We start from the raw sequence: 144,179 nt of genomic DNA, 5'->3' as shown, positions 1-144,179 counted from the left end.
ATATAAATATATTCATAAAGGATTTGACTGTGCTGCGATTGAAGTGCAAGCACGAGATGGCACAAGGCTAATTAAAATAGATGAAATTAACTCATTCCTGGATGCAAGATATATTAGTGCTCCAGAAGCAATGTGGAGACTGAACGGATACGATCTGTTTATGAGGTCTCATACAGTAATCAGATTGGCAGTTCATTTGCCTAATCGTCAAATGGTTTATTTTCGAGCAGGAAATGAAGAGCAAGCTGCTCAGAGAGAGCTCACTCGAGATACTACGCTGACTGCATGGTTCAAATTAAATCAATCTGATGAAAATGCAGTGAATTTTATTTACACAGATATTCCTTATCATTATGTATATGATAAAAAAGAAATTAAGTGGAAGCCACGCAAAAAAGGTGGTAAAAAAATAATTTCAAGACTCTATACAGTAAGCATAAAAGATATTGAGAGATTTTATCTCCGTCTTCTTCTACTACATGTGACTGGAGCTAAATGTTTTGAAGATTTGAGAACTGTAAATGGAGTTCTTTATAATACATTTAAAGATGCAGCAATTGCAAAAAACTTGGTAGAAACTGATAATCTTTGTGGAAAAACGTTGAAAGAAGCAACAGAATCGAATATGCCTGCACAACTTCGAGAATTATTTGCTTACATTTGCATCTTTGGAACTCCAACAGATGTACCAACAATTTGGAATAAATATAAAGATTTCATGATTGAGGACTTTGTACATAACAATGATGTAAATCCTGAAAATATGGCTTTAAACCATATACAAGGAATTCTGATAAATAATGGAAGTAACTGTGAGAACTTCCAATTGCCAAATCCAACTCCAGTAAATATTTACGTAACAGAGTATAATGTGGATGAAGAAAAAATACGTGGTGATTATTTATTATCGACACTAAATGCTGAGCAAAAGCACGTGTACGATATAGTCATGCGAGCAATTGAAAATGAAAATGAACCTCAGAGGTTATTTTTTATTGACGGGTTTGCAGGAAGTGGTAAAACATACCTATTTAACACATTTTTAAGTGTTATTCGAGGAAGACACGAAATAATTCTTCCATGTGCTTCAACTGGAATTGCAGCCACACTTCTGAAAGGAGGAAGAACTTATCACTCTCTGTTTAAGCTTTCAATCCCAATTGATGATGGAGCTAAATCAAATATTAGAGGAAATTCTCAAGTTGCACGAGAATTGATTAATGCCAAATTAATCATATGGTATGAAGTGAGCATGACTGTTGGACATGCTTTAACAGCAGTTGATAAACTTTTAAAGGATTTGATGAAGAATCCTCGACCATTTGGAGGAAAAGTAATTTTATTTGCAGGAGATTTCAGACAAAATCTCCCAGTAGTGCCTCATGCACAAAAAGCAGCTATAATTGAATCGACTGTAAAATACAACCCTATATGGAGTAACGTAATTCAAGTTAAATTACAGCAAAATATGAAAACTGCGGAAGAAAAAGAATTTTCAAATTGGCTAATGCAACTCGGAGATGGTAAATTATCAAATACGGATGGACTACATCTCGATACAATTGAAATCCCCAAAGATTTTATATCAAAAGAATCTCTTATTAATGAGATTTTTGGTGATAGAATCACCATGGAACGGATTAGAGAAAATCCAGATCGAGCGATACTTTGTCCTAAAAATGAGGATACTTTTAAAATTAATGACGCAATCCTTTGTCAAATGGAAGGAGAGGAAAGGGAATATCTCTCAATTGACTTTATTAGTAAGTGATAGTAAGTGATGATCCACAGGAGCAATTAAATTTTCCAACTGAGTTTTTAAACTCTCTGACACCTTCTGGAATGCCAGTTCATCGACTTAAAATAAAAGTCAGTGCTATAATAATCCTATTAAGAAATTTAAATACTAAGAAAGGACTTTGTAATGGAACAAGATTTATTGTAACTAATTTGAAAAATAATCTAATTTATGCGGAGGTTCTAACTGGTCCTGCTCGAGGACAGATTGTCATCATTCCAAGGATATATTTAATTACAAGTGATTTGGAATTGCCATTTAAATTTAAACGAAGACAGTTTCCTATTCGAGTATCATTTGCTATGACAATAAATAAAATGTCACAAGGACAGAGTTTAGAAAAAATTGGGATTTATTTGCCACATCCTGTATTTGCTCATGGTCAACTTTATGTGGCATTTTCTAGAGCAACCAAAAGGGAAAGTGTAAAAATTAAGATTGATGAATTTAGCAATCAAGGACATCTAATTGAAGGAAGTGAAAAATGTTTTACAAAAAATGTAATATACAGAGAAATTTTGTAAATTGAAGAATTATGAAATTGTATGAGAGCTAATAATAGCGGGTTAGAGGTGGGTACATTAGACGTAATCAAAAAATATTTGAGTAAGGAAAAAAAATGGGTATAATAATTAAATAATAAAAAAAATTAAAATTTGTATGTATATATATTCACTAAACTAATGTTTCAGATTTAAAACATATTAAATTGTGTGGAAATTAAAATAACTAAAAAAATTAATATAAGCAAATAAAATTTTAATTATAAATATTTAAGTTTATGCAAAACAAGACGCAAAATACAATATCAGGGAGTGAAAAAAAAATAATAGTAGTCATCTTCGAAAAATTTGCAACATTTGATATAAATTTCGTGAAAATCGATTCAAAAATATGGAAATAGTTCGCGGTAATACAGACAGAACAATTAATCTTTTGTGTTAAATCAGGTTTTATAAAGGCTTTATGAGAACCGCGCGAAGCGCGGTCCGAATTATAAAAGCTTTGAGGACCGCGCGAAGCGCGGTCCGAAACGCTAGTATATGTATAAAAATCAAACATTACTCATATATATATACATATATACATAATGTGAAAAACAAAGATAAGGAGAACTTATAAATTATTTTTTATTTGTATATTTTACATAATTTTTATACGTGTGTACATAATTTTTCAAATTAATATGTATGAAATAATAATTATTACAAAAGCTTTCAGGAAAAGAAGGAAAAATTACTATCAATAATGATACTCTTATTACAAAAAAAGTCAGAATTATCCTGCAAAGAATAGACAATATTGTCGGAAAAAAGAGGAGAGTATCAAAGATGAAAACGTATGTATTTATAATTTATATATATATATTTAAATTATATAAATATATACATAAATATATATATATATATATATATATAATTAAAAAATTCTGTTTATGAAATATATTAAGAACTATAGCCTCAATATTTATAAATTAAAAAATATTTTCTTTAAAAAATCAAATAATTGAAGTATTAAAATAAAAAATAAAAGTAGTTTTTTAAAAATAATTTAATAAAAAATTTTAATTTAAATTTTGTTTAAAAAATAAACTTTTTAATGTAAAATAGTCATGTAAAAAAAGTATCCATTTGTTGAGTATAATTATAATATTGTTTTATATTTCACTAAAGATCTCTCTCTTTTTCTCTAAACAATTGTTACATGCGCGAACGACAATATGTGAATGCGAGTGTGTAGACATGTATGTATTCTCGGCATCATTAATGCTTTCTCATCTGGGTTCAATAACAGCTGCCTACATTCGTTTATTCCCATTGGGAGCTATTGAGAAAATAAAATCTATAATACACGTTATATGTATTTTCTCAATAGTTTTCTCAATGGGAATAAACGAACGCAGGTTAGTTATTTGTGCATCAGGACTATTATGGTTCAAGAAATATTCACATAATTAATATTCATATTTATGTATTTTATGTATATTTATATACACACACACACACACACATATATATATTATATGAAAAAATATATATATAAACTACACACACACACACACACACATGAATATATATTAATACATACTAATTATGTAAATATTTCTTGAATTAACCGTTATAATGCATAAATAAATAATTAGACGCGATGTGTCTAGCTATTATTGGACTTGAAAACGGCTTCAGACGCAAAAAAGCATTAATGACGCCAAGTATATGTGCGCGCGTAAACAGAAAATCTTGCTACCCAATTCATTGGATTATTACACAGCATTTTCATAAAACTTTTTAATGATGTTCAAGATTTAAAAATATAATTATATAATAATTAATACAGTTTTATTTATTTAGAGAGAGAATTTGTATTTTGCAATATTATTATAATTTTATATATAATCATGTTGTTTTTAAACGTATTTCTTATCTGCTTCTCTCATTAATTAATATACATATGCCTTTTATTAAAGCATTTTTTTTATTGCGCTGCCCTAATATATGTAAAACTATATATCCACATTCAAACTTTGCAAACTTTGATAAAAATAATAACTTGATTTTGTTACATTTTTCATTTTATATGACAATATGCAAGTAATACTTGAAGCAGACATTAATACAGAAGAAAAATATTGATGAACGTAACAGAAATACACACACACACACACACACACACACACACACACACACACATGCAGATATTCACAGAAGAAGTATACTGATAAACAACACAAATACGTGTGTGTGTGTGTGTGTGTGTGTATATATATATTTGTTACGTTTATTGGTATATTTCTTCTGTATTATAATAATTCTTTTGTAATATCTGCTTCAAGTATTACTTGCATATTGTCATATAAAAAGAAAAATGTTAAATATTGCAAGAAAATTTGTGACAAAACTAATTGTAAGTTATTATTTTTAACTAGTTTAATTAAAATGTAAGACACATTTCTTAATTGAAATAAGATAAAATGGAAAAACTGGATAATTATAATAAAACTCTAATTTTCTGAAACAGCTGTTTATGCTGTGATGCACCTCACAGCATTGATCTTCAAAGAAAACGTAACAAAAAATCATCAAAGAAAATGTTGCAATTAAAAAATCATCAACATGAAGATCAGACGATCAACTGCAGAATATAAATAACAAACATATAGGATCTATCTAATACTAATTTGCTTATATTGCTAATCACTAACTCAAAATCGACTAAAAGAAAGAAGGTCATTGCACAATTATATATTATATTAATAAGTGAAAAATCTTTCTAATTTGTCTGAATCTTATTTGTACTTTTTTTTTATCTGTGTAACTTTATTGTTAGTGTTTCTGCACACAGGTTGCGTAACGCGATGACGCGTGACAAGAAGCGACGCAATACTCAATCAACTTAGAACTTTTTTATAAGAGTGAAAGATTGATTAGCTATCACGTCGTCTCTTGCCACGCGTTTTATGTCTAGAAACCCTTACAATTAAGTATTTTATAATCATCTTTTGTTTTCATTCACAAAACAATCATTTTTATGTAATTGTCATACGTTAAGTTACACAATGGGCATTTTTTGTGAACCAAATTATCGTTACAAGTAGCACATACACATACATGTCCACATGGTGTAAACACAATACAAGATTTTTCATTTATACATATAATACAATGACCTTCTCGTCGAGGTTCCTTATTGTCCTGAACAATTTCTTGTATGTCATGTATTTCGTGAAATGTTCTTTCGAATGATGTAACATTTTCTTCTAAAAATCCATAATCATCTTCTGGAATTCTATATATTTCGTCATCGTCTGTAATGAGAAAAATAATAGCATTTTGTTTAAAACGTAGTATTAATTATATTAAAAGTAGAATATAGAATAGATAACACAGTTTGAAGAAATCGTTTCTTATTGTAAACTCAGCTGTAAAATATTACCATAAATTATATCTTCAGCATTATTCTCTTCTATTTCTGAATTTCGATTATTAGTATCATTACTCTCTTCTATTTCTGGATTTCGATTAGTATCATTACTCTCTTCTATTTCTGAATTTCGATTATTAGTATCATTATTCTCTTCTATTTCTAAATTTCGATTATTAGTATCATTATTTTCTTCTATTTCTGAATTTCGATTATTAGTACCATTACCCCTTTCTATTTCTGAATTTCGAGTATTATTATTATTATTATTTTCTATTTCAGCATTTTCTTCTTGTACTGAAATCAGAATGTTATTTGGAATATGTACCTCAACTATTGTATGCTAAATGTATTTCATTTTATTTTGTTTGATCCCTTTCTAAAAAAGGCATGTTAACTGTGTGAATTCAATTTGTATCGAAGTTTTGAAGCCTCTTTTCCGCGATTAAAATTTATATATTAATAATAATTTAAATGATTTAAATATTACTTTATAATATAAAACTATTTTATAAAACTATTTTAATAATTAAAACTGCTAAAATGGAATTCAAAAATTCAATAATTTTTTTTTTAGTACACAAATTGATTATGATGTATGAAAAGAAGTTGTTTAAACCTTTTTTCGATATTTTTCACGATTCGGCAGTTATTTCACAAAAAATTTACATTTTTTTTCAAGGAATGATTTCAAACCATAATATGGCAAATAAAAAATAGTTTTTTGTTACGGATGAACTACTTTACTTGTACACAAAGATTTACAATTTTTTTATTTTTCTGGTTCCCTAACTTTCTTTGGTAGAAACATTATTTTTAAAAAATTATATTAATTTGATTAAATTGAGTTATTTTATGCTGATAAACTTTACACATACATGTAGGGAAGTAAGTAAATAAATTAAAAAGAAAAACTGCCTTTATATGTTTCTCGCTTTTCTACATTATTTCTAAATTTATTCTAATTATCAAAAAATAAAATTAAAAATAGATCAAAAAAATAAAACATTATCTTTTAAAAATTATATTAATATAATTAAATGGAGCTATTTTTATTATGAGAAACTTTACACACACATGTAGGGAAGTAAGTAAATAAATTAAAAGAAAAAATTATGTCTTTATATGTAAAGGAGCTTTTCGCTTTTCTATATATATCTCTAAATTTATTCTAAATGTCAAAAAATATTTAATATTTCGGGTTGCCTAACTTCCTTTGTAGGTAAGAGTATAATGCATTCTAAATGGTTGTAAATACACATACCTATATACTTTCTAACTTGCACTGAGTTTATTAGCTCTTTCTATTATTTATATCAGAGCCTATTGATTTATTATTATGGTTGATTTATGTATATAAATTTAATTTAGTTTGTAGAATAAATATTAACATATTTTTATTGTTTACAAGCTAAAAAGTGTTCCTTTTGTTACAGTGTAATTCAATTTATGGATTTATAGATTCCATTAAAATATACATACGTTTGTTGCAACTTTAGAAAAAAGAAGAGAGAGAGAGAGAGAGAGAGAGAGAGAGAGAGAGAGAGAGAGAGAGAGAGAGAGGAGGGGAAGAGTAAAGAATAAAGAGGTACGTATTTTACAAAAGCTAAAAAATATCATTTTTATATACAGGGTGTCCCACAACTACCATATAATTCTTTATGACCGTGTTCTAGAGGTGTAAAAATTAGGTAAAAATTCTAATACAAACATGTTGAGACTGCAATACTTTTTTGAGCTTTTTAGCGATAAAAATTTGCTTATGATATATAGGACTCGTGCGCTCAGGCTCGTAACACATATACGTGTACCGATCTGTCATCTGTTATTGATTTTTTCAAGTCAATGTGATATTGATTTTTCGATACAGCTGATTTTATTTTGTTGTTTTCTGTGTATGTATGCGTGTATATGTAGTTATGGGCTTGAGCGCGCGAGTCTATGCGATATTATTTGTAAATTTTGATTGCTTATAGTTCAATAACTATTGTAGCCTTAACATTTTCGTATTAGAATTTTTTACTCTATTTCATCTCTAGAACATGTTCGTAAAGTTTTGTACTGTGGTTTTGGGACACCCTTTATTTGTATATAACTAATTTATGTGTATAAATTTAATTTAGCTCGAAGAAAGTGAACACCATTAAAGGAAGAAGAGAGAGAAATATAGAAGGAGAGCAATTTCCATTGGAAACATAGGGAAAATCATCTTCGTCCCCTTCATCCTCTGTTCTTATTATTCTCCTCAATCTATACATACAGAAATATTATAACGTTAACAGATTTATGATTGGATTTGCTAAATGTTTGTTAAGATCTCGCGAATATATATAAATAAAATATAAATAATATATGTATGTATATAAATTGTTTGTAATTTAAATATTATTATAACTTTAATATTTATAATAATAGTTGTAAAAGTGTATTTATTACGTATAAAATTAATATAAGTTTAATTTTTTTAATTAAGTTTAATTTTTTAAATTTGATATATGATATAATTTAATAATATTAAATTAAAATTATTATAAAATTATATTATTAAAATTGTTATAAATTAAATCTGTTTCAATTATTTTATGTATGAAAAAAATTAATAAAATAAATATAAAATATAACAAAAAAATTTGATGACGACGACGACGACGACGACGACGACGACGACGACGACGACGACGACGACGACGACGACGACGACGACGACGACGACGACGATGAGAATAATTTGTGCATATACTCATATTTAAATATACTCGTATTTAAGATTGAATTTTAATTTTTTTTTTAAAACTTGTTCCTATCAAAATAAAGAAAAAAAATATATTAATTTAGTATATATATCAATACTTTATATATCAATAATATATAATTATATTATATTTATATAATATAGGATTAATATATTTATATAGTTTATCACGACATATTTATATAATATATAAAATGCCAAGACGTAGAATTGAACGTACTTCGGAAGAAGAAGAATTTCAACAACGGCAACGTGAGAAAAGAAATGAGTATCAACGACGTCGTCGTCAAATTGCGAAAGATAATAAATTACAAACGACTAATTCTAGAAATCATATAATAAAATCTAATAATGAAAGAATAGAGGAAGAATGCATTGCGGGCTGTTCAAATGAAAATTATGATATAGAATTGAGAAATCAAATTGTTGAAAATTCTATAAATAAAACATTAATAAATCAGCGACGTATGGAATATCAAATCCATTACCGATCACGGCAAGAGAAACAACCTCTTTTAAATATTAATACAATTGCATTAAAAGATGTAGTTGAGTATTATATAGGTATCATGACTGGATGTGACTTGTATACATTGTAATGCTAAACATTTTGCAGCTGAAAGAATTTCTAATAAAGGAAATTCATTTCATGATTGCTGTAATCATGGTGCAGTTTATCTACAATCATTGCCTGATTTACCTGAATTTTTGCGTTCTTTATTTGATGGAAGTCATATTAAATCAAATAATTTTTTTAAACATATTCGTAATTACAATGGTTCATTTTCTTTTGCATCATTCAATGCAAATCTGGTTAACTTTCAACAAAGACGACCTGGTCCATATTGTTTCAAAATACAAGGGCAAATTTATTATCAATTTAATACAGCATTATATGCTGCACAAAATGAAAGTCCTACTTATGGTCAACTTTTTATTGTGGATTCAAATGAAGCTATAGATCATCGTCTTAATCAAAATTCATATTTAGATTTTGATGTTGTACAAAATCTTGAACATATAATGCGAGAATTTAATGTATTTGCTCAATCTTATCAAATGATGGGTGAAGAATTAGAAATTCAACGACGTTTAGAAATTGAATCAGGTGAATTATTACAAGAATTACAATTATTATTTACTTTAAAGCCAGGTATGGATCGACGTTGATATAATGCTCAAAGAACTAATGAAGTTGCTGCTGTTTTTTGTACTACTGCTGACGGAGAAATTCCAGAGTCATACGTTACAATACGTAATAGAAATACTAAAACTTTACAAAATGTTAGTATTATGGACCCAAATGTTGAACCATGGATATATCCATTGTTTTATCCAAACGGTACTCAAGGATGGCATCGTAATTTAACAAAAATAAATAGTGATAGACGAATAACTAGAGGACAGTATATTAAATATCGTATGGCTATTCGTGATCAATTTAATGTTTTTTTATTAGGACGTCGCTTATTTCAGCAATGGTTTGTAGATAGTTATGTAAAAATTGAAAAAGATAGAATTGATTATTGTAAAAATCATCAAAAAGAATTACGTTCCGAAACATACCAAGGTTTAAAAGATTATTTACAAACTACGGCGAATAACTTAAATGGACGTATTGGAAAAATGGTTATACTTCCTTCCACGTTTATTGGATCGCCGCGTAATATGTTACAAAATTATCAAGATGCAATGGCAATTATTAGTAAATTTGGTAAGCCAGATATTTTTATTACTATGACAGAGCTGTCCACGTTTTGCACTTTTCGGCCGATTTCCGAGGCTCACCGCCTAGCGGCCCCCACTTACGCTCGAGACCTTAGCAACGCGTGGCCCGATAACCGTAGTTGCTAAGGTCTCGAGCGTAAGTGGAGGCCGTTAGGCGGTGAGCCTCGGAAATCGGCCGAAAAATGCAAAACGTGGACAGCTCTGACGTGAGTTAATGAGAGAGAGAGTTAACTTAATATAATATAATACAATATTCTTACATTATCATAATATAAGAGATGCCTAGAGTATACAGAAACCTAAAGTAGGAAAGTAGTGACAACTACTACGATTCGGCTGTCAATTGTTTATATGGAAAATAAGATAAAGAAAAACGGATTTTTATACGATTCTCTGATATCGCGGCAAAGAATGTTACAGTCTTGTGCGCTCGATGAGTCTGTGGAGAATTGATATGAGAAACACTTAATAATTTTCTACGTTATCTCTCTTTATTGCAAGCAATATGCTCGATCAAATTAAATCTCACCGTTAGCGAAAGTAGTCTATTTCGCGTCTGGTTGATATTAATAATAGACGATACTAGACGAAGACTAACAATGAATGGAAAAGTCGTTCGTTTCTCGTGTCATTATTTTTGTCAATTACTAACAAGATTATTATTATTAAATAAAATATAAAATCAAATTGCAACGTCGGAAAAAATAAATAGCGATTATAATGATGTTATTCAACTTTTTTTTAATAAAAATGAAACGTATTTAACAAATAAAAAGTCGAAATTTTCTACATTAGTGCGTAATAAATAATAATTAGAACTTCTAAGTGCATGTTATATATATATGTAAATATGTATGATTTAAATAATTATGTTATATCAACAGTATGGTGAGTTTGCCAGAAATAAGATTTAAATTCTATATCTCAAAATTTATAGAAGTTGAAGCAACCACATTTTTGGATAAATTAAAATTGCATTAAAATTTAAAAATACTATATAAAGTTTTATAAAAATGACAGTAAATAAAAGTGTTATCCTATTTTATTTGTATGCCAAATTGGAGCGCTGTAACTCAAACAGTTCTTGAGACGTTTAAATTTTTAAAAAAATCGGTGGATCCATACATATATACACACATACATACGGACATTTAAAAAAAAATATGATTTTTCGATATTTTGAAACATTCTGAACACACTGGCATAGAAATCTGAGAAATAATTTCTTTACGAAAACAAAGCTTCCTCTATGAGGAAGCAAAAATCTATTATTATTATATACATTAAATTAAATCTATCTTTAATTCTTTGATTCCCTAATCTTTTCAAAAGAATCTGATACAAGCGGAATCGAATATCGATGTGTATGTACAAACCTTCTAATAATAATCCGTTCGACAATCCGTTCGAATAATTTGTTCGGCTGTAACAATGTATATTCGAGTTGTGTTAAGTATATATATAATCTGTCCCCCTCTCTGTCAATTTACTCTTTCAAGACATAATGCAACTGAATAGACAAATCTTATTAATCATCTCGGTGATTAAATCTTAAGATTTATTATCAAGCGGCATATCACCAAGTATATAAAAAACTGAGACTAACGTCAGAGGTACATATTTAGATATGGAGATATATTCCGATTTTTCTATTTTTTGAAATTATATCTATAATTATTCTCCAATTATAAAGCTCGTTTATGCTTACTTTGAGATGCAATATTGAGTTATGTGATTAATAATCGATATTTGAAAAAAACAACAATTTGCATTTATTACTAGCTTTTTAATTTCATATTAGTTGAGTCGGAAACAATTACGTATTACTATTATTTAAGTGTGATTTGAAGGTGACTTAAGAAGATATTGCATTTAAATAGAAGTGCATTCTCAAATCACAGTTTTATAGCAAAATTAATAAAAAAAAAGAAATAGAGGAAAGTTGGGTCAAACCGGATACCTCTATTCCTTTGTGATAAGTATATTGTCATTTATGGCCAATTCGTGTTATTAGTTATAAATTGACGCCATTATTATTCTGAAATGAACCGTGTCCACATTATACACGATACTTCTCTTTTGAGAGAAATTTAAAATTTTCGAAACAAAAAAAAATTGATATCGGAGCAACAATCAAGCCGTTGTGGACTTTTTCTATACACACAAAGCATTTATTTTGATAAGTGCAGAACTGAATTCTGTACATATTAGAAAGTAGATCGCATTAGTTTTCATCGTTTCTTTTACGTCGGGATATACAGCCGCCGTGTTTATTATTTTCCTCGTGTTGGGACAAAACCGAGTATCTACGTGTGGGGCAAAATCGGATACAAAAAATATAGGATTAAAAAATTAAATAATAAAAAAAGCAAGAAGAAAAAAAGATGTAGCCTGCATCTTTTGCAATAATTGTACTCAACGTCAATCGAAGGCTAGTTACAGTGCATTACATGCCAAGGGTGGGCCCACGAGTTCTGCAGCTATGTAGAGCAAGATATTTGTTTTATTTGTGATTTTTGTTTATAAAATACACAGAAAGAATTTTCTCTTAGAATTTACCCTGAAAATCATGGTAATCGTGAGACAATATGGTATGAAAAGAATTTTAAAAATATGTTTGATTAATTTTATCATACTTTTTAGTAAAACTATACTTTTAGTAAAATTAATCAAACATATTTTATATTTTATTGTGATAGATATTATTATTTTTTATTGTGATAAATATTAATCAGAGAAATTCTCATTAAATTCTTTCCATACCGTATTGTCCCACGATTACCATGATTTTTAGGATAAGTTCTAAGAGAAAATTCTCTCTGTGCATTTTTGTATTGTATTATGATTTAAATAAATCAAGATTTCGTAATTGCACAGTGATTTACACGCTTTTAAATGAGTACTCGATTTTATCCTACCGGTAGGGCAAAACTGGGTATTTTGACTGCTTTAAAAAATCTTGTCCTTGATAAGCAAATATTTTTTTCAGCAACTAGCCTCATTTTCTCATAGTTTAAGGTTCACTAAACACTATTAACGGTCAGTAGATTTTTTGTAGGAAGACAAATCCAAAAAAATACCCGGTTTTGCCCCACTTTTCACTATATATATACATATATGCAGTGTTAGGTAGATACATGTATCTAAATACAGTATCTAGATACATTTTGTGTATCTGAGCCTGTATCTGAGATATATTCGAATTGAATTATCTGTATCTGTATCTAGATACAAAACATATAGTAACTGAATTGCTTTTTTCAGATACATTTTTAGATACATTTTTACATATTTCTTTGAAATGACTAATTCTTTAAATTTTTAAAAGATCAAAACCACGTAGAAACAGCTGACCGTGCTATCGACATTCTCTATTTGTCAGACAAGCAAAGAGATATTGCATTAATATATCGCACGTTTTTCTCATATGAAACATTTGTTTTCCTCATATAAAACATTTGTTTTTAAGTTTAAAGTTTAATACAATTATATATTGTCATCAACACCGGTTGAACGATTATTCAGCATTGCTGATTAAATTTTAGTATTATGAAGAAATAGTTTGAGTGACGATATCTTTGAAGCACTTTTGATGTGTTAAAACTAACGAATAAAGTAAACCAAAAATATCCCTGATAAAAAAATTGATAGAAAACAATAGAAAACGATTGCATCGTTTTTAATCGTATAGTTATGAATCGGAAGTTAAAGAAAAAATATCGTAAATGTACGATTGATTCTTTAGCGTTTCCTTTCGTAATACTCTATTAATATGTTATCGTTTCTTATCATTTCTTTTCGCTAACCCATACAACATTGAATGATTGCAGAAACATATTGCATAGATCTAACATTATAATAGTTCTATAATCTATAATGTCATCGTTCTGAAGATTTTAGTTGCTTAAAGCCAGTCTTTTGTATTGTATAATAGGCCTAATATTTAATATTTATTCCTATTCCTATTCCTATTCCTATTTCTATTTTCTCTATTGTGCTTTGGTTCTAACACGTAAAATCGAAATTAGACTGAATTAACGAAAATCATCAAAAGTTGGTGGCGACATTAGTATAAACAAACCCTGAACGTGATACATGATTTACAATTTAAGAAAGTAACCTCACCAGTTCTATTCCGCAATGATCTAAAGGAGAAGGCTGAAAGACTCCTTTCTTTGGGACACTGATAAAGTGGGACCACAGAGGGTTCTCGAGAATGCTCTTCTCTCAAAGGTCTCGATTCTTCCGATTCAGTTAATTATTGAACTTTATACGTCGAGTTTTCGCGTCTGTCTGTTCTTAGAATTTTTGCGATCACGAATTAATGGACTGGGCCTTATATTGTAAAACAGGGTACATACATGCGTAATCAAATCACGTCTTATCATCATGGGCGGCGCATTCTCCGACATATCCCATACAGCAAGATGATAACAAAAAGAACTCTTAATGTTCTCTCCATTAAAATTTGGACATCCAAAAAAAAACCTTTAGAAAGATAACTTAATGAGATCTGAAAGAGCTCTGATGCGTCATATTTAGAAGAAAAAAAGACTTCTTCCGATAGTCATCAAACAGATAACTTTTTTGAGATATCTTGTAATAGATATCAATAAGATATCTAAAATTAGATGTCAAAAAGATATCTAAATTAGATACCTTTAGGAATTCATATTTATGATGTCAATAAGACATTTATTCTAAGTCATTTAAAACACTAAGAAAACGCAAAGCCTTTGGTGAGATATTTAGTAAGCCTCCCAACTGGGATTTTTGACAATAAAGATCAGAGATTCTTCACATTGTCATTCATATCCTTCCCTTTGGAAAGCTTGCTAAATATATCTCACCAGAGGCTTCGTGTTTTTTTGGTGTTCCCAATTGTCACCTTACATAAAATTATCATTAAATGGTTTTTTAAAAGTGACACTGAAATTTGTTTAGTGGTCATTAAATGAAAACTCGATGCGTTAGAATTAAATTTTATCGATTTTTATAGAATTAATATTTAAAACAAGCCATTTTATATTAGAGACATATTAAACTAATTTCAATATCATTTTTTAATGGCTATACTTTGAAATAATATATCCCAAGTAGCACGGTAGATCGGTTGTAGCATTCTAAATTCCACAAACTAAAAAGCAGCTACAACCGCTCTCCCTATACGTTCCTCAATACTAGCAAGTTGTAATCAATAATGGAAGGGCAAATGTTGTTCTCGACGAGGAAGCTTGTTAGTTCATACAATATCTGAATTGTATCCGAACACGCTTTTTTAATTGTATTGCCTCATTTCGATACTGTTACTTCATATTAATGAAATTGTAGCCAATTTTTAGTATGCTCTCCAAATGTTAGGAATAATACACATACACTATCGGATTAGTATATTTCTAACTGAAGTAAGAATATAGAAACTTCGAAAAGTTATATACAGTAGGATACATGTAGAATGCTTTCGGCAGGAAATTGTTGATGAATTTATCGTGCAAGAATTGAAATAATTTAGTAGAACACAAATGTAGCGAAGAAACAGGTAGCTTCTTAATTAATTTACTATGCGTGAAGAATTGTCAAATATTATTCATGTACAGGTTGTGCGTTCTCCTTTTGCTACCTGAGTATATCATTGGATTATTAATTATATTATTATTTATTATATTATTTTGCTATTTTTTTAAATATAAACAATATAATATAAACAATATTGAAATATTAATTAACAATATATTATATAATGTACAGGGTGTTCCAGACTTACCATATAACCTGTTAATGGCAGATTCCTGGGATTATTTGGAGACGATTTTTCCTCAGCAAAAATGTCGAGGTATCAATAATTTTCTAGTTATAAACAATTGAGAATAAAGGGTTTTCCACAAACTAAGCCTTGTAGAAATAAAATATTAACAAACCTTGATAAAAAAAATCGATAGAAAACAACAGAAAACGATTGCATCGTTTTTAATCGTAGTTATGAATAGAAAGTTAACGAAAGAATATCGTAAATGTACGATTGATTCTCTAGCATTTCCTTTCGTAAGTGTCCTATTGATATGTTATCGTTTCTTATCATTTCTTTTCGCTAACCCATATAGCATTGAATGATTGTAAAAACATATTGCATAGATCTAACATTATAATATTGCATGTGAGTTGTGAAATATTCCTGCAATATTACTGCAAGAATGCGGCAACAGTAAAATGTCCGCTTTTAAAAAAATTACAATGTAATGTTATGGTATTATTACGGTGCAATATATTTAAAATAATATTAAATAATACTTTTTATTTCGATATATTACGCGCTTTCATCATTATGTTTCAGTGATGGATAAGACATTTAAAATGTATTTCGATACAGATACAGATACATATGAAAAAAATGTATCTAGATACAGATACAGATACATATGAAAAAAATGTATCTAGATACAGATACTCAGATACTAAATATCTCAGATACATATCAGATACTTTTAAATTATATTTTATCATAATAATGGTAATATGCACAAAATATATTGAATAAATCTTTTATTTATTAATATTTTTTGTTTACATTACGGCTTTGTTCTTTAATCTTAATACATCAAAAATACCTCAAAAAGATATCGTTACTCAAACTATTTCGCCGTGATACTAAAATTTGACCACCAATGGTAAATATAATCGCTTAACTGGTGTTGATAACGATATAATTGTGTTGAGCTTTAAGAACAAATGTTTCATATATGAGGAACACGTGCTATATTGTTTGTCTGACAAATAAGAGAGAAACTCCATGCCAAACACTCTCAGCTGTTTCTACGTCGTCTTGATCTTTTAAAAATTTAAAATTTAAAGCATTGATCAATTCAAAGAAATATGTGAAAATGTATCTGAGAAAAACAATTTAGATACTATATTTTTTATATCTAGATATAGATACAGATACTTCAATTTGAATATATCTCAGATACAGGCTCCGCTACATAAAATGTATCTAGATATTACCCAACACTGTTAGTAGTAAATATTTACATCCTATCCACTCTTGTGACTCTAGCAGAAGTAAATATTTGCCTATTTTTATCATATCTACTCTTGTGATATTTCTGTGATTTCTTTTATTAGAGATCAAAAATATTTAAATTTGTAATCTATATTATATACATATATATAATCCCTATTCTGTCGTTGAATTGATGTCGTTGGGTACTTCCCGACATGCTAGAAACACCAAATTTCGCATGGTGATAGGGGTCCACCCCCAGGTAATGGGAAAATTCTTGAAATCTGGCTTTTCCCTTAGTATAATATAAGTTATGACTAAACTAATTGATTTATAATAAAAAAGCTTCTTGGAGAGTAAGGAAATCCTATTAAATGCAAATTGTATAAGTGTATTAAATGCAATTATATAAGTAAGTGTATCCAAAGTTTTAGTCACTAGTGTGTGTGCATATATATATATATATATATATATATATATATATATATATAATATATGTATATATATATACAACATCACATACTCCTATTTTATTACCATGTATAGTATAAAATTAAAAATGTAGAGAAAAATAGTATTAACAAAAAATGTTTATTTTGAAGTCTTCTTCTTTCTCCCTTCAAAATTTGTCGGTCTAATTTTTTAACACCCTGTATATATTGGATTAAAAAGTGACAATGAAAAAGTAGCTCACGTATACTTTCACAACAGTTAAGTATCTAGATTGAAATTGTGTCACAAGAAATTAAATGATTTTAACGTTTTTCTTTATTGCCAAATATATATATAAAATAAAATACAATTAAATAATTATAAAAGTCAAAGTTTGAGTGAATTCGATTAGGTGCATGAAAATCTTATCGACTCAAAAAACAATTGCTGTATACACTACCGTCAGAAAGTTTAAGACCAAAGTAATAAATAAAGATCCTCGCGAGAATAATTTATTTTTACGCGTTAAAATATGACATTCCGCTGATTGTTTCTTTTTTTTATTATAATAGCTAAAAAATCACGTTATAACACCATAAAAGTAAAAATAGCTTGCATTATTTTTTGGGAAGAAATGATAAATTAAATTTACAAATGTTTTGGTGTTAAACGTTTTGACGGTAGTGTACATACAGCTATATAGATACAGGTGTATACATACAGTTGCATACATACAGCTGCATCACAGATTAATAGACAGATAGCCAAAGACCTGGATGAAGGCGAGACCGGCATTTCTCACTGATTTCAGCGCCATATCGTAGTAGTGGCCAATGCAGTAACTACTAACTACATTACCAAGAAATAAGTCATTTTCGAAGTCAAAAGTCGCGTCGTTAATACGACGGTAATAGTAGTAATTGTGGGATCCCAGGTTCAAAACTTGGGATGGCATAATTTTTTTTTGTTTTTTATTATTTTATATGTATATGTTATATGTATTATTTATTACGTAGACATAAATATTCGGCATATATTTATTGTTTTTTAGATACGCATATATCTTCTTATATATTTAAAATTTATAAAATAATCATAATATAAATAAAATATTTTTACAGAGAAATATTTTTAGAAATATTTTTACTTTTTAAAAATTTATACATTTTTTAAATTTTCTTAAATAATCTAATAATGTTAGAATACACACTTTTCATAACTTACGGAAAACATTCGGATTAAAAATTTTAAAAATGTATGAATTTTTAAAAAATTAAAATATTTCTAAAAATATTTCTCTGTAAAAATATTTTATTTATATTATGATTATTTTATACATTTTAAATATATAAGAAGATATATGCGTATCTAAAAAACAATAAATATATGCCGAATATTTATGTCTACGTAATAAATAATACATATAACATATACATAAAAAATAATAAAAAACAAAAAAAAGTTATGTCATCCCAAGTTTTGAACCTTGGATCGATCCCCACAGTTACTACTCTCGTGTTCTCCCGCTGCGCCAGCGGTACTAATCAAAACTGTGTCTTTCTTTAGGCCTTATAACAAACATGAAAATTTCTCTAAATATCCAATATAAAAAAAAAAAAATATTACTTACAAGGCGCATTGGCCGAAAAGCTCGAACACGGATCAACTTAAATTCAATACAGATTCACTATAAAAAAGGAGATCAAAATCGGTAAAGAGTCAACCGCGATCTCTCCTTGAAAGTATTGTTAAAAAGTTACATAATAGGGGTGCAGGGGCGAAGTCTTTTGGTAAAGTTAACGGAGTTTAGCACGGACTCGAACCAGGGGCAAAGTGTGTCGGTAAGGGGCAAAGTCTGTCGCACGGAAATGCCGGTCTTGCCTTTTTCAGACCTTTGGCTATCTGTCTATTAATCTGTGGCTGCATACATACAGCTGTATAGATACAGCTTAATTATATTTAAGTGAATATAAAATGATATTTGAATTACATCTGATAACAAATCGAGCGCACACAAATCGGATATTTATATCGTTATCGTGTATTAATTAGCAAAGTTTTGATCGACAGTGACGCGATAAACAAGCAACGATTTAAACGCAGTAATTGATCATCTGTGACCTTGTGTTTTACGAAAAATACATATGCAAAAAGTGATTGATTTCGATATTTTACAACAGAGGCGCCTCCACTAATCTGTCTGATAACTCATAAATAATTAATAACAACTTAAGAGTAAAGTACATAAACCTGCTTTTAAATTTTCTCATGAATATGACGCAAGTTAGGATAGAATTAAATATTTTACGAATAGGTTCAAATGTGTATGTGCATTTGTTTCAAATTCTCTATGATTACTTCGAAAAAGAAATACTTTTAAATAGACTCAAATCTGGACGAAATAGGTTCTCTATAAATATCTCGAAAAAGCTACTTCTAAGTACATTCGATCCTAGATCAGGTATGTTCGCAGCTTTCATATGTACTTTGAAGAAAATTGAGGTAGGTGTGAGAGTGGGATCTAATTAAAATCCAAATGTAACTGCCAGATTCGGTTACTTCGTAAGTACTATATATAAAATATTATTTTTTCTGAATTATTCGAATCCTAGAAAGTAGAAAGTAGAAACTTGATTATTGGATTTGACTCGGATTTTTAAGTATATATTGAACTTGATTCTATTTCTAAACACGAGATAAAGATGAACCAAGTTCTTCTAAATCTAGCTTCAAACGTTTTCACGATCGCGACACGAGAACAAAATAATAGCGCAAAATCCGTCAATTCAAACATTTCCACGAAAGCAACACGAGAATAAGCACTTTTTCAAAAATCCATAATAGTCCAGTCAAATTAGATCAAAATATAGCGATATAAAAAAATAACCGGTAAAAGGCTATAAATTGGTGGAGACCTTTATCTTGGCATACTATTGAACGTACTGAAAGTCCGGACCTCTATCTGCAGGGCTCGATCCGCCATCTTGGAAGAAAGGTGCTTCAATTCAGTTTTTTCCTCATATCTCAGTAATCGTTGATCCTATCGTTTTGAAGGTTATAATGAAAAATGAAGCTCATTAAATTCTTTATAAAAAAGGTCCAATACATTTTTTTCATATCTTTAATAGTTTCTATGACGCTGAAACTAGCAGCCGCTAAGTGATAACGGCGCGCCGCGGCGCGCCGTTATCACTTAGCGGCTGCTAGTTTCAGCGTCATAGAAACTATTAAAGATATGAAAAAAATGTATTGGACCTTTTTTATAAAGAATTTAATGAGCTTCATTTTTCATTATAACCTTCAATACGATAGGATCAACGATTACCGAGATATGAGGAAAAAACTGAATTGAAGCACCTTTTCTCCAAGATGGCGGATCGAGCCCTGCAGATAGAGGTCCGGACTTTCAGTACGTTCAATAGTATGCCAAGATAAAGGTCTCCACCAATTTATAGCTTTTTACCGGTTATTTTTTTCTTTTTTGCTAATTTGACTATAATCTTCAAATAGATTCGATAATTCTATAATCTAATGTCATCGTTCTGAGGATTTTAGTTGCTTAAAGCCAGTCTTTTGTATTGTATAATATAGGCCTAATATTTAATATTTATTCCTATTCCTATTCCTATTCCTATTTTCTCCATTGTGCTTTGGTTCTAACACGTAAAATCGAAATTAGACTGAATTAACGAAAATCATCAAAAGTTGGTGGCGACATTAGTATGAACAAACCCTGAACGTGATACATGATTTACAATTTAAGAAAGTAACCTCACCAGTTCTATTCCGCAATGATCTAAAGGAGAAGGCTGAAAGACTCCTTTCTTTGGGACACTGATAAAGTGGGACCACAGAGGGTTCTCGAGAATGCTCTTCTCTCAAAGGTCTCGATTCTTCCGATTCAGTTAATTCTTGAACTTTATACGTCGTTTTCGCGTCTGTCTGTTCTTAGAATTTTTGCGATCACGAATTAATGGACTGAGCCTTATATTGTAAAACGGGGTACATTTGCATAATCATATCACGTCTTATCATCATGGGCGCCGCATTCTCCGACGTATAGTCATTTTATATTAAAGACATATTAAACAAACATTAACATAGAAAATAAATGTTTACAAACCATTTAAATTCTTTTAACTTTTGGCCAAGTATATAAGGAAGAAAAGGAATTGAAAATATCAAAATTGGATAGAGCGATAATTGTGAGTCAAGTAGTAACGAAAATGAGAATAAAGAGAAGGATCCCAAGATAAGGATGATGTAAAGAAGATAAAGAAGGGTAAAGATGGTAAATTGCAAAAGAAGAAAAATATGAAGAAAATGCAATTTATATTTGTTGTGCTCCACATTGCGTAATTTTTAAACGCATATTTCGTATTATTCAATCACTATAAATAAAAGTGTATAGTATATAGCATGAACCCTATATGCACAATGATAATAATAATAAAAACAAATTCGAATTTCGTAATCGAGAAAATATATTTTTTTAAACATTTTTCCATTCTCACCTCTAAAAATTCAGGTTTACAGATATTAATAAACGGTCTTATACCAACCCAATTTATGAATATTCCTTCTTTAAAATATAGCATAAACTGTTGCTCAATCAATTGTACGCGTTCTGTGGATAAACACATAATTGGATATTTAATATTGATTAATTAATATTTATTAATTATTATACTGATTTAATGTAAATTACGAATCTTAGGTTTTTTTGCTAAAAATATATAAATGGCATTTGTAAAAGCATAATAGCAATATTATCTTATTCACAAAGTTCTTTATCATAATCCGTTCGTTTTATAAACTCAAATGCTGTACCAAAAGGAAATACACCGAATTAGGGAAAGTTTTTGAGCTTTTGTCGAAGAACATAGTGATGACACACTAATATAGCGGAAATTATTAAACCAAGAAACAAAGCACACAGTGTCAAAGAGCTTAAGTCCATTCTTGTAGCCTGTGAACATATAATTAATTCTGTTTCTGAAGAATCACTAGTTATAATTTTTCTTGTTTAATTAAAGATTGTTTTACTACAAATTATGCAAAATGCAGCGTAATTTAGTTATTATTAAGTTTCTATAAGTACAGTTTATAGTTACAAAGTAAAATAGTTTTTATATAATTAATTTGTTAATATAGACACAAAATTAAAGTCTATTGAGGATGGTAATGACGATAGATTGGAAGATATTATCCTTTCTATGCGATATATCGCTTGAATACGCAAGTTTGAGAAAATCCAATTGATGAACTACACATTACATTATTCTAACATTATTCTAATTAATAAACTTTATATTATTCTAATTATCTACTTAAAAAATTATGACATCTACATTTTAATTTTTTAATATATGGATTTTTATTTTAAGACTTGGAAAATACATATATCATCTAGTGTCGCGGAAATTTTGAGGTTACACACATATGAGTTATAAAAACTATGTTGAAAATTGAATATTACATATAATTTTTTTTTTACTATCTAAAATATTATTATAAATATTTATTATAAATTTATAGAGATAATTATTTTAGAAGAATTTTCTGATTATAGCAATAACTTTTATTTTATATAAATAATGATCCATTGATTTTTATAACTATATTTTATGCTATATAATAATTTATTATATTACGTTAGTTATTATTTAATTCCGTCAACCGAAATAAATGACAGTTCAGTATACATATATTATATTATATTATAATGTATATTTCAGTTAAATAATAATGTTTTTTATATTTTATAAAAAATAATATATACTTAATTAGTTTAATTATGTAACAATCAAATCCTTGACAACAATAAATAAACTTTTAATATAACTTCTACGCAGTTTTTAATGATTATACAAATATAATTGAAACATCCTTGAAAAATACACGTGCCTGCTTTTTATTGATTTTTTTATACATAGATTATGTTAAAAAAAAGATTATGTAAAAAGAAAAAGAACAATCTCATTTCAATAAGCAAATTATATTAGTTCCTCGACTTGATTAGTTGATTAAATAGCAATATATTTTTGCAATTAAATTGTTTGTTTAGTGATGTTATATTTATGATGGACGTGATCTAATTTATCTTAAATGAAAAAATCAAATATATTTATTAATATTATTAAAGTTTACCGTTTTCTGCATTTATATAAATTTTTTTTTATATTTGTAAGGAAAATACGCGTCGTAAATAATAATGTAATAAAAAATTATGTAATAAAAAATTACAGCTTGTAATTACGCGTTGCAATTATTCAAATATAAACGTTTTAATTTTTTATTCGTACTACACTCATCAACAAAATTAACGCAACAAAATTAAATTAAATATGTATTTTAAGTCAAAATTTCGCATAATTTCAAATAAGCATAACTCCGCTAAAAATGATCGGATTTGAAAAATTTTCTTGTAGCTTAGTTCGAGAGCTTTCCAAAACGCTATAATAAAGTAAATTTCTCTTATGTACTTTTTGACTTATAAGGCTTGAAAATTACAGTATCGCCGGCATACGCATTACTGATGTACTACGTGAAGGTCTCCAGTCGGATTTACATCTCATGTGTGCGCGCGCGCGCGTGTGTGTGTGTATGTACAATCTATATCAGCAATCACGCATAGTTATACTATACAGCCGACTATTTCCGCTGATGGTAGATTATTATCGCCTCTTTTTATTGTATTGAAAGAAGTTACAGGAACGTTTGGTCCAAAAGTGCAGGAAACATTGCTACACAATTGCTTTCTGGATTAAAATATAAAATAAAAAATTGCTAATTATTACGTTATTTTCATTCTTTCATTTACATCATGTTTATAAGTTATTTAAAAAATTTTGGCAATTATACCATTCGATAGATCAAAGTTTTAACTTTGAGAATCTATTTTTTTTAAGGGGTAACACCACTGTAAATTTTTTCAAAAATCGAAAATTTTTTTTTGGCTTAAAAAATACTTTAGACCCTCTAAAATGTGGGGCAAAAAGTCTCATACCGGAAACAATTTTTTTTCCTCGAAATTTCGACCTATTTTCCGAGCGCGTCGGGCTACTCCGAAACGACTACCTAAGTCGGATACATACTTGCTGGGAAGGTACAGCCTTATGCTTTACCTTTTGATTTCTAACTTCTCCAGTGCCTAATAGATGTCGTTAGAAAGTGTTTGGGTTCAATCAGAAGCATTTCCAAACAAAAGTACGTTAGTATAGCGTCAGTATCTGTAGAAACCGTTGGTTTTTTTTCTCGCTTGACATCAAAGTTTTTGTATTTCGCACTAATTATTTCTACTAGTACTAGTTATTTTGTATTTCTGAGTGCTCTCGAAATAACAATGAGTGATAAAAGAGTGTATTTGGGCAAGAAAGGTACGAAAAAATCGTATCCAACGAGGCGTCGGAGTAATGTATCATCGAAACGACCGTTGAATAGATACGAGGCTGAGGGTAACACGGAAGGAGTCAGTGCCTCAGCGAAGAAATTAAAAGTGTCTTCCAACGATGTTGATGTGAATTATGGATTCGGTTATAGAATTATAAACTTTATTGCTGTTTTTTCAACAATTGCTCAACATGTAAAGTGCAAAACATGTGATTCGAACATCTCGTTTCAAGAGCGAAGTCCTCGGGGCTTAGGCTTCAAAATAGTTATTGCTTGCCCGAATTGTCCAGATGTTGAAATTCCAAGTAGTAAATTCATACGAAATGCATATGAAATAAACCGTCGAATCGTGTTGGCAATGCGACTACTTGGAATAGGGCTAAATGGAATTATGAAATTTTGTGCGTTTATGGAATTGCCACGCCCGATATTCCAATCTTTTTATGATAAAATAGTGAATATGATTTCGATCGCAACAAGGTCTGTACGAGACGCTAGCATAAAAAGAGCAGCACAAGAAGAAAAAAAGAAAAGTGAAGAAACTGGACAGTCTGAAGGGATAACTGTTTCCGGTGATGGTTCGTGGAGGAAACGTGGATTTTCGTCACTTTTCGGTATCACATCTTTGATTGGATGGTTCACAGGAAAGATCGTCGATGTTGAAGTTAAATCAAGGTATTGTAAGTCTTGCGAGCACTGGAAAAGTAAATCTGGAACATCTGAGTATGAGGAATGGCGTAGTAAACACGTCGATGAATGTCAGGCGAACCACGACGGTTCATCTGGTAAAATGGAAGTAAACGCTGTCATCGAGATGTTCTCACGCTCTGAAACTTTGCACGGCCTGAAATACGCAAATTACATCGGTGATGGTGATAGCAAAACCTTCAAAGGAATAAAAGATACTAATCCTTATGAAAATTTTGAAGTACAAAAAAAGAATGTATCGATCACGTACAAAAAAGAATGGGTACTCGTCTAAGAAATCTGAAGAAAACAGTGAAAGGCCTCGGAGGAAAAGGTAAATTAACGGCCAAATTAATCGATCAATTGACGATTTATTATGGATTGGCAATACGTCGGAATGCAAACTCCTTGCAGAATATGAAAAATGAAATCTGGGCAACCTTATTTCATAAATTATCAACCGACGAAAATCCGCAGCACCAGAAATGCTCAGACTCTTGGTGTGACTGGAAGAAGGCAGAGGCAGCGGATACCTTGGATATCTACCATCATAAGCCGGCACTTTCTAAAGTAGTTTTTGATGTCATCAAACCAATTTATGAGGATTTGAGTCGAGATGAGTTGTCGATAAATCGTTGCTTGGGAGGCTACACGCAGAATAGCAACGAAAGCTTCAATGCTACCGTTTGGAAACTGGCTCCAAAATCTTATTCGAGTGGCAAAACAATTTTGGATGTAGCAACGGATTTGGCTTTATGCAATTTTAATGATGGACTTACCAGTATTTTACAAATTATGAAGATTTTGGAAATGGATATTGGCATCCAGTCTTACAATTTCTGCTTGGAAGCCGATGCCAAGAGAATACAGCACGCCGAGCAGTCTTTGACGGACGAGGCAAAAGAGGCACGCTCTAGCATCAAATCCTCAAGGAAAGAAAACGAGGATGAATATTTGAACTTAGAAGGACAACTTTATGGTCCTGGGATTGCAGACTGATGGTAAAAAATTTTTATTGATAGAATTTTCCATATTTTCACGTCTAAAACTCATTTGTAAACTTTGAAAGCGTTTTTCTCGAAACACGATTTTTCAAAACGGCACGCAGCATAACTTAAACAATTTTCATCCTTTTCATTCCAAATTTTAACTACATCTTTAAAATTACATTTTAAAGAGAAGTACGTAGGGGATTTTCGATAAGTTCATTTAAACATTATTTATAAACAAATGAATGCCATTTTTTTCGACGAAAAATGAACGACTTCATTTAAACACTCGCCAATCGCTCAAAAATCAATATTTCTAAAATCCCCTACGTAGTTCTCTAGCTATTATCATGAAGATTAAGTGGAATTTTTGTTTTTTGTTCCAGGTTGAAATCTGCACAAGCTACACTGCGTGCCGCAGAGCGCCTCAAATTCAACGTGCCTCGGGCGAATGGCTCTAGTGTCGCCATTTTTATTCATATTTCTATCATAATTTTTCTTTTTGTACTTAAATATAATGTTAATAACTCCACCAAATATTATTATTCTACTACCTTCCCTTCCTTGTCAAAAAAAATTACCAAAAAACGCCTTTTTTCGGGCGTCTACAGTGGTGTTACCCCTTAATTGCGATACGATAATTTTTAACTGAATTAAAAAATTTGCAATTATGCTTACATTTTTTTTAACTCGTAGAAGAATCACGAGATACGTCATTTGCCGAAACTAAATCTCGCAATTTGCCTATCGTCAAGGCACGAATATCTTGGATTGATAATATGATATCATATTCCTTTTCAAGAATCTGTTTTATCTCCATATAGGTCAGCGAATCAATGCCCAGTTTGTCCAAACTGTTATTGAAATTCTTCGAATCAATGTTTTCAATACCAAGAATATTCGCAAACATTTGAACAAAATCAACTTTGCTGCCGTTATTTGCAGATTTGTGTTTCTTGGCTATCACCATGGACGATAGTATCGAATACGGTTGTTGCAAAAAGATATCCATAGTTGCGAGGCAGCTACTCATAGCTTGCGGTAAAAAATCGTTTAAGAAGATATTCTTATTCTTCATATCTGTAAAAATAATAGTATAATAATATCGTAAAAAGCGATTATTATTGATTTTGACAAGATCGGAGGGATATTTTATATATTTAAATTTGTATTAATTGGTTATCTTTTTTTTAATAAAACATCATTAACTACTTTGTATTATTTTACTCAAAAACTTATATATATAATAGTTTATCTCGTACACTTTCCCTTTACTAAATTAATATCTTTCTTACATTAAAAAAATACTTCTTTAATAATATAAATTAAATGAAAAGTTTAATTATATCTTTTTGAAAAGTCGTGGAACATCATGATCTATGTATATATTAATAAACAATTCTTATAGAATAAAATAAGGGAGAGAATATTTGAAGATATTTTATAAAAATCAAAAAAGGCAATAAGATTTGGAAAAAAATTGAGAATTAAAGAACCTCATAAATAAAGATAAAAAGATAAAACTCGCCTATATATAAGCCGACGTCTCCGATAGCACCCCACTGAATAGCGAGACCGGGCAAACCAGCAGCACGTCTTTGCTCTATCATTCTCTCCATCGTCGAATTTGCAAAACCGTAACTGGATTGACCCGAATTGCCGCGGCCGCACGACATGGATGAAAACACGACGAAATGATCTAATGACGGACAGGACTTTCTCGACGTCGCATCCAAATTCCACGTACCGTTGACTTTTGGCAACATTACTTTCTCGAAATCGGCCACGTTCTGATTTTCGAACAGAACATCGCGCATCACGGCCGCTAGATTAAATATGCCACCTATTGGAGCCAGTTGGTTACTCTCTTCGATTAAACGTTCGGCGCCCGATAATGTCGTGATATCTGCCGTAGAAATGATGATTTGGATGCCGCTTTCGCGCCAATGTCGCACGCGCGACTCCTGATAACCAGTGCCTATACCGGTACGAGACACGAGTATGATAAATCTGGCACCGCGGATGATCATCCAATTGGCCAATTCCAAGCCGAATCCACCGAGACCACCAATCAGAATGTATGACTTCTCTGGATGCATGTAAGTACGCGGTACGGCAGTCATCATTCTAGGAATCGGTAGCGCACGCTTCTGCGACTCCTCATCTCGAATTTTGAACAATACCTTGCCAATATGTTTGGCCGTCGCCATAAATCGAAATCCTTGTTCGAGATTTTGGCCCGCAAATATAGTTGTCGGCAACGGACGCACCACGCCGTTCTCGATTCCTTCCCAGACGAGCCTAACTATTTCTCGTTTATCCGCGTATTCCTCGAACAGCGTCTCCAACAATATACCGTGGAAGGTAATGTTCTTTAAGAATATCGACATATCTATGCGGTTGTTATTTATCATGTCGTATTTCCCAATCTCGAGAAAGCGACCGTTTATAGCGAGGCATCGTACACTGGCACGCAGTTTTTCTTCCGCTAACGAGTTCAGCACGACGTCAACCCCATGTCCTTGAGTCTCATTGAGGATCAACTGCTCGAAACTAATGTCCCGTGAATTACCAATGTGCTTATCGGTCAATTCCGGAAAAGTCTTCTTAAGATACAGTCGCTTCTCCAAAGTGCCAACGGTGGTGAAGACTATGCAGCCGGCGTGCAATGCAATGGCGATCGCTGCTTGGCCAACCGCACCCGCACCGGCATGAATCAACACGGTCTCTCCTGCTTTCAATCGACCCCGTACAAACAGAGCATAGTAACTGGTCGCATAAGCGACCGGTATTGTAGCCGCCTGCTCCAACGTCCATTTGTCAGGTACGTTCCAAAGAAAATCGGAATCCGACAGCACAGTGGTCGCCATCCCTCTGGCTTTGACAATACCCATGACTCTACACCCATTTACATCTCTTCCGGAATACTCAATACCTAACATACAGTCCTCCACAGACATCCCTGACATTGAGATTTCGCTCGCTGATATTTTACCGGTTGCAAGCATGATATCTCTATTGTTAATAAAAAATTTAATTAATCACAATGTTATCGATATATAATCAACTGGATGAACAAATGATGCTCTCCAATACTTACTTAAAGTTTAACGAAGCATAATACACATTACAGAGTGTTTTTTGATATTTTGTCTGACAATATGTTAAGGGACTTTGAATCCATGCCAAACTGTTCAAGTCTCCCTTCGTTAATGTATTTACGTATGCATGTTCAACTTGAGCGTTGCCATACCAATCTAGTTGTAAGTGCCGATAACTACCCCATTGACCTCCCTTTAACACATTAGCTATTAATCCCTTATCCAATTGCTCTGCGTAAAACTGCACGGATAAATCGAATTTGGGAGCGTTATCGTCTTGAATAAAGATGTAACGTGTATCTGTGATCTCACGCCGAATACAATTCATCAATCCAACTAAACCTGCAAATGAAAATTGATTATGCTTGATAATGTATTAATAATAGACGCATGTGTATAATCTAATTTGTACGTAATTTATATCATAATTTTACCAAGTGGCTCTTTGCTTTGCGACACAAAAAGTATTTCTTGATTTTCATTGTCGAATTTTTTTAATGCTGCTTTTGCAATTTCCAACCAAGAGTAATCTTTTTCTATGATTTGTATTACAATTGGGTCTCTTCTTTTTCCTTGCTTTTTCAATAAAAGATAACTCTTTCCCGAAGAATCCATTTGTTCTCCGGCCAACATCAGATTTGCTTCTTTCAATGCAGTCTTTAAGTCGCGTCCTGCAGCAGTCTCTTCAAAAAGAATAAAACAACCGGGTCTTAAAGCAGCAGCTAAGTTTCTGAGAACTGTGCAAGATTGAATTTCCGCTGCTATGATAAGATGCACATTCTGAGCTAAGGATGCATCATTCCACGTCACAATGTTAATATTCACGTTCACTTGATTGAAATATTTCGTATAATTGTTGGCGGAACTGATGGCTACTTGTAAATCCATCTGAAACAAATGATATTTTCATACGCACTTAAAACCGTGTATGCAATAAAGGATAAAATAAAAAATTGCTTTTAAAATTTGTAAATTATTCGATTTACATTTGCAAATTACAAGAATCTCTAAGATAACTATATGTTCGAGACATTTCTTCATTTTTTCAATGTCACAATGTCCATTAAAATTATGCAATTAGCACTTACGGTACAGAAGAGTTCGCTGCATAAAATATCGTGTACAAGCGGCATCAAGAGGTTTTCTGCGGCTCGATTGCCCGCGACTTCTACAACTTTCATTCTTGATGTCATTACATTCTCGCACACTATTTGTAACAGCACAGTGAGCGCATGGATTTTTCCTCTTGTCTGATCTTTCAGGTTCAAATTGTACGGATTTTTGTAAGGTAGAAAATCGTAACGTTCGTATTTGGGTCTAATTTGAACTTGTAGTCGTAGAGGTGCGGTAGGCTTTACATCTCTAATTTCGATACCACCCGATTTGATAATATTGATGTTCTTGTAGTAATATACTGGCAATCCACCGTGCTTTGGTAATTCATCCACCAATTGTTTGTGAAAAACAGGATCAATTACCATATATCGGATCCTCGATATATACACCAATCTTCTGTCGCTAGATAATTCTTTAAATTGAATCATACTATCTATGTACGAGGTCCATTCGTTAAACCAGTATAGTTCACCTACGGTGTTGTCGCAATTGCAGGAGTACTCTGCGTTGATACCACTGCTATATTCATATCCGCGCAGCCTCAGTTCCTTATAAACGTCCTCGGCATTCAACGATAATAAGAGCTCCTTATTGACGAGCGACATCGGTGGCAGGTTTAGGTTCTCTTTTTCGATAGCTTTGGCTACGCGGATGTTTCCACTGACAACGACCTCACCGGACTCGCAGATCTCGAAATCACCCGTTCCTTCAAAGATGTTTACGGAAAATTTGATGGTTATTTTCTCCGATATAAAGGTAGCACGTTGAAACCATATGTTTTCGAAGATTACCGGTAATTGCTCGAAATTGGTGTCACGTAATTTGGCGAAAGTTTTCCAAGTTATCATTATAAGACCGGCACCAGGAAAGATAAGTTTTCCATCGATTTTGTGTCCAGCTAAAAACGCGTCCGTCTCCCTTGTTAGATTTATTTCCACTATGCGCTTCTTCGACAATTCTTCTGATCTGTGCTTGAAATTAGGCACCTCCCAAGTAACCGAATGGTCCCATTTGACCAAAGATCCGATCATTGGTGTTCCGCGACCAACAGGAAAACTGACCGGCGGATACAATTTGGAGATATCAAATTGCGCTCCGGCATTATACAGTTTTCCTACATTAGATAACAAGAAGAGCAGATTGTTTGAATGATTCCGTTTTTGAAGACTGACATTTGTCACCGTCGATGGTAGCGATCTACGAAGAATAGCCTGCAGCAGACAATGCGGTGAAATCTCGATGGTTATCGCATTTTCTGGGATATGCGCGATCGCTTCCCGGAAGAGTACGGGTGACAACATATTGTTGACGTGATAATCAGTTGAGCTGAATTGTGCGAGCGGACTATTCCACGCGGCCTCCGGCACCGAACTGGAGATCCATCTGTGAGATCTCTTCTTCGGTTTCATTATGATCATGTCGAGTGAGGCGCGAAACTTGGATTCGGCCGGGGCAATATATTTGCTGTGGAAGGCAAAGCCGGAGCATTTAACCATCTTGGTAAAAATATCTTTGCTCTTCAGCTCCTCTACAAACTTGTTTAGAGATATAGATGGGCCGGAAATGATGATCAAATGTTCGGAATTGTGACAGGCTGGAATGATATCGGGCGGACATATTTTCTTGGCTTCCTCCCAATTTAAATCAATTGCCGCCATAGCACCTGGTTTCAAATTAGAATCTACAATCGCCTTGCCTCTATAGTAAGCTGCCAAGATAGTTTGTTCCAGAGTAAACGCACCGTCGGCGTAGGAACAGCCTAATTCACCGACAGAATGTCCAACTATGCCGTCTGGTTGTATGCCTATAGATATTAACATATCGACGAGAGCGATCTGGATGGCCACAATTGACACGAAAGCTATTATCACGTTCTCGTACATCTCGTCAGTGCCATTTATAATGATATTTATTAACTCGATATCTTTGCTCTTCAAGACATCCGCACATCGCCGTAAACTGCGTTGACAAATTTCAATGTCGAACAGTTTGCGACCCATGCCTGGCCATTGAGAACCCATACCAGAAAATAGAAACCAAATGGGACGTTTCTTATCATAATTAACCTCGACTATATCGCGCGTATCGTCATAAGCAAGAATCTCGTAACCGCGAACGTTGTGTCCTAATATATTGTCGCTGTGTACGGCATGTAATAAAGATAGAAACTCGTTATCTTGTCGATACTCTTTTGCCTTATCCAATAACACGTTTACAGCATCTTTTGTTCGACCTGACACGATAACTAGCTTCGGCAGCAGCGGTTCGACAATATCCGGTACCGATGACATCTTTGCTTTTGGATTACTGCGCAGAATGACGTGCGAATTAGAGCCACCAAAACCGAATGCATTGATGCCTACGAGACCGCCGTTCCAAGGTATGACTTTGTCGACCACATGCATGCGCCCTTCGTTTAGGGCAGGAATCATCGGATTTGGAATAGCAAAATGTAAATTCGCGGGAATCACACCGGTTTCCATCGCAATCAGCACTTTGGCAATCGAGCATAATCCACTCGCGGGTTCCGAGTGGCCCATATTTGACTTGACCGAACCGATCAGCAGTGGCGTCTTCCTGTCTTTACAGAGCACTCTATCGATGGCAGCGAGCTCTTCTGGATCACCCGCCTTGGTACCGGTACCATGAGCTTCCATGTAAACGACGTTCCTGGGATCGAGATCCACCTTGCTGTATACTTCGTGCAACATCTGGTAATGAATGTTCCCGTTCGGATACGTGATACCTTCAGGCTTATAACCATCCGTGTTTACTATCGTATTCATCACTGTGGCGTACAATCTGCGCGCATCAGTCGCCTTCTGCAGATATATTGCGACCACTGCTTCGGCTCTCGCGTAACCGTTAGCCGTGATGTCAAATGTTTTGCACTTGCCATCGTTGGACAGCATATTTAGTTGATGAAAATGAAGGGCATTCGCCGGATCGAGCAAAAGACTCAATCCGCCAACGATCGCGCTATCGCATTCGCCGGTGCAAATCGCGAGGACTGCTTGATGCAAAGCGGTCAATGACGAGGAGCAAGCTGTGTCTATCGCATAACTGGGACCATTCCAATCGAAAGCATAGGAAATTCTGTTGGCGAACATTGATCTGCAACATCCAAGCAATCCATATCCTGCAAGCAGACGATAAGTATTCATGGTTCACTTAATCTTTGAAAATATCATACGTAGCTAAAGTTTTTAAAGCAAAAAGAAATTCGCTAATAATGATTAGAACTTGCAGAAATAATAATATATACAGGGCATGTTATTTTAAAATAAAATACACTAGAATTTCTCCGAAAGTAATGCCCTGCGCACAATAGAGAAAATATTAATAATAAGAATAAATATTAAGCATTAGGCCTACTGTACAATACAAGAGTATAAGACAATAAAACCAGAAAATAAAAATATCCATGCATCAACAGAAGCAAATAGATATTAGAGGGATAACAATAGATATTCCTTGCTTTTATTGATAAATATTTTCTATTTTCTGTTCCTATTGCTTGTACTTTTGTATTGTGCAGTAAGCTTAATGCTTAATACTTATTCCTATTCGTAATATTTTCTCTATTGTGCGCAGGGCCTAACAAAAAGTTTTAAGATACGAAAATGCAATTTAAATATTGATATATATATATGATTCCGAGAGAGATTTAATATTAATTTTTAATAATATTATAATCTTCATATTTAACCTTGGTGTTTATCTCAATTTTTAATTGTATTATAATATTTCTATATCTTATGTTTCTCTCTCTACATAGAATTTATGATTATCTAACATGTCTGATATCGTATATTTATTACATTTATATATAAATTATATTTATTATTTCTAAAAAAAACTTTTTATAATATTATTTTATTGGTCGAAAATTTTCACGGAAAATTTTCAAAATGTTACATAATTACAAACCGTTCGCATCTTTCTTCCAAAAATTGTTCGCATCTGAGGAGGAAACACCGACGAATACACCAGTGCGTGATCCTTTCAAGGTGGAAGGATTGACGCCAGCGTCAATTAACGCCTCGTATGTCACTTCTAGCATAATGCGAAGCTGCGGATCCATTACGCGTGCTTGTTTGGGATGTATCATAAAAAAGGAGGCATCGAAACTGCCAAGATCCTTGAGTTTGCCGCATCTGGATGGCATTTCGTAGGTACCTGTAGACCAACGGCGTTCGTCTTCGGTGACCATGTCCATTCCTTTCATTAAATTTTCCTTAAACTCCTCAATGTTTGAGGATTCAGGTAAACGCCCTGGAAGAATGTCGATGCGTTACTTTTATAACGACATTGATTAATTGTGACATCGGCACAATTACCTGAAATGCCCGTGATGACGATATCACCTTCAAAACGAGCAGTCATGTTGATGTTTGAGTATTAACTTCGACTTTTTTTAATCTGATTTCTCGATCTGCAAAAACAAAATCAACTAATGCTTTTCGTATAATTATGGGTGATTAAATATATATATATATAAGATCTGTCATAGAAGTGAGACTAAATATGCAACGCATAATGTAGCAGCATTGAAAAATTTTAATTACGCGGAATATATAGCGCAATCCTTTCTCTAAAAGCACACCAAGTTTCGATTTGTTACTTTGCGGCAGGAAAAAGAATCGAACAGAAATAAAGTTTATTTAAACTCGATTAATATTTTTTACAAAATACAAAAAGTACAAAAATCAGTTGATTAAAACGTTAATTTGCTAATTAAATTTTAAAATAAAAATGTTATAGAAATTATAATAATAATAATGTTGTAAATAATATATTGTGGGTACCGTCGCTAGGTGTCGATAGGATAGACTGACTTTATATTTTGTCGCTTCCTCCGGCACTGCGTAGGAATGTGTTTAACAAATGAATATTTTGGAGTAAAATACCTCCGAGTAAAATCTCACCGGGTTCGCTCTATTAATTGCTACGAAAGGAGTCTGGGCGACACATGCCGAAGACAATGCGCCTCGGCCATGTGTGTCGAACCCGCGCAGCAGCGCGTACCGGTGAAAATCTTGGATTTATGGTAGGTAAAAGGATGAGAGATATGTGCCTTTATTTTACAACAGCAGTGTGTTAATAAATAAACTAAAGCGACAAAGGGTGGTAAAATGAAAGTTAAGCATTGACGAGCAGGCGTAGCGCATATGCGTCGCTACAATATTATAATACTTTAAACTCGAATAATATTTTATGACAGATATCAGCTGATAGCTGTCAAAAATATTAATTGAGTTAAAAGAACTATAACATATTATTTAAATCATATTATTATTTTAATTTTTAATTTTTAAAACATTATTTTAAAATTTAATTAGCAAATTAACGCTTTAATCAGCTGATTCCTGTCAAGAATTATTAATAAATATATATATATATATATATATATATATATATATATATATACGATACTATTGTCTAACTTTACTGTCACTTATAACATTTGGTCCAAAAACTTCACAAAGTTGTCTATTCAATTTCCTAATGGCAAACTAAAGAACGGCGTTACTAACTGGTTCAAGACACAGACGGACTTTTACGTCAATGAAATTAATAAGCTGTTGAAATGATATCAAAAATGCGTGGAAGTCAATGATTATGTGAAAAAATAAAGTAAGCTTGTAGAAGTTTTTTGGCTATAATAAATTATTTTTATATGTTAAGATCTTCTTTTCATTTCAAAACGGACCTTACTTTAAAAATGCGCCGTGTGTGTGTGTGTGTGTGTGTGTGTGTATTTATATATTTATATGTATATATATACAGAGTGGTTCACGTAACGGTCGCCACGATTTTTGAGACATTTCCGCCAGTTTAAAAAAAAGTTTACACAGTGAAAATTAATCTGCTTTACGCAAGCTATAACATGCAATTAAAAAAATTGAAAAAAAATTTTTTTTTATAAACAAATCAATGTTACCTTGAATTTTTTAAATGGAACTACCATATTTTTTATATAAATCGATTCCTCACAATATTCTGCATAAAAAATTATAATGGTAAGATGGTCAAAAAGTGAATAGTTTACGAGATATTTTATACTTTAATTTCACATAATCTTATAAGGGTGGTTCTCGTAACGATCGCCATGATTTTTAAGGCACTTACAATAATCTGACAAAAAATGTCGTGAATCAAAATTTTATCAGTTTGTAACCGTCAACAAATTGCAATAATAAAAATTTACCGAAAACACTTCTTTTTATAAAAAAGCAAGGTTGGCTTGATTTTTTTAAATGAAACTATTGTTTAATGGAACTATGTATTTTTTAATAGTAATGTAAAATTAATAAACACGTATTCTTCATATTTTAATAATTTACTCGCTAATTGCAATTATATACACAAAATCCCTTGATACACATAACTTTCAATACACTATTAACCCCTTGATGCACACAATTGTCAAAATATGGAATGACAGCCGCTCACGAAATAAACGCATGACAGAACCAATCGGCAACGCGAAAAAGAGACAATACACTTTGAGATTTTCAAGAGAACTTCGAGACTTTCGAGATTCAATAACATGTTTTTTTAGAGAGGGATTATTGTGAAAAAACTGATTTTTTTGCCATTTTGACGCAAAAAAACGTTAACGTAAGTCAGAGCTGTCCACGTTTTGCACTTTTCGGCCGATTTCCGAGGCTCACCGCCTAGCGGCCCCCACTTACGCTCGAGACCTTAGCAACGCGTGGCCCGATAACCGTAGTTGTCTCATTATAGGTCATTAAATTTTGTAAGAGAGAATAAATATATACATGCAATGAAGCCTGTGTAATGTATTGGAAGCCACACGTTAAATTCGCCACACTGCTCGGAGATGACGTGAGAGTTAATAACTATTTTTTGTTATTTATCATTTTTATCCTTTTGACTGCAAATTTATTTATGTAATCGTTTTTTTAATTTACTTTTACAATACACGCGTCTTATTTATTGCTTGCCTTGGCATTTGCCATTTTTTGCCTTGATTTAATTCAGAGCTGTCCACGTTTTGCACTTTTCGGCCGATTTCCGAGGCTCACCGCCTAGCGGTCCCCACTTACGCTCGAGACCTTAGCAACGCGTGGCCCGATAACCGTAGTTGCTAAGGTCTCGAGCGTAAGTGGGGGCCGCTAGGCGGTGAGCCTCGGAAATCGGCCGAAAAATGCAAAACGTGGACAGCTCTGACGTAAGTTAATGAGAGAGAGAGTTAACTTAATATAATATAATACAATATTCTTACATTATCATAATATAAGAGATGCCTAGAGTATACAGAAACCTAAAGTAGGAAAGTAGTGACAACTACTACGATTCGGCTGTCAATTGTTTATATGGAAAATAAGATAAAGAAAAACGGATTTTTATACGATTCTCTGATATCGCGGCAAAGAATGTTACAGTCTTGTGCGCTCGATGAGTCTGTGGAGAATTGATATGAGAAACACTTAATAATTTTCTACGTTATCTCTCTTTATTGCAAGCAATATGCTCGATCAAATTAAATCTCACCGTTAGCGAAAGTAGTCTATTTCACGTCTGGTTGATATTAATAATAGACGATACTAGACGAAGACTAACAATGAATGGAAAAGTCGTTCGTTTCTCGTGTCATTATTTTTGTCAATTACTAACAAGATTATTATTATTAAATAAAATATAAAATCAAATTGCAACGTCGGAAAAAATAAATAGCGATTATAATGATGTTATTCAACTTTTTTTTAATAAAAATGAAACGTATTTAACAAATAAAAAGTCGAAATTTTCTACATTAGTGCGTAATAAATAATAATTAGAACTTCTAAGTGCATGTTATATATATATGTAAATATGTATGATTTAAATAATTATGTTATATCAACAGTATGGTGAGTTTGCCAGAAATAAGATTTAAATTCTATATCTCAAAATTTATAGAAGTTGAAGCAACCACATTTTTGGATAAATTAAAATTGCATTAAAATTTAAAAATACTATATAAAGTTTTATAAAAATGACAGTAAATAAAAGTGTTATCCTATTTTATTTGTATGCCAAATTGGAGCGCTGTAACTCAAACAGTTCTTGAGACGTTTAAATTTTTAAAAAAATCGGTGGATCCATACATATATACACACATACATACGGACATTTAAAAAAAAATATGATTTTTCGATATTTTGAAACATTCTGAACACACTGGCATAGAAATCTGAGAAATAATTTCTTTACGAAAACAAAGCTTCCTCTATGAGGAAGCAAAAATCTATTATTATTATATACATTAAATTAAATCTATCTTTAATTCTTTGATTCCCTAATCTTTTCAAAAGAATCTGATACAAGCGGAATCGAATATCGATGTGTATGTACAAACCTTCTAATAATAATCCGTTCGACAATCCGTTCGAATAATTTGTTCGGCTGTAACAATGTATATTCGAGTTGTGTTAAGTATATATATAATCTGTCCCCCTCTCTGTCAATTTACTCTTTCAAGACATAATGCAACTGAATAGACAAATCTTATTAATCATCTCGGTGATTAAATCTTAAGATTTATTATCAAGCGGCATATCACCAAGTATATAAAAAACTGAGACTAACGTCAGAGGTACATATTTAGATATGGAGATATATTCCGATTTTTCTATTTTTTGAAATTATATCTATAATTATTCTCCAATTATAAAACTCGTTTATGCTTACTTTGAGATGCAATATTGAGTTATGTGATTAATAATCGATATTTGAAAAAAACAACAATTTGCATTTATTACTAGCTTTTTAATTTCATATTAGTTGAGGAAACAATTACGTATTACTATTATTTAAGTGTGATTTGAAGGTGACTTAAGAAGATATTGCATTTAAATAGAAGTGCATTCTCAAATCACAGTTTTATAGCAAACTTAATAAAAAAAAAGAAATAGAGGAAAGTTGGGTCAAACCGGATACCTCTATTCCTTTGTGATAAGTATATTGTCATTTATGGCCAATTCGTGTTATTAGTTATAAATTGACGCCATTATTATTCTGAAATGAACCGTGTCCACATTATACACGATACTTCTCTTTTGAGAGAAATTTAAAATTTTCGAAACAAAAAAAAATTGATATCGGAGCAACAATCAAGCCGTTGTGGACTTTTTCTATACACACAAAGCATTTATTTTGATAAGTGCAGAACTGAATTCTGTACATATTAGAAAGTAGATCGCATTAGTTTTCATCGTTTCTTTTACGTCGGGATATACAGCCGCCGTGTTTATTATTTTCCTCGTGTTGGGACAAAACCGAGTATCTACGTGTGGGGCAAAATCGGATACAAAAAATATAGGATTAAAAAATTAAATAATAAAAAAAGCAAGAAGAAAAAAAGATGTAGCCTGCATCTTTTGCAATAATTGTACTCAACGTCAATCGAAGGCTAGTTACAGTGCATTACATGCCAAGGGTGGGCCCACGAGTTCTGCAGCTATGTAGAGCAAGATATTTGTTTTATTTGTGATTTTTGTTTATAAAATACACAGAAAGAATTTTCTCTTAGAATTTACCCTGAAAATCATGGTAATCGTGAGACAATATGGTATGAAAAGAATTTTAAAAATATGTTTGATTAATTTTATCATACTTTTTAGTAAAACTATACTTTTAGTAAAATTAATCAAACATATTTTATATTTTATTGTGATAGATATTATTATTTTTTATTGTGATAAATATTAATCAGAGAAATTCTCATTAAATTCTTTCCATACCGTATTGTCCCACGATTACCATGATTTTTAGGATAAGTTCTAAGAGAAAATTCTCTCTGTGCATTTTTGTATTGTATTATGATTTAAATAAATCAAGATTTCGTAATTGCACAGTGATTTACACGCTTTTAAATGAGTACTCGATTTTATCCTACCGGTAGGGCAAAACTGGGTATTTTGACTGCTTTAAAAAATCTTGTCCTTGATAAGCAAATATTTTTTTTCAGCAACTAGCCTCATTTTCTCAAAGTTTAAGGTTCACTAAACACTATTAACGGTCAGTAGATTTTTTGTAGGAAGACAAATCCAAAAAAATACCCGGTTTTGCCCCACTTTTCACTATATATATACATATATGCAGTGTTAGGTAGATACATGTATCTAAATACAGTATCTAGATACATTTTGTGTATCTGAGCCTGTATCTGAGATATATTCGAATTGAATTATCTGTATCTGTATCTAGATACAAAACATATAGTAACTGAATTGCTTTTTTCAGATACATTTTTAGATACATTTTTACATATTTCTTTGAAATGACTAATTCTTTAAATTTTTAAAAGATCAAAACCACGTAGAAACAGCTGACCGTGCTATCGACATTCTCTATTTGTCAGACAAGCAAAGAGATATTGCATTAATATATCGCACGTTTTTCTCATATGAAACATTTGTTTTCCTCATATAAAACATTTGTTTTTAAGTTTAAAGTTTAATACAATTATATATTGTCATCAACACCGGTTGAACGATTATTCAGCATTGCTGATTAAATTTTAGTATTATGAAGAAATAGTTTGAGTGACGATATCTTTGAAGCACTTTTGATGTGTTAAAACTAACGAATAAAGTAAACCAAAAATATCCCTGATAAAAAAATTGATAGAAAACAATAGAAAACGATTGCATCGTTTTTAATCGTATAGTTATGAATCGGAAGTTAAAGAAAAAATATCGTAAATGTACGATTGATTCTTTAGCGTTTCCTTTCGTAATACTCTATTAATATGTTATCGTTTCTTATCATTTCTTTTCGCTAACCCATACAACATTGAATGATTGCAGAAACATATTGCATAGATCTAACATTATAATAGTTCTATAATCTATAATGTCATCGTTCTGAAGATTTTAGTTGCTTAAAGCCAGTCTTTTGTATTGTATAATAGGCCTAATATTTAATATTTATTCCTATTCCTATTCCTATTCCTATTTCTATTTTCTCTATTGTGCTTTGGTTCTAACACGTAAAATCGAAATTAGACTGAATTAACGAAAATCATCAAAAGTTGGTGGCGACATTAGTATAAACAAACCCTGAACGTGATACATGATTTACAATTTAAGAAAGTAACCTCACCAGTTCTATTCCGCAATGATCTAAAGGAGAAGGCTGAAAGACTCCTTTCTTTGGGACACTGATAAAGTGGGACCACAGAGGGTTCTCGAGAATGCTCTTCTCTCAAAGGTCTCGATTCTTCCGATTCAGTTAATTATTGAACTTTATACGTCGAGTTTTCGCGTCTGTCTGTTCTTAGAATTTTTGCGATCACGAATTAATGGACTGGGCCTTATATTGTAAAACAGGGTACATACATGCGTAATCAAATCACGTCTTATCATCATGGGCGGCGCATTCTCCGACATATCCCATACAGCAAGATGATAACAAAAAGAACTCTTAATGTTCTCTCCATTAAAATTTGGACATCCAAAAAAAAACCTTTAGAAAGATAACTTAATGAGATCTGAAAGAGCTCTGATGCGTCATATTTAGAAGAAAAAAAGACTTCTTCCGATAGTCATCAAACAGATAACTTTTTTGAGATATCTTGTAATAGATATCAATAAGATATCTAAAATTAGATGTCAAAAAGATATCTAAATTAGATACCTTTAGGAATTCATATTTATGATGTCAATAAGACATTTATTCTAAGTCATTTAAAACACTAAGAAAACGCAAAGCCTTTGGTGAGATATTTAGTAAGCCTCCCAACTGGGATTTTTGACAATAAAGATCAGAGATTCTTCACATTGTCATTCATATCCTTCCCTTTGGAAAGCTTGCTAAATATATCTCACCAGAGGCTTCGTGTTTTTTTGGTGTTCCCAATTGTCACCTTACATAAAATTATCATTAAATGGTTTTTTAAAAGTGACACTGAAATTTGTTTAGTGGTCATTAAATGAAAACTCGATGCGTTAGAATTAAATTTTATCGATTTTTATAGAATTAATATTTAAAACAAGCCATTTTATATTAGAGACATATTAAACTAATTTCAATATCATTTTTTAATGGCTATACTTTGAAATAATATATCCCAAGTAGCACGGTAGATCGGTTGTAGCATTCTAAATTCCACAAACTAAAAAGCAGCTACAACCGCTCTCCCTATACGTTCCTCAATACTAGCAAGTTGTAATCAATAATGGAAGGGCAAATGTTGTTCTCGACGAGGAAGCTTGTTAGTTCATACAATATCTGAATTGTATCCGAACACGCTTTTTTAATTGTATTGCCTCATTTCGATACTGTTACTTCATATTAATGAAATTGTAGCCAATTTTTAGTATGCTCTCCAAATGTTAGGAATAATACACATACACTATCGGATTAGTATATTTCTAACTGAAGTAAGAATATAGAAACTTCGAAAAGTTATATACAGTAGGATACATGTAGAATGCTTTCGGCAGGAAATTGTTGATGAATTTATCGTGCAAGAATTGAAATAATTTAGTAGAACACAAATGTAGCGAAGAAACAGGTAGCTTCTTAATTAATTTACTATGCGTGAAGAATTGTCAAATATTATTCATGTACAGGTTGTGCGTTCTCCTTTTGCTACCTGAGTATATCATTGGATTATTAATTATATTATTATTTATTATATTATTTTGCTATTTTTTTAAATATAAACAATATAATATAAACAATATTGAAATATTAATTAACAATATATTATATAATGTACAGGGTGTTCCAGACTTACCATATAACCTGTTAATGGCAGATTCCTGGGATTATTTGGAGACGATTTTTCCTCAGCAAAAATGTCGAGGTATCAATAATTTTCTAGTTATAAACAATTGAGAATAAAGGGTTTTCCACAAACTAAGCCTTGTAGAAATAAAATATTAACAAACCTTGATAAAAAAAATCGATAGAAAACAACAGAAAACGATTGCATCGTTTTTAATCGTAGTTATGAATAGAAAGTTAACGAAAGAATATCGTAAATGTACGATTGATTCTCTAGCATTTCCTTTCGTAAGTGTCCTATTGATATGTTATCGTTTCTTATCATTTCTTTTCGCTAACCCATATAGCATTGAATGATTGTAAAAACATATTGCATAGATCTAACATTATAATATTGCATGTGAGTTGTGAAATATTCCTGCAATATTACTGCAAGAATGCGGCAACAGTAAAATGTCCGCTTTTAAAAAAATTACAATGTAATGTTATGGTATTATTACGGTGCAATATATTTAAAATAATATTAAATAATACTTTTTATTTCGATATATTACGCGCTTTCATCATTATGTTTCAGTGATGGATAAGACATTTAAAATGTATTTCGATACAGATACAGATACATATGAAAAAAATGTATCTAGATACAGATACAGATACATATGAAAAAAATGTATCTAGATACAGATACTCAGATACTAAATATCTCAGATACATATCAGATACTTTTAAATTATATTTTATCATAATAATGGTAATATGCACAAAATATATTGAATAAATCTTTTATTTATTAATATTTTTTGTTTACATTACGGCTTTGTTCTTTAATCTTAATACATCAAAAATACCTCAAAAAGATATCGTTACTCAAACTATTTCGCCGTGATACTAAAATTTGACCACCAATGGTAAATATAATCGCTTAACTGGTGTTGATAACGATATAATTGTGTTGAGCTTTAAGAACAAATGTTTCATATATGAGGAACACGTGCTATATTGTTTGTCTGACAAATAAGAGAGAAACTCCATGCCAAACACTCTCAGCTGTTTCTACGTCGTCTTGATCTTTTAAAAATTTAAAATTTAAAGCATTGATCAATTCAAAGAAATATGTGAAAATGTATCTGAGAAAAACAATTTAGATACTATATTTTTTATATCTAGATATAGATACAGATACTTCAATTTGAATATATCTCAGATACAGGCTCCGCTACATAAAATGTATCTAGATATTACCCAACACTGTTAGTAGTAAATATTTACATCCTATCCACTCTTGTGACTCTAGCAGAAGTAAATATTTGCCTATTTTTATCATATCTACTCTTGTGATATTTCTGTGATTTCTTTTATTAGAGATCAAAAATATTTAAATTTGTAATCTATATTATATACATATATATAATCCCTATTCTGTCGTTGAATTGATGTCGTTGGGTACTTCCCGACATGCTAGAAACACCAAATTTCGCATGGTGATAGGGGTCCACCCCCAGGTAATGGGAAAATTCTTGAAATCTGGCTTTTCCCTTAGTATAATATAAGTTATGACTAAACTAATTGATTTATAATAAAAAAGCTTCTTGGAGAGTAAGGAAATCCTATTAAATGCAAATTGTATAAGTGTATTAAATGCAATTATATAAGTAAGTGTATCCAAAGTTTTAGTCACTAGTGTGTGTGCATATATATATATATATATATATATATATATATATATATAATATATGTATATATATATACAACATCACATACTCCTATTTTATTACCATGTATAGTATAAAATTAAAAATGTAGAGAAAAATAGTATTAACAAAAAATGTTTATTTTGAAGTCTTCTTCTTTCTCCCTTCAAAATTTGTCGGTCTAATTTTTTAACACCCTGTATATATTGGATTAAAAAGTGACAATGAAAAAGTAGCTCACGTATACTTTCACAACAGTTAAGTATCTAGATTGAAATTGTGTCACAAGAAATTAAATGATTTTAACGTTTTTCTTTATTGCCAAATATATATATAAAATAAAATACAATTAAATAATTATAAAAGTCAAAGTTTGAGTGAATTCGATTAGGTGCATGAAAATCTTATCGACTCAAAAAACAATTGCTGTATACACTACCGTCAGAAAGTTTAAGACCAAAGTAATAAATAAAGATCCTCGCGAGAATAATTTATTTTTACGCGTTAAAATATGACATTCCGCTGATTGTTTCTTTTTTTTATTATAATAGCTAAAAAATCACGTTATAACACCATAAAAGTAAAAATAGCTTGCATTATTTTTTGGGAAGAAATGATAAATTAAATTTACAAATGTTTTGGTGTTAAACGTTTTGACGGTAGTGTACATACAGCTATATAGATACAGGTGTATACATACAGTTGCATACATACAGCTGCATCACAGATTAATAGACAGATAGCCAAAGACCTGGATGAAGGCGAGACCGGCATTTCTCACTGATTTCAGCGCCATATCGTAGTAGTGGCCAATGCAGTAACTACTAACTACATTACCAAGAAATAAGTCATTTTCGAAGTCAAAAGTCGCGTCGTTAATACGACGGTAATAGTAGTAATTGTGGGATCCCAGGTTCAAAACTTGGGATGGCATAATTTTTTTTTGTTTTTTATTATTTTATATGTATATGTTATATGTATTATTTATTACGTAGACATAAATATTCGGCATATATTTATTGTTTTTTAGATACGCATATATCTTCTTATATATTTAAAATTTATAAAATAATCATAATATAAATAAAATATTTTTACAGAGAAATATTTTTAGAAATATTTTTACTTTTTAAAAATTTATACATTTTTTAAATTTTCTTAAATAATCTAATAATGTTAGAATACACACTTTTCATAACTTACGGAAAACATTCGGATTAAAAATTTTAAAAATGTATGAATTTTTAAAAAATTAAAATATTTCTAAAAATATTTCTCTGTAAAAATATTTTATTTATATTATGATTATTTTATACATTTTAAATATATAAGAAGATATATGCGTATCTAAAAAACAATAAATATATGCCGAATATTTATGTCTACGTAATAAATAATACATATAACATATACATAAAAAATAATAAAAAACAAAAAAAAGTTATGTCATCCCAAGTTTTGAACCTTGGATCGATCCCCACAGTTACTACTCTCGTGTTCTCCCGCTGCGCCAGCGGTACTAATCAAAACTGTGTCTTTCTTTAGGCCTTATAACAAACATGAAAATTTCTCTAAATATCCAATATAAAAAAAAAAAAATATTACTTACAAGGCGCATTGGCCGAAAAGCTCGAACACGGATCAACTTAAATTCAATACAGATTCACTATAAAAAAGGAGATCAAAATCGGTAAAGAGTCAACCGCGATCTCTCCTTGAAAGTATTGTTAAAAAGTTACATAATAGGGGTGCAGGGGCGAAGTCTTTTGGTAAAGTTAACGGAGTTTAGCACGGACTCGAACCAGGGGAAAAGTCTTTTGGTAAAGTTAACGGAGTTTAGCACGGACTCGAACCAGGGGCAAAGTGTGTCGGTAAGGGGCAAAGTCTGTCGCACGGAAATGCCGGTCTTGCCTTTTTCAGACCTTTGGCTATCTGTCTATTAATCTGTGGCTGCATACATACAGCTGTATAGATACAGCTTAATTATATTTAAGTGAATATAAAATGATATTTGAATTACATCTGATAACAAATCGAGCGCACACAAATCGGATATTTATATCGTTATCGTGTATTAATTAGCAAAGTTTTGATCGACAGTGACGCGATAAACAAGCAACGATTTAAACGCAGTAATTGATCATCTGTGACCTTGTGTTTTACGAAAAATACATATGCAAAAAGTGATTGATTTCGATATTTTACAACAGAGGCGCCTCCACTAATCTGTCTGATAACTCATAAATAATTAATAACAACTTAAGAGTAAAGTACATAAACCTGCTTTTAAATTTTCTCATGAATATGACGCAAGTTAGGATAGAATTAAATATTTTACGAATAGGTTCAAATGTGTATGTGCATTTGTTTCAAATTCTCTATGATTACTTCGAAAAAGAAATACTTTTAAATAGACTCAAATCTGGACGAAATAGGTTCTCTATAAATATCTCGAAAAAGCTACTTCTAAGTACATTCGATCCTAGATCAGGTATGTTCGCAGCTTTCATATGTACTTTGAAGAAAATTGAGGTAGGTGTGAGAGTGGGATCTAATTAAAATCCAAATGTAACTGCCAGATTCGGTTACTTCGTAAGTACTATATATAAAATATTATTTTTTCTGAATTATTCGAATCCTAGAAAGTAGAAAGTAGAAACTTGATTATTGGATTTGACTCGGATTTTTAAGTATATATTGAACTTGATTCTATTTCTAAACACGAGATAAAGATGAACCAAGTTCTTCTAAATCTAGCTTCAAACGTTTTCACGATCGCGACACGAGAACAAAATAATAGCGCAAAATCCGTCAATTCAAACATTTCCACGAAAGCAACACGAGAATAAGCACTTTTTCAAAAATCCATAATAGTCCAGTCAAATTAGATCAAAATATAGCGATTTAAAAAGACTGGGGAGGAGGATAAATTAAAAATCTGACGAATGGTTTTTAAAGTAGAGACTTCAAGCTCGACAGTGAAAAAAAAATTTTTCAAATCCGATTATTTTTAGCGGAGTTATGCTTATTTGAAATTATGCGAAATTTAGACTTAAAATACATATGCGTTAATTTTGTGGACGACTGTATTAATATATTATAGAGCAATTATCTGGCAATAAATAGTTTACATATATGTGAACTGAGAATGAGAAAATATGTTTTTATGCACTTAAAAATAGATAGAGGAAAATCAACAAGGAAAATCTCTTTGACTCGATGTTAAAGATCAGAGATTAAATAGATATGTTTATGTACAAACTACACAATCTGTGATTCATCTATGATTTCTATGACATAGACGCAATAGCATATTTTTATTTATAATTACATACAACTTTACTATTTTTTACTATTTAGTATTTTTCAACTTTACTATTTAGTATTTTCAAACCAAGAGATACAGTTCTAGAAAATTAGAATTAATTTTCGTGCGTGGCTTTATAGGCCGGATTTAAAAATCACATTTAGTTATTATACTGAGAGCCGATAAAAATATTTCTTAATTTACTATTTTTTGTTAATTAATATATTAATAAATACGTTTTTATTGTATCTTTGTGAGATTAATTATGTTAAATTATATTACACTCGATAGGATATCTGTACCTGTAAATTTGTTCTTTTTTATTACAATATTCAAAAATAGTATATTTGAACAATTAAGGATTGATTCCGTTATATATATATATTAAATATAATATTTATTTTTAAAGGAAAGGAAAAATAAATAAATAAATATAATACAAAATATAATATAATATAATATAATATAAAATGCTTTAATAAGTGCTTTATTCATTATATGACATTTTTTTATAAGTATACATAAAATACACTGTACATTATGATATCCCACACCAAAAATATAGTGTATAAAATATCAGAAAAGTTAATATAAGTAATGTGAACATTATATTTATTGCTTCTCATTGCTCTTTTTTGTTGTTTTAGTTATTATATTTATGGTTCATATTGTTTGATTACAAAAATGATGATCGTGAAAGAAATGTTTTATACAAAGAGATTTTTTACACCATGCGCATGCAATTATAGCAACTTCGCCGCAAATGTCGCATGTTGGTTTTAAATGATTTTTGAAACAAAATTCAATTGGTGTTTGAAATTCTTTCGGTCTATTCTGTATATATCGACTTTTAAACCACGCAAATTTAAATAAATTTTGAAACCTGGGCGATGAGAATTAATAATGTATTAATAATTGCAATTTCAAAATATTATTTCTAACATGAAGATCTATGGCGAGGTCTAACAATATAACAGTATCAGAAAAATGTTTAATAAAATTTTTTCATAATCGAAATATACATCTAATGCTTGTATTTTTCCCGTTGTACCCGCCGGAATAGTTAAATAACCAATATCTGTTGCAGAATTTGGTCTAGTTTCTGAAATTATATTAGGACAATGTCCACTCCACGAATTTAATAATAATACCAATTTTGGTCTAACTTTCGGAAAAAATACATCTTTTAACCAAGTTTTTACACGATTTGATGTTAATTTGCCTGATTTTGAAGCCATAACAAAAATATTAGGCGCTTCAAATAATGTTTCCTGCACTTTTGAACCAAACGTTCCTGTAACTTCTTTCAATACAATAAAAAGAGGCGATAATAATCTACCATCAGCGGAAATCGTCGGCTGTATAGTATAACTATGCGTGGTTGCTGATATAGATTGTACATACACACACACACACGCGCGCGCGCGCACACATGAGATGGAAATCCGACTGGAGACCTTCACGTAGTACATCAGTAATGCGTATGCCGGCGATATTGTAATTTTCAAGCCTTATAAGTCAAAAAGTACGTAAGAGAAATTCACTTTATTATAGCGTTTTGGAAAGCTCTCGAACTAAGCTACAAGAAAATTTTTCAAATCCGATCATTTTTAGCGGAGTTATGCTTATTTGAAATTATGCGAAATTTTGACTTAAAATACATATGCGTTAATTTTGTTGATGAGTGTAGTACGAATAAAAAATTAAAACGTTTATATTTGAATAATTGCAACGCGTAATTACAAGCTGTAATTTTTTATTACATAATTTTTTATTACATTATTATTTACGACGCGTATTTTCCTTACAAATATAAAAAAAACATTTATATAAATGCAGAAAACGGTAAACTTTAATAATATTAATAATTATATTTGATTTTTTTATTTAAGATAAATTAGATCACGTCCATCATAAATATAACATCACTAAACAAACAATTTAATTGCAAAAATATGTTGCTATTTAATCAACTAATCAAGTCGAGGAACTAATATAATTTGCTTATTGAAATGAGATTGTTCTTTTTCTTTTTACATAATCTTTTTTTTAACATAATCTATGTATAAAAAAATCAATAAAAAACAGGCACGTGTATTTTTCAAGGATGTTTCAATTATATTTGTATAATCATTAAAAACTGCGTAGAAGTTATATTAAAAGTTTATTTATTGTTGTCAAGGATTTGATTGTTACATAATTAAACTAATTAAGTATATATTATTTTTTATAAAATATAAAAAACATTATTATTTAACTGAAATATACATTATAATATAATATAATATATGTATACTGAACTGTCATTTATTTCGGTTGACGGAATTAAATAATAACTAACGTAATATAATAAATTATTATATAGCATAAAATATAGTTATAAAAATCAATGGATCATTATTTATATAAAATAAAAGTTATTGCTATAATCAGAAAATTCTTCTAAAATAATTATCTCTATAAATTTATAATAAATATTTATAATAATATTTTAGATAGTAAAAAAAAAATTATATGTAATATTCAATTTTCAACATAGTTTTTATAACTCATATGTGTGTAACCTCAAAATTTCCGCGACACTAGATGATATATGTATTTTCCAAGTCTTAAAATAAAAATCCATATATTAAAAAATTAAAATGTAGATGTCATAATTTTTTAAGTAGATAATTAGAATAATATAAAGTTTATTAATTAGAATAATGTTAGAATAATGTAATGTGTAGTTCATCAATTGGATTTTCTCAAACTTGCGTATTCAAGCGATATATCGCATAGAAAGGATAATATCTTCCAATCTATCGTCATTACCATCCTCAATAGACTTTAATTTTGTGTCTATATTAACAAATTAATTATATAAAAACTATTTTACTTTGTAACTATAAACTGTACTTATAGAAACTTAATAATAACTAAATTACGCTGCATTTTGCATAATTTGTAGTAAAACAATCTTTAATTAAACAAGAAAAATTATAACTAGTGATTCTTCAGAAACAGAATTAATTATATGTTCACAGGCTACAAGAATGGACTTAAGCTCTTTGACACTGTGTGCTTTGTTTCTTGGTTTAATAATTTCCGCTATATTAGTGTGTCATCACTATGTTCTTCGACAAAAGCTCAAAAACTTTCCCTAATTCGGTGTATTTCCTTTTGGTACAGCATTTGAGTTTATAAAACGAACGGATTATGGTAAAGAACTTTGTGAATAAGATAATATTGCTATTATGCTTTTACAAATGCCATTTATATATTTTTAGCAAAAAAACCTAAGATTCGTAATTTACATTAAATCAGTATAATAATTAATAAATATTAATTAATCAATATTAAATATCCAATTATGTGTTTATCCACAGAACGCGTACAATTGATTGAGCAACAGTTTATGCTATATTTTAAAGAAGGAATATTCATAAATTGGGTTGGTATAAGACCGTTTATTAATATCTGTAAACCTGAATTTTTAGAGGTGAGAATGGAAAAATGTTTAAAAAAATATATTTTCTCGATTACGAAATTCGAATTTGTTTTTATTATTATTATCATTGTGCATATAGGGTTCATGCTATATACTATACACTTTTATTTATAGTGATTGAATAATACGAAATATGCGTTTAAAAATTACGCAATGTGGAGCACAACAAATATAAATTGCATTTTCTTCATATTTTTCTTCTTTTGCAATTTACCATCTTTACCCTTCTTTATCTTCTTTACATCATCCTTATCTTGGGATCCTTCTCTTTATTCTCATTTTCGTTACTACTTGACTCACAATTATCGCTCTATCCAATTTTGATATTTTCAATTCCTTTTCTTCCTTATATACTTGGCCAAAAGTTAAAAGAATTTAAATGGTTTGTAAACATTTATTTTCTATGTTAATGTTTGTTTAATATGTCTTTAATATAAAATGACTATACGTCGGAGAATGCGGCGCCCATGATGATAAGACGTGATATGATTATGCAAATGTACCCCGTTTTACAATATAAGGCTCAGTCCATTAATTCGTGATCGCAAAAATTCTAAGAACAGACAGACGCGAAAACGACGTATAAAGTTCAAGAATTAACTGAATCGGAAGAATCGAGACCTTTGAGAGAAGAGCATTCTCGAGAACCCTCTGTGGTCCCACTTTATCAGTGTCCCAAAGAAAGGAGTCTTTCAGCCTTCTCCTTTAGATCATTGCGGAATAGAACTGGTGAGGTTACTTTCTTAAATTGTAAATCATGTATCACGTTCAGGGTTTGTTCATACTAATGTCGCCACCAACTTTTGATGATTTTCGTTAATTCAGTCTAATTTCGATTTTACGTGTTAGAACCAAAGCACAATGGAGAAAATAGGAATAGGAATAGGAATAGGAATAAATATTAAATATTAGGCCTATATTATACAATACAAAAGACTGGCTTTAAGCAACTAAAATCCTCAGAACGATGACATTAGATTATAGAATTATCGAATCTATTTGAAGATTATAGTCAAATTAGCAAAAAAGAAAAAAATAACCGGTAAAAAGCTATAAATTGGTGGAGACCTTTATCTTGGCATACTATTGAACGTACTGAAAGTCCGGACCTCTATCTGCAGGGCTCGATCCGCCATCTTGGAGAAAAGGTGCTTCAATTCAGTTTTTTCCTCATATCTCGGTAATCGTTGATCCTATCGTATTGAAGGTTATAATGAAAAATGAAGCTCATTAAATTCTTTATAAAAAAGGTCCAATACATTTTTTTCATATCTTTAATAGTTTCTATGACGCTGAAACTAGCAGCCGCTAAGTGATAACGGCGCGCCGCGGCGCGCCGTTATCACTTAGCGGCTGCTAGTTTCAGCGTCATAGAAACTATTAAAGATATGAAAAAAATGTATTGGACCTTTTTTATAAAGAATTTAATGAGCTTCATTTTTCATTATAACCTTCAAAACGATAGGATCAACGATTACTGAGATATGAGGAAAAAACTGAATTGAAGCACCTTTCTTCCAAGATGGCGGATCGAGCCCTGCAGATAGAGGTCCGGACTTTCAGTACGTTCAATAGTATGCCAAGATAAAGGTCTCCACCAATTTATAGCCTTTTACCGGTTATTTTTTTATATCGCTATATTTTGATCTAATTTGACTGGACTATTATGGATTTTTGAAAAAGTGCTTATTCTCGTGTTGCTTTCGTGGAAATGTTTGAATTGACGGATTTTGCGCTATTATTTTGTTCTCGTGTCGCGATCGTGAAAACGTTTGAAGCTAGATTTAGAAGAACTTGGTTCATCTTTATCTCGTGTTTAGAAATAGAATCAAGTTCAATATATACTTAAAAATCCGAGTCAAATCCAATAATCAAGTTTCTACTTTCTACTTTCTAGGATTCGAATAATTCAGAAAAAATAATATTTTATATATAGTACTTACGAAGTAACCGAATCTGGCAGTTACATTTGGATTTTAATTAGATCCCACTCTCACACCTACCTCAATTTTCTTCAAAGTACATATGAAAGCTGCGAACATACCTGATCTAGGATCGAATGTACTTAGAAGTAGCTTTTTCGAGATATTTATAGAGAACCTATTTCGTCCAGATTTGAGTCTATTTAAAAGTATTTCTTTTTCGAAGTAATCATAGAGAATTTGAAACAAATGCACATACACATTTGAACCTATTCGTAAAATATTTAATTCTATCCTAACTTGCGTCATATTCATGAGAAAATTTAAAAGCAGGTTTATGTACTTTACTCTTAAGTTGTTATTAATTATTTATGAGTTATCAGACAGATTAGTGGAGGCGCCTCTGTTGTAAAATATCGAAATCAATCACTTTTTGCATATGTATTTTTCGTAAAACACAAGGTCACAGATGATCAATTACTGCGTTTAAATCGTTGCTTGTTTATCGCGTCACTGTCGATCAAAACTTTGCTAATTAATACACGATAACGATATAAATATCCGATTTGTGTGCGCTCGATTTGTTATCAGATGTAATTCAAATATCATTTTATATTCACTTAAATATAATTAAGCTGTATCTATACAGCTGTATGTATGCAGCCACAGATTAATAGACAGATAGCCAAAGGTCTGAAAAAGGCAAGACCGGCATTTCCGTGCGACAGACTTTGCCCCTTACCGACACACTTTGCCCCTGGTTCGAGTCCGTGCTAAACTCCGTTAACTTTACCAAAAGACTTTTCCCCTGGTTCGAGTCCGTGCTAAACTCCGTTAACTTTACCAAAAGACTTCGCCCCTGCACCCCTATTATGTAACTTTTTAACAATACTTTCAAGGAGAGATCGCGGTTGACTCTTTACCGATTTTGATCTCCTTTTTTATAGTGAATCTGTATTGAATTTAAGTTGATCCGTGTTCGAGCTTTTCGGCCAATGCGCCTTGTAAGTAATATTTTTTTTTTTTTATATTGGATATTTAGAGAAATTTTCATGTTTGTTATAAGGCCTAAAGAAAGACACAGTTTTGATTAGTACCGCTGGCGCAGCGGGAGAACACGAGAGTAGTAACTGTGGGGATCGATCCAAGGTTCAAAACTTGGGATGACATAACTTTTTTTTGTTTTTTATTATTTTTTATGTATATGTTATATGTATTATTTATTACGTAGACATAAATATTCGGCATATATTTATTGTTTTTTAGATACGCATATATCTTCTTATATATTTAAAATGTATAAAATAATCATAATATAAATAAAATATTTTTACAGAGAAATATTTTTAGAAATATTTTAATTTTTTAAAAATTCATACATTTTTAAAATTTTTAATCCGAATGTTTTCCGTAAGTTATGAAAAGTGTGTATTCTAACATTATTAGATTATTTAAGAAAATTTAAAAAATGTATAAATTTTTAAAAAGTAAAAATATTTCTAAAAATATTTCTCTGTAAAAATATTTTATTTATATTATGATTATTTTATAAATTTTAAATATATAAGAAGATATATGCGTATCTAAAAAACAATAAATATATGCCGAATATTTATGTCTACGTAATAAATAATACATATAACATATACATATAAAATAATAAAAAACAAAAAAAAATTATGCCATCCCAAGTTTTGAACCTGGGATCCCACAATTACTACTATTACCGTCGTATTAACGACGCGACTTTTGACTTCGAAAATGACTTATTTCTTGGTAATGTAGTTAGTAGTTACTGCATTGGCCACTACTACGATATGGCGCTGAAATCAGTGAGAAATGCCGGTCTCGCCTTCATCCAGGTCTTTGGCTATCTGTCTATTAATCTGTGATGCAGCTGTATGTATGCAACTGTATGTATACACCTGTATCTATATAGCTGTATGTACACTACCGTCAAAACGTTTAACACCAAAACATTTGTAAATTTAATTTATCATTTCTTCCCAAAAAATAATGCAAGCTATTTTTACTTTTATGGTGTTATAACGTGATTTTTTAGCTATTATAATAAAAAAAAGAAACAATCAGCGGAATGTCATATTTTAACGCGTAAAAATAAATTATTCTCGCGAGGATCTTTATTTATTACTTTGGTCTTAAACTTTCTGACGGTAGTGTATACAGCAATTGTTTTTTGAGTCGATAAGATTTTCATGCACCTAATCGAATTCACTCAAACTTTGACTTTTATAATTATTTAATTGTATTTTATTTTATATATATATTTGGCAATAAAGAAAAACGTTAAAATCATTTAATTTCTTGTGACACAATTTCAATCTAGATACTTAACTGTTGTGAAAGTATACGTGAGCTACTTTTTCATTGTCACTTTTTAATCCAATATATACAGGGTGTTAAAAAATTAGACCGACAAATTTTGAAGGGAGAAAGAAGAAGACTTCAAAATAAACATTTTTTGTTAATACTATTTTTCTCTACATTTTTAATTTTATACTATACATGGTAATAAAATAGGAGTATGTGATGTTGTATATATATATACATATATTATATATATATATATATATATATATATATATATATATATATGCACACACACTAGTGACTAAAACTTTGGATACACTTACTTATATAATTGCATTTAATACACTTATACAATTTGCATTTAATAGGATTTCCTTACTCTCCAAGAAGCTTTTTTATTATAAATCAATTAGTTTAGTCATAACTTATATTATACTAAGGGAAAAGCCAGATTTCAAGAATTTTCCCATTACCTGGGGGTGGACCCCTATCACCATGCGAAATTTGGTGTTTCTAGCATGTCGGGAAGTACCCAACGACATCAATTCAACGACAGAATAGGGATTATATATATGTATATAATATAGATTACAAATTTAAATATTTTTGATCTCTAATAAAAGAAATCACAGAAATATCACAAGAGTAGATATGATAAAAATAGGCAAATATTTACTTCTGCTAGAGTCACAAGAGTGGATAGGATGTAAATATTTACTACTAACAGTGTTGGGTAATATCTAGATACATTTTATGTAGCGGAGCCTGTATCTGAGATATATTCAAATTGAAGTATCTGTATCTATATCTAGATATAAAAAATATAGTATCTAAATTGTTTTTCTCAGATACATTTTCACATATTTCTTTGAATTGATCAATGCTTTAAATTTTAAATTTTTAAAAGATCAAGACGACGTAGAAACAGCTGAGAGTGTTTGGCATGGAGTTTCTCTCTTATTTGTCAGACAAACAATATAGCACGTGTTCCTCATATATGAAACATTTGTTCTTAAAGCTCAACACAATTATATCGTTATCAACACCAGTTAAGCGATTATATTTACCATTGGTGGTCAAATTTTAGTATCACGGCGAAATAGTTTGAGTAACGATATCTTTTTGAGGTATTTTTGATGTATTAAGATTAAAGAACAAAGCCGTAATGTAAACAAAAAATATTAATAAATAAAAGATTTATTCAATATATTTTGTGCATATTACCATTATTATGATAAAATATAATTTAAAAGTATCTGATATGTATCTGAGATATTTAGTATCTGAGTATCTGTATCTAGATACATTTTTTTCATATGTATCTGTATCTGTATCTAGATACATTTTTTTCATATGTATCTGTATCTGTATCGAAATACATTTTAAATGTCTTATCCATCACTGAAACATAATGATGAAAGCGCGTAATATATCGAAATAAAAAGTATTATTTAATATTATTTTAAATATATTGCACCGTAATAATACCATAACATTACATTGTAATTTTTTTAAAAGCGGACATTTTACTGTTGCCGCATTCTTGCAGTAATATTGCAGGAATATTTCACAACTCACATGCAATATTATAATGTTAGATCTATGCAATATGTTTTTACAATCATTCAATGCTATATGGGTTAGCGAAAAGAAATGATAAGAAACGATAACATATCAATAGGACACTTACGAAAGGAAATGCTAGAGAATCAATCGTACATTTACGATATTCTTTCGTTAACTTTCTATTCATAACTACGATTAAAAACGATGCAATCGTTTTCTGTTGTTTTCTATCGATTTTTTTTATCAAGGTTTGTTAATATTTTATTTCTACAAGGCTTAGTTTGTGGAAAACCCTTTATTCTCAATTGTTTATAACTAGAAAATTATTGATACCTCGACATTTTTGCTGAGGAAAAATCGTCTCCAAATAATCCCAGGAATCTGCCATTAACAGGTTATATGGTAAGTCTGGAACACCCTGTACATTATATAATATATTGTTAATTAATATTTCAATATTGTTTATATTATATTGTTTATATTTAAAAAAATAGCAAAATAATATAATAAATAATAATATAATTAATAATCCAATGATATACTCAGGTAGCAAAAGGAGAACGCACAACCTGTACATGAATAATATTTGACAATTCTTCACGCATAGTAAATTAATTAAGAAGCTACCTGTTTCTTCGCTACATTTGTGTTCTACTAAATTATTTCAATTCTTGCACGATAAATTCATCAACAATTTCCTGCCGAAAGCATTCTACATGTATCCTACTGTATATAACTTTTCGAAGTTTCTATATTCTTACTTCAGTTAGAAATATACTAATCCGATAGTGTATGTGTATTATTCCTAACATTTGGAGAGCATACTAAAAATTGGCTACAATTTCATTAATATGAAGTAACAGTATCGAAATGAGGCAATACAATTAAAAAAGCGTGTTCGGATACAATTCAGATATTGTATGAACTAACAAGCTTCCTCGTCGAGAACAACATTTGCCCTTCCATTATTGATTACAACTTGCTAGTATTGAGGAACGTATAGGGAGAGCGGTTGTAGCTGCTTTTTAGTTTGTGGAATTTAGAATGCTACAACCGATCTACCGTGCTACTTGGGATATATTATTTCAAAGTATAGCCATTAAAAAATGATATTGAAATTAGTTTAATATGTCTCTAATATAAAATGGCTTGTTTTAAATATTAATTCTATAAAAATCGATAAAATTTAATTCTAACGCATCGAGTTTTCATTTAATGACCACTAAACAAATTTCAGTGTCACTTTTAAAAAACCATTTAATGATAATTTTATGTAAGGTGACAATTGGGAACACCAAAAAAACACGAAGCCTCTGGTGAGATATATTTAGCAAGCTTTCCAAAGGGAAGGATATGAATGACAATGTGAAGAATCTCTGATCTTTATTGTCAAAAATCCCAGTTGGGAGGCTTACTAAATATCTCACCAAAGGCTTTGCGTTTTCTTAGTGTTTTAAATGACTTAGAATAAATGTCTTATTGACATCATAAATATGAATTCCTAAAGGTATCTAATTTAGATATCTTTTTGACATCTAATTTTAGATATCTTATTGATATCTATTACAAGATATCTCAAAAAAGTTATCTGTTTGATGACTATCGGAAGAAGTCTTTTTTTCTTCTAAATATGACGCATCAGAGCTCTTTCAGATCTCATTAAGTTATCTTTCTAAAGGTTTTTTTTTGGATGTCCAAATTTTAATGGAGAGAACATTAAGAGTTCTTTTTGTTATCATCTTGCTGTATGGGATATGTCGGAGAATGCGCCGCCCATGATGATAAGACGTGATTTGATTACGCATGTATGTACCCTGTTTTACAATATAAGGCCCAGTCCATTAATTCGTGATCGCAAAAATTCTAAGAACAGACAGACGCGAAAACTCGACGTATAAAGTTCAATAATTAACTGAATCGGAAGAATCGAGACCTTTGAGAGAAGAGCATTCTCGAGAACCCTCTGTGGTCCCACTTTATCAGTGTCCCAAAGAAAGGAGTCTTTCAGCCTTCTCCTTTAGATCATTGCGGAATAGAACTGGTGAGGTTACTTTCTTAAATTGTAAATCATGTATCACGTTCAGGGTTTGTTTATACTAATGTCGCCACCAACTTTTGATGATTTTCGTTAATTCAGTCTAATTTCGATTTTACGTGTTAGAACCAAAGCACAATAGAGAAAATAGAAATAGGAATAGGAATAGGAATAGGAATAAATATTAAATATTAGGCCTATTATACAATACAAAAGACTGGCTTTAAGCAACTAAAATCTTCAGAACGATGACATTATAGATTATAGAACTATTATAATGTTAGATCTATGCAATATGTTTCTGCAATCATTCAATGTTGTATGGGTTAGCGAAAAGAAATGATAAGAAACGATAACATATTAATAGAGTATTACGAAAGGAAACGCTAAAGAATCAATCGTACATTTACGATATTTTTTCTTTAACTTCCGATTCATAACTATACGATTAAAAACGATGCAATCGTTTTCTATTGTTTTCTATCAATTTTTTTATCAGGGATATTTTTGGTTTACTTTATTCGTTAGTTTTAACACATCAAAAGTGCTTCAAAGATATCGTCACTCAAACTATTTCTTCATAATACTAAAATTTAATCAGCAATGCTGAATAATCGTTCAACCGGTGTTGATGACAATATATAATTGTATTAAACTTTAAACTTAAAAACAAATGTTTTATATGAGGAAAACAAATGTTTCATATGAGAAAAACGTGCGATATATTAATGCAATATCTCTTTGCTTGTCTGACAAATAGAGAATGTCGATAGCACGGTCAGCTGTTTCTACGTGGTTTTGATCTTTTAAAAATTTAAAGAATTAGTCATTTCAAAGAAATATGTAAAAATGTATCTAAAAATGTATCTGAAAAAAGCAATTCAGTTACTATATGTTTTGTATCTAGATACAGATACAGATAATTCAATTCGAATATATCTCAGATACAGGCTCAGATACACAAAATGTATCTAGATACTGTATTTAGATACATGTATCTACCTAACACTGCATATATGTATATATATAGTGAAAAGTGGGGCAAAACCGGGTATTTTTTTGGATTTGTCTTCCTACAAAAAATCTACTGACCGTTAATAGTGTTTAGTGAACCTTAAACTATGAGAAAATGAGGCTAGTTGCTGAAAAAAAATATTTGCTTATCAAGGACAAGATTTTTTAAAGTAGTCAAAATACCCAGTTTTGCCCTACCGGTAGGATAAAATCGAGTACTCATTTAAAAGCGTGTAAATCACTGTGCAATTACGAAATCTTGATTTATTTAAATCATAATACAATACAAAAATGCACAGAGAGAATTTTCTCTTAGAACTTATCCTAAAAATCATGGTAATCGTGGGACAATACGGTATGGAAAGAATTTAATGAGAATTTCTCTGATTAATATTTATCACAATAAAAAATAATAATATCTATCACAATAAAATATAAAATATGTTTGATTAATTTTACTAAAAGTATAGTTTTACTAAAAAGTATGATAAAATTAATCAAACATATTTTTAAAATTCTTTTCATACCATATTGTCTCACGATTACCATGATTTTCAGGGTAAATTCTAAGAGAAAATTCTTTCTGTGTATTTTATAAACAAAAATCACAAATAAAACAAATATCTTGCTCTACATAGCTGCAGAACTCGTGGGCCCACCCTTGGCATGTAATGCACTGTAACTAGCCTTCGATTGACGTTGAGTACAATTATTGCAAAAGATGCAGGCTACATCTTTTTTTCTTCTTGCTTTTTTTATTATTTAATTTTTTAATCCTATATTTTTTGTATCCGATTTTGCCCCACACGTAGATACTCGGTTTTGTCCCAACACGAGGAAAATAATAAACACGGCGGCTGTATATCCCGACGTAAAAGAAACGATGAAAACTAATGCGATCTACTTTCTAATATGTACAGAATTCAGTTCTGCACTTATCAAAATAAATGCTTTGTGTGTATAGAAAAAGTCCACAACGGCTTGATTGTTGCTCCGATATCAATTTTTTTTTGTTTCGAAAATTTTAAATTTCTCTCAAAAGAGAAGTATCGTGTATAATGTGGACACGGTTCATTTCAGAATAATAATGGCGTCAATTTATAACTAATAACACGAATTGGCCATAAATGACAATATACTTATCACAAAGGAATAGAGGTATCCGGTTTGACCCAACTTTCCTCTATTTCTTTTTTTTTATTAATTTTGCTATAAAACTGTGATTTGAGAATGCACTTCTATTTAAATGCAATATCTTCTTAAGTCACCTTCAAATCACACTTAAATAATAGTAATACGTAATTGTTTCCTCAACTAATATGAAATTAAAAAGCTAGTAATAAATGCAAATTGTTGTTTTTTTCAAATATCGATTATTAATCACATAACTCAATATTGCATCTCAAAGTAAGCATAAACGAGCTTTATAATTGGAGAATAATTATAGATATAATTTCAAAAAATAGAAAAATCGGAATATATCTCCATATCTAAATATGTACCTCTGACGTTAGTCTCAGTTTTTTATATACTTGGTGATGTGCTTGATAATAAATCTTAAGATTTAATCACCGAGATGATTAATAAGATTTGTCTATTCAGTTGCATTATGTCTTGAAAGAGTAAATTGACAGAGAGGGGGACAGATTATATATATACTTAACACAACTCGAATATACATTGTTACAGCCGAACAAATTATTCGAACGGATTGTCGAACGGATTATTATTAGAAGGTTTGTACATACACATCGATATTCGATTCCGCTTGTATCAGATTCTTTTGAAAAGATTAGGGAATCAAAGAATTAAAGATAGATTTAATTTAATGTATATAATAATAATAGATTTTTGCTTCCTCATAGAGGAAGCTTTGTTTTCGTAAAGAAATTATTTCTCAGATTTCTATGCCAGTGTGTTCAGAATGTTTCAAAATATCGAAAAATCATATTTTTTTTTAAATGTCCGTATGTATGTGTGTATATATGTATGGATCCACCGATTTTTTTAAAAATTTAAACGTCTCAAGAACTGTTTGAGTTACAGCGCTCCAATTTGGCATACAAATAAAATAGGATAACACTTTTATTTACTGTCATTTTTATAAAACTTTATATAGTATTTTTAAATTTTAATGCAATTTTAATTTATCCAAAATTGTGGTTGCTTCAACTTCTATAAATTTTGAGATATAGAATTTAAATCTTATTTCTGGCAAACTCACCATACTGTTGATATAACATAATTATTTAAATCATACATATTTACATATATATATAACATGCACTTAGAAGTTCTAATTATTATTTATTACGCACTAATGTAGAAAATTTCGACTTTTTATTTGTTAAATACGTTTCATTTTTATTAAAAAAAAGTTGAATAACATCATTATAATCGCTATTTATTTTTTCCGACGTTGCAATTTGATTTTATATTTTATTTAATAATAATAATCTTGTTAGTAATTGACAAAAATAATGACACGAGAAACGAACGACTTTTCCATTCATTGTTAGTCTTCGTCTAGTATCGTCTATTATTAATATCAACCAGACGTGAAATAGACTACTTTCGCTAACGGTGAGATTTAATTTGATCGAGCATATTGCTTGCAATAAAGAGAGATAACGTAGAAAATTATTAAGTGTTTCTCATATCAATTCTCCACAGACTCATCGAGCGCACAAGACTGTAACATTCTTTGCCGCGATATCAGAGAATCGTATAAAAATCCGTTTTTCTTTATCTTATTTTCCATATAAACAATTGACAGCCGAATCGTAGTAGTTGTCACTACTTTCCTACTTTAGGTTTCTGTATACTCTAGGCATCTCTTATATTATGATAATGTAAGAATATTGTATTATATTATATTAAGTTAACTCTCTCTCTCATTAACTTACGTCAGAGCTGTCCACGTTTTGCATTTTTCGGCCGATTTCCGAGGCTCACCGCCTAGCGGCCCCCACTTACGCTCGAGACCTTAGCAACTACGGTTATCGGGCCACGCGTTGCTAAGGTCTCGAACGTAAGTGGGGGCCGCTAGGCGGTGAGCCTCGGAAATCGGCCGAAAAGTGCAAAACGTGGACAGCTCTGTACTATGACTTGCAATCCAAAATGGCGTGAAATCGAGGAAAATCTGTTGTCTGGTCAACAAGCTTCTGATAGACCTGATATTTGTGCTCGTGTTTTTAATATTAAAAAAGATTATTTAATTGATTTAATCGTAAAGCAAAAATTTTTTGGTGAAGTAGCAGCATTTGTATACGTTATTGAATTTCAAAAACGTGGTTTGCCACATATTCATATGTTGATTACTTTAAAATACAATTTTAAAATAACAACTCCACAGATTGTTGATAAATACATTTCTGCTGAAATTCCTGATCCTGATGAAAATCGTATTTTACATGATATAGTTATGAAACATATGATTCATGGACCTTGTGGCAATTGGTGCTTGGTAGATGGACGTTGTTCAAGACACTTTCCAAAACCTTTTCTCGAAGAGACTAGAATGGATGAAGATGCTTATCCTTATTATTGTAGACGAGAGAATGGTAGAAATTTTGAACGTCCTGGTGGATATATAGTTGATAATCGTTATGTTGTTCCATATTGTCCTATTTTATCGATTATATTTAATTGTCATATTAACGTTGAAGTAGTTTCAAGTATTAAATCAGTTAAATATCTGTATAAATATATTTATAAAGGACACGATGTTGCTGCTATAATCGTTGAACCAATAACAGAAAATGTAATTATTGATCATGATGAGATACATAATTATATCGAAGCTCGTTATGTTGGGCCTGTAGAAGCCATTTGGCGTATTCTTGATAAGAAATTACAGGATAAAACTCATGCTATAATGCGTTTGCCAGTTCATCTTCCTAATCAACAAAATATTATAATCGAAAATGAAAATATTAACGACGTCATGACATATTCTTTAAATCAAGTTACTATGTTAATAGATTATTTCTCATTGAACTTACGAGATGAAGAAGCAAGACAGTATTTATATTTTATATGTAGAAATTTCAAGTTATTATACATTTAAAAAAGAAAAAATTAATGGTAGAAATATATCGCGTTGGGTTAAACGCAAAAGTCATTATAATTGTGTAGGACGAATATATTCCGTTAGTCCAACACAAACAGAATTATATCATTTGAGATTATTATTACTTAAAGTAAAAGGGGCTACAAGTTTTAATGATTTGAGAACTGTAAATGGAGAATCTTGTCAATCATTTTCAACGGCATGTTTGGCCTTAGAATTAATCGAAGATGATGATGAATGGAAACGAGCTATGAATGAAGCTGTTGGATGGATGATGCCTCGACAACTTCGTAGATTATTTGTACGTATATTATTACATTGTCAGCCATTACATCCTGAAGAGTTGTGGGAAAATTTCAAAGAAGCAATGTCTGAGGATTACGTTCGACATTTTGGCATGTTACAAGGACAAAATAAAGCTTATATGCAAATTAACAATATGCTTCGTGCTGAAGGTAAAAGTCTCTCTGATTTTCCACAAATGGAACAATTAATAGAAAATAGTGGAGAGGAGGATTACATGACACTTGAAGAAGATATGGAAATAGGCACCAAACAATATAAACAATTAAATGATAAGCAAAAAGAGATAGTTGATCTTATATTAAATAGATTAGACAATAATAATAATCATAATAATTGTTTTTATATTGATGGTCCTGGTGGATCAGGTAAAACATTTATATACAAAACTATCTATCATTTAGCTAGAATTAGAAATAAACGTGTGTGTACAATGGCTTTTACGGGTATTGCAGCGACATTATTACCTACTGGAAAAACAGTTCATAAGACATTTGGATTACCGGTTCCATTATTTGCTGATTCATCATCTGCTATTAAAATACAATCTAAAGAAGCTCAATATTTGAAGGAAACTGATATTTATATTTGGGATGAAGCACCAATGGCACCACGATATGCTTTAGAGATTATGGATAGAACATTATATGATATTATGAATAATGATTTTCCTTTTGGCGGAAAAATTGTTTTATTAGGTGGTGATTTCAGACAACTTTTACCTATTAAATTACATGCTACTCGAAGTGAAATTGTAAATCTTTCTATTAAATATAGTTCAATTTGGAAGAATTTCATAAAATTCTCTTTAACACAAAATATGCGAGTTCTCCCAGAGGAAATTGAATTTGCAAAATTTTTTTGGATATGGGAGATGGTATATTAAACAAATTAAATGATAATATACAAATTCCTGAATGTTGTGTAGCACCTCCCTGATAAAAAAAATCGATAGAAAACAACAGAAAACGATTACATCGTTTTTAATCGTAGTTATGAATCGAAAGTTAACGAAAGAATATCGTAAATGTACGATTGATTCTCTAGCGTTTCCTTTCGTAAGTATCCTATTAATATGTTATCGTTTCTTATCATTTCTTTTCGCTAACCCATACAGCATTGAATGATTGTAGAAACATATTGCATAGATCTAACATTATAATATTGCATGTGAGTTGTGAAATATTCCTGCAATATTACTGCAAGAATGTGGCAACAGTAAAATTTCCGCTTTTAGAAAAATTACAATATAATGCTATGGTATTATTACGGTGCAATATATTAAAAATAATATTAAATAAAACTTTTTATTTCGATATATTACGCGCTTTCATCATTATGTTTACTTATAGTAATTTAATGTAGTAAAATATATATATTTTTATAATTATTAACTTTAATTAAGTAAATTCTAGTTTATGCTGATGTTATAAAACTTTATTGATGTTATAACATCAAGCGTTAAATCTAGCATTTACTCGACATTTTAAAGTTAAGAGACAATTGTACCTTTAGTCTTAGAGCTAATTTCATCAACTTTATATAATTCTCCTGACTAAAACTTAAGTACGAGATAGATAGTGAATCGCGCGTCGCATAGCGGTAAATGAAGGAACTAACGATTTGACTGAATACTATTCTTTTATAATATTTTTGGAATGTTGCTGTAAGATTTTTCATAAAATATTACAGTTATATGTTTCTATAATGTCCCTACAGTATTACAATGCAACTTGCAAGATTGTAATATTACTGCAATGTAATTGCAATGTACTGTTTTTGCAAATCGTATCGGTTCCTATTGTTTTCTATCGATTTTTTATCAGGGATGTTTTTTGTTGTAACTTTACGATAATACATTTATAAAATACGTTTTTAATTGTTTATGGTTAATGCATGATTAAAAATTATAGGTTTTTTCGTAATTGTACGTTAAAAAACTTAAAACATTTTTTATTGTAAATATACTATTGATTACGAATAGATTTTCAATCATTTTTTCTTGATAAATTCCAATAAAACAAAAAACAATATATCACAATAAGAATTTTATCGTATTCTAACGACTAAATCCGCTTTCAACAGAGAATGAAAGAAAACGATAAAAAACGATAACATTTCTTTCGAAATCTAAAAAGTAAAACAATAAGATACGATAAGAAACGATATGATTTTCTACAGTTCCTATTGTTTTCTATCGATTTTTTTTATCAGGGCTATCAATGCTGATATTGTAGAAGATATATATGGTGATTTAATACGAAAAAAGGAGTTTATAAAAGTAGCTAAATGTGCGATACTTTCTGCAAGAAATGTTGACGTAGATGAAATTAATAAAAAAGTTGTTGAATTATTAGATATAGCTGATGAACGAATTTATACAAGTGTAGACAGTTCTGTAAATGGTGACAATGATGACATTGGTGAAGCTTTGTTACCAGAATATTTAAATAGTTTATCTCCATCATCTCTACCTCCACATGAATTGCGTTTAAGAAAAAATTGTATCATTATGTTGATTAGAAATCTTAGTATCAATGAAGGTCTTTGCAATGGAACAAGATTAATGGTTATAGAACTTGCAGATCATTTATTGAAGTGTAAGATTTTAACAGGTGACAAAGCAGGAGATATTGTGTTTTTGAATCGTATAACATTATATTGTGAAAATATATATTCTTTTACTTTTTCAAGAAGACAATTTCCGATAAAATTAGCTTTTGCTATGACAATTAACAAATCGCAAGGACAAACGTTTGATAAAATCGGTTTAGATCTTCGTAAAGATGTTTTTAATCACGGGCAACTTTATGTTGCTTTTTCACGAGTTCGTTCTTGGCAATCATTAAGAATTTATCTTGGTAATCAACGAAATAATAGATATATAAAAAATTATGTATATAAGGAAATATATATTTAAAAGAAGATATACTTCTCTGAAAAAATGAATGTTATTGATTTTCGAAATTCTCGAAGACCTCTTGAAAATCTCATTTAAAATCTCTTCAATTTTATAGGCAATAATATAAATAAGAATAAAAATGTATATATTTTTAAAACAAGGTTAAGAATATTTATTGACCAACACTGGCTAAGACTAATAATTCTTTTATTCTAAGACTTTATTTGGGAATAATCTCAATTCGAGATTTATTTCCCGAATCCCCTCTAACCCCCTTACAGAATTATAGGCGAGAAAAATATAGATCCGAGTCGCTGAATCGGGAATCGAACCCGAGACCTTTCGCTAGCCGAAAGGTCTCGGGTTCAATAAATATTCTTAACCTATTCAATAAATATTCTTAACCTTGTTTTAAAAATTCGACTGGCAATCATATCTTACATATATTTTTAAATTAAAATATTAAATTAATTAAACATATCTTTATAATTAAATTTGAATTATTTTGTATTAATTAATATAATAATAAAATCTGAGATATATTAACATCCTTTATAATACTACTTATTTTATGTATTAATAAAAATGTTTTATTTATAGTTAAAAAGAGATTAAAAGTTAGAGTAGGAAAAATGCTATATTTAAAAATAAAGAAGAGAAAGAAACAAGGAGAGAAAAAGAAAGAGAGAGAGAGAGAGAGAGAGAGAGAGAGAGAGAGAGAGAGAGAGAGAGAGAGAGAGAGAGAGAGAGAGAGAGAGAGAGAGAGAGAGAGAGAGAGAGAGAGAGAAGGATGAGGGTGAGAGAAAGAAAGTCCAGCAAACACAACATTATAACTGCTATATAACATGTAACTAATGTGCATGTAACATGTAACATACACGTTAAATGTAATTTCCTACTTATAGATGTAACATTTTGTAATATAACATGTTACATTGTAGTTATATTATAATTAAGTATTCTTTTTATTTCTTTTTAAATTTTATCGAACAGTGATTTTCGGGAAACTTTTGTTGCGTGGTTTAAAGCATTGCACACTATTTGTTAAAAGTGAGCTAGCACAAGTTCAAAATAAAGTATATAAATATCGTCAAAGGTGATTCTGAGCTTAGATACAACATTCGTGTACATTCGCGAAGCCCGCCATGTACGCGCGCGACCTGCTAGAATATTTGAAAAGAATCTGATTCAAACAGATTTGAATATAATATAATACAAATAAGTTTATTTTACTAATGAGTTATCATTATTATTAAACAATAAATAATTAATAAAAAAAATAAGAATTAAAGTAATTAGTAGTAATTATATCTGTTATAATGAATATGAACTTTTGAAAGATTAAAAAAATTTTTTTAATATTATTATTATTTATTTATTTTCAAATTGTTAAATGTGTTATATTCAAACATTTATATCGCTGTCTCTATTGTTAATGATTAATTTACATAACAGAAGATAAATCTACACAAACGATATATTAATATCTTTAGAACATATATTATTGGAAGGAAAATTGAGCAATCGAGTCTGAATTTAAAAGCTGTGCGAGAAAAAAAGATAGTTACTTTCTTTTTAATATTTAAACGTTTATTTTTATTTATAAATGCATTTTTAATAACGTTTTTTAATAAAAATTGCAATTTTTAAATTAACTTTCATAAATCATTTGAAATTTTCAAATAAAAACACTGCAAAATCTTATTCTTGCTTACTTTTCTTCAAATGCTATAACAAAAATGATCAAGATAAATATATGTATATATATATTTATATTTATATATAATATGTAGTTAAAATATGTAGTTGTTTTTTGCAAATTTTTCTTAAAAATAACTATGCATTTTATTTATATCAATTGATTCCTATCATTATATTTTGCATAAAATTATAGAGATAACATAATTGAAAATGAATATCTTACGAGATATTTTATAGTTTATGTAAGATTATGTAAAATTAATGTATAAAAAATCTCGTTTACTATTTTTCGTAAAATTATAAAATAAAATTTTATTAATAATTTAAATGAAAAATATTAATAAAATCAATTGTAAAATAAATATTATAAATGTATAAACAATTTGTATTTAGAAATTTTAATTTAATTTAATACTCACACTGTCGAATCAAAAAGTTGTATGTTATCTATTAATTCATTGGAAGTTAAAACTTCCATTCCATTTAATTGTTCAAATTCAGATAATATATCTGCAGCATCCATTTTTTCAAACAATTCTTTATCGTCCGACATGTTGTATTGTTTGATGCGTGACCTCTTCTTTTAAAATATATTTATTTTACTCCTATATAATTTCAAAAAAATTATTAACATATTGAAACGAATTATATGAAAATTATACAATTTAAAATTAAATACTGTACAATTTAATTATTTTTTAATAATTTTTTTAATTAAATTATTTTAAAATTAAGGTTTTTGATTTTAAAAAATTTTAGTTTATTATATCGTAATTGTTCGTTGTATGTAAATAATTAAAACCAATGAATAATTATAAAATTTAAATTTGAAAACATTGAAAAAAATAAAAAAAGAAAAATATTAAAATCAATATTCAAAGAAAACATATTAAATCAATATTAGATAATATAAATGTTGAGATTAAAAATTGGACTTATATTCAATTATAAAATGCAAAATTATAAAAGAATCGAGTATATGTATCTATTATTTTTAAACTTTACAATATTTTAATATGATTTTATCATTTAACTTAAATTATCTTTAAAAGTTATTAAATGAGTAATTAAATAAATTAATAAAAATATACGAAAATAAATATATAAAACATATATATTTAATATATATTATAAGTAAAAAAAATAAATATAGAAATTATATTAATTAAAAATATAAAAATTTATATTTAAAAAAAGGAAAAACTTAAAATAAAAAAATTCATGAAAAAATGCGAGATTGAAATAACGAAAACTAAAGAACAAAAATAATATGTGTATATATATACATATATATATATATATATATATATATATATATATATATATATAAATTAAAAATATGATTGGAAAAAGAAAGCAAAAAATCTAAGAAGAGAAGTAAGAAACTTTGAAAATAACTGATTTACCTTTTTTAATATTCTTAATTAAAATATTTAATTTAGCATTCCTTTCCTCTCTCTCTTCTTCCGTTACGTCAAGCAGATTGATTGAAAACAAAAGAATTTTGTTATTTAGTTGCTATTAAGTTCTTCACATGGTTTAAATTGCCTAATTCAGGAAACACAATAATATTTAATCAATATATTAGATATTTTCAAATGTGATTGAATTTGTTCGATCAGACTTTAAAAAAATTTTTTTTAAATACGAGAAAGTAAAAAAGTAAATTTATTTTTTTTAAGCCTGTGTAAATATGCATATTTTAAGTGTTAATTTTATTAAAACAACAATAAATAGATGATGAAAATAGTTTATTGTCGAAATTGTATATTGCGTTGTTTGTAACACAATTTCTACTTGCAACTATTATTCATGTTGCCACATTAAAATAATGTGATGTTAAAACTGCTATCATATTCTATTGCTTTAATAACATGTGTATTAGCATTATTATTAATGTCAATTAATGTGATTACTAAATAACATAACAATATGCTTGAAACATATAATCGTTGCTGTTGTTTTAAATAGATGTAGAATTCGTAGAAGCTGTTTATGTATTATTCTTTAAAAAAGAGGAAATTATAATTTTCAATTCAATGTAAATAATTAATCCTTAGACTAAATAGGTAAGAATAATTGTTTATATTGAATTATTTTTAATTTAAAATTATTTTTAATTTCCTCTTTAAAAAAAATACATAAATAGCTTTTACGAATTCTACATCCATTTAAAACAACAACGATTGTATATTTCAAATACTGTCATACTGTCATGTTATTTTATAATCACATTAGTAGACATTAATAATTACGCAAATTACACATGTAATTTAAGTAATAGAATATGATAGGAATTTTAACATTACATTACTTTAATATGGCAACATGGACAGTTGCACTATAGGAATTGTGTTACAAATAACGCAAAATACTTTTGCGAATCAATTTGACAACAATATTTATATATTTTACGAATTCTATCTAAAACAATTACCTAAAATAACAAAAAATGGTATTTCAAGCACTTTATGATTAATATTGATAAATATCTTTACGTAATTGTGAAAGGTGAGAAAGTTCAAGAAATTATAAATGTTTTTCTATTACAAAGAAATTTATTATATCATATTAGAATAATCACAAAACAAAACACTTATATACGTGCTTATATATAATGATACAGCATAACAAACTATAAACACTTTAAAGTACAAAGGAAAATAGCTTTTATCCTCAATAAAATGCTTACAAGCTTTATACGTAACAAAAAATTTCGTAAAATATAAAAAACACTTATATATACGTACTTATATATAATAAGGGTTTTGAAAATCGTTAAACTATAAACAGTTTTAAAGCACTGGAATATATCTTTTCCCCTCAATAAAATGTTTATTACAAGTTTTATACGTCTCAAGTTTTGACTGAGGCATAAATACCCAAGACTGTGTGTCTTCTATCTCATATGCGTAAAAATGAAAATTAAACTGAACTGTTTTTAGTTCCTTACATATAAAGAAAGTTTCATATGAATCATTTTTTATAATATATTGAATATTGCCAAATTTGCTATTAGTTTGATCTATTACAATAACCATGTTCGGTTTATAAAGAGTTCCATTAACTTTTATCCAAGATACACATTTATAACTATCAAAAGAAACAAACGGTAGTATACACTTAAAATTATTGAAAAGGTCGATATCCATCAAATTGTTATGTAAGATGACACCCCACTTTAAACGATTTTCAAAACCCTTATTTGAGATAAATCTACAATTTAATTAGTTGATGTTTCATAGCTAATGAATACGCAGGATTTTTTCTAGATGTAATAGCATTTGCAGTCTGTTTAAGTTCTTTATGTTTTGCTTCAAATCGTATGGACGACACATATTTGAGAGGACCTATCTGTTGCATAACTCGTGGGTAATGAAGTAAAAGATGATGCTTCGGTTTTAATATATCATCAAATAAATTTATATATAATTTATGATGTTCACTTGTTAGCTTTTTCAATAAGCTACAATTTTCATCGGTTACTTCTTTTGCCATTATAATAGACATCATTTTTCTAAGAAGTATGTATAATTTCCAAGTTTTATTTTTTTTTGGTATAAGATCGCCAATTATCAAACCTAAATATTGCCAAAGACATGCCATTTCAGCTGCAGAATAAATACTATATTTATTTTTTAAAGCATTTATGTTAATTAAAGGCGGTATGTTTGTTGAATGATTATCCCCGTAATCAAAAGAATAAATTCTATTATTTAATCTTTCAAGAGAAAATAATTTGTCCTTATTTATTAACCTATTTAACAATTGACTTAAATCGTAGCGACAAATTCCCTCATATAAATCATGCATGACATCGACACAGAGATTTTTTGTGATGTGAAAATTGGTTATCGAATGGAAAGTACATTCCTCGGTAATACCATGATTTCTATCATTGACATCTATTGCATAATTTTCAACATTTCGAAGTAACTCAACATCTTCAAGAATCTGTTTTTGACGAGTTAATGTATCTACTAAGCATATTCTACAGGAATAATTAGAATTGAAGCTTGTATTTAACCCGAAAATAGCATGAAGCCCTAAATTATCTCCAAGAATATTCATTAGTGCAAAATTTACCTTTTTTTCCGAGTTTCCGATATTTATTGTTATACCGTTAATCTGAAGTTTATTAATCTCATTAATGAGAGGTGCAAAAATCTGCTTATTACCAACTTGTACGTAATCAGTAACGTTATGTAGTTGTATCAAAAAAATATTTTCAAGCATACTCGCGTATTGTTTCTCGATACCACCGATAGTGCAATATACTACTCCAAGCTTATGTAAACCTCGATGAGTACCTAAAGGATTATTTATTTCCAATTCATCGTAATAAAGAATCAAAGGTAGTAAATCGTTGTTATGCTGTTGTTTAATAGAATGCCGTATTTCATTTTGCAATATACTTGTTGTTATTTTGTTCTGTTCACTTTTTATAATGTTTGACATTATTTTGTTATATACATTTGGCAACTCTAAAAAGGTCTTTAATATTTTTTCAAGAGGTACAATGCATATTTTTCGATTTTTTACGAGCATTTGTTTAGCAGTATTCATAAGTTTAGAATCAATAAATGCGCCGATGCATATTTCTTGCAGTACTATTAGAGAATTTAATGATTTAAAATAAAGCATTGTTTGATATTCTGAGGAATGATCTGCAAATGCATTACTTAAAATATCAAACATAGTACTTAAATCTTCATTAGGATTCTGCTCAATTGACTTGTATTTTTCCTCTATAATTTTTACGCAATTAAGAAAATTTTTTATTGATTCTATTATTTCCTGACAAAGTTTACGCGGTAATGATGGTCGAGAGTATAAATTTGCAATAAATAAAGATGAAATTTGTGCGATCTTTTCTGTAAATTCTACAACAGTTATGTCCTTAAAATTGTTATCGCTATTACTAATAGCACAAGAAGTAGAAGGCATTGATTGTGAGGGTAAATTACTAAATGTGATCTCTTCCATAAAACTTTTATCAATATCTAAAACATTATTATCATTGCAAAATGACTTATTATTGGTTTCAATATTGTCTTTAATATTAGTTTCTAAATGAGTTCTGGATAAATGTTTAAGAAAACTATAAATATCACTAAAAGTGCGAGAACACAACATTTTTGTTGACAATTCTTGTCGACATCGAAAAAAAGAATGCAGTTTTGTAGAATGTTTTAATTTACAATGTGCTTTCAAACATCTAATAGAGCCATACGATTCGAAGCAAAATGGGCAAGAATACATTATAAAAAATTTTAGTGTTATTAATTATTAATAGAATTTTAATTTTAATATAATTCTATTTGAATTAATATTATTAATTAAAATAGAATGTTAAAGAATTAAATTTTAGAATAAACTATATTTTTATAAAGTACTTAAAATGTTATTTTTATACTTAATATCGCAGAAATGAAATAAACTTTATAAATTATTAAATATCAAATAAAAGGAACTGTGTTTCTAAATATCAAATAAAAGGAACTATATATGAGACCACGGTTATATCAATAATAATATTTGTAACTTTTGTAATATTTTAAACTTTATCATAAATTTTAAGGAGTATTTTTTAACGTACTTATTATTTCTAAAATATGTGACGGTGTTTTATCGTATTTTGTTGTAAAGTTATACAACTCACGTTGGATCAGTAGCCATATATGATGAGCTGCTGCCGGATATTCGATATTCATCACATGAAAGATTTTGAAGCAAGTGTCGATTGCTCTAAACGCAGATGTTACGTTGCATAAGACCTTGTCCACAGATATAAAAAACGATGATATCAGCCAAAGTAGGTCCTACGACAATAATATATGGTTGAAGTGTCAAATTCATCTGGTACATCGCATCAATTCGTTTTTGTCGAATATCACTTATATCTCCAGCAGTCTGAAAAATCATGATTATAAAGTACATGCATTATTTTTTGAAAAAATTAAATAAAACTTTAAATCATACCTTGACGTGTACAACAAGACTTTCTTCAGATTCAATCATTGAAGGTTTCCAATGACCCTTCTTTGTTGTTGTAACTCGTCCTCTTGGAGGAATCATGTATGACAGTGCACACAATTGCGCAATAGCTTTAGATTCTGTTTCCGAAAACGTTATACAAATTATATTTTCAAGTTTATAACTGCATAAAAATTATTATGCAATAATATACAAATAACATACCATCGCTTTGATCACTTCCTATTATTTGTAATAGTTCATTTACTCGAGGAATTTTCTTCTTCTCAAGAGGACAAACTTTTAAAACGTTTTGGAAGAATTGAGGCCACTGACTAATAGCGTCTTCTGTCGAACTTAATTCGAAATGTTCAAAATCCTGGACTATTAATAACCAGCCCATTGGATGAGTTAAAATCGGCTATTTTTCTAATATTTCGGATAGCGAAGTATTCCGATTGTTTCGATTGTCTTGCAAACGAATAGTAGCAGTAGCCTTCCAGTGGCTTTCAACCACTTCCCACGGTTCTCGATTAGTTTCCAACCATTTGGCGCTTGTCTCCAACACTTCACTTGTAACTAAAAATAGAATTATAGATCATATTATATAATTAAGAAAATATTTAAAATCTATTGAAATACTTACCGTCATTAGATGCTTCACTTTCTTGATCAGTATTAGAACTTGTAATATCAGAAATATCTGCTAGTATACGTTTATTTTGTCGCAATTTATTTCGATATTTGTCTACAAGTTTACCGCGTACAGAAATCGATTTTTTATTTCGAGAGTTCTGTTTAGATATTGGTGCAACATAATATAAATTGATGTTCTCCGATGGGAATACTTCTATTATTCCTCGAGCAAGATGCAAAAAATCATGTTTATTAACCAGCCTATTATAAAAAAAATTATTTAACTAAATTATATTTTATATACTTATACTAAAAAGTAAAACATTTAACTTACCCTTTAACAGTATTTAATAAATGTGAGGTTAATAATTCAATAAGAATGTCTGGAATGCTTCGACAGTGTCTTGGTTTGTAAATAACTTCGTAATATCAAGCGACCTTGTTCATTTTCTTTTAATATTTCACGGACAGTAGGCCGTTGAAGTCTTCTATACATCTGTGTTCCAACAAAACATTTTTATTTTTTCAAAGGTGACGACTCAATGTTTTCTTTTGATTCGCCAGAACTATCGCTCGCTGTATCGGTATCGTGGTCTTGTTCCTGTATTATTTATAAAATTATTTACAAAATTAAAAAATCTTGTAATAATAAGAAAAAAATATAATTACATCATTTGAAATCCGAAAATGTTCCTTCCATTTCGTTATGAAGCGCATTCTTAAACCAATTGTTGAAATCAATTCTTTTATTAAATCGTGTGTTAGATTTTGCAATGAAGTGAAATCAATTGCTTGTGCTGTATATACCAAAAAATAATTAATTGTCAAAAACATTATATTGCATATTGTTATACGAATCACATATTATTTTGTGCGTATTTATATAGTAGCAAGGAACTATAGATATGTAAATCGAAAAAAATTAACATAATAGTAAAAATAATATGCGAATCAATCAATAGCTCTTGTACATTATTATTATACAGGAAAGAATGCTATTGTTTCTATTAAAGTCGACATAGGCTGCCACATAAATAATTTATTTAATTGTGTTTACAGTTAATTTAAAAAAAAAAGATTACAATGAAATACAGTCAATAGCAAATACAGTTGAATGAACTATTTATGTGTGTGGCAGCTCGTAACGTCGATAATTAATCGAAGTAACAGCGTTTTTCCCATGTATGTTTAATTAAAGATAGACGAAAAACGTTAACTCAATTTAGCAATTACACTATTAACTGAATATGCTCACCTAATAATAATTAAAAATAAGATATTTAGATAATAATAATATTTACCTTTGAAATGTTGAATAAGGTTATCTTCCAAGCCCCAATCTTTCAGGAGATTGACTGTCTCTTTATTAGCCATTATAATGTTCTTACATATATAATCTTTTTACAATACGACAATACGACAGTATTTTTACTTTGACTCAAACACTAAAAACAAATTTGTGACACTCTCTTGATAAACCATAACCACTGTAAAAGGACCGAGCAAAGGCGACCGTTATAAAACGTGTTCAGACTGGTCTCTCAAATAACAAAAGAATCAGACGGATGGCGACATGAGAGTGCATATAGACTGTACGTACAATGTCCGCCGATCACGCGGAAGACGATGTACAAGAGAAGCATATAAAATGCACGTACAATGTCGATCTGAAGGCGCAGGCACGAACACGAACGTTCAATATACGCCGGTCGCAAGGATAGTGACGGCAAGAAAGCAGCGCGCACAACGACACAATTACAATGTCCGCCGATCACACGGAAGCGACGGCAAGAGAGCAGACACGCATTAACTCGCGTGAACAATGCCCGCCGATCGCACAGATGACGAAAAAGAAGTTGGCACGCACTAACACGCGCGGGCGGGATACAATGACCGATACCGCATGGTCGACATCGTTCGGTGAGGTCCCGTTCGCAAGAATGTTCGCGAAACTCGCGATTACGCGATTGGGCGATGCGTTAACTAATCGAGGAGCTCGGTGACGAAACACGTGATTTGCCATCGACCCGCGATCGTGTAATACGGGGTGTCCCGATCAAACAATATCAACACGCATGAATCAATAATATTTAAGTGTAACATCTGACAAATATTTCATTTGTACCAATATACAAAATGTATACGGATGAAATAAATTGTATTTTAATCAACAAGATAATGCATATATATTGATCATAATGATATTAATTGTGTCGTTGACTTGTTTTAAGTATTTTACATAGTTAAATTAACAGCATTATGTGTGTCAGGTGTTATAGTTAAATATTATTGAATCATACGCATTTTTTTGTTTAAAAGAAACAAAAATAGTTTTATATTGATTACATCTCCGCTTGATACAATTAAAACACAAAAATATTAATGATTATATGTGTTGATTGCATCAAGCAGATGTATAATCAATGTATAAACATTTCTATTTTCTCTAAAAAACAATTGTGTATGAATCAATAATATTTAAGTGTAACATCTGACAAATAATTCATTTGTACTAATATACAAAATGTATATAGATAAAATTAATTGTATTTCAATCAACAAGATAATGCAATTGTATTAACCGCATAAACGTTAACCCTACCGTTAATTTACTTTAATTATTTCACACAGTTGAGCCGACAGCAGATATAGTTACATGGATTACATTATACTCAATTATATATCAAGCAAGTTATTTAATTTAAATGTAATTATAATAAAGAAAGATGTGTATAGGATGAGTAGATATGTGATTGATACAACAAAATTTTTCAAATACAGTAATATTATTAGATCAAATATTTCAATTATTAAAACAAGTATTAGATGTTTTTCGTTCATTAATATTGTTATTGCATCAACCAAATTTATTTCAATTACACTGATGCTGTTGATACAACATCATTTTTTTTCCGCATAGATACACACATATATATATATATATATATATATAATATTAATGTATTTACAATATATATATATATAAGTGGCGCGCGCGAAGCGTGCGCTTTGTGTGTTGTTCTAGTATAATATAAAATAGATATTTAAGTGTCAAGTAATAATTAAGTAACAAATACAATATACTACCGACTATGTATTACCTGCGCTGTATATACATATATATTATACAATAATATTATAAAATATATTACGTCTCATTGTTTATTTTGCAATATTACCTGTAGATTCAATAAATTGATCATTTTCTCTGTGGCTGACAGTCATAGTTTGTAATCGGTTATGATTTCTTCGATTAGGAGTTCTTTGAATAGACTGTTGATTTTGTAAAGACATATCTATAAATACACATACATACATATATATGGTGTGTGTGTGTGTATACATATATATGGTGTGTGTATACATGTGTGTGTGTGTGTGTGTGTGTGTGTGTGTGTGTGTGTGTGTGTGTGTGTGTGTGTGTGAGTGTGTGAGTGTGTGGGTGTGTGTGTGGGTGTGTGTGTGGGTGTGTGGGTGTGTGGGTGTGTGGGTGTGTGTGGGTGTGAGTGGGTGTGAGTGGGGGTGGGGGGAGAGGGGGAGAGAGAGAGAGAGAGAGAGAGAGAGAGAGGGAGAGGGAGGATTATGCTAACCTGATATGTATAACATATATATAATCTTTGTTATAAATAAATAATAATCTATAATCTGTACTTACTGAATAATCTATACTAAATAATAATCTATATTTACTGAAAGTTTCATCTGAGAGCAAACTTTCATCTATTTCAGCATCATCATCAATGTCTACAAAGAATTAAGAATTATAAAAAATTAATAAGAGAGAGTATATACAACTAAAATATTATAATAAATTATAATTTGATATATACAATTGTTTTATTATACAAAATAGAATAAGACAATATGTTTTCAAAAATTATAAAATATTCAAAACTAGTTTTAAAAAAATTAATACCTTCCAACATTTTTGGTTGTTCATATTATTGAACAGAACGATAGAACCATTCATGAGAGAATTCTGTCCTTCTACAATTTGTGCATTTCTTTGGTTATTGAATCGCGTAGAGGGTCGTCTTGGACGCACATTGTTTTGTAGTCGATGATAATCAAGTTCTTGATTTGATATAAGTTCTTCTAAATAATCTGTAAAACCATATTTAGAAATTTCCATAAATAAAAGAAAATTAAATGCAGACTTGTGTTCAAATGTGATTATTCGAGACTTTTGCACAATATTTACTTAAAAATATCCACAAAGATGGACAATGTGTACCAATTTTTTGTGTCGCAACATGGTGGAAACTTTCAACTAAATTATTGGTACGGAGAGGACATTTAAAAACAGACACTTTAGATGCTATAGGTAACCAAATAGTACGTAAGTAAGCCATGAAGAGTAAGATATCAGGATGAGTTGTAGAAACATTATCAGCAATAGTTTGCATAATGTTCACTGATTCGTGGAATAAATTACTTGGTGCTAATGCCATTGATATAGCCATAAACAATACATCACGAGGTACACTATTCAGTTGTAATCTTCGCCATTTCCTATAAAGACTCTAAAACAGTAATAACATTTTAATAGTATAGTGACACTGTTTATTGAATTCTATTTATTGAATTTATTGAGTGTATTATTTATAGATATATTATTGTTTAAGTTGTCTTAATTCATATCAGAATTCACATCAAAATTGTAAGTCTATATGTGAAAGAATAGGTTTCCTAATAAAAAATTGGAGAAAAATTGAAGATATAAATATTATTGTGCATTGTGTGATCAAAATATATATTGGAAAAATATATAAACATTAAAGTACTCAATAAAATATTATGTAGACTATTTTAAATATCAAAGAAAAAGTGGCAGAAAAAATTTTCAGTAAAATTAAAAGAAAGTGGCTCTTACTAAAACTCATTCTTTATTATAGGTTATGAGTCCTTTACTGATTAACCTCGCAATAATTTGCAAACAAAACATAAAAATTAAATACAATGAGAAGAAGAGTACTGAAAAGACTGTGAAATTTCAAAGATTAAGTGTGTTAAAATAAAAATCAAATTTTTTCATCCGCCTTATTTGTGCATGCGGATTTGGGTGCACATCGACCGTCAAACATTTAAAATTCTATTAACGATTCAAGACATTTGATCTTTCTTTTTATTGCTCAAATCGTACTTACCTTGACAATACTTATTCCAAGAAGAAAAAGAAAGTTCGAATCAAAGTTCCGTAAATTCGGTCACTCATCAACTATTGAGTAAAAAGAAATAGGCGGGAGTAAATCACTGACGGAAGTCATGGCAGCATTCACTTTTTTTACGTATCAACGCCACCTGCAGCCACTTGTATTGTTTGTTATTTTGCGCACAATCATTATATAATTTTATCTGATCATGTATTTATGCTTTCTAGTTGAAAATAGCAATTTTACTATTCATTATATGTATAGTTGGCAAATAATTGGCTGATGCCCGTAAGTTTATAACAGCCGAAGATACTCGAGTCATTCCGAACGATCACGGAACGTTCAGGCGACATACGAGATATCTTATATCTTCAGGCGGCTTCGCCGTTCGGCGATTTTCGTTTGGTTGGTTCAGGGAACGCACGATTACGCGCACTCCAAACGAAAATTCGTTTACCAAACGTTCGCCCGTCGTTTGTGTGCTGGTGGGGAAGTAATAATATATGTTAGTGAATTTGTTGCAACTGCTTTATTAAAAGAATTGAAATGTGGCATTTGCTCGTTTGCATTAATGGTTTTAAAAAAGATTTTAAGGATACATTTTTAGCTTTCAAAAATAAAAATTTTGAAACATTTCATAATTTAAATCATATTAAAAAAGAAAATATATTAATTTTGTTACTTATTTCTTCTTACTAATACTTCTTTAATTAAGAATATTAATGATACAAATAAAAACTGTAATGAAAATTGTGATTTTCAGGAAGAATCCAGTAATGATCAAAACTTTAATTTTAGTGAAAGTAAACCAAAATTTCAATTAACGTATCCTAATGACGATTTAATAACTATATGTATAGAAATAGAAATAAATAATATAAGATCACATTTACATTTTTTAATAATAAACTTACAAAAATATTATTTTGTTTTAAAATTTGTAAAACTTTACTAAAAATTGCGTTATTATCAACATTATAATTGAACATTATTAACTGGAGTTCATTGAAATATTGATTAAAATCAAATAATCTTCTAAAATTAAATTAAAAATACAAAAAATATATATCAAGAGACACGGTAGTGTCTCGCGCCAAGACCACGCGTAGCGAGCCTATGCGCAGCAACCGCGAGGCACTCCGTGCTTCTTTTCCAGCTAGGTGACACAGTGCGACACAGTGCGACACACTCAAACACTGTGCATGAATGTTTGTTGGAACGCAAAACTCGACCATTGCGGACTACATTAATATTTTCACTAGAATTTTTCACTAGGATAATTTTAAAGTGTAAAAGCAATAAAATAAGGTAATGATAAAAACAAAAACTAATGCTGATATAAAAGGTTATTAGTATTAAAGTATTACAATAACAATTTACACGGATAGTTTTAAAAAATATTATTCAAATATACATTCAAATGTTAATGATCATTGGATAGTTTTAAAAAATATTCAAATATACAATCAAATGTTAATGATCATTTTTCTGCAAACGAGATAATTTGTTTGATACATTCCTACGAATACAATTCTGGATACAGCCGAATATACTCTATTTTATAATTTATCAATTTTCCAGATTATAATAGAATATTCTTGTTTTATAGATGGACAACGATGATATTATTTGTCAACTTGCTGAAACATATTTTAGCAGCAGTAGCAGTTCAATAGACAGTGCTATGAGTGAAAAAAGCAATACAGAAGACAGTGCGAGTTCATCTAGTGATGATGGTGAAGAGGACGAGGACTTATTATTATTCCCACTGATGCTTCACTTGACAAGTGATGAATGGAGACAGCGCGTTAAAAATTATCTTCAGATTATTGATTCTTGGACTGATGTAAAATATAAACAACATTTACGATTAAATCAGTGCACTGCATCAAAACTAATTGGTAATATATACATTGTGCATTAGTGTTTGACAGCTCTACAAATACAATGGTATTAACAGTGATATCATTTTATTTTTAGATGAATTGGAGTTATCCGGTTTTATACCCTCACATTCTTTTGGAGTCAAACCTATATCTGCAAAGTTAAGTTTTCTACTATTTTTATGGTATATCGCAAACACTGAACCATTGCGAACTATGTCAGACAAATTTGATGTATCCATTTCTTCTGTATTTCGAGTTCTACGGCGAGTAGTAACTTGGCTTTTAACAAAATTTAATTCAATAATCAAATGGCCACAGGGCCTTGAAGCTATAGCTGTAAGTGAAAGATTTTCGTCAAAGAAAGGTATTCCAAAAATCTTAGGAGCCATTGATGGAACACATATACGAATAGAAAAGCCTTTAGACCGTGCACGAGACTATTGCAATCGAAAAAAATTTTTCTCAATCTCTTTGCAAGCAGTTGCAGATGCAGATATGCGGTTTATCAATGTGTATTGTGGTGACCCCGGTTCCCTTCATGATGCTCGTATTCTCAGAAGATCTGAGCTATTTCATGAAGCATCTATGAATCAAGAACTATTATTTCCCGATAAGACATTTTTGTTAGGCGATTCGGCATATCCGTTGTTACCTTGGTTTGTTCCTCCATTTCGAGACAATGGACATTTTACTCCTCAACAAGTAGAGTTCAATTATATTCATTCTTCAACGCGAATGGCAATTGAACGAGCATTCGGTCAATTGAAAGGACGATTTCGCCGTATTAAGTTTTTCACTGAATATCGTGACTTACCTATTGTCATTAACACTGTAATTGCAGCATGTATATTACATAATTACTGTATTGAGAAAAATGATATATACGATTTTCCAGAAGCTTTGAATGATTGTACCAGTGTAATTACTAATAATGATATTGAACAAGAAGCAATAGATAATAGAACAGTTGGGATGGACCGTAGAACTGAATTATTTTATGAATTATTTCCTAATTGAATACCGACTAACAATGATTTTACTCTTTTTGTTATTTGCTATTTTTTTTAAATTATGTGATTAAGTTTCATTATAATATACATATAATTAATAATTAATAATTAATAATTAATAATTTGCTATAAACTCTTTATGCGATATGAATGACTTGATACTCATATCAAGTAGTATTTTTGAACTAATCAGCTAATAAACTAATTTACTACTTACTATTTACTTTTTAATACGCGTATAAAATTATCTGTGTAAACTAGGCCATAATGTTATGTAACAAGTGAATTAATTTGTATGTCTGTATATAGTTCAATAAATTTATTTCTTTCCTCAAAATTAACGCTTATTTAGTTATAATATTAAAACAATACCATGACAATCACAAAATATATGTTAATATATTTTACTATTATATATATATTATAAAAGTAGAATTTTTTTAAGGAACAACATTTCTTACAACTATAAAAATTATTATGGTTTTATAGAGATCAGAATACATGATAGGCTGGATTCCATAAAACACACGCGTGCATGATCTATAGTACACGTAACGTGTATTATAGATACATGTCCGCATATTGCGTTTTACAGAATCCAGTTAAAGTAAGCTTACATCTAATGACTTTGTTCGTAATTTTCATAAAATTTTATAATCGTAATTTCACAAACATAAAACATAAGTCATAAAACATTTTAACATTTACAAAACAAATAATAAGAAATAAAATAATTATATTAAGAAACTTGGCAGGATTTTCATTGTTAGGAGCAACTACCGTCTTTATCACATCTTCAATCTGACTCTTCTGACACGTCAATGTTTCTGTTTTCCTTTTTTTCTATAAATTTTTTTAAAAGTTTGTATTTCAGTCTTTCGATTTCCATTATGTCAGCATGTCTTTTTCTTTTTTCGCTCATTTTATTCATATTAATATCATGCCTTTGTTCCATTTCTTTTTCTTTCATAATCATATGTCTCTTTTTCAATTTTAAAGCTTCTTTTTTACTTTCAATCAATTCTTTGTTTTTTTCTTCTTTATTTTTATCACGTTCTTCTTTTAATTGCAAGTGTTTCAACCACTGTTTCTCTAATTCTATTTTTGTTTTAGCGATGTTACTTCCAGTGCCATGGGTTGTGGGTGTTTTCTTCTCCTCAGTGTTGTGACTATTGTTAGAAGACTCTATTGTAGCCAAACTTTTCATTGCTGATTGTTCATTCACTTTTCGAGAATCGCGATAAAACTTTTTCACTGGCTGTGACGTAGAAGGTTCCACTTTTTCTAAACCTACTTTTGATACAGTATATCCTGTGGTTGTTATATTGCCCTTTTTCCCAAAAAGTCATCCATTACCTGGAACCATTCGAATTCCATAGTTCCTCTCCCCGATTTCGAGTTATTGTCAATGACTTCTTTGTATCGTTTCAATAGTGCATTAATCTTCCAACGAACTTGTTGATCGGTCACCTGCAATAATGAAGTAAGTTGAAAATTTTATGCAATAATTTCAATTTTAACAATACCTGATGTTTATAATATAAAAATAAGTGTATTTTACAATAAAATTTTATTCCATCTTATAGCAAAAATTTTAAAGATCTTTAATATATGCATATTGTATTAAGATGAAATCCACCTGAATACCATGTTCGAGCAAGCCCATGGAAATTGTAGACCATATTTTGGTCTTCTTTTTAGGATGATCAATGTTTTCTATATTTGCTTCATATAAAGCTAGTAATGCAAGTGCTGCACGTTTGTCCCAAATAGCTTCTAAAAAATATAAGACATGATATGATATATAAGATATGATATAAGATATGATATATGATATAAGATATGACATACACCTCGTATATCATTATTCTTTTTATGATACGAGGGTTGTCTGAAAAGTTTCCGACCTCAACATGAAGATGGCAGCAGTCGTAAACAAAAGTTGGGGAATGTGTTTGCGCATGCTTTGAAAGGTACTCACCAAAATTTCAGCCATTTTGGACGCGCAGTTGTTGTTTGACAATCATTTGAGTGAGTCGATGTGAGTGTTTTTGTGAAAATGGAAAAAATCGAGTATCGAGCTGTCATTAAATATTTGTTTTTGAAAGGCAATACGCCTACGCAAATCAAAGACGAGTTGGACGCTGTGTACGGGGACTCTGCACCATCATTTACCACCGTGAAATTTTGGGCTGCTGAATTTAAACGTGGCCGTACCAGCTTGGGTGACGATGAACGTTCGGGACGTCCAAAAACTGCAACCACTGACGATAATATCACTCAAGTTCACCAAATGGTGCTAGACAACCGTCGAATTAAAGTTAGAGAGATAGCAGAGGCTATGAACATGTCCGAAGAACGTGTTTGTCACATATTGAATCAAGATTTAGGCATGAGAAAGCTGTCCGCGCGTTGGGTGCCGCGTTTGCTCACTTTGGACCAAAAACGTGTTCGAATGAACATTTCCAACGCTCTGTTGGCGCAGTTTAGGCGCAATAAATCAGAGTTTTGGCGCCGATTAATTACTGTAGATGAAACTTGGATACACCATTATACTCCAGAAACAAAAACACAATCAAAACAGTGGACTGCGAAGGGGGAATCGGCTCCAAAAAAGCAAAGGTTGTTCCTTCGGCTGGGAAAGTGATGGCAACTGTTTTCTGGGATAGTCATGGAGTTATCTTAATCGATTATCTTCAAAAAGGAAAAACCATTACAGGAGCATACTACGCATCAGTACTTGACAAGCTGAAGGCAGAAATTGCGAAAAAACGGCCACATTTGCAGAAAAAAAAAATTTTGTTTCACCAAGACAATGCGCCGTCTCACACCTCAGCGGTTGCCATGGCGAAAATCCACGAATTACGGTTTGAACTGCTTGACCACCTTCCTTACTCACCAGATCTAGCCCCAAGCGACTTTTTTTGTTCCCTAAGCTAAAAGTTGCGCTCGGAGGACAGAGATTTTCGTCGAATGAGGAGGCCATCACCTTCGTAAACAACTATTTTGCAGAGAAAGACGCCGAGTACTATTTGGACGGGTTGAAGAGATGGGAGCATCGCTAGGAGAAGTGTATAGACTTACAAGGAGACTATGTAGAAAAATAAAAATTAATTTGAAGAAAAAATGTCTTGTATCTTTGTTAGGTCGGAAACTTTTCAGACAACCCTCGTAAATTTTTCATTAAACACATACGTTGTTTTGTATTCACCGGCTCAGAAGATCCTGGAGATATTTCTGGAAGAATATATTCAGCTTCCGATAAATCTTGCTTCTTATTCGCATCACAGCTATCAGATGCTGAAAAAAGAAAGTATATCGAGCCGTAAGTAATCTTTACTTTTGCAAACCATAAGTGTTTTTCCAGATACTTACATTGTTTTGCTGTAGTTGCAAAGAGAATATTATTTTTTTCCACATAAACATTCTTTCCAATAAAACATTGATGAGTCGGTACTTCGTCGAGAGTTAATACTTTCGCACAGCATGCTTACATTGAAACATGTTTAAAATCTTTTTCTTCTTCAGCTTTTTGACTTCGTCGCGCTTATTACATATCTAGATCGACACAAATTATTAATTTAGGATTGATCGAAAAAGTTCTCACTTTTAAAGATTGGCAACAATGACTAGGGAACACACTCAAACTCTACACCGATTCTGTGTCAGTTGTGCTTCGCTGTGTCGTTGTTGGAAAGCACTGTGTCTGACACTGTGCCACACAGTGTCGCCTGTGTTCCTTGCTGGAAAGCACCCCGTGTATCTATACGCGAGTCGGACTTTTGAGAGTATCTGATATTATCAGATCTCATAGAACGGCTGGACTGATCGAATTCTTGATAGGTTTAATCGATAGCTTGGGTTTCAATTATATAAAGAAAATGTCTTTATTTTTGCTCTACGTGTTATATAAACGGAGATATTACAATGCAAAGTTTGTTTTATTAAAAAATTGTTGGTTCAAGTTTTGGTCATCGACGTCGTCGATCTTCTCAATGCGCATGTGCGTGACAAAATGTACTGTTCGAGCAGTCAATATGGCCGCGTTCAGCAGAAAAAGCAGTTTTGCAACTGTTGTAAAATTCGTGAATCTGATTGGTGTATTCTCTTAGGTTCAGCTAAGATGAAGAGAATATACCAATCAGATTCACGAATTTTACAACAGTTGCAAAGCAGCTTTTTCTGCTGAACGCGGCCAATAATGTTAGATTGTGTTGATGTCGCGCCTTGATCTCCTTAAATGTTAGATTATTATTAGGTTATCTGTCAGTTTTGACGCGCGTAGGTCAGTTTTGATCACACGCGTAGGTTAAATTTATTAATTTGATAATTGGAGAAGAATAAATAAAAAATTCATTGTAATCGTATAAAAAAATTGTTCATATAAAATAAGGAAGTGAATAAAAGTTAATAATGTAAAGAAAAAGTCATAAAAATTTGATAATTTATATAGCACTATTATACGTGCTATAAGCTATTAAAAATGCTTATTAGCTTTTATTCATTTCTTTATTTTATACCAACAATTACATACTTATGAAAAAATAGTAAAATGGTAGTAAAACAGGAAAGTTGTGAAAAAAATATATATTATATATATGTGCTATTGCATTTTACATGTATTTCACATATGTATACAGTATAGTATTGCAAACTGTAGATTCTGCTAATTTTTCATAATATATATATTTATATATTTGCAATTACTTTCTTGTTACGCTACTATCCTACTATTTCTTTCGTATTGTAATAAGTTGTTAACATGATAGCGTAACAAAAGTAGTTATTGTAATGAAAGAAATAATAGGACTGTAGCGTAACAAAGTAGAAATATATATTTATGAAAGAAATAGTAGAATTTTGCAATATATATTACATACATGTGATATGCAATATAACATATATGTGATATATTTCTTCCATAATAATTGTTACTTTCCTATTGCGCTACCATCCTACTATTATTTCTTTTATAATATATAATTGTTGATAAAATAAGAAAGTAAAGCTAATAATGATAAATAATATAAAGAAATAAGTCATAAAAATTTGAGAACTCATAGCATTATTATGAATGCTCTGAGTTGTTAAAAATTCATATTTTTTATGACTTCTTTTTACGTTATTTATTATATATTAGCTTTTATTAAATCTTATTTTATATCAATAATTACATACTTATGAAGAAATGCGGTTGTTATTAAGAAAAAAATATAGTATATCACATATATATATGTGGTATGAGTATTTGAAAATCAGAAATTCTCTAAAGTGAATCTCATGCTTTATCTATCTGCTCCCTCTTACCACAAGATATATTCTAGCTATGTTCTCTTATATAACTATTAGTACAGAAAATTTATAATATATTATTAGACCTCATCATCGTTTTCATTATGGGGTAACACTATATTGAACAAATATATGCGATTAATAAGTTTTGTTTTAAATTGAAAGAGAACGCCACGGATTGTTATGGAAAGTTAAAAAAAAATTTGATTATGCTTTTTCACGTGCTTAGGTTTTTACTAGCGCGCGGTTCATCTTCAAGGTTTATTTTCAACTGTTTCGCAGTTTTCCAAAATTATTTGTTGTAACCGAAAAACTTGAACACATGATAAAACATGATCACCAAATGCTTTTTTAACTGTATCGCTTATTTTTCTGGCTTCTCTTTCAATTTAACACAAAATTTAATCGCATATCTTTGTTCAATATTATTGTCGCCCTATAAAGGAAACAGAGACGAGATCTATTTATTGTTACGCTACTATTTTACAATAAAAATTTAACATATACTACAAAAAAGAATGATATAATCCCTAAAAACTTACCTTTTCAAAAGAAAGGTAAAAAAGGCGCCAAGTACACGCGCGCCAGTGAAAAATTAAAGTTGCAAACCCCATCGTACTAAAAAAAATAATGATATAAAAAAATTGCACCAAGTGCAAGTAGAAACTTGTACCAATGAAAAATTAAAGTTGCAAACCCATATAGAGTCGTATAATTATAGACCTCGCTTCTGAAGCACCCGGTGATATGAGCTGAACTTCGATGCGCTTGAAGTTGCAAATCCGTATAGAATCGTACAAAAATTAAAAATTAATATAAATAAAAAAAATTAAAAAATTTTAATTAAAACTAAACTTGGCACTGCTAAATTAAACAATATTCTAAAGTTAGTTTTAAAATTTAGCAGCGCCAAGTTTTGTTTTAATTCAAATTTTTTAATTTTTTTTATTTGTATTAATTTTTAATTTTTGTACGATTCTCTATGGATTTGCAACTTCAAGCGCATCGAAGTTCAGCTCATATCACCGGGTGCTTCAGAAGCGAGGTCTATAATTATACGACTCTATGACCTAGTTTACACCGTACTTTTAGTCCGCGACCTATACTCTATATTCGACCTATACACGATAGGTCGCGATGATGTAAACACTTGTGAAGTGACCCAAACTTGCTTGGGTCAGGTCTCTTTTTCACAATCCCTGACCTAATTTAGGTTGTACGATATATCGCGTGTAAACGCAGGTGACCTAAAGTGTACCAGTAAATACTGATAGATGGCTCTGTTTTAAAAATTGTTTTGACGTGCAATGAAGTTTGTGCGTAACAGCAACCTGCTAAATTTTTTTGTTACTTTTTCCCACGTGCGTGCCTTACAATTAGTAATGTAACTTTTTTGTAATAAAATGGAAAAAAGCTCGTGTAGTTCATCTCGTGACGAAAATTATGAAGAAGACAACAGACACGACATGGAACCAGTAAATAAAAGAAAGAAAGGATCAAACGGGTCGGAAAAAGAAACAAATTATTTCATTCAATTGTGTATTGAGAAACGAATTTTAAAGTTAATGGATGGAAAAAAATATAAGCATATCGATGTTTATAAATCCTTAGAACCACACATGAAAGAAGCTGATTTTATCAAAAGTGGTGAACAAATGAAGTTGAAAATGAAGCATCTGAAAGATATGTAAAAGAAGAGTACAAATGCAAAAGAAATAATTCAATTAGTGGACATGATCGTATGTCATTTCTATATTTTGAAGCAATGGACGAATTACTTGGTGGTCGACCATCAGCCAAAGCAGTTGATGGTGTCGGTATTGAATCTAATGCTAATGAAAGTCAGGATCTGGAAATTATACGTATGTATGCATATTCTTTTCCTTTTAGATTACTTTATTTATATTTCATACAAATAATATTTATATTATAATATTTCATACAAATAATTTATATTTTAGAAGGAACAGCTGATAATGCTGAGCTTATTGCAAATAACATTATTGTTGAAGTTCAAGATGTACCATCCTTTGTCCCAGATAAGAAAAGACAGAAAACTGAAGGTCATTATTTATGTTTATAAACATTTATGTAGTTGTCTAAACAAAAATAATTATTTTACACTGAACATTAGTAATTTTATTCAGAAAGTAGATGTTGATGATAGAGAAGTTATATGCAGTATTTTGTTTTCTTTTATGCAGGACGGCTGTCAAATGTAAAGAGAGCAGAGCATTTCAGTGAAACGTTTGTTAAAAAACAAGCTGAGATGTTCCAGGAAATTTTTAATACACAAAATGAGTTACTTGCAAAATCTTTGCAAGCACAAATAGAAGAACAAAGGAAATGGGAGGCTGAGATGATGAAAAAAGAACATGATCATCAAATGCAGCAGATGAATATGCTCATGGACGGATTCCTAAAAGGATTACAAACAATCCAGCAGCTTCAAAGTCTACCATCAAGTCATCAGACAGTTCTATTCCCTGAATCTTCTGCATGCTTTTCACAAATGCCATCATATACTTTCATGCGCAATTCCTCTCCGTTATCTATTTTGTCATGCAATTCAAACTCGTCGATGTCATCGCAAACATCGAACATTTTTGTACCATCAGCTTCACCCTCACCTGCTCCATCTCCGTCAGACTCTATTGCATCATGGTCATCACCTACGCAAACATTACTTGCTACTGACAAACAAACTGAATAAGTTTACATTACTCGTAATAAGTAATAGTAATAAAAGTATATAAGTACATATAAGTAATATATATAAAAGTAATATATATAAGTAATATACATATATAATATATATAAAAGTAATATATGTAAGTACAATATATATAAAAAGTTTATAAAAATAAATTTGATCTTAACAATGCATTTTATTCAATTTATCTCACAAGGGACGATCATATAATGGCCAAAAAGTTAAGTGATGGTTTGGTGTTCATCTAATAAAGTACCCTTCAAAAAGTAACATGTGAGGTCCGTTTGCTAATGTAACGTCTATTACATTACCTCGCTGAACTGCGAGGTTCTGTACCTTGGAACATGTTCAGGCAAGGTGTGAAAATGCTGGAGACTTCAATTGAGCGTGGACGCTGATGTTCTGCAAAATAGTCTATCCAAACTAAATGAGTAGTCTATCCAATTACTATGGAGATATTGAAGTCTCGAGCATCTTCGTGAATATAGTAAAGTTATTGATAGATTACTCATTTTGTTTGGATAGACTATTTTCCAGAACATCAGCGTCCACGCTCAATTGAAGTCTCCAGCATTTTCACACCTTGCCTGAACATGTTCCAAGGTACAGAACCTTGCAGTTCAGCGAATAAACAGTCCTTTTCAGGGCTAGAAAAACAGTCTTTCTCAAGACTACCATCTGATCCCAGCGATCCCACCATCCAGATGAGAAGCATACCTCGATTCATCGGCATCGTGAACGTCATCGCTCTTCTTTGCCGCAAGCATAAGGTATCGATGAAAGAACTGGAAAACATCATCACATCCGAGTCTTACCGTTTTAATTATTCCGAAGTAATGATGGCGGAGCAATTAAACAAACAGCTCGTCGAGCAAGATTTAATCCTCGAGAGCATCGATACGTTGGACGTCGACTTCGACGCAAGCATCGATCCCTACGTTCCCGAGCCAGTTGATCGCGCCGAATCCGACGACGAGTTCGAGGAGGACGAAGAGTACGACGATTTCGATGACATTGACAATGATCCTGATTATATTCCTGAACCCAAGCCAAAGAAACCTCGCTTGTTCAAGGAGAACGTTCCGTGATGGAAATGGGAGAAAGCTTACCGCTACTGGACCAGACAAGACGATTACAGTCAGCCCATCATTATTTCTCGCGAATATGTCAAAACATTGGGAAAGCAAAAGAGGACCGAAATCAACGTCAAGTCACAATTTCCCAATATAGTTGGCGATGGATTAAAACGTCTTCGTAAGTGGGCCGAAAAGGTCGAAGACAATGGCTATGGCTCGGCCAGAAGCGTCAACTTGCGAGTGTACGAACTTTTCTGCGAGAAAAGAGACAAGCACGGTATTGTCAACGATCTTCAAATCAGAAAGTGGGGCATTCAAGCGAAGAATGAAATAAACCAACATGAAATTTAAGGCATCCCGTGGTTGGCTGCTAAACTTCAAGCGGAAGTACAACATTGTGTCTCGAAGTATTACGCATAAAGTTGGTAAAAACTTCTGGAAGAAGCGATTGGAGTTGGATGCCAAGGCAATCCAATTTGTCGATCTGGTCAAGAAGACCATCAGCGAGAAGAATTATCAGCCTTATGAAGTGATCAACATCGATCAATCGAGATTCGATAAGGAACTCCACAGCTACCGTAGTTTGGTCTTCAAAGGTGCCAAGCAAGTTTTTGTAACTGTAGGTTCGAAGAATGCAACCACGCATTCCTACATGGTGATGGGTAACATCGACGCTTCGGGTACAATAATGAACTTTCTGTATTTGAAGTCCCAAGAGGCAAACGGCAAATTTCCCGAGATCATTAAGTCTGTCTTTCCTGACAACATCAAAGCGTATGCGGGGACCAGCGCGATGATGACCAACACAGACTCAAAGATATATCTGGACTTGCTGTTCCAATATTTAATTAACAAAGGCATCAAAAAATGCCTTTTGCTTGCCGATAGTTGGAGCTCTAACAAGAACACCAAGCTGTTCGAAGAAGTCCTTGCCAAGTATGAAGGACAACTAAATGTCGAGAGGCTGTTGATTCCTGAAGGAACCACTGGTATGATCCAACCTCTCGACGTGTACTATTTTCGGCCGTATAAACAATTCGTACATCATATATCGGATTCCCTTGAGGTATGCGATAAAATTTGGAAGCGAGAAAATTATTTCAAATTGCAAGCATTGGCTCATTTCCAATTCCAGGCGCCCATGTTTCGTGACATGGTCAAATATGCCTTTTACAAGGCGGGTTACTTGAATAAGCCGGGACCATTCAAAACCCCAACCCAATTTTGCTTTTCATTTGAAAAGTTTTCCATCTGCTCACATCCTAACTGTGAGCAGTTTTCCGATTTTAAATGTGCACACTGCACACAATGTTATTGTTTCAAGCACTGCTTGCTTGATAATTTACATATTAATTGTACACATTTACATATTAATTGTAACATTTACATATTAATTGCAACTAATTATAAACACACGCATACACATACACATCCGTATGCGTGAGGACTCTCTTTTTTAACTAATAGGCTATTCTCATGTGATTTGACTGCGTGCGCGTGTTGAGCGTGTGCGATAATGCCCTGGCAGTAGGCTCTGTAGAGCTTACGAGCTGACTTCCCTAGCCCGAGAATCCGGTAATAGACGTTACATTAGCAAACGGACCTCACATGTTACTTTCTGAAGGGTACTTTCTTAGATGAACACCAAACCATCACTTCACTTTTTGGCCATTATATGATCGTCCCTTGTCAGTACACTTTGACGTAGAGGAAAATTTTGCGCTAAATACGCTGTTAAATGCTGACGAATGTTTGAACCACAAATATTATTGCGCTCTCGGTTAACTACATGTCCTGGTTGTGGAAACATTATTTCTGCTTCAGCCACATCTTCGAGCCATTGCCGTATAAACTGTTCATTTGTATATTCTAAAAAATTTTGTAAAATGCAACATGCACTGGTTATATTCGGAACAAATGTATGTGATGTATCAATTTTCTTCAGAAGAATTCTCGTAATCGGCCAAAAGCCATTTCCACAGCAACTCTAGCTGAATTTAAGTGTACGTTGAAAGAATCTTGTTCCGCAGTCACTGAACCAGGATAATTTTTTATTAGCCAAGGTAACAGCGGATACGCTGGATCTCCAATAATCAGATATGGCACTTCCATACCAGCAATATATTTGGTTGACTGCAATAATTATTAATAAAATAATTAAAATATATTTCTAATTACAATTCTTCAGCATAAAATAAGTTATTAATTTATGTATTTACATATCTACACATGCAACGAAAAACAAATCACTTCAATAAGCAGAATATTTATCGTACTTGTGGAATTATTGTATGTATATTTTTATATAGATTAGAGTCTCTAAATACTGCAGCGTCATGAGTATTCCCAGGATGTCGGATGCAAATATCTCTAAACCTATAAATATAAAAATGTTAATAATATTCATGATTAATAAATATGATTATGTGAAAATAGTATGCATTGTTTGTAATATACCTGCATTTGTCATCAACAACTGCTTGGAGATTGTATGAAGGCCAGCCTTTTCGGTTCGCATAATCTCTGTAGCCATCACTAGGAGCCAGTATTGGTATATGTGATCCATCAATGCAACCAATAATTTGGGGTATGTGACATATCTTTTCAAAATTATTTGCTATTTCTATGGCTTCAAATTCATTTGGCATATATAAGTAATCTGCCATCATCTTATTGTTGATAGCATTTACAACTTTGTATAAGCATTTCTTTACAGTAGACTTGTGAATACCAAAAATGTTACCAACTACTCGATATTCTGTGCAACTTGCCAACTTGTACAGAGCAACAGCTACTTGTTTTTGTACCGAGAGTGGTTCTCTGGACTTTAAGAAAACAGGTTTCGGTTTAATTTCACTTTTGAGAATATTACATAGTCTGTGAAATGTATCTTTTCGCATTCTAAAACTTTCAAGCCACTGTGCTTCATCATATGTATTCAAGACGATATAATTCCAAAAGTGATAGCTTCTGCGTTTCATCCAAAGACGTCTATTCGAGACGAAACAAATTTTTTCAAGATTTATCGGTGATAGCGACATTTGATGTTATAATACATTCATAATCAGATTCCGGGATCTTTTAATTTGCAAATAAATTTTTTTCCACATGCTCCATTTGCTGTCCCTTGTGTATAATTTGCAATAATCTGGCAGTTCGCCGTTTATTATTTTCTGTTATAACCATTTCCACCATACTTTTAAAAAGTATTGCGTACTGTAACGCATCCATTTTAATGAAAACAAAAATACTTTTTTAGATAAAAATACAGTTAACTAACAAACGCGATGTTTGCACCAAACGATGTTTGCAAATATAACATAACCTCCAATTTGTTAATTGTACCGATTGTATGTACCTCAAATTCAAAATTTATCTCTTGTTCAATAGATGGCATTCACATGAGGACTAAATGCGACTTATATTAGGTCTAAAAGCATCATTGGTCCACATGATGTAAACATTTCCATAGAGGCCTACTTTAGGTGTATTTTAGATCAGGGCATAGGTCAGGTCGCGCGAATCGTCACGGTGTAAACTAGGCCTACATGGGTTTGCAACTTTAATTTTTCATTGGTACAAGTTTCTACTTTCACTTGGTGCAATTTTTTGATATCATTATTTTTTTTAGTACGATGGGGTTTGCAACTTTAATTTTTCACTGGCGCGCGTGTACTTGGCGCCTTTTTTACCTTTTTTTTGAAAAGGTAAGTTTTTAGGGATTATCAAGAGACACGGTAGTGTCTCGCGTCAAGTTCACAAAAGCGTAGCGATATATATAAGCGTAGCATAAGCGTAGCAAGAGGCACTCCGTGTATCTATACGCGAGTCGGACTGTTGAGAGTATCTCATATTACGAGATCTCATAGAACGGCTGCACTAATCGAATTCTTGATAGGCCTAATCGATAGCTTGGGTTTCAATTATATAAGAAAAGTGTATTTATTTTTGCTATACATGTATCGTGAACAGCGATATTATGACGCAAAGTCCCAATGTGGAAATTTTTGCTTTAAGATTTTAAGAAACATCAACGTGGTGGTCGACCACCTAAAAATGTACTTTTTTAGTTTTACGCAAAAGATGGCGTTAATTGAATGATACTGTCGGTCAGTATTACTGTCGATAATAAATCAGTATTACCCTGGTAGAAATTTATTGCAGTTTTTGATTGATTATTGAGCAGTTATGCTGACTATTTCTAGTAATTGAACAGCAAAACTGTTTAGTACCTCAATCAAGAAGTAACGCTTTTCGTGCAGTTACTGTATAGAAAAAATGTACAAAATCTGAATTTAGTTATTTTGCAGTAAATGAACAATAAATAGAGAAGAATCTATATAATTTAAATGACATAATGAATAAAAAATGTATTTAAATTTAATATCTTATTTAAAATTTATATATATATATATATAATAAAAATATTTAGTTAAATATAAATTTATTTTTATTTTACTTATCTTCGCATTATTATAACATTTATACATATTGTTGTGTCCCCGTATTTGTCCGATTCCCCGAATTATCGACTGCCGGGTATATTGTTCAGCGAGAAGCTCGACGGGATGGAAGATCGTCTCCTAGCATATCACTAAGGGGGTTGTTATAAAACAACCCCCGACCTTCGTTTGTTCTTCGGCGCCATAAGACAGATTTGGTCTGGAGCTGTCAACATACGGACGCATCCTTGACCTTCGAGATTTCCTAGCATATTATTATATATGCACGCCCTATTATATTTTATCGCTTTTCTGTATTGGTTCCTTCTATTAAAATTCATTTCCTCCTTACGCGGGTGTCTTTATTCTGGGCGTGAGTGAGAGTGAGCGCGGAAGACACATTTTGCGAGATATCGCAAAAGCCGGTCCGAGGACATAAAAATATTTATATTATTTATAATGTGTGTATTACGTAATATATGTATATTAAACAGGAACATATTATCGCAACGGGATTAAAAAATTAGAAATAGAACATTTTTTTTCTAATGAAATAAAGAAGTTGGTGCAATTATACAAGGATGGTTTAAAAAGTAACAGCATACTAAATATTTTAAGCTATATAATTCCATTAGAGATACAAATGATATGTTTTTCTACATAATCTCACCCTCCTTTTTAATACACTTCTCACATCGTTGCATCAACTTCTTTATTCCATTAGAAAAAAAGTTTTTGGTTGTGCTTTCGGCCAGAAATGCATCGCTTGTTTGATCTTGTCATCATTCCTCGTCTTTTCAAAGCGTCCGTCAGAAATCCGCAAACACATGATAATAAGAAGAAGTAAGGTCAGGGGCTCGATTCTTGAATTTATTCGCAAGAGAAACGTATGTGCAAATTTTGCTCTTACAAAAAAGTTTGCAAGTTGATTAACTTTTAATCAATCAACTTACAACTTTTCTGTAAGAACAAAATTTACGCATATGTTTCTCTTGTAAATAAATTCAAGAATCGAGCATCTGACCTTGCTCCCTCTTATTATCATGTGTTTGGATCCTTGAGAAACGTTTTGAGAGGACAAAAATTTGGTTGGATGATGACAAAGATTTGGTTGGATGATGACGAAGTCAAAGAAGCAGTGCATTTCTCGCAGAAGGAAAAATCAACTTATTCATCCGAATCATCTGATTCATTTAAATCACTTAATTTCTCTTCACTTTCAGTTGTTACAAATTCTATTTGATTCTTTTCATTAATAAAGAAATATGTATTTAATTCTTGAGAATCGGATGTAGAAGGAGCAGATGTAGAAGGAGCAGATGTAGAAGGAGCAGATGTGGAAGGAGTAGATGTTGAAATTGGAATATTTTTAACTTTTTTTCTTCCACCATGCCAATCTCGAGCATTCGATAATACTTTTCCTAAAGCACTCAAGATTTCCTTTTCAGATAAAGATTTATCTGCAGTGCTTTTATCCAGTAATATAATATCTATAATATTAAAAATTTAATTTAATTAATTAAATGAAATACAGTCTATTTTATAACACATAAAAAAAGTATAAAAAATATATTAACTTTTCATGCAATGATAAAAGGCCATATTGCACATAATAAATTTATCATTCACTTTCTTTGATCCAGTGAACTTTGTTGCGATCTCTGCTGTCATAAATTTTTTAAACATATTTACTAATGATTTACTAATGACTTGATCTTTATCTGTACATGTTCTGAGTATGTTATTCTGAAAACAATATAATCAATTGCACTTATTACAATATAATTCAATAATAATCAAATAAATATATATTATAATTTAAAATTAATAAATATTATTTTAATTTTGCTCACCACGTCTGCAAGTAGTTTATCCTCATCTTTCAATCTCTCATTAAATTTTATAAATTCCGTCAAATTGTTAATTGGGAGAGAGAGATTGTGATATTGAAAGAATTGATCAGAGTTATAAATAGGAGTTTCTTTTCTTTGTATTAACTGGTTACTAATATTTATTATTTTTCTTTTAATAAATTGGATATCACACTTTAAACTTATTATATCCGTTGCTAGTGTTTCTAGACCGGATTAAAGAGTATGTATCAGTTTTCTTGATTAAAATAAAAAAAGATTATTTATGATTTATTATATATTATTTAACATTTGTTACTTAAGGGTGATTGCTGAATAATAATATCTGAAGTGTCACTGGAGTTATGTTTTGAAAAATTTTGACACTAGCTTACTGAAAATTATTATATACATAAATTACTATTTAATTATAAATAAAATTGTTTTGTTAAAATCTCATTACATCAAAATGTTACCTTCATTTTCTAATGATTTTCCTAGATTTTCGATATTAATAGAATGATCCAATGTATGTTGATTGCTCTTATGCACTTCTACGACATTACACAATAATTTCTGCTTTTTATTTATATTCTTTGATGTAATGTTTGTATCAGACAAATCATTATTTTTTTGAATTTTTTTCTTCTTTTTTAAATTTACTTGGGATACATCTTCATCAGATGTGATCTCTGAAAATAATTGAGTGTTATAAAGTTTTTATATAGAAACTCCTATTTGTAACTCTGATTAATTCTTTCAATATCATAATCTCTCTTTCCCAATTTATAATTTTATAGCATTAGACATTCACATATAAATTACCTTTGAAGTCCGGAAGATTTGTGATTTCACTACCAGTTTTATGCACGGCCATCTTTTTTTAAAATCGTTAGCTAGATTTTTAAATTTATTTTGTTTAATGGTGGTCTCTGCTTCTTTTTCAATTAAAGTGACATCATTATCGGATTCCAATGTAAATACATGTTCTTCTTTTTCTAAACGTGCAAGTTTATCCACTGCTTCTTGATATGTCTCTATTAGAAATGTATATGTATTGTATATGTTTATTTGAAATATATATTTATTTTATTAATAATATACATGAATTATGTAACAGAAATAATGTACTTACTGGCACGCCCTTTTAAAATTACAGAATAAATGGACCATTCTTCTAATGGATAATCCAAATTTTTTACTAAATCATGTAAAGTATTAACATTTTCCGGTGTATACGGTGGGCTCAAAAATCGTGTAAAGCATTTTTTAGTTTGAGAATTATAATCTACCCAAAAAGTAGGCACAATATCAATTTTTTTAATTAGAGGTCTTCTCCCTCTTGTTATGAATTCCACCAATGAATACATATGTAAATTTTCCGCATTGTCCATATCTATTAGAAAAAACACATTTTATTTTATGTATCTAATAAAGATTATTAAATGTTACGCAAAATGTTTGGACGCACGAGAATAAGAAACTTCTGGTCCAAACAATAGTAAAAGTTTCTAATAATATTCAAACTTGAATATGTATATCTTTATTTAACATACAAATATTATAACTAATGATAATTACTTACTTATAATCTTTTATCACTTTTTATAATATTTTATAAAAATACATGTGACATGTGGTCATTTAGGTTACATAAATTGTTTTTGTTTCTAACAAAAACAGAGCACGCTCAGTGCATCAACAGTCAGGGCTGTATGTTAGAAATATACAAATTCGAATTTTAAAGTTGGAATATTATTGGGAATTTTATTCTTTTACTATGTTTAGACCAGAAGTTTCTTATCCAACTCTTACGTCCAAGCATTTTGCATAGCATAGCATTTAGTAATTTTTGTCAGATAATTATTTTTTTTTTTTTAGATATGGGCTATGCGAAAAATTTACATATGTATTTATTAGTAGAATTTAAAAGGTAAAAGGCCTCGAATTATAAAAATTGAGATTGTTCCTACTTTTTAATTGGATTATAATACTCAAACTAAGAAATGTTTTACACGATTTCTAAGTCCACCATATACATCAGAGAAAATGTAAATAATTTACATAATTTAATAAAAAATCTTGAATATCCATTGAAAGAATGGCCTGTTTAATCTATAATTTTAAAAGGGTGTGCCAATAAGCATATTTATTTCTATAATCCATGTGTATTATTTATGAAATAAATATATATTCTAAATAAATATATACATTACATCACATGTTAGATGTTTAAGGTTAGGATTAACTTAAGAAAGTAATGAATGAAAGTACAACAATTAAACACCAAAGAAAAACCCGGAGAGCAGCAGGAGGTCAAAGATGAGTACACATTATCTAGTAAATAGTTCCTTTAATAGAAGACAAGTACAAATTCTACAATCTTGACCAGAGCTTTGCTCGTAGAAAATCAAGGCATCGAAATGCAACTCTAAATGTAAACGTAATTAAATAACAATATTTAGGCGTAGCTCCACCAATAGCATCACAACAAAAAAAACTATGATATATATCTACATATAGAACGAGAATCGGGGGTTTTACGTGTCAAGGGATCGATCCGATAAGCTCAACTGTAAATCAAGCTTGGTCGGAAGAGAGAAACACCCAGATCCCTTGACGAGTCTCCGAACCGGAAGCTCAGAGCCGTCCCACCGTTCCCTTGTACTTTGCTTCCTGTTGCGTTGTTCGTCGTGGTCAGCTTGGCTGGTCGGCTGATGATTTGAAGCTATCCAGGCTACTCCCGAACGCCAGTGAATAGTCGTGGTCGAAACGCTCGCTGCAGCCACTGTGCCGGTCTTCACAATCCCGCTCCCACGCTTTACATCACACTCGAATAGAAAAGAATATTTCCTGACGCATGTACTCGTGCGAACAGCCAAGCAGCCATCTTGAGAGAGCGAGAGATATGGAAGGGGGGAGATCTCCGCGCTGTAAGCGCTTGAGACGCCTCTAGCGTTACGACGTGAAACGTCTCGATGCAAGCATTTGGAATCTGCCGCTCGTAGAGAGGCGCTATTTTGTTTTGATTTGAATTCTTCTCGTAGAGAAGTACTATGCTGAGAGAGAGAGAGAGAGAAAGAGAGAGAGAGAGAGAGAGAACTACCTTTTTTTGAACATTTCTGCCCGCCATTCGTTAACGAGCGTTAACGAATAAATTATGAAGGAGTATGAATGGGAAGAGGGCTTATCTTGACTACTGGTCATTTGATAGTAGAAGATTGAGTTCGAATAGAAACAACTCGCACCTGACCGTCTTTTCTTGGATGTATTTGAATGATTCGACCTAAAGGCCACTTCGAGGGAGGATATCGTTCATCTATAATTAAAACAAGAGAACCTTCCTGTAAGGAAGGACTGGTTTTATTCCACTTATACAGAGCAAGATGCCGTTGTAAGCACTCTTTCGACCAGCGTGTCCAAAAACTTTCTAGCATCTGTTGGGTGAGTTGCCACCGAGAGAGGCGAGAACACTTTACTGATAAAAGTGACGGCTCAGGTATGGTTTTGAGAGCACTTCCCGTAAGAAAGTGCCCGGGAGTTAGTGTTTCAAGATCCTCTGAATCGTTGGAAAGAGGACTGAGGGGCCTAGAATTAAGCACTGCTTCAATTTGTGTTAGAAGTGTATTCATTTCCTCATAGGTAAGGAGCGTATCACCGACGACTCGCCTCAAGTGATATTTCACTGATTTAACTCCTGCCTCCCACTGGCCTCCGAAATGTGGAGAGGCAGGAGGATTGAATAGCCATTGAGTTCCATCATTAGCTAGCAAACTAGCCAATTCTCCTAATTCTGTTGAACTTATTGCGAAAAGATTTTTAAGCTCCGAATCTGCTCCTTTGAAATTAGTGCCGCAATCACTTTTAAGAGTGGCACATATTCCTCGTCTTGCTGTGAACCGTTTGAAGGCTGCGATAAATGCATCAGTAGAATAGTCTGTGACTAATTCTAAATGAATTGCGGATGTTGCTTGGCTTACGAAAAGAGCGATGTATGATTTGTATGTACGAGAATTCTTTCCTCTCCAGTTTTTGAGTAAAATTGGCCCCGCGTAATCTACCCCAGAATGAAGAAATGGACGAGAGGGTGTTACTCTTTCGATCGGCAATTGACCCATAATTTGCTGAGCTCTTTGTTTTCGATATCGAGAACATCGTACACATTTGAGAATGAATGAACGTACTGGACCTCTTCCTCCAATAATCCAGTATTCATCTCGTAGAAGAGTTAATGTTGACTGAGTTCCTCCATGAAGGGTTTTTTGATGAGCATCAGAAATAATGAGAGAAGTGAGTGTCGATTTCTTTGGGAGAATGAGAGGATGTTTAGCTGAGGCGGGTAATTGAGATGAATGGAGACGACCTCCAACACGCAATAATCCCTTAAGATCCAGAAGGGGTGTTAACCGTAGAAGAGAATTGAATCTAGGCAATGATTGTCCTCTTGATATGATGGAGAGTTCTTCTTTGAAGTACGATTGCTGTGTGATTTTAACCCAATGAAATTTCGCGATTTCCAACTCTTGAGTAGTTATCGGGTCTGTTATTACAATATCGGATTGTCTTCTAAACCGCTGAATTGCTCTTAAGCACCAACTAGTCACGCGTAACAACCGTGTGAGACTTAAGTATTTATTGATAAGATTCCAAGGTTCTTTAGGTTTTGCAGTAGTAATGACATAGGCGTTGGTGGATCGTTCCTCGAGGTTATCCTTGGTCGATGGTGGTAGCGGAGATTGAGGCCATGTTGTTGGAGATTGCGAGAGCCAATGAGGCCCGGTCCACCATATAGAGTATTCAGATAATTGCATGGGTGATAAGCCTCGGGTGGCACAGTCAGCTGGATTATCCGTACCAGGAACAAATTTCCAGTTAGCTTGAGGCAATGTCTCTTGGATGAAACATACTCTGTTGTAAACAAAGTCTCGCCATCGAGATGGATGATTATTTATCCAGGTGTATGCGACGGCAGAATCAGTCCACATAAATATTGGAGAATTTGAGAGTTCTAGAATCCGGAGAACATGAGATGTTAGTTTAGTTAAGATGACGGCTCCGGTTAGCTCAAGTCGTGGAATTGTCATTCTTTTTAATGGTGCGACCTTCGTTTTGGAGCATACTAAACGGGTAGTTGTCTTTCTCGTTAGTGGTTCGAATATAGACAACAGCAGATATAGCCTTTTGAGACGCATCACAAAATCCATGAATTTCCTCTTGATGATTCGATTGAGTATTTAACCAACGAGGAAATGTTAAATTTGACATGTTTTGAAGTTGATCGACAAACTTGATCCATTTTGCAGCAAGGTGTTGAGGCAACGGATCATCCCAATCGATTTTGATGACCCATAGTTCCTGAATAATCATTTTAGCTTGAATAATGACTGGTGATATTAAACCGAGAGGGTCAAATAATCTTGCGATTGTCGACAAAATGCTTCGTTTTGTAATAACTGGAGATGAAGATAAGTTAAGCGTGAATTGGAATATGTCCGCAGCAGGTTTCCAGCATAGCCCTAGTACTTGAATTGTGGTGGAATTTTCGATTTGTAGACACGTCGAATTCACTCTTCTTTCAGCTGAAATTGAGTTAAGGACTTCAGAGTTGTTGCTTATCCACTTTTGAAGAGGAAAGCCGCTCGCCTTACAGAGTTGGTTCAATTGTTCGACAATTTCATGGGCTTGCTGAATTGAATCACTACCTCCAAATAAATCATCAACGTATCTTCCGCGTTGCAAAATTGGAACTGCTTGTGGAAAGTTTGCTCCTTCGTCAATTACGAGCTGATCCAATGTACGGAGAGCTAAAAATGGAGCGCAAGCCAACCCGTACGTAACCGTAGTTAATTGATAAGTAATAATATTGTGAGATTGATCCAACTATAGTATACGCTAAAAGTTCCAGTCTACTTTTATTTGGCGATACATTTTTTCCACGTCAGTGGTATCGAAATTGACGAAACCAAATTAAGACGTCAAATAAATCTCGTTGCAGTTTTGCTCCTGTATGTAGTAAGTCGTTTAGGGATAGGCCTGTGCTGCTAACACTCGACCCATTAAAAACAACTCGCAGTTTTGTTGTTAGACTGCTCTCTCGTACTACTCCATGATGCGGTAAGTAGAAGGACAATGGTGGTTCTGGCTCGTCATCTGGAACACGTCTCATGTGATTTAGGCTCTCATATTCTTCCATGAAAGCGGAATATGAATGTGAATAGGTTTTATCTTGTTTTAATCTCTTGGAAAGAGAATTAATAGTTCGTATGGCCTTTGACCGCGAATCCCTTAAGTTCGTTTCGGATTGCCTAAAGGGGAGTCGTATTTGATATCTTCCTTCAGTGTCCCGAGAATGCGTGGTAACGAAGTGCTGTTCGCAATTCTGAGCTTCTAATGACAGAGATGATGCAGAAGTGGTCGGGATCTCCTCAATTTCCCAGAATCGAGAAATTAGATCGTGAAGCTCTCGATTCAGTGAGACGTGATATCCTTGACGTTTATTGAGCTTCATACCAGATCCAGATAGGCCTGATATAATCCATCCTAATTTCGTCTCTTGTGCGATTGGAGAATTCTCGTCTCCCTTTACAAGGCCGCCTTCAATGATATTCGCATAGAAATCTGCTCCTATTATAATGTCTATTGATTTTAGTGAATTCTTTATCAGCTAATTGGAGTCCCTTTAAATGAGGCCAGTTGCGCTTTTCAGCATTAAAGGATGGAATAGTGTCAGTAAGTTTTGGCAATATGTGGGCAGACATAAAACATTCCGGTGAAGAATTGAAGTGCGGTCTAATTTTAAAGGAAACGACACCTCTTGTTTTGTTGGATTTCTTACCTCCTATTCCGACTAACGAGATGAAGGATTGAGTTCTTGGTAGTCGTAGTACTTGTGCTAGGTGTTCGGATATCAAGGAGATTTCAGATCCTTGATCGATTAAAACTCTGGCCTTTGTAGTTTCTCCATTGGGAGCTATAATTATAACTTGAGCGGTAGCCAGAAACACTGACGATATCGTAGTCTTCGTTTGTCGTGCAGTATGTAAAACATTAGCTTCGTTGGATTTAGAGCTTGTTGAGGATGAATCTCTTAGTTTAGTTCCGGAATCAGATATAATTTCCTTAGATTGGTGAATCGTTGTGTGATGCTTGTGACCACACTTCTGACAGCGTTTGGTTATGCGGCACGCAGTAGCTCGATGGGATCCCAAGCAGTTGTAACATAGTTGATGTTTCACGACGAGTGCCAATCGTTGTTGAATCGATTTTGAGATGTATTGCGGACATTTTGCAACATAATGATTGGCAGAACAGATTTTACAGGAATTTGATTTGCTGGGATTGCCTTCCTTAGCCTTTCCCTGAAAATGAGACTTAACGGAACTTTGAAATGCTAATTTACCTGTTCATGACTTTTCAAAAGCTTGGAGCGAGAGTAAACGAGTTATCAAAAATTCGCTGAATTGCTTCCAGGTTGGCGGCTCCTTAGATGATCCCAGGTGATGCTCCCAAGCTTTGACGGATTCTGAGTCGAGTCGTTGAACGGCGATAAAGACCAGAAAATCATCCCATGTTTCCACAGGTCGCTGTAAGGTTTTTAATGTGCGGTAGATTTGCATTATACTTGTATAGAGTTGTTCCATTTCGTTTGCAGATTCCTTTGTCATTCGCTTGAGTTCACTAATGAATGAAGAGCTGCGTTGACCAACAATCGTTTGTTTTCATAAAATGCAATAAGTGCATCCCAGGCCTTTTGGAAATTATCTGCTGTTAGCGTGGTGTTTTTTAATAGATGAGAAGCAGATCCGATTAAACTTGTTTTTAGATATTGCAACTTTTCTACTGAAGTTAGAGTTGGATTTGCCAAAATGAGAGAGCTAAATAAATCTTTGAAAGACAACCAATCCGCTGGAGTTCCACTAAATTTAAGAATATCTATGCGAGGAAGTCGGGCATGGTGAAAGAAAATAGGAACATTTGATGTTTGAGAGTCAGAATGATTCGATGGTGTTCTTGGTCTAATTGAATTTTCAGAATCAAGAAGTGAAGTCATCTTTTCGACTGACTCGAGATAACACTCATGTGTTACTGAGAATAATTTTTCTGAAAAGTATAAATTATGCTGTAAGCATGATTTATCCTCTGAGCTCAATTTAGTCATAGACAATGTAATGGCATCAAGTATAATTGAAAACTTTTCCCAGTTTTCCTTAAGGGAGGCAAGTCGTGCGTGCACTCGATGGGAAGTAATGTTAGTGTACCCAACTTTGGTGAGATTGTCATATGCATTTTCAATTAAATCTTTAAGAGAGAGCTGTTGCTCGATTCGTCTTTCAATATGATCAACTCTCATCTTGTCGTCCACGCTGCTCAGTATTATCCGGCTCGAAGGACCAAAATGTTAGATGTTTAAGGTTAGGATTAACTTAAGAAAGTAATGAATGAAAGTAAAACAATTAAACACCAAAGAAAAACCCGGAGAGCAGCAGGAGGTCAAAGATGAGTACACATTATCTAGTAAATAGTTCCTTTAATAGAAGACAAGTACAAATTCTACAATCTTGACCAGAGCTTTGCTCGTAGAAAATCAAGGCATCGAAATGCAACTCTAAATGTAAATGTAATTAAATAACAATATTTAGGCGTAGCTCCACCAATAACATCACAACAAAAAAAACTATGATATATATCTACATATAGAACGAGAATCGGGGGTTTTACGTGTCAAGGAATCGATCCGATAAGCTCAACTGTAAATCAAGCTTGGTCGGAAGAGAGAAACACCCAGATCCCTTGACGAGTCTCCGAACCGGAAGCTCAGAGCCGTCCCACCGTTCCCTTGTACTTTGCTTCCTGTTGCGTTGTTCGTCGTGGTCAGCTTGGCTGGTCGGCTGATGATTTGAAGCTATCCAGGCTACTCCCGAACGCCAGTGAATAGTCGTGGTCGAAACGCTCGCTGCAGCCACTGTGCCGGTCTTCACAATCCCGCTCCCACGCTTTACATCACACTCGAATAGAAAAGAATATTTCCTGACGCATGTACTCGTGCGAACAGCCAAGCAGCCATCTTGAGAGAGCGAGAGATATGGAAGGGGGGAGATCTCCGCGCTGTAAGCGCTTGAGACGCCTCTAGCGTTACGACGTGAAACGTCTCGATGCAAGCATTTGGAATCTGCCGCTCGTAGAGAGGCGCTATTTTGTTTTGATTTGAATTCTTCTCGTAGAGAAGTACTATGCTGAGAGAGAGAGAGAGAAAGAGAGAGAGAGAGAGAACTACCTTTTTTTTGAACATCACCATTAAGCAAAATAAATTTAAAAAGCTAAGTAAGGATTTAAAAAAGATGGCCTAAAGTGAGTGGCGAAATTATAAATCTTTCGAACTTCGAAGGTAATATATATTCTATATGAATGTCATATATATACATATATAATAAAATTGATTTTTACCTTAAATAGATAAATCTTCTGTTTTGCTAACAGCATTCAAGTTTAATAATGTTTATAACAATGGCATAACAAATATTTTAGTCAGTTCATCTATTGTGAAATTTGTTTCCATTCTTATTAATTTGTATTTGATTTGATTCACACATATATTAACATTCTGCCTTTCAATGTTTTGCATAATTTCAAATGTATATAATTGAGTAGAAGCAAGGATAATTATACAAAGTATTAATTTTATCATATTTTTTTGTATTACAATAAATATTGTTATTTCTCAAAAATATTTTGTTTATTTCCATAACAGTCCCATTATTCAGAAGTATCACATTGTTGGGACATTTTGATGTTAATAGGTATTGTTTATATTTTATTTGCAAAATGTCATCATCAGAATTTTTTCTTATGATTTCTTGTTCTTGAGGTAAAGTGACACTTTTTTCTGCATGACGTTTCTTTTCATACTCTCGGCGACAGAATTGTGACACAGTATGATGAGGAGAACGTAAAATATTTTTGATTTTTCCAAGATGAGATTCAAAACTGTACGCACTTATTAAATTTATAGGACAATTCATAATTTCAACATCATCTACAATATGATGTAAATTATGAACATTTATTGTAATAAAGTGTTTTCCATATAAATCTTTAGCAACTGAAATAAAAGTGTTTAAATATTCTCTTGCATATTTCAAAAATTTGTTATTTATTCTTGTAGATAATAAACGATATCCAACATGTAATAACAGAAAATGGTTATATTTGAAATCATCAAGGATGCGTCTCAAAACAATTGGACCACAGTATAATAAGAAGAATCTGTATTCTGCTGCCTTATAGTTCTCAAAATATTTAATGCTGCGAAATTTTCTATCAAATTCATATGGAATCCATTTTCTTATGAAATTAGTTCGCCGATCAAGTTCATTTGTTTCCGTAACACTTAATTTTACATTTTTATGACATAACCAAAAATTTAATAATCTTTTCAATACTCCTTCATCAAACAAATGCATTGGATCTATAATAATACGAAATGATTGATCATGTTTATATTTGGTTCCACATAAATAAGTGCAGATACTCCAATGTGATGATTTACATCAGTAAAATTGCGAAATTCTATACGTTAATTCTGTACGTTTATCACAATGAATATCTAAAAATACAGTTGTATTTTCATGTTTTTCACCTTTTACGTGACATCTTTCACAACCATCAAATGACATATGTCCTTTTACGCATTTTAAATATGAACGTGCTGGAGTACACAAATAAAGGCTTTTAACTTAACCGAGAAATGTGTTTGTTCAATTATTAATCCTTTGCAAAATTAATTTCGCAGATAAATTTATATAAATATTCTTCAAGTCTTTTTGGCTTATGTGTTCCTGAATATAAAGCAACTGTAAATGGCTTGTAGATATCAGATTCCAAATAATAAACTTTACATAAAATTGGCCAAAGAGTTCTATTACTACTCTTGTATGGTTTCATACCATCTATGTTGAATAGCAGTTCTATTTGATAATTTTTTGATGTAACATCACATTTATACAGTCTTGTAGTCCTTGCTCAATACCTAAATATGTAAATTCGCCCATAGAATTATCTGAGTCTTCCATATTTTCTACCTCATATATTGCAGATGTGGTGTGCAAAAACGTTTTTGTAAATTTTGGAAGTGTTGGTAGTAATTTATGTCTTAATATTTTTAATAATTTATCACTATGTACATGAGGTATTCTACATGACACTATCCATTTTTGTATCTCTTTTATTTCATTAAAATCTTCATTAAAATCAAAGCTATTTTCATTTAAATTTTCGTTTGAATCAGAGCTATCAGAACTATCAGAACTATCAGAGCTAATATTTTCATGCCTTATTATTCTTTCATCATTCATATCATCAGAATAACCTGAATTCTAGACAATAAAATTAATATTAATAGTAAATAAAAATAAAATAAATAAAATAAGTAATATAAATTCCTTGTTACTCACATATCTTTTATTTGTGTATATTTCTTGCTCACTCATCATTTCTAATCTTTGACAATTGTCATTTTTAACATTATTTGTTGAAACTTTTATGACAGAATTAAGCTGTTTTAATTCTGTAAGTTTTCTTTTCTTCGCTCTATATTTTTGTACGCGTTCACACATTTTTATCTTTATATATGCTATTTTACATACGCTGTTTTATAATATATTAAAAAATAATATATATATTTATATGCAAACGTACATACATACATGAGCATAACGCAACTGAATAAAAACTAATCAAAAACTTTTTAGTAATATTAACGATAAATCTTGTAAAGATTTTGCCCACATACTGGACAGTAAAATTGCTTTAACTAATTTTGCCCAGTTGCTATGCAATATTTCTATATATAAAATAACAACAGTAATACTAAATAGTAACGGGCCCAGTAAAATTGCTTTAACTAATTTTGTCTAGTTGCTATGCAGTATTTCTGTATATTAAAAAAAAACAGTGATACTAGATAGTAACGGGCCCAGTCTTCAGTCAAACTGCATGAATTTCTACCAGGGTACCGTCGATAATAAATCAAATCAATGAAAACACGTGCGTGAGGAAAAAAGCAGTCATATTTTGATCTTCCGAAGAAACAGATCTGAGATGAAGAAGCATAAGAAGTAAATATAACTAATAACTAACATTAATTAACTGAAATAATTAAATTAGAAAATTTCATGTTTATTTATGGATTAACAGTAAATTAGGATAATTATATAATATATATAGTATATATATATATATATATATATTCACGTCCGTGTTTTTTTTTATGTTGTGCGTCGCGATTACAGTAAAGTACTTTCGTTTGATTATTTTACCAAAGATTGCAAGCTTTTTAATTTTTAGTACCACGTATTATTCTACAACAATTATTTTCTGATTTTTCATATTTTTTAATAAACTTACTAAATGTTTTAATCATTTTTTTATCGACTATTTTGTTGAGTCTAAATTTTTATACGTTTTGATTGAAGTTTTCTTATACGATGCTCTTTCAAAAGTTGCCTGTTTAAATGTATTTCTCTTGGTGTATCATACACTGATGGATTTGAAATATTATCAGTATTGTTTGAAAATGTTGATTGTAGTGGTATTGTAAGATTTTCTATTTCTTGCTGATTCTATAATTTTGTTAGTATATTTTTAGAATTTCAATAATGTAATAAATAATATTTTAATATAGGGGAAAGTGGAGCAAAACCGGGTACTTTTTTGCATTTGTCTTCCTACAAAAAATCAGAAGACAAAAAATCTACTGACCGTTAGTAGTGTTTAGTGAACCTTAAACTGAGAAAATAAGGCTAGAGAGAGAGTTGCTGAAAAAAATATTTGCTTACCAAGGACAAGATTTTTCGAAGTAGTCAAAGTCATGACATAGGAATAAAGGGACAGAGCAATAGCTGCGGGGGGTGAAGCCGTCTCCGGGGAGCGGGGAACTACGGTCACGTGGTACTTTGGTGCCGCATTGGCGATTGGTTGTGATCGCGCAAGCGCAATCTTTCATCGAGAGTCAGAAGTGTCATGGAAGTGTCAGAACAGTTTTATTGAGTTATAATTCAAAGAAAAAATATACTGTTTTTACAATGCCACAGTGCATTGTAAAAAATTGTAAAAACCGTACAAGAAGTCGTCCCGTTTTGGGACAAATAAAAGAAAAAAATATAAATAATGTCTCATATCACCGGTAAGAAAAATCATATTTTATTAGCATATATGAAAATTATATTGTATTATCAAAATAAGAGAAATGATATAATATAAAGTAACACATTTATTTTTTAATAGATTTCCAAAGAATGAAAAAGCAAAATTGCTTTGGTTGAATATACTAGAGCTAAATGCGGAATTAGTTCCTATTGGAGCAAGAATTTGTTCCGCACATTTTGCAGAAGATGCCTTTAATTTTTTATATGGTACAAAGAGACTTCGACCAAATGCACTACCGTATATAGGTATCAAATAGTATTATTATTATCAGGATTGAGAAATAATACGTTATTTGTAATGCCATTATTATTATTATTTTTTTCTGTTTACAAGTTAGTAGTGGCATTATTTTTATCAAATAACTTTCCCAACTGTCTGATTTATTGTATGGCACAAGATTATGCAGTTTTATTTATATATTGCTTTGTATCTTATGTTTACTTGCTAGAACGTGTGATTGAGAATGTTCCAAATGATGGTATTATTGCATCAAGTTCTGTATGTAATACTTTAAAAATTGATAGAGCCACATCTCCTATCCCTGGATGCAGTCATTGTAAGAAATATTTCATCTTATTTAATATAATGTGTAACAATTTTCTAAAAAATTAAAATTTGTTATACATTATATTTTTTAAATTTTTTAGTTGCGGATCAGTCAACAAATACATCACCAAAGAGAGACCATAACGCTCTTGAAAAGGAATATCTCCACAAAAAATTGCAAGACACAAAAACCTCTTTTTCAAAAAAGTTTAAACTTTTGCAACAGAAGGTTCGACGAAAGGAATCACGAATAATCTCTTTGGAGGCAATTCTTAATTCACTCAAGAAAAACAATATGAATTCATTGCAATTAATTGCAAAATTAAATACTAAAACAAAAACAATAAAGATTTTTCATATCTATAGATTCTAACTTTTTTTTATCATTTAATTCTGACATCTCGATGACATGCATTAACACCATTAACATTTCAATATGCTGATTTATAAATAAAACACTTTGTTTCTCTATTTTACTCAAAATATTCTATCACACATTTATAATTGTAAACAAACTAAATGTCTCATTTTCAAATTTCGCGCATTTATGCTAGAACCAATTACCAATGCGGCACCAAAGTACCACGTGACCGTGTTCCCCGCTCCCCGGAAGCGGCTTCACTCCCCTCGCCTAAAGTAGAGGTTTATACTCCGTCCCTTTATTCCTATGTCCATGAGTCAAAATACTCGATTTTGCTCTACCGGTAGGGTAATTTACTCATTCAAAAGCGTGTAAATCACCGTGCAATTACGAAATCTTGATTTATTTAAATTATAATACGATACAAAAATGCATAGAGAGAATTTTCTTTTAGAATTTATCCTAAAAATCATGGTAATCGTGGGACAATATGTCATGGAAAGAATTTTATGAGAATTTCTCTGATTAATATTTATCACAATAAAAAATAATAATATTTATATTATTACAATAGAATATAAAATATGTTTGATTAATTTTACTAAAAGTATAGTTTCACTAAAAGTATGGTAAAATTAATCAAACATATTTTTAAAATTCTTTCCATACCATATTGTCTCATGATTACCATGATTTTCAGGGTAAATTCTTAAGAGAAAATTCTCTTTGTGTGTATTCTATAAACAAAAATCACAAATAAAAACAAATATCTTGCTTTACATAGCTGCAAAACTTGTGGGCCCACCCTTGGCATGTAATGTACTGTATCTAGCCTTCGATTGATGTTGAGTACAAATTATTGCAAAAGATGCAGGCTACATTTTTTTTTTTTTTTTTTTCTAAAAATACTGTCTTCTTGCTTTTTTTATTATTTAATTTTTAATCGTATATTTTTTGTACCCGATTTTGCCCCACACACGTAGATACCCGGTTTTGCTCCAACACGAAGAAAATAATAAACACGGCGGCTGTATATTCCGCCGTAAAAGAAACGATGAAAACTAATGCGATTTATACTTCCTAATATGTACAGAATTCAGTTCTGCACTAAAAATAGATGCTTTGTATAGAAAAAGTCCACGACTACGCTCTGATATCGATCTTTTTTGTTTCAAAAACTTCAAACTTCTCTCAAAAAAGAAGTATCGTGTATACGTGGACACGGTTCATCTCAGAATAATAATGGCGTCAATTTATAACTAATAACACGAATAGGCCACAAATGACAATACCTATTACGAAGAAATAGAGGTACCCGGTTTGACCCGCCTACCCGGTTTTACCTGACTTTCCCCTATGTAATATATTTAATATATATTATATATATACATATATATAAAAGGCGCAATGAATATTTAATATTTCATCTTAGTCATCTCTTCGAACATATTTTGCCAAAAGTGTCTGTTACAAATTTTGTTCAGCAGAAAGGCTATAAAAATTTAGTACAGTATTTGTTAAGTTCGAAATTGTTTACAAACTATTAGCGGAACTAATAGTAACAGAGCCTTCTGATATAATTTAAGTGCATATTGGAGATAGAAACAGAGTAGGATCTGCAGTTTGCAACTATCTATAGCTCTTGCTCAGTTTCTGCTGCCAATCTGTTATCAAATTGTGCGCATGCGCAGATCTTGCACAGTTTTTTATCGTCAATCTATTGTCAGAGATTCTGTGAGCAGGCTCTGCCGACAGATCACAAACCTAATGCAGACACAGTTAATGCCAATTTACTAGCAATTGATATGATGAATAAATCTGTTGCCAATCTGCTGGCATATTGCGCGCATTTTGCTTACTGCTTATATGTAACAGCTAAATGTTAATGTGTTTAGTGCTTTAATATTTGTAACAAAACGAAAGAAATAAAAGAGCCAAAAAAAATATAAGCAGGAATGAGCTCTACGTATGAATCTTTCAAAAAAATACAGTAACTTAAAGACATTATACAAGATAAAGAGAATAGATAGAAAGCGTAAACAGATAAGAAACACGACAAGTTAAAACATCAGTATGACGTACATATAAGAGGAAGGGAGAAATCTAATCTTATGTGTCTTACATTAAATCGGGTGTGAAACGTTCATGCTTACAGTCTAATCAGTGATGTTGTGGTGACATTGCGTTAAAAATGTACGCGATAGCGACATTTATATTAAAAAAACGTTTTCAATTGAAATGGCCAAGCTATTATATCAATCTTAAATTATATCACAGTAAAAACGATGTTTATGGATATAAGCCAAGCCAACAGAGGCATTTTGAAAGTAAGTATCTATTTATCAAAATATCAAAAGTATTAACATAAAATCTGTTTCATTATTAATAATAAATATTTATGCTACATATATATATATATATATATATATATATATATATGTATGTAGCATAAATATTTATATATATATATATATGTAGCATAAATGTATAAACATATATATATATATATATATATATATATATATATATATAGTACCGGCCAAAATTATATCACCTTTCGATTTTTTTAACATAATTTGTTTTAAAGTGCATGGATCTTTATCAAATTGTAATATGTTTTGATGGTAGGTATAGCTTATTGAACAAATAACTTTTCATCAAATAATGAACAATAACTTATGAAAAATTAATTTTATTTAAAATTTTCAAAATATGTTAAATTTAATAATAAACTTTGAATTATTATAACAAGTATAAATGCTTTGAAAATGAACAACGAATCCATATTTTAATTTATATATCATAATTTATATTGTAAGACAATAAATTTAACAATTACTAGATTCAGACTGTAAAAACAATTGCTGCAGCACGAAAAACAAAAAACGCACAAAGATGCGATTTTGGGAAAATTAATAAAAAATTCGAAAATCATGATGTATTTTGTCAAATCTCATTACACTATAGGTACAAGGTACACCTGCCACTAGGTGTCTACTATAGGTATAATTTTGAGCGCATTCGACGCATTTTAACAAAAATTATATTAAAATAACATAAAGGTGATATAATTTTGGCCGGTACTGTATATATCTGCCTAGCTTGATATTAGAGAAAATAAAATTAAGATTAAACGAGAATAAAAAATTAAGAATTTAATTAAATTAATATTCGTTAAATGCGTCATAAAATGAAATATACAAATTCTCATGCGCATTTGCTATGACTTGCATTTTAAATTCTTCTTACTTTAGAAATGCATTCGTAGTGAATAAAATATAACGTTTTGCGATTAGATTTTTTTAGCAATATATTTATGAAATATATTTATAATTAAAGATATATTGTAAATATTCTAAAAATTGATAATAATACAAAAAATTAATAGTGCGTAATGTTTGCACATGATAAAAATTTACAACTTTATTTAATTGTTTGTATCAAATTGTAATTGTAATGTTTGTAATAAATTATATTATTATATAAATTATATTATTTAAATAAAGTGCATAATATAATTGTCATTTGTTTTTTTTTTAGTATCAAAGGAATATCTAGATAATCGAGCAAAACATAGCAATTTTTATAGGTTAGTCAGTGCCTATAGAAATCATGGACATAAACAAGCCGATATAGATCCCATTTCAACGAGCAAGTCATCGTTATTGCCTGAATTGCAGCTGAATAAGTACAGATTAAATTTAACGGATAAAGTCTGTTTTCGAGGGATTATATTTACACGACAAAACGAAGGAACAATAGAGGAAGCCGTTCGATTTTTAAATGCTACCTACAGTGGTACTGTCGGAACTGAATTTAATCATCTTGAGGTAATTTTTAAATTTGATAGGATTTTTCATTGTCATAAAAATGCGTTAACATTTTTAAATCTTGTTTTTAAAAAAATTGTAATCAAGTTTGAATGCATTTAAAATCGATTAAAATATAAACTTTTATTATCTGCTGTAATATTTTTACTTATTACAACGAATTATTATAAAAATCACTGTGACAAAAGTCCATATACAATAATCAAAGATAAATATATACAAGATGTCCCATTTTAACTTTCAGATTGAAATTTCTCGAAAACTAAGGCTTGTATCGAAAAATGTTTTATACAAAAGTTGTAGGATTTCGAGGGGGACATCTTATTGTAAACATAGTCTTATTCTAGGTGGAGGCATTTTTGAAATTTCGAGGTGATCATTACTTTTTTAAACGGAACCACTATAATTTTCTTACATAAATCGATTCCTCATAATATTTAGCGTGAAATATTGTTAGAGCTGAATAGTCGAAAAATGAATGGTTTTCGAGATATTTTATATGCTTCATCTTGATACGCTACATTTTGACAAAAAATATAAAATATCTTGTAATTATTCATTTTTCGATAATTTTATCTTATAATTTTTTGCAGAATAGAAAGATTAGAATAATTTGTGCAGATTAGAATAATGAGATAAATTAATTGGTGCGAGAAAAACATATAGTTATTTAAAAAAAAATATGCAGTTGCAAATTGCAAATTACAAATTATTTTAAATCATAAGACTATATTTTTCTTACAATTGATTTATCTCATTATTCTACGCAAAAAATTATTAAGGTAAGATTATTAAAAATGAATATATTACGAGATAGTTCATATTTTTTGTAAAAAGATGTTAGGATGAAGCATAAAATGTCTCGTAAACCATTCATTTTTCGACAATTTAATTCTAACAATTTTTTACGCTAAATATTACGAGGAATCGATTTATGTAAGAAAATTATAGCGGTTCCGTTTAAAAAAATAATGATGACCTCGAAATCTCCAAAATACCTCCACCTAGAATAAGACTATGTTTACAACAAGATGTCCCTCTCAAAATCCTATAACTTTTGTGTAAATTATTTTTCGATAAAAACCTTGGTTTTCGAAAAATTTTAACCCGAAAGTTAAAATGGAACACCTTGTATATAATTATATATATATAAAATTTTCTCCGAAATCAACAGGAAGGCTATAACTATTTGCGTGTAAAAAAATTTTTATGGGAGCTTTTAGGGAGATAAAGAGAGCTTTTCAACATTGTTCCGAAATTATCTTTCGAATGTATTTATTTGTACAACATAACAAATAATTAGAGTTGACAGGATGTCTCAGACTTATCATATTATCCGCATAATTTTTCGTCATATCAGATAATTTTTTCTTAGTTATTCAGATTTCATTTTTTTCTATAAAAAAAACAATGTAAAAATTACTCTTATAATTATTTTTAAATTATTATTTTTCTTGTACATACACATACAGACAAAGATTATACGAGAAAAAAAAACATATATGGATGTATATAATTTATATACCTTATATTTATATTTGATTATATATAATATATAGACTGATTATATGTATGTATATGGATTTTTCCCGGCGCATATTGATAAAAGATTTCTTTCTTGATTGAGTAGACGGAAGAAGAAAGGGAATGGTTTGCCGAAACTATGGAAACAACTTTAAACGAGCCATTAGATGATGAAACATGCAAAATAATAGCCATAGAAATGCTCAAAAGTCAAGCTTTTGACAACTTTTTGGCTAAAAAATTTGTTAGTCTAAAGAGATATGGAGGAGAAGGGACTGAGAGTATGATGGCCTTATTTCACGAGCTATTTAAGTTATGTGCCTATGGTAATTAGAAAAGAAAAAAACACTTAGATAAATCAAATAACTGAATTCAATAATTTGATTGCCGATAAGTTTTAATAAAGAAAGTTTTTTAAGAACATTAAAACATTCTTAAGAACATTTCTTTTTATTGAGATTTAAACTCGTTCTTTTTAACAAATTATTTTTCGATATCAATAACATATATTATACACAAAGACTTCACTATTATATTATCATTTCAGATAATTTGGAATATGTCGTTCTTTGTGCGGCACATCGCGGCCGTCTTAATTTATTAACCGGACTATTAAATTTTCCGCCGGAGATATTATTTCGTAAATTACAGGGATTCTCTGAATTTCCTGCTGCAACAAAGTGTACCGGAGATGTGATTAGCCATCTTATAAGTTCCACCGAACTCGACATAGAGCAAAAAAGCCTTCATGTGACTATGCTTCGAAATCCCTCGCATTTGGAAATAGTAAATCCGGTATCAATGGGTAAAACGCGAGGAACTATGCAACTAATTGAAGAAGCTGCATATGGCGGAAATAAAAGTGAATGGAGCGATAAAGTAATAAATATTCAGGTAAGTTATATACACTAGGTCATAAAAAAACGATACAGTAGAAAAATAGAAAAAAATTATGCAAATTTAAAGATTTATAACGCAGCTATAATTATGATATCGAGGTGCTTTAAAAACGAAAATAAAGCTACATTTAAAGTCTACTCATATTTGAACTCCACATTTTGAAAAAAAACTTTAATGTTGATTACGTCGGATGATCAGTTTTGCAATGGCGGATGACAGAATGAGAACCTGCAAAATTGATTAATAGAAGGTCCAGTTTCCAGAGTTGCTTGGAGTGAACTGATTCTTTGTCGAAAATTAAGGGAGGTTTTTTATATAAACATAATAGGGATATAGTCCTATATCCCTTCCTGAGAAGTTACACTTCTAAAGGGGGAGGTAAAAATTAGGTTTTTATTTTTTTTCTTGAAAATTATTGATTTTACGAAAGAATAAAAGAAATAAAAGTTTTTAATGAAATCAAACCTTCTAACGCACATTTTTAGATGATCACATTCCAGTCCGTTAAAAAATTATAATAAGAAATAGAATAGAGGTTGTTAGTGTCATCCCTTTATAACGATACGGAAAGATTAAAAAAATATTAAGAAATATCTTTTTTACTAATTAAAATATCCACCCAATTTTTTTATAACTAACAAAAAATTTGAGAAAAACATTAAAAATCCAATCAAAAGTAAAATTTTTATCTTTCCTTTGGAGGAGTGTAACTTCTCAGGGAGGGATATAAGAATATATGTTTATATGAAAAACATTCCTTAATTTTCGACAAAGAATCATCTCATAAAATTTTTCGCATTTATTTAGAACCATCCTGTATACAGGGTGTCAAAAGTATGTTTTAAAAATTTGTGAGCGTGTTCCTGGATAAAAAAAATAACATAAATGTTCATATAACATACAGTCGCAAATGCTTCCTTATCGAAATAGATATAAATCAACAGTATCAAATAATGGGAGGAAAAATTAGTCCCGAAAAATTATAATCCCAAAATTTGAGATATGAGACATTGTCCCGAATAATCAAAATTCCGAAATTTAAGATATGAGACATTGTCCCGAAAAGTAAAAATTCCGAAATTTAAGACATGAAACATTGTCTCGAAAAGTCGTAATACCGAAAGGACCCCGCACAAACCTTATGGAAAATGGCTTTCGGTAAAATTGGCTGAAACTTTGCCATTTTGTACTTCAAGTGATGCTGATCAAAAGTTACCATTGTCACAAGTCAATCCTATGAGCCGTTTTTGTTCCAAAAAGGCTCAAAGTTCGATAATACACGTATCATATAGGCACTATTATCGAACTATGAGCCTTTTTGGAACAAAAACGGCTCATAGGATTGACTTGTGACAATGGTAACTTTTGATCAGCATCACTTGAAGTACAAAGTTTCAGCCAATTTTACCGAAAGCCATTTTCCATAAGGTTTGTGCGGGGTCCTTTAAGAAGTGAGATAAAATGACGAATTTTTCATTTAGAGACAACAAGCTGTTCACACACCAGTATGTACTTTGAAAAGATAATTTTTATATAATAACACAAAGTTAGTTCTTATTTATAATAAAATACGGAGAAAATACTTTTATCTTGATATTAAAGATATTTTAGATTTTGAATTATATTTTTATATGATTGATACGTTATAATATGTATAATTAAAACTATTTTTTAATCATTATTATAAAATTTGGAAATCTGAAACTTTATTCTAATTGAATTTATTATTTTATAATTAAAACTTGAACAACATGTTTAATTATAATTTTTATTGGATAAACATTGTCATACATATAATTAAAAGCAATTTATTACAGTCGAACCTCGCTACTTCGAATCTTGTTAATTCGAAAGCCTCTATAAATCGAAACAATGTTTCCCCTTGAGAAACAATGTTTTCCCTTGAGAAAACCTCTGTAAATCGAAAAAAATACAAGATTAACTCAAAATTTTTAGAGCGGCGTTTGACTTCTGTAATTCGAATTTTCAAAGACAAAGCCTCTGTAATTCGAAACAAATTATTAATGTTTTGCATGTTAAATGTTTGTTTAAACTTATTTGACATTATATACACTGTGAAAAATGTCCTTAAATTTAATGTACTTTTAATGTACATTTGCTTTTCTTTTTCATAGATTAATCTTTTTCATAGATAATTTTTTCATAGATTAAATGTTGTAGCTAAATAAACGAAATAGCTAAACTCTATAATTCAAACTTTATTCTTATACACTTCGATAATTCGAGAAACTAACAAGGGACACTCCCGCGGTGTTACCTCTGTATTTTAGAAGTGCTTATATTTTTGAATAGTACTTATCCTAAGTATCACCATGGTATATGCCATTTGCTCTCAAAATGAAAAAAAAAGAGGAAAGAAAAAAAGGTCGAAAATCAATATTCAAAGATCTTTCAATTAGTATGAGTTACTCGCGCAAGTATCGTCTAGATCTAGATCACCTGTTTATAGGCTGCTGGAATTCCACTTTGAATATCGATTTTCGACCTTTTTTCTCTTTCCTCTTTTTTTTCATTTTAAGAGCGAATGGCATATACCATGGTGATACTTAGAATGAGTACTATTTAAAAATATAAGCAGTTTTAAAATACAGAGATAACACCGCGGGAGTGTCCCGTAAGTCAAAACCTCTACAATTCGAAGAATTTTTCTCTTCCCTTCAATTTTGAATTAGCGAGGTTCGACTGTATAATTTATTATAATAGAGATAGTAAAAAATAAGAAATTTTAACAATTAAAAATAATAAAATTTTCATACAACGTATTTACATATTTACATTTTTCGATAATAGTGCGCTTATTAACGTTAACAAATCTTCATAGGCTAACCTGTCATCATCTAACCTGTCTCACGCATTCGAAAGAGCATGATTTTTATGATCTAATTATATCGCAAATGTGTCAGCGGTTTCCCAGTTTTTAATGTCGTCAAATCCCTGTGTGCAATTGCTTGTAATTCTCCTAATTTTTCTATATTGAAAAAATTAAAGCAGAAAAATATATAGAATTTATATAGAAAATAAAATATAATCTTAATCTCTATTATAAACTATTGTTTGTTAATTAAAAATGTACAAAACTTACTAATAAATATCCAGGGATCGTGATTATTTCCAAATTTATGATTTAATGTGCGATGGTATCTTTCGATTAAATTATTTGTATGTTTAAGTTTTGAATATATCGAAAATTGGGTTGGCTTTACTCGGTTTATCCAAAAACATTCATAATATTTTAAATAATATTTTAAACGACGTTTTATCGGTTTAGAAATATCCGCTCTAATTTTCTCAAAAGCTATTTCAATTTTATCTTCTGGCAATAACGCCAAACTAATCATTTTGGTTAATAATTCTTGTTTCTCCAGTTTTTACAATTTTTTTTGCTACGAATTTTTTAATATTTTTACATAACGCCTTGTTTGGAAAAAAATATTAATATATAATTAATATTAATATAGGTTTTTTTTTAAATATAAAACGTCTTTTTATATAATTACGAAGAGAAAACAGTATATAATACCTGTGAATAATGGAAATAATATCCTTTTACATTTATCTGCGGTAGGCAAAACTGTCATAAAAGCTTTTTAGAGAGCTACTTCAAAATCTGTCATAATCGTTTTTGGTCATAAAGTAGGTGTTATTTGATCAAAAATATATTTTAATATGAGCCTATAATCCAAATATTTCCTACTTTCCATAATAACCCATGCAAAAGATATATTCTAGCATAGAAAAATACAAAATTTATAATTTATTTAATATAATTATTACAAAATTTATTACATATACATATATCACGTGATATACACACGCACACACACACGTACATAATATTAATAATTTTGAAATTATTTACATGATTGAATTTTCGAGCCATTAATGTAAAAAGTATTTTATTCCTATTATCCTATTAATGGTAGAATTTTTATTTTTTCTTTCTAATAAGATGGATGCTGTTTTACAAGTAGCATCGGCAAATATTTCAATGTAGTCCCCATTTTGCATAACGTTTGTATGAATTTTCGATCAAATATCAACAAATATTATACATTTCGAGTGTATTCAGATTTAATAAGTCTAACACTAAAGAATATTTGTCATTATATTGTAATAAGTGTTTTCACTCTTTACTTTTCAATATTTGTGTATAATTTTTTAATGTAGGGCATGCAGGTCTTATAAGTCTTCTCCATCGTATCATTGATTTTAATACTATGAAAAGGTACTAGAGGGGATATGATTTGATATCTACAAATATAAGAAACAAAAGTTAACAAAATAATACAAATATATTAAAGCATAAAAAATTTATTGGTATATATTATGCACTCACTCTTTGCTCATATCATCATATAAATCTTTTATGTCACGGAAATTACTTTTAACTTTATGTTTTAATTGTTTTTTAAACAATCGAATATTTTCAGCGTAGTCATCGGCAAGATGATCGTCTCTTTTAGTTTGACGAAATCTATTATTTTTCAATTTTCCTCGTCCTTTTCTTTTTTCTTTGCATAATAAATATTTGTAATAAATAATTAAATACAATTTCTAAAATAAATATGCAATGTTTGCATATAATTTTTTGTAATTTTTTTTTGTATATGTAATGTTATAATAATATACATATATTACATACATAGTGACTGTTCGCTTTCCATGATATACTTTTTCACACACGTATGGATATCCATTATATTCGTGTCTTCTAAGAGAAAAACGTTCATATTCTGTTTAGTTTATTTTTCTAATTATTTAAAAAACACAGACAATTCGAAAAAAAACGACACAGAGCATAATGAAGTATAATGATAATCAAGAACAGTTTGAAAATTGTTATATTACAACATTTTATCGATTCGTTTTATTTTATTTGAACGTTTACAATTTTGTTGTTGTTCTTTGATCTCTCTCTCTCTAAAGATGTTCTGCGTATTCTCCATCATTTTCAATACATATATTGTACATGACTGGCGCATTCGTTTAAAAACACAGAAATGTGATAGGGCTCCATCATATAGAAACGAATCAATTTGTTTAAAAACAAACACTACTACGACCCATTGAAAAAAAGGGAAATGCGAGTTGTTAAAAAAAAAAAAAAAAAAATAGGCCTCTGTACTTCTCTTATCTCTTTTGTAAAGAATAACAACAAAAACGTTCAAATAAATCATTATTTGATACTGCTGATTTATGTACATTATATTTCAATAACGAAACATTTGTGACCATATGTTTATATGAACATTTGTTATTCTCTTTTTTACCCAGGAATACGCTCACAAATTTCTAAAACATACTTTTAACTCAGCTAGTGTATTTACAGGGTGTTGAAAAAAAACCTTCAAGATTTAAATGATAGTATACACAATATTGAGTAAAAAAGTAACATAGATTCGAAAACTCAATCGTTTCCGAGATATAAACAATTTTATATATTACTATTATGACTGATTAGTGATTTTTACGTGTCATATATGAAGGTTTATTTCGGTGTTTACAAATTTGTTTACAGAAAGTGTTCTATATATTCTCCTTCCACATTACAATGCAAGCTTGGCATCTTCTTCTTACAAAGTTGCGTGCTAGTCAAATAATCTGACAAAGATCAAAAATTTTTGAATTTTTGCAACTCTATAAAAAGAAGATGCCAAGCGTGTATTGTAACGGAAGGAGGACATATGGAACACCTAAATAAATAAAGTAAATAAGGTTTGTAAATACCGAGATAAACCTTTATATATGACACTAATGAGTCATGATAGTAATATATAAAATTGTTTATATCTCGAAAACGATTAAGTTTTCGACCTATGTTTAATAAAATTTTTTTATTCTGTATTGTGTGTACTATCTATTATATGAATTTTGAATGTTTTTTAACATCCTATATATACAGGGTGTATCAGACCGGGTGTCCTCCCCTTTTATTTTGGAAACGGCTCAAAATTATGAAAAATCGCGAAATACGCATTTGATTATTTCGAGAGACTACTCTTTTAAGGGGGTTTTGATGATTGTCCCCCCAACAAGGTGCCCCAGGGGGACCCCAACTCAAAAATTTTAAATGGAATCACCCATATTGTAATATATCGTTTAAAAGGGCATAAAAAGAGAAAATTTTTGGCGCAAACCGGAGATTTCAAAAAATTATTACTACCATTTGGAAGATCTTAAACTTGAGGTGTGAACGTGTTCGTCTTTTTAAGTCCTTCCCATAAAAAAATTCAGATTTGATCTTGATGTTTTTTCAGTTCAAAAAAGAAATTCAAACAACTGTTTAAATTTATGTCTTACTTGGATTTCTTTTTCAAATTGAAAAAAATCTTCAAGATCAAATCTGAATTTTTTATGGAAAGGACTTGAAAAAACGAATACATTTACACCTCAAACGTTTTTTTAGGATTTTCCAAATGGCAGTAATGATTTTTTGAAATTGGCTTTTGTTGAACTTTGATCCGAAATAACTTCTGAACTGGTCAACGTATCAGCTTCCGGTTTGCGCCAAAAATTTTTTTTTTATGCCCTTTTAAACGATATACTACAATATGGGTAATTCCATTTAAAATTTTTGAGTTGGAGTCCCCCTAAGGCACCTTCTTGGGGGGACAACCATCAAAACCCCCTTAAAAGAGTAGCTTCTCGAAATAATCAAACACGTATTTCGCAGTTTTTCATAATTTTGAGCCGTTTCCAAAATAAAAGGAATGGACGGGTGGTCTGATACACCCTGTATATGTGATATGGGATATCTTATTTTAATTGACAAATATTTCAAAAAGTATGAAAAAGACAGAAAAATTTTTCAAACAAAAGTTTAGAAAGATCTATTCACTGGTCTTATTTTGATGGTCAGTGATGGTCAGAAGTCAGAATAAGGTTATCTTATCTTCTTTTTTAATTAAACTACCCTATTTAAAAAAAATCGATTCCTTGTATTATTCGGCATAAAAAGTTATAAGAGTAGGATGGCCGAAAAGTGAATAGTTTACTAGATATTTTATACTTTAAATTGACATATAATCTTACATAAACTATAAAATATCTCGTAAAATATTCTTTTTTTGATGAGTTTACTTCAATACTTTTATACACAAAATAATGAAATCAATCGGTGCAAATAAAATACGTAGTATCTAATTTACAATTAATAGCAGCATATTTTTTCTTAAAAACAATTATGTGTTTTATTTGCACCAATTAATTTTTATGATTATTTTGTACATAAAATTATTATTAAGGTAAAATCATTGAAAAATTGACATTTTACGAGATATTTTATAGTTTATGTCACATTAAAGTATGAAATATGTCGTAACCACAGACATATATGTATATATTACTAGACTGCTAACTTCTTCGAAATACATGACCCCAAAAACTCACGCGCATGCGTGAAATAAGCAGGATGACATTCGTTAAAGTTAGTTGAATTTCAAACAATATACATACATATATATTATATGATACACTCAATTTATTTAACGCGTTTAAGGAGAGATTATCGTTTAGAGGCCTCGAAAATAGGCGATTTTTACTAATTAATTTTCTTTAAAACTATGCAGAGGCGATAAATCGTAACCTACATATATATGTAATTAATAATACATATTTAATTCGGAAGTCGTAAGTAATGTAAATAAAAATAGATGATATAAGTAAAAACTGAAATATGCAAAATATAATTATTCATAAATGATATTATGATATGATGATGTTATGTTATGATTATTTTTAAATGATGTTTGCATCAAATTCTAATTTTTTCTATAAAAATATTTACTTGATTACACTTACCTATAAAATTTTATTTTAGAATTCTTCTTCCATGTACTTTTACAATTTCTTATACAGCAAGTTACCGTCATATTTCATCTGTACACATCACAGATATCTGACATTTACGTACTACACATCGGCCATATTACATATTGTTATAGTCCAAATGACTATAACCAGTATTAAAATAGTATTAGGAATAAGAATTTACTGTAGAATATTATAAAATATTTTTTACTCATAAAAGAGCGCTCTCGCCAAACGCTCGTCGCGCGAAAACGTTAACGCAGCGAGACACGCGCGAAGCACCGAAAACCGCGAGATGCAAGCGAAGGCCCGCGACTCCGATCTGCTTCACTTGCACTTAGATAAAAAACGCGTGAATACGTTTAACCAATCAGGGGCCTGTTTCTAACGGTCCCCTCCAAAGGAAATCCAAGAACCAAATTATATAAAATATCGAGAGTAAAACCGCGAGGGTAGTCGCTAATAAAAATCCGAAACATTAAGACGAAGTATCGCTAGGAAAAATCTACGAAGAAGCGCTCGCTAGCAAATCGCCGAATACTACGCGAATATCTAATTGAAATCAGGAACTGGAATAAAGAACAAACCTAATCAATTAAAATAAAGGTGTGTATTTTGAATCCAATAACAATCTTCTTTCCTACGACGTCCTGCGCGACCCGAAGATCCTCATCCTTTGATTCGGCGTAACCCCAGTGCCGTACAGCGGCACAACAATATGTGTAAATTGATATTATATATGAATCATATATATATTCAGCACTCTCTCACTACTTCTTTCCTACTTAAGTCATGCAAATGCTTTTTTATTACAATACTTTTTCGGGGTCAATTTTTGGTACGGTATATAAGAGAATTAGCAGTCTACTAATATATGTATAGATGTCTGTGGTCGTAACCTATTCCTATTCATTTTTTGGTTATCCTATCTTTATAACTTTTTATGCCAAATATTGTGAGAAATTAATTTATATAAAAGAAATTAGGATGGTTCCATTCTATATGGTTTTACATGGTTTCATTTAAAAAGCAAAAGTCATCTTGACGTGGCACTTTCATCTGAACAAGACTTGTATCCATAATAAGACATAATGTCCTCCTCGAAACAGAGTAAGTTCTACTTGAAACTTTTTTTCAATAACGAATAACTAACAATAGTTTGGGAGATAATTGCGTGGAAAGAATATAATGGGATATTGTATATGTATATAAATGTATACAGATGAGTATATATACAATATGTGTATGTATATAGTGTATGTATACGGTGTTTTCATTTAACTCTACACCTTAAATACCTTTTTTTATTTTTGATTGTACAACAAATGTTTCAAATAGAAGTTGTTGGACTTGAGACTGAAAATGCTGCTACTGACATTTTTCTAAAAGGCTCTTTTCAAGGTGATTTAAACGTCATTTATGTTTTTCTAAATGGAATTACTATATTTTTTTATATAAATCGATTTTACGAAATATTCTGTATACAAAGTTATAAGGTCAAAAAGTGAAAAGTTTACGAGATATTTTATACTTTAATTTTATATAAAAACTATGAAATATCTCGTAAAATATTCATTTTCCGATAATCTTACTTTAATACTTTTATGCACAAAATAACGGGAGGAATCGATCGATGCAAAGAAAACACATAGTTGTTTTTAAGAAAAAGTATGTATCTGCTAGTTGCAAATTACATACTTTTTCTTAGATTTAGATTCAATTGACTTTAAGATTGTGTCAAATTAAAGTATAAAATATCTCGTCTGTAATAAACAGAGAAGTATCCATAAGTTTTTTTATAATATGGATACTTTAATGTAATAAAAATTATAATGCTGTTTGAAATGAATACAACGACGTATGATTTAATGTAAATATTTTACATATTATACGAGTTAAAATATCGCGGGTAACTTCTATCTTTTCACTTTCGGCCCTGCAATTTGGCATCAGAACTATTCATGAAGTAAAGTTGGATTTATAAAGTACTGCAATTTAACAAAATTCCGTCATTTTGGCTCCACGCTACATGGCAATTTCGAACTTATATATTTGTTTGAAATGTATTTTATAATATGATTTTTTTCTGAATGAAGCAAGATAAAATCGTAAATCACAAAAAATTGCATCAATAACTTACATAAAGTGTGTATTATTTACATCATCCGACGCCATTTTGGCTCCAATGTAACGATGGATTGCGTTACTTTATAAATCTAGTGACTATCATAAAGATGGGCTACAGGTGGGCTAGCGTTTATATGGGTGGGCCAAATTTATTATTTAATTTTTGTTCGATTGTTTTGTGTCATATGTACTAACGTATACTAAGATATCGTTATAAACTTATTTCAAATGAGCTATTAAAAATCATAAAAGAGATAATAGTATATAAAAAATAACAGATCGATATGAATTGTTGTGCCCATAGCCGCAAGGGAAGGGACTTGTCGGGATCTTGACGCCCAAAGGATTAGAACCCACGCATAAGTAGAGACACTCCGTACTTTTCGTAAAAAAGAGGTTTATTCTAGCACTTGTACACTGATACAGTAAAAGATTATGCGGTTACAATATACGCGCGCGATACATACAGGCGGGTCGACTTTGAGAAGCGATCGAAGTATCTTCTCGCGGTCGTCTTATATATAGTAGTTAATTCGGGAAGGAAGACGCGCGGCGACCCTGACCGAGTCACGTCTCTGATTCTCTTTCGCTTTCTTGCTTCGTTAGCTTCCTCGAATCTGCTTTTGTGACTTACTTTTTATCTGTCACGTTCGTTTTGCTTTCTTTTGTTGTTTAATTAAACTTTATTAATCTTTGTTAATCTTTTGCTTGCTCTCTTTTCTCATGTTTTAATATTTATATAATTTTGTAATCTTTCGGGAAGTCGATCGGGTTACGACAGAACAAACGAATATAATTATAATTGGATAAATGTTTATTTTTGTAATATACACAAAAAATGAAGAATCCAGGACGAGTATTTTACCGCCGTCATTAGAGTGATCCAAGGTACACCAGCGTGGAGGTAGCTTGGTCGGATTTATACTTCTTTCTTTTGTTTTTTTTATTTTTTTCTGGTTTTTTTTGTTTTTATTTTTTTGTTTGAATATTTTATCAATTAACTTATTTTCATATAAGTAGGCTTATAGAACGCTAACCCTTTTTTTTATGTAGATTGAGGATGCGAAAAGCTAAATAAAAAACTCTAAAATTTAAGAGAAATCAACAATACATTATAGAATTATTAGTAAGCTATAAATGAAACAGTATTAATGGAGACGAATCCTTCCGTTCTGATGCTCAGAATCAAACTTGTCCACTACAGCAGCTAAGTCCACTTGTTTCACTGTTTCTTTTTCTACAGCCAGTAGTGCAAGATCACTAAGTCTCTCATCAGTCATTGAGTTTCTAAAATATGTTTTTAGTCTACGAAGGCAAGAGAAACTTCTCTCACAGAATGCACTAGATACAGAGATTGTTGCTGCAATAACTGCTAACTTAAACAGTTCATGAAAAGCTAGCTGGTATTCATCTAGCAATGTTAGCAGCTGGGCTGATTTCTGTATTTTACATTGATTTTCGTCTTTGTATCGTTTTATAATATTAATTTAGGCAAAAGTTTCACTTCAACTGCAACACTGTCCACATCACACGCACTGTGACACATCGAGAAACAATTTATTATTTGGTTGTAGAGCATTAATTTCTTGCAATACACCTTCATTATTTTCAGTGAAACGTCTATCAATTTCACTTATTGTATCTAGCACGGGTATGGAAACTCGTGTTCGATACTCTTCACTAGAAGAAGCCGGTATTTCATCAGAATGCGAACTTTCAGTGATGAAAGTGCTGCAAGTGAGGTGGTAATTTTCTTGATCTAATTCTGAAAGGACACTCGATGTCAAAATTGTTACTTTCAGCAATTGTCACACTTTCCGCCGAAATTCTTTTGAACTCTTCACAAGAGTTTCGCATTTCAAAGAAATGATCAGAGCAACTTTTGATTAAATTACTAGCATTTGCTACATTAAATTTTTTATTTTGGAGATAATCAGACACGACTTTTGTCTCTTTTAAAACCTCATAAAATAAATGCAAATGAAATATAAATGACATATTAATCTCATTAAATAAGCCTCTTGCAGCTTTGTCATGATTTTCATTTTTAGATTGAAACAGGGTGACAAGTATTGCTGGAAATGTCTTCTTTACTGCTGAACAAAATGCGAATTAATATGTCCACCTTGTATCATTTATCAACTTTTTAAAAATACGTAAGAGCTTTGTAAAATAGAAAAGTTTCTTGTCGTCTTTATTGCTTTGCAAGCATCAACAATTACTAGATTCAATCTGTGATTGAAGCAGTGCACGTAAACAGCTGAGGTACTTCTTTTTTTTAATAGAGATTGTACATCTTTACAGTGACCACTCATTACACTCACTCCATCGTATGCCTGAGTCACACAGTTATGAATATCAATATGACATCTATTAAGTATTTGATGTAAAAAAAAGTGAAGTAGCATCAAATTTTTCTGCAGGATGGAAATCTAAAAATTTTTCATAAATGGTACCATTTAAGTAGTAATGTACAACTACAGAAAGCTGTATTGTTTTAGAGATGTCTTAACTCATCAGCAATTAATGCAAAATATTTAGCTTCTTTAACTTCATTACTGATAACTGCCAAAGTTAGGTCTGCAAAAATATGTAGTATACTGTCCTGAATAGTGTGGTGGGTATACTTTGCATTTTTAGGATTCTCTTCAACTTCTCCTTTTAAGTGAAGGGTCATTTTTAGCTCTATGATGAAGAATTTCAATAAAATTGCTTCTATTATCACTTAAAGCCGATTCATCATGGTCTTTTAGGGCAATACCTTATATTGCAATAAGTATCTGTTATTTTCATTATATACTCTCTATTTCTTCTAATTTTCTCAGCGTGAACAGCATTAAGTTGTGAAGCAATAGATTTAGCTCCGTCTGTTTTCTGCATTTAATAAAATTCCCATGGCATCATGCAGTTTTTGTGTGACATATACTATTTTCATGTTTTCTTAGTCCAGAATTGTTTTCAGTGGCTCTCTTCCAATTTGAATATCCGACGAAACTGAAGGATATTTACGAAACCCAAGTTCTCTATTCCCTTCATATGCGAATGCAAACATTCTGCACGCAAAACAAAATTCTGAATCTGTTTCTGCACTATATTCCAACCACGGGTAGGACTTATACCAAGAAGATTGGAAATTCCTATTCCTAACTCTAAAGAACTAATTATATGAAAAAATGGCCGCCGTTAAAATCGACCAAAACTATGAAAAAGTGTACTTTGTGTGATGCCGATCAAAAATTCAAATAGGCAGGACCTTTAAAATGCTAGTTTTTAAGCTAGTTTCTGTCTAAAAATGAGCCCACCAATATTACATTTATGGGCTTGTAGCTTAAAAACTAGCATATTTTGAAGGTCGTGCTCATTTGAACTTTTGATCAGCATCACACAAATCATACACTTTTCCATAGTTTTGGTCGATTTTAACGGCGGCCATTTTTTTATATAATTAGTGCGTGGTCCTTTCCGAAAAGGAAACATTTTCAGATTTGGTTGTTGCGGTCTGTTCGTTATACTTTTTGCTATATCTACTAGAGGAGTTTCTTTACATTTATTATCTAAAACTTATATTAATTAGCAGAATAAGAAGGTTCAGCAATAATTTCGCTTATAAATACATCGTTACTATTACTCGGAATGTTTGCCACGTAAGTCTTTTGTTCATGTTCAGGCTTGTATGTACATTCAAAATGTTCATCATCTACGAGCAAACGAAACTCGGAAGTCTTAGCTTTTTTCGTGTACCGTAACCGCATTTCCCAAAACATAATCACTAATCAAATGCTTTCAATTCTCAGCCATGATTAAGAAATCACTACTCAGCAATTACAAATAATTTAACTTGCACCTTATGTTCGAAATTAACGTCAGTAAGATTCAAACGGGAGAGAGCGGATCAATAGAAATAAACTGCTATTGATACGTGAAAGAAATTCAAAAGCAGATAAATACTTTTATATGTATTCCTTTATAGTGCATATCATAAATAAATAAGTTTCGTTATTTTTTAAAATCTCTCTTTTAACATCGTGACCGATATGTAGTGACTGTGCTATTAGGTTCCATCTAAAAGTTCCTAAGGATTCCTTGCATCGTTGACCTCCATGTATCGATTGCTCGATCCGCACGGTCTCCTAAGGAGACGAGCAAAATAGTTCACCTCAGTGAGTGGCTCAGAGTCAATTCGCTGTCTTAAGTGAACCGGTTCTTTTGTACGATTCATCGATTTTTTTATAAATATAAGAAAATTATGCTTTTAATTTATTAATTTATTCTCATACAAAAAAATTTGCTTTTACATTCACTTATTCAAGCTCAAACTATATAAATCATAAATGTTAGGAGATATAAGAAAATTATTTTTTCTTTATTATGTATATATTTATCTTTATTATATATATTATGTATTATATATTTCATTTATTATTATTAATATATTAATTATAAAAATATTAATTATAAAAATTATAATAAATCAACATTGTTTTACACAACTAAAATTTGATTAATTTTTGTTGTTGTTAATCGGCTTCTTTTTTCATTACAAGTTTGCCCCGCTTTAGAAAATATTCTTTCACACGGAATCAAAGTTGCGGGGATGCAGAGCCTTTTGAGTATTATTTTATATAAATTTGGGTATATATTTTTTCTTGATTCCCACCAAATCAGAGGATCGTTTGTTCTGGCAATGTGAAGTTCGGCCAAATATTTGTCTAACTCTACAATTGCTGCAATAGAGAGGTTGTGCATTCTGTGAAGGTGACTTATTGTGGCATCAAATTCTTTTCAGATTGAGATTGTCGAAGAGGATGTTATCAAAAGAGGTTGGACCGATTGGGATAAAGATTATGAAGATTCCTGGCTAGTGCAGACTCTAATTTTCGCTATTAGACTCCGGTATCAAAAAAAATAAACGAGTATAGAAGCATGGATACCGCATATTAGCGGGTACATGAAAATTAATTACATGTCAGACCATTAGATGGCGACACTCATAAATTGTAAGCTTGATGCTTAGACCATATAGTATATGGATGCGCGTTAGTGATGGCGGGCTGATGCCGAGTTGATAGACAAGAACAGCATGTGAGTGATGTATATATGACGAAATATATCCCGTTCGTACTAACTTCTGTAAGATAAACACACTGCCTGACATTTTATGCAGGTTATGGATAGAGTGTGAAGTGTAAAAAAAATTATTTATTTCAAAAAAATAAAAATAAAATATAAAATACAAAACAGTGAAAACATAGGTATATATGTGAATAGATGTATAAATATAAAATATATTATCACTCTCACTGACAGATAATGAAAGATTAAGAAAGAGTTACTTTGAACAAAATATAGCAAAACATGGCAACGCAGCAATTGGCAACGTTTGGCCCTTCGAGGGGCCACATCTTCCTTGTCGCACGCAATGTTGAACTATCTCTGTCTCTCTCCCCTAACTCGGCGTCAACCCGAACAATGAAAAAATAGGCAACGCGCATATAACAAGGACACAAAGGGCCTATATGCAGCTTTCTCTTTCTATTCTTATATCGCATCCTCTATCGCAGCCGCTTACGCGCTAGCATATGACTCACGCACTCTATTCTTATATCTCTATGGTATGTTGCCTGAAACTTGTTTTCATCTCTGAAGCCCTGCTTTTTAAATATGAAACCTAAGAAAATCGACTAGGCAATTAAATCATTTCCTTCTCTTCCCCCAAATCGCGCGGTTCACCAAATCTTTTATTAATCTTTTCCCTAAATTTTTTATCATTAAAGGTAACGTTTTATTCTGCCAAAGCAGAAATAATAAGTTCCTTATTAAAAAAAAAAAAAAAAAAAAACGATCAAACATCTAAAAAGTGGAGTTCCACCGAAAATGGGCACATTTTGTTTCAATTTTAAATTATCTTTATTTGTTATTTTGCATTTCATGCAGTTTTGCCAAAGCTACTTTGCTTGAAGTATTGTACAATACTTTTGGCCTTTTCGACTAAATCTTTAATCTTATTGTCAATAGCATCTTGTACAATGAGATTCAATGAATAAGCGAAAGAAGAAATATGACTTAATTTTAAAATATTAACAGCAAATTTTATATTAGCTGCGTTGTCTATCACCACCGCACGAATTTTAAAATCTATATTGAATTTTTTCAAGACTGTCAATCCATTGGAAAATATTTAAATCAATATGTCTATCGCTGAATTCTGAACATTCTAACAAATGTGATTTGAGAAGTGTATTTGAATCTAAATAATGAGCAGTAAGGGCATAAAAACTAATAATATTAATATTTGTCCAACCGGGGAGTTGCGACGGGGGTCGCACAAACAGACGGCTTGTAAGTCGGCTAATTGACTAGTTAATTTATTTAAAATCTCGTTGTATATGGAAGGCAATAAAGAATTGGACAATGCTTTGCGACTAAGTAAACTATAACTAGGGCATAAAAGTTTGACAAACTTCTTAAATTCTTCATCTTCTACTGAAAATGGATGATCTATTGAAAATGGATGAAACTCCTTGCACACAATTATTAATAATTGTCAATAGATTTGGTGAAAATTCAAATCCTGATTGTGAAGATCCGGAATCGGAATAGAGGCAATAGTGCATGATCTAGCGCTGCGAGGTTCAGGACTAGATAAATCTGGCTGGGAAATAATAGTTCGTACTTCGGAATTTTCGTTAGATCCAGTTGAAACGGAGGGAAATCGCGAACGACGACCTGCTGAACATGAATCTTCCCGCAAGAATGGCACAGTGGGATGCTTAGTTTTCAAATGCCTCTTGAGCAGCAGATGATCAGGAATCGATATCGTCATTTGGCAATAGTAACATCGTCCTTTTTAATCTATCTTAGTAAAATGATACCAAATATTGCTAGTACCTCGAGGCAAAGATATTTTAATCTAAAAAAATTTATTAGAAAATAAATCGTCATTAATTTTAATATTATAAATATCATAAAGCTATTACATTTTAAAAGTAAGTATTAGAAAAATATAAACATAGATATAATGGTGCACAATTCTAACTTAAAATTGCCAGTGCATACTTATATTACTTATATATGTATACCTATTTATATTTGATTTAGATGTCAAAAACAAACGGAAACAGTTGAGGAATCGTTGTCCAGTGAGTGGAACTAGTGAGTTGTCAAGTGAAAATCAAACTGAAATGCCAGAAAAGAGAGCGAAAACCGTTCTGAATAGTTCTGAACTGATTTGAATGAACGATAGAAGAAATGAGGGAATTCCCTCAGTTCAGGATAGGTCTAGCGTATGGGCTTCTGCACATAGGACGCATCGACATGTTACGTATGGCGAAAGGTAACGGGATAGCCAATAAAAAGTTGGATCGAGATCAACTTTGATGTGCAGCGGAAGTTATGTATGAAAACGCGGCAATTTTATTGACTTCGCGTCGTCTCTCGTTACGCGTAGTGTCTCTAGATTCTAAGGACATTAATTATGCGTAATAGCTGCGGCAGACCAGTGCAATTTTACGACACGTGATACGCGATATCCAATGAGCGTACAGTTTTTCCGGAAAAGCTCATTGGATATCGCGTGTCGCGAAATCGTGCTGGTCTTCCAGAGCCATAACGCGTCGACGCGTCCTGTGTGCGGAAGCTCTCTCTGCCTCTGTAGACTCTAGAATCGAATCACCGAAAATCCCGGTAGAGTGCACTACTGAACCGATAAGCCGCGGTTCTTTTTCTTAGACCCGTTTCCGAGCGCTATTTAATGCGAACCGGTTCAATTAAATGGTTCGTGAACCATTTAATCATCTGCCCATCTCTAAGTCTCCTCTAAAGTTGATGCAGAAAGCTTCTGAATCAGTTCGGTCTATCGAGTCGGTGAACGTCCCTGCCTCCGTTTTCCTTTGGGTCTTCTCTGGACGACTAATTTCTCCATGTTATCGTGATGAGATATATGGCCAAAGAATTTAAGAATGCAATCATATGTCACTGAGGAGAGACGTTAGTTAGGCTTAATTTCTTTAAGGATTGAGGCATTCGTTCTTCTTGCCACCTACGGAATCCTTAGCATTCTGGCGATTTTATCACTCGCACGACAATTTCCGGCGGAATGCAAACGTAGTTTGAATATGTTCTTGCGTAATCGAGCAGATCAACGAGAAAGTTTAAGTCGGATCCGATCATCCCGTCTACATATTCTTCCCGTCCTTGGATAGACGGTATATCAAGCACCGTGTCAATAATAGAGAGGTGCAGATGCAAAACGTATTTTCGTCAAAAACGTACAATTCGTTTGTAGCATTCTCATAATTGTCCATTAGCTTACAATTCAATGTAACCATCTCCTTTATTCTAAAATGTCTTTTTTAATATAATTGCTGCAATACAATATTCCGTATACATAATATTCCGTATGTATTGTTTCGTATTTTCCGATAGTTTTCTGAGACTCCGCGAGTTTTCTGCGTAGCCCCGAGAAAAGACGTAGGCGGCTACAAAGCCAGAATCCGATGATTAAGCCATCTTGACCGCCAAACTATACGTCTGTATGTATGTAACAATTATCATTCGACGAAGGTGACATGTGTCTCCGGAAGTATCCATATGCAGTTAAAAATCCTGTGCGATATCTGTCAATTTTGTCAACTATATTGACGGCATCGGAGATCATATCCGTTAAGGAGTCCCACTCTTTTCCGTCCAATTTTATTAACAATACATCGTTACACCGTAACGTGTCAGCGCAATGCAATTGGACCACGTCTATACGAGGGTTGTCTGAAAAGTTTCCGACCTAACAAAGATACAAGACATTTTTTCTTCAAATTAACTTTTATTTTTCTACATAGTCTCCTTGTAAGTCTATACACTTCTCCCAGCGATGCTCCCATCTCTTCAACTCGTCCAAATAGTACTCGGCGTCTTTCTCTGCAAAATAGTTGTTTACGAAGGTGATGGCCACTGTTTTGACTGTGTTTTTGTTTCTGGAGTATAATGGTGTATCCAAGTTTCATCTACAGTAATTAATCGGCGCCAAAACTCTGATTTATTGCGCCTAAACTGCGCCAACAGAGCGTTGGAAATGTTCATTCGAACACGTTTTTGGTCCAAAGTGAGCAAACGCGGCACCCAACGCGCGGACAGCTTTCTCATGCCTAAATCTTGATTCAATATGTGACAAACACGTTCTTTGGACATGTTCATAGCCTCTGCTATCTCTCTAACTTTAATTCGACGGTTGTCTAGCACCATTTGGTGAACTTGAGCGATATTATCGTCAGTGGTTGTAGTTTTTGGACGTCCCGAACGTTCATCGTCACCCAAGCTGGTACGGCCACGTTTAAATTCAGCAGCCCAAAATTTCACGGTGGTAAATGATGGTGCAGAGTCCCCGTACACAGCGTCCAACTCGTCTTTGATTTGCGTAGGCGTATTGCCTTTCAAAAACAAATATTTAATGACAGCTCGATACTCGATTTTTTCCATTTTCACAAAAACACTCACATCGACTCACTCAAATGATTGTCAAACAACAACTGCGCGTCCAAAATGGCTGAAATTTTGGTGAGTACCTTTCAAAGCATGCGCAAACACATTCCCCAACTTTTGTTTACGAGTGCTGCCATCTTCATGTTGAGGTCGGAAACTTTTCAGACAACCCTCGTATGTGTGTGTTCCACCGCGATTGTATCGTTCAACAAAATTTCAGCCGTCAATTTCTTTAAGCGCATTCCATGTTCCGCCATATAGAATCTGACGCAGGTCGTTCCGTATGCCTTACGTAGACTCTTAGTTGTCAAAACGTTTGATAGTAAATGATTAAAATCTGCATACTCGCTCGTCATTATATTGTAAAATTGGTCTACGTCTTATCTTACATATCGCTTTTAGCGATCTCACTGTCTTTATTTAATAATTTTGCCGCTCTACAAATCGCACTACAAATTTGAATATAAAGGCGGTACAACACTCGCGCAACAGTCCTTCTTCCTCGTACGTTGTTTGAACTGGAACATCGCGCATAAATCAGCATTTTTCATCTATTTGAAACATGACATAGACTGGTCGATTATTTACCAAGCCCAATTGAAACTCGTACCATTGTCTCTGAGCTCGCGGCCTTAAATGCACGCAGGAAACTTCGCTCGAATTCATTTGCATTTGTTAAAATAACAGGTCAACTTACAATTAGTATTTTGCGATCTCATAATCTTCGCGGGTCTCATGTTTAGACTGCATGAGAATATGCAGACAAATGGCATCGTTCGCAAACAAACATTATATAATAACAAGCGACAATCAAAGCCAAGTCGCTGCTTCTGACCCGCTTGTTCGCGGGATTCGAGCCTGGTCTCGCAGAACTGGATCAGGAATCTCCTCACAATGTATTCGATCATCTCGCCTTCGTCGATCCTGATGCGATTGCCCATTATCACTTTCTGGTGTACTCGTTAAAAATCTCGTGCCTTAGCCAAATACGCTGTTCAAATTGCCTTCTCGCATGCACTCTGCTCGGTTAGTGAAAGAACATATTTCTAAGCTCGGCTAAAAGTTTGTCAATAGTTATTTCCGTATAACTTGGATTCAAGTGGAATACACCATTCCAGCGCTTTTTCCTTTCAGTCATGATCTGATCATAATTCTCAAATCAGTTTATATGCATCCCGCAGAGATATGACTCGAACGTGTTGCTGTCGCCCTCAAAGTATCCCAGACACAAAATCGCGTTTATGTTGTCCATTAAAAACTGTCCATTGAAAGAAAAACTGGTCGAGTCTAAAACAGTTTCCACCGCATATAAAAACTGACCCAAGTTAAATTTAGTATTCGGAGCAATGTCATTCCAACGTTTTTCAATAGCGCTCAAAACTAACTCTTTAGGAATATTAGTAAATAATGCAGTGAGATTATTATTTCGTCATCATTAATAAAATCTTTCATATTAGTAGCAAACTTAGAACATATAAATGGAAGTGGAATAGCAGGCTAAAATGTGTCCGGAGGAAGTGAGAAAGAAAATCATAGTTGCCTCTCTGTTGCTCTTTGTTATGAGTTACTGCTCGAAAGTACGCATGCGCGGCTTACTTTGCTTGGCTGGTTTGGCCTAGAGACCCTCTAATCAGAGTCTGGCCATATGGTAGCCACTTTTGATTGGTCCGCCATTTCTTGTCAATTTCCGCTGAAATTAAAAAATGTAATTAAAAAATGAATGTTCTATAATAACAATAAAAGTTTTTGTTTATTTATTTAAAATCAAAAATTCACAAAGACATGAATTATTCGTTGGCAATCAATTTTCACGACCAACATTTTGTACCCATACAGCTCGACGTTACGGATCTTTCGGAAATACTTTCATAATATATCCTTTTGACGATGAATTATTACAAAAGGGAGCTGCATATCCACCCATTTTTGTAATAAACAATTTGAATCACGAACTTATATATGAACTTATATATGAAGTAAATAACTTTACGGAGAAGGTTATGTTTATCATACTATATGGATAACAGCTAGAAAGAGAGAAATGATAGATATTGATATTGCTTTCTCTCTCGTAGGATTTTGACAAAACATCATGACGGACACTTGTTGGCCAGACTCTGATTAGAGGGTCTCTAGTTTGGCCTACTGAAAAATAAGGTTATACATTACACATATTGAAACATATTCATTCCTTAAATAGGTTCTAAAGTTTATTAATTTATTTTTTTATTCATTTCAACATATGACTAATGTAACCTTATTTTTTCAGTAGGCCAAAGCAAAGTAAGCCGCGCATGCGCATTTTCGAGTAGTAACTCACTACAGAGAGCAACAGAGAGGCAACTATGATTTTCGTTCTCACTTCCTCCGGGCATGTTTTTCTGTCGAGAACAATAGATATTTCCCTTCCATTTCTATATATTCTAAGATAGCAAATGACCAGCCATCTTTGATATGAGATTTAGGTTGCAATATATAGAAACCTGTAGTATATTATGAATATACCTCGAGACATTGTATAATATGGACAGTTTTATGAACAGATCTTTGGCAGTCCGATGGGATCTCCTCTATCACTTATTTTAGCAAATATTGTGATAGACGACTTAGAGACGCATTGTTTGAATTTATTGAGCTTTAAAGTTCCGATCTATTACAGATATGTGGATGACATTTTTGCCATTGTCCCTCGTATGAAAGTTGACAAGATTAAAATGACCTTCAAGTTAGACCTTCTAGTTATCATCAGCGTTTAAGTTTCACACATGAAATTGAATTAAATGCATGTATTAATTTTTTGGACACTACAGTCATTCGATTTGGTGGGAGGCTTTTGACTAATTGATATAGAAAATCTACATGTTCTGGTAGATACATTAACTTCTATTCTAACCATCCATTTAAAAATAAAATGAACACTATTTACAATCTCGTTGACCATGCTATTTTATTATCTGACTAGCGTTTCGAACCTTTTTTTTCGAAGCTTTTATAATTCGGACCGCGCTTCGCGCGGTTCTCATAAAGCCTTTATAAAACCTGATTTAACACAAAAGATTAATTGTTCTGTCTGTATTACCGCGAACTACTTCCATATTTTTGGATCGATTTTCACGAAATTTATATCAAATGTTGCAAATTTTTCGAAGATGACTACTATTATTTTTTTTTCACTCCCTGATATTGTATTTTGCGTCTTGTTTTGCATAAACTTAAATATTTATAATTAAAATTTTATTTGCTTATATTAATTTTTTTAGTTATTTTAATTTCCACACAATTTAATATGTTTTAAATCTGAAACATTAGTTTAGTGAATATATATACATACAAATTTTAATTTTTTTTATTATTTAATTATTATACCCATTTTTTTTCCTTACTCAAATATTTTTTGATTACGTCTAATGTACCCACCTCTAACCCGCTATTATTAGCTCTCATACAATTTCATAATTCTTCAATTTACAAAATTTCTCTGTATATTACATTTTTTGTAAAACATTTTTCACTTCCTTCAATTAGATGTCCTTGATTGCTAAATTCATCAATCTTAATTTTTACACTTTCCCTTTTGGTTGCTCTAGAAAATGCCACATAAAGTTGACCATGAGCAAATACAGGATGTGGCAAATAAATCCCAATTTTTTCTAAACTCTGTCCTTGTGACATTTTATTTATTATCATAGCAAATGATACTCGAATAGGAAACTGTCTTCGTTTAAATTTAAATGGCAATTCCAAATCACTTGTAATTAAATATATCCTTGGAATGATGACAATCTGTCCTCGAGCAGGACCAGTTAGAACCTCCGCATAAATTAGATTATTTTTCAAATTAGTTACAATAAATCTTGTTCCATTACAAAGTCCTTTCTTAGTATTTAAATTTCTTAATAGGATTATTATAGCACTGACTTTTATTTTAAGTCGATGAACTGGCATTCCAGAAGGTGTCAGAGAGTTTAAAAACTCAGTTGGAAAATTTAATTGCTCCTGTGGATCATCACTTACTATCACTTACTAATAAAGTCAATTGAGAGATATTCCCTTTCCTCTCCTTCCATTTGACAAAGGATTGCGTCATTAATTTTAAAAGTATCCTCATTTTTAGGACAAAGTATCGCTCGATCTGGATTTTCTCTAATCCGTTCCATGGTGATTCTATCACCAAAAATCTCATTAATAAGAGATTCTTTTGATATAAAATCTTTGGGGATTTCAATTGTATCGAGATGTAGTCCATCCGTATTTGATAATTTACCATCTCCGAGTTGCATTAGCCAATTTGAAAATTCTTTTTCTTCCGCAGTTTTCATATTTTGCTGTAATTTAACTTGAATTACGTTACTCCAT

General features: G+C 31.1%; 6 protein-coding genes and 2 pseudogenes across 13 annotated transcripts in view; 4 read left to right on the top strand and 4 right to left on the bottom strand.

Annotated features, from left to right (window-relative positions):
- The first annotated feature begins 24,540 nt into the window (after positions 1 to 24,540).
- LOC145943732 (uncharacterized) lies at positions 24,541 to 27,180 on the top strand (annotated as a pseudogene). Its single transcript, XR_014426566.1, has 2 exons — positions 24,541 to 26,708; positions 27,083 to 27,180. The product of XR_014426566.1 is annotated as an uncharacterized LOC145943732 (transcript).
- Positions 27,181 to 27,316: 136 nt separating this feature from the next.
- Positions 27,317 to 71,514, bottom strand: LOC145943731 (fatty acid synthase-like). 2 transcript variants are annotated; one of them, XM_083051528.1, is made up of 9 exons: positions 71,401 to 71,514; positions 70,414 to 70,599; positions 35,254 to 35,348; positions 34,844 to 35,188; positions 30,886 to 34,052; positions 30,232 to 30,685; positions 29,797 to 30,139; positions 28,225 to 29,711; positions 27,317 to 27,776 (listed from the first exon to the last, which is right to left on the bottom strand). In XM_083051528.1, the coding sequence occupies exons 3-9, from the start codon at positions 35,297 to 35,299 to the stop codon at positions 27,382 to 27,384; spliced, it is 6,237 nt and encodes a 2,078-aa protein (XP_082907654.1). In that variant the 5' UTR covers positions 35,300 to 35,348; positions 70,414 to 70,599; positions 71,401 to 71,514; the 3' UTR covers positions 27,317 to 27,381. The 2 variants fall into 2 exon arrangements, with proteins under 2 accessions (XP_082907654.1, XP_082907655.1); XM_083051529.1 differs by lacking the exons at positions 70,414 to 70,599; positions 71,401 to 71,514 and adding an exon at positions 39,282 to 39,326.
- On the bottom strand, positions 49,322 to 50,130 carry LOC145943991 (uncharacterized; annotated as a pseudogene).
- A 1,136-nt stretch (positions 71,515 to 72,650) lies between the features above and the next one.
- On the bottom strand, positions 72,651 to 78,672 carry LOC145943772 (uncharacterized). 4 transcript variants are annotated; one of them, XM_083051587.1, is made up of 7 exons: positions 77,908 to 78,668; positions 77,276 to 77,403; positions 76,941 to 77,207; positions 76,617 to 76,867; positions 76,196 to 76,549; positions 75,977 to 76,110; positions 72,651 to 75,907 (listed from the first exon to the last, which is right to left on the bottom strand). In XM_083051587.1, the coding sequence occupies exons 5-7, from the start codon at positions 76,371 to 76,373 to the stop codon at positions 75,743 to 75,745; spliced, it is 477 nt and encodes a 158-aa protein (XP_082907713.1). In that variant the 5' UTR covers positions 76,374 to 76,549; positions 76,617 to 76,867; positions 76,941 to 77,207; positions 77,276 to 77,403; positions 77,908 to 78,668; the 3' UTR covers positions 72,651 to 75,742. The 4 variants fall into 4 exon arrangements, 3 of the variants coding, with proteins under 3 accessions (XP_082907713.1, XP_082907715.1, XP_082907714.1); XM_083051589.1 differs by having other exon boundaries at positions 77,276 to 77,324; XM_083051588.1 differs by lacking the exon at positions 77,276 to 77,403.
- Positions 78,673 to 79,732: 1,060 nt separating this feature from the next.
- Positions 79,733 to 81,080, bottom strand: LOC145944151 (uncharacterized). Its single transcript, XM_083052296.1, has 4 exons — positions 80,808 to 81,080; positions 80,523 to 80,710; positions 80,262 to 80,350; positions 79,733 to 79,902 (listed from the first exon to the last, which is right to left on the bottom strand). The coding sequence occupies exons 1-3, from the start codon at positions 81,067 to 81,069 to the stop codon at positions 80,327 to 80,329; spliced, it is 474 nt and encodes a 157-aa protein (XP_082908422.1). The 5' UTR covers positions 81,070 to 81,080; the 3' UTR covers positions 79,733 to 79,902; positions 80,262 to 80,326.
- Positions 81,081 to 83,530: 2,450 nt separating this feature from the next.
- Positions 83,531 to 88,777, top strand: LOC145943989 (uncharacterized). The gene is made up of 5 exons (XM_083051921.1): positions 83,531 to 83,660; positions 83,740 to 84,624; positions 86,764 to 87,130; positions 87,217 to 87,522; positions 88,768 to 88,777. Exons 1-5 carry the CDS (start codon positions 83,531 to 83,533, stop codon positions 88,775 to 88,777), a joined length of 1,698 nt encoding a protein of 565 aa, XP_082908047.1.
- A 24,128-nt stretch (positions 88,778 to 112,905) lies between these two features.
- LOC145943978 (THAP domain-containing protein 2-like) lies at positions 112,906 to 116,024 on the top strand. Its single transcript, XM_083051896.1, has 5 exons — positions 112,906 to 113,208; positions 113,310 to 113,476; positions 113,680 to 113,787; positions 113,879 to 114,093; positions 115,866 to 116,024. Exons 1-5 carry the CDS (start codon positions 113,108 to 113,110, stop codon positions 116,022 to 116,024), a joined length of 750 nt encoding a protein of 249 aa, XP_082908022.1. The 5' UTR covers positions 112,906 to 113,107.
- Positions 115,953 to 144,179, top strand: part of LOC145944034 (2-oxoadipate dehydrogenase complex component E1) — a 141,620-nt gene continuing 113,393 nt past the window's right edge. The window contains exons 1-4 of one of the 3 annotated variants that reach the window (XM_083051988.1): positions 115,953 to 116,465; positions 117,679 to 117,968; positions 119,599 to 119,818; positions 120,040 to 120,386. In XM_083051988.1, coding sequence (XP_082908114.1) covers positions 116,330 to 116,465; positions 117,679 to 117,968; positions 119,599 to 119,818; positions 120,040 to 120,386 — 993 coding nt within the window. In that variant the 5' untranslated portion in view covers positions 115,953 to 116,329. The remainder of the gene's footprint in view (positions 116,466 to 117,678; positions 117,969 to 119,598; positions 119,819 to 120,039; positions 120,387 to 144,179) is intronic. The other 2 variants (XM_083051989.1, XM_083051990.1) reach the window with 2 other exon arrangements.

The sequence above is a fragment of the Prenolepis imparis genome, unplaced genomic scaffold, assembly GCF_030444845.1.
Source record: "Prenolepis imparis isolate NDT839.2.m4 unplaced genomic scaffold, iyPreImpa1.0 SCAF_12, whole genome shotgun sequence".
NCBI lineage: Eukaryota > Metazoa > Arthropoda > Insecta > Hymenoptera > Formicidae > Prenolepis > Prenolepis imparis.
This window is presented reverse-complemented; position numbering and strand designations above follow the sequence as displayed.

Bases quoted from the DNA above. Each gene is read 5' to 3' on its own strand.
- LOC145943989 (XM_083051921.1), top strand. From the start codon at position 83,531: ATGCTTCACTTGACAAGTGATGAATGGAGACAGCGCGTTAAAAATTAT. The intron at 84,625-86,763 runs GTAGAACTGAAT...TGTTTTTGAAAG, and splicing joins TAGAACAGTTGGGATGGACC to GCAATACGCCTACGCAAATC. The intron at 87,131-87,216 runs GTTGGCGCAGTT...ATTATACTCCAG, and splicing joins ATGAACATTTCCAACGCTCT to AAACAAAAACACAATCAAAA.
- LOC145943978 (XM_083051896.1), top strand. From the start codon at position 113,108: ATGCCACAGTGCATTGTAAAAAATTGTAAAAACCGTACAAGAAGTCGT. The intron at 113,477-113,679 runs GTATCAAATAGT...TTTACTTGCTAG, and splicing joins AAATGCACTACCGTATATAG to AACGTGTGATTGAGAATGTT. The intron at 113,788-113,878 runs GTAAGAAATATT...TAAATTTTTTAG, and splicing joins TATCCCTGGATGCAGTCATT to TTGCGGATCAGTCAACAAAT.
- LOC145944151 (XM_083052296.1), bottom strand. From the start codon at position 81,069: ATGGCTATATCAATGGCATTAGCACCAAGTAATTTATTCCACGAATCA. The intron at 80,711-80,807 runs GTAAATATTGTG...ATGGTTTTACAG, and splicing joins ATCTTTGTGGATATTTTTAA to ATTATTTAGAAGAACTTATA. The intron at 80,351-80,522 runs GTATTAATTTTT...AATTCTTTGTAG, and splicing joins ACAACCAAAAATGTTGGAAG to ACATTGATGATGATGCTGAA.
- LOC145943772 (XM_083051587.1), bottom strand. From the start codon at position 76,373: ATGGGCTGGTTATTAATAGTCCAGGATTTTGAACATTTCGAATTAAGT. The intron at 76,111-76,195 runs GTATGTTATTTG...TTTCGGAAACAG, and splicing joins AGGAAGTGATCAAAGCGATG to AATCTAAAGCTATTGCGCAA. The intron at 75,908-75,976 runs GTATGATTTAAA...ATGATTTTTCAG, and splicing joins GTCTTGTTGTACACGTCAAG to ACTGCTGGAGATATAAGTGA.
- LOC145943731 (XM_083051528.1), bottom strand. From the start codon at position 35,299: ATGACTGCTCGTTTTGAAGGTGATATCGTCATCACGGGCATTTCAG. The intron at 35,189-35,253 runs GTAATTGTGCCG...ACATTCTTCCAG, and splicing joins CGTCATCACGGGCATTTCAG to GGCGTTTACCTGAATCCTCA. The intron at 29,712-29,796 runs GTAAGTATTGGA...TATTAACAATAG, and splicing joins TATGCTTCGTTAAACTTTAA to AGATATCATGCTTGCAACCG.